This window comes from Hirundo rustica, chromosome 15 (assembly GCF_015227805.2).
Source record: "Hirundo rustica isolate bHirRus1 chromosome 15, bHirRus1.pri.v3, whole genome shotgun sequence".
In the NCBI taxonomy this organism is placed as follows: domain Eukaryota; kingdom Metazoa; phylum Chordata; class Aves; order Passeriformes; family Hirundinidae; genus Hirundo; species Hirundo rustica.
The window spans coordinates 6,808,565-6,952,743 of NC_053464.1; the positions used below are offsets into that span (position 1 = coordinate 6,808,565).

At 39.5% G+C, this 144,179-nt stretch overlaps 2 long non-coding RNA genes across 2 annotated transcripts; both read left to right on the forward strand.

Annotated features, from left to right (window-relative positions):
- Positions 1-28,236: 28,236 nt before the first annotated feature.
- Positions 28,237-97,847, forward strand: LOC120759669 (uncharacterized). Its single transcript, XR_005703212.2, has 6 exons — positions 28,237-28,466; positions 78,782-78,871; positions 93,498-93,649; positions 96,003-96,056; positions 96,203-96,348; positions 97,765-97,847. It is a non-coding gene; the product is annotated as an uncharacterized LOC120759669 (long non-coding RNA).
- Positions 97,848-135,327: 37,480 nt separating this feature from the next.
- LOC120759668 (uncharacterized) lies at positions 135,328-143,509 on the forward strand. Its single transcript, XR_005703211.2, has 3 exons — positions 135,328-135,466; positions 138,363-138,467; positions 139,142-143,509. It is a non-coding gene; the product is annotated as an uncharacterized LOC120759668 (long non-coding RNA).
- The last annotated feature ends 670 nt before the right edge of the window (positions 143,510-144,179 follow it).

Genomic DNA, 144,179 nt, shown 5'->3' on the forward strand with positions numbered 1-144,179 from the left:
AGCTCACTTCTTTTGGAAGTTAAAATAATTCAGCACTGGGAATTGTCCAGTAGCTCACTGGGAATTCATGGAAACAAAACCAGAGGAGCATGTGTCATACATGGAAACTATTAGAGTTTTTCATCAGAAAGAAATGTCTTGACTCTTCTTACACTTCATCCAATTTGATTCAGAGGATGGGTTGTTCTATTATTTGCTATTTCCTGGCAGATTTTTAGTGTGTAATCTCTTAGCCCCTCTAGTTCTAATATTTTGTCTCTCTTCCCTTGCTCACCCTCTGTTGACACGTGATTTGTGGTTTCTTCTAACCAAGGCAAGGCTCTAACTTTCTTTTAGAGAGTTACACCTTGTATCTGATTACTTGCAGTTTGTTTTGTGTCAGGTTCTTTTGTACTCATACAGCCAAAAACCAGTGAGCTACGCAGATTTGTTATGAAATAAAGTGTCTGACTCTCTAGAGTGGCACAGATGGAACGGTGCTACTTTCACAGTGGATGTGCTACTAAAATTTAAAAGGAACAGCATGAAAAGCATCTTATCTGTCAGCGAAGATTCTCATTGAAATGTCTGTCTTTGGAATCCAAAAATGGTGACTGAATACATAAGGTGTTTGTTAAGGAATTAACTCAAGCTGTTCAGATATTTTTCAAACTTTACTGTGACAGATAAACTAAATTTTCTTTGGATTTTTTTTAGAAATATTTTTCTTATGAGAAATAGATCTGTGTAGAATTTCTGCTGAAGTTTGTCAGCGCTTTTCAAAGTAACCACTTACTTTGTACAAGCACTTTAGACAAGAATTTAGAATTGAATTCTAGACTCAGTCACGAGATGTGGAAATGCTACTGCTGTGGATCCTAAGGAATTGAAGTTAATTGCAGTAATTTACTGCTGAGCTGTGTGGTGCATAAAATCAAAATATATAGACTGACAAGAAAATCTACAGTCAAGCATATTCATTTTAACAAATGAATGGTACAATTTCAGTACCACTAATAACTCATTATGAGTATTATTTCTTCTGCTATGCCTCCTTTGACACACTCTTGGTGTACCAAATCTGCGTTTTGTTCTTTCTTTGTGCTGTTACCAACCACTGAATCCCCTCTGGAGGTTTCTCACAGACCTCAGTCCTCTCCACCCTGTACAAAATCCATTTTACTTCTGAAAACAACTCCTGGCAGGGCTCCTCTCAGGAAATGAGACATGCCCATGGGCTGAGAGACAAAGGCCAGTCCTTCTCCAGGGGCTGACAAAGCTAAGAAGTGGTGGGACTGACACCCCTTACACATGGCTACAATTCAAAAATATCTTCAGGGAAGTTTGAACTAATTTTTTTTCTGGATTTCACCATGTCCCCTTTTTAAAGCTTTTTTGGCTGCAATATGCTACAATGTGCCCCTCCTGTGCTGTCAGACCATGTGCTTAATGCTGGTTCTTGACTTCCTAGAGACTCCAGTAGTGTCATTTATGGACAGAGAGCTGAGGATGGAAAAAATCTCTGTCCTGAGTCCCTTTATATCCTTTTTTTCAGCAGTGTTGCTGCTCAAACCCCATTCTCTCTTTGCAGACTTATCCTATTTATTTCATTTTTATTTTTTTTTTGTTCCTCTAATGAGCAGAAAACTCCTCAGAAGAGATAGTTACAAAACTGCCATGGAGGTATTCACCCATAATCTAAGTTTATTTATTAATCCTTCCACACTGTTGCCAAGTAAATTAAATTAATCAACTCAGTCTTTAGTATATGGAGCTTTAATTTTGTACCTTTACTTTTTTTTTTTTTAATTTGAATGAAACACTACTTTTGGATAAAAGAGTGCAGACATCATAATCATCACAGGAGGAAGGAGAACAGTGATTGATATATACATATATATATAATATATATACAGGAAAAATAGATGTTGCTAAAATTCAAAGAGAAGGTTGATACTTTGAATGTTACAATATATATTGGGCAGCTCTTCTGATTTTGAAATATTTTGAAGAGGTCTGGAAAATATATCTTGATCTAACTTTTTAGCTTTTGAAGCTTTACTACATGACCCCATTTGCAAATATTCATAATCCTGTAAAAGAGATACATAATGAGGTTCTTAAAAACCCTTGAACATTGATTGAAGTACTTTAGAATCCAAAGAATCATACTCCTATTCATGCATAATAAAACAAGGGCCTTTATATTAAAATTGGTTACCTGCAAAGTATCATAGGCTTTTTACTTTTTATTTCCCTCTGCTCTAAGGTTGCTGTTTGATTTCTTCTGCAGCCAAATCTCCCATTTAGATTACCAAGGAAATTTGGATTACACTTTCAATGCCGTATTCAAAATGCACCTGGATTAGAAAAGGAATAGATAAATAGATGAGTGGGAAACAAGCAGATTCAATTGTTTGTACTGTCCTTTGTCTTTTTTTTTAAGCTAGAATGACCTGCCTCATAGATAGCGTTTAATGACATATTTTTTCAATATAAAATAGGAGATACTATATTATTTCTAATGTCATATTTTGATAACATTTGAATTTTAATGGTATGCATCAAAGTAATGAAAATACATAGGTTAAGTCTGATTAAATGTGTGTAATTACATGGTTTCTAAGCAACATAGGCAACACAGTGTATCACTATAAAGTATTAATTGTAGCAGTTGTAATAGTCAGCAACCCTTTTGTTGTTTGGTTTGTCTTGTAATAATGCTTTAATACTTTCTCAATATTTATCCTAATTAACATAATTTTTAATCCTTGGTTTTTGGGCATGAAATAATTATAGCCGTATTGGACAAATTACTTGGTCTTTCTAGCAGTTGTCTGTTTGCACCTTCTCAAAAAGCCCAAGAGAACTTCTGGCTGTAAACTGCACAGGGCAGTCTTTTTATGGTGGAGGAACATGGTCCCGATATCCACATGGCTAATCCTGGTAGTGCCCGAAGGTCACAAAGTCATACTGAGGGTCTTTAGATACAGATGCAAAGTGGTTCAATAGTGTAAGTCCAATATCTCTTGAACAGGTGTCCATAACACAGAAAAACCTGCCATGATTGGCACTAATTGCCAACCTTGGCAGATTCTGGAATATTGGCCAAAGAGTGATTGGACAAAGATGAACTCTCTCATCCACCCATGTTCAGAGGCAGTTGTTTTTTGTCAGGATGAACCTTGGAAGGTCTTTTCCTTTGGCCTTTTTTCCTCATACTTTCTGTGGATTTTGGTTTTTAGTGTTTCATAGTAATATGAATACTTCTGAGAGAAACAAAGATCGCTTCAAGACTTAATAAAATGAAATCAAGTTGATACTGTTCCTGAAATTTCATACAAGAAAAAAGGCTAGCAGAAGAGATGAGGTATTTTTCTTGTCAGTCATATCTGGAAAGTTGCTATTTTGACTTCTACCAGGAGGGAGGAATGCCATAACGTTTCTTAGTATGGAAGACGAATTCAGGAGAGTGAAGTGGTGGTGAATCATCTCAATAAGGCAATGGAATATCCTTTGTAGGGAAACAATTGAGATGCTATTTTATTTTTTCCCCCTTAGGCCCCAGAATGCTAGTTAAAAATACATATTTTGGATTATTTTTAGGGATTTTTTTCTCTACTTATTTTTTTTCTTTTGCCTATATGTATTAATTCAGACAGCCTCAGACTGTTGTAGTCCAAACCAGTATTTTAATAAGCAGCTGGTTTTACTTAATATGTTGACATTCATCATGCAGATTTGGATAGAAGTTTCTATGAGCAATTCCTTACTTTTCTCTTAGGGCTCCTGGCTCTCACAATGAAAATAAATTTAAAACTAGTTAAAAAGATGAAAATACTTAGGATCTTTTATAATTTTAATTAAATTAAAAGACTTGAGGAAAGGTTTGTGGTCATTTTTGACCACTCCTGCATTTCAGTTAAAAATTAATGGGAAATAAGTTCCCAGAGTCATCTGTGAGTAGTCCCATGAGTCACATTACTGCTGCTTTTTCTGAAAACTTCAGTGAATGTGGGCTGGGATAATCTGATAGAGAAGTTTAACATTTTACTGCAGCTTATGAGAAGTACCTTCTTCAAATACCAAGGATCGTTGGAAGCATCTAAATACATTGCGAAGTTTTACAATGTGTCCCATAGTGAAGCGTAAGGAACTTTTACCTTGGTGGATTTCAGTTTGTAGACCTGTGTTGCGCATGTAGTTTAATATGCTGTCCCAAAGTAAAATGTATAGTCAAAAATATAAACATTCAATTTTTCTTGGTAGTTTGGCACGGAGGTTTACATGGAGTACATGTTTTTGGTGCTGGTTTTTGATGTCCAAATGATTCCAGAGCTCTCGAAAGGACAAAGATTTTGTAACAAGGAACTAAGGACCAATCCCAGAGTTGTCTCCAGAATTCAGGAATACATTTTCTGAAGTATTGTGAAAAAGTTACCTGGTTTATCTGACCTAAAAGTAGTTCTGACTTGGTTTACTTTAATGGCATTAGATTATGGAAACATTACAGATCTGAGTTCTATATTACATGAGTAAGACAACCTCTGCTGCTCTGCATTTTTATGTCATCCAAACTGTATTGAAAATGCTTCCTGCCAAGTAGTACCACTAGGCTGAAAATCAAATATATTTAGTACTTATGTATGGTGTGTTCACAGAGGGCACTTCTGCAAGGTATTCAAACTCTTACAGGACAAGGAAAGAGGATAGAAAGAAAATTAAATAGCTGATTCTGCACTACTTGGTACAAATGTGAACTGCTGAAGTATGGACCAATTTGGGAGAAGGCTATGGGTAAATAAAATAAAACAAGAGAATATAAATATAAACACTGGGCAGATTGTTCCAGCTCTTGGTGAAGTTGTGTAAAGCAAATGTGAAAGGAAATATCTGTGGTAAGTAAAACTTATGTGTTAAAATATCTAAGGCTAAATTATTACCAAAGGCGGAAGTGGAACTGAGCTGACATTTCACGAGGAATCTCATCTTCCACAAGATGGAGCTGTGTGATTTCTGGTTCTGGAAGCAATTCAGTCTATTAGTAGATGATTCTTTGATTCTGTACAAGGACAGGAGAATCACAGTGATCTGTCATTGCTTTCTTTCTCAGATGCTAAGGAACTGCGGCAATTTAATTCTAGATGGTCGTGTGGGGGCTAAAAATATTTAATTTAATGTGAAGGCCTCTGAATCTAGAAGAAAACCTGTATTAAAAAGAAAAGAAGAAAAAGAAAACCATTACCTTTCTCTGTGAAGATCACAGCAATTTGCCTACTGTGTGAGGGCCTGTCAGCTTTTCTTTATTTACTCACTTTGATGATGACTGCAATGCAGATTTCTTTGGAATGGTTTCTTATCATTTATGCTCTGCAACATCTGAATGAGGGAGGGATATGACTGCCTAAATGATAATTCGAACAAGTATTTTGAGTAACACTGATGGACCTCCAGTTCTGGAGTGTTTATTAGGTCTGAGCAGATGTAAGTGAAGTACTTCATCAGCAGAATGCAATACTGTCTTTGGAAGCAATGACTGGAAAAGATCAAGGATTCATAGTGGTAGAAAAATAACAGAACACCAGGTTGTGGTGTGATGCCTTTGCATACAAAGGTAATGCAATCCTTTTCCTGAATAAGCAGGGGAACTAAACAGGAGTAAGGACTGAGGGGAGCTTGCTTTTCCTTGTTATGTGGCATTGGTGAGACTGGCTGAGGAGACAGGAAAGAAACACTGCATAATCTTCGGAGCCAGGGGCTGCCATCAGCAGAACTGGGCAGAGGTGAGGAACCAGCATCACTGGGAATCTCTCAGATGAGAGCAAGGAACATCCAGACAAAGGCTTGGAAAGGTACAAGAGTTCTTCCACATGTATCAAGCATTCTAAAAGATTCAGGTTACTCAGGTTACTCAGGTTTTATCACAGGATGTGTGACCAACAACCCCAGTGCCAACTGGGCAGCTCCCAGCAGGGCTTCTGTGGACCCAGCCAAAACAGGCTGTGATTGCCTGTGGCCTCCTGGAGCAAGTGCTGCTACCCCGAGGTACTCCTTGAATTTGCCCTGGAGAGTGCAAACAGCAACTTGTGGGCAGCATTTTAACTCACAGTAAGCGTCACAGCAGTGGTTTCCAGCCTGTTACTGGGTTTTACTCTTTTGGATTATAATGGGTCATGATTATAAACCCTTTGGAAACTTTAACAAATTTATCTCATTACAGTCTATATGCTGAAGCTTGGTTTCAAATGAGGTTATGTCCAGTCAAATTACAGCTCCCTTCTTCGTTCACTTTCCGTTGCTAAAACATACAAAATATACTGCCAACCACTCCTCTGTTTCCCAGCCTGTGGCTGGCAGAGAAATGGGACACCTGTAATTGCTTCCAAAATCCACGCTAGAGGATTGTCTGGCTGATAGATACACAATCATCGACTGGTGGGTATGTCAAGCATAATAGATAATTGCTAAGCTTACACAGCAATATTTTCCTCACTGGGAAGACTCATGTCAGTCTTTATCTCCTACTCAACTGTCAGTTCTCATGGAAACTTGTTGGAACTTCAAATCTTTTAGACTGGGTCCTCTCGTCAAATTTGATCAAAATTAGCCAATTCATTCAAAAGTTATGAGGGAGGGGATGAGAACCACAGACTGGCAGTGCATCTGTGTAATTTATTTCCTGCAAAACTAGCATGGAAAGCAAAATTTTGTAATTTTCAAAATAAGCGGTCGGAATTCAGTAACCCGCATTTAACTGAACTTACAGAAATTCACATGTCTAAATCGATGTGCACAACTTAATGTTTGAGTCACAATGCTGAGAGTCCTCATCATTCTGGGTTTGTGTGCATATGGATATATATCAACTGATATATAAATCACATTCACTCCTGGAGTACCTGAGGATTAAAACTAGATCATCTAGTAGTTTTTCAGTTTGTTTTCTCAAGCCAATTTCAGAAAAAACCCCAAATCCAAACCCACCCCTTGTTCCAGCAGGGTTGGTTTTCTACCTTTTTTTTTCGACCTGTGGCAAAAATTTTACCAAAAGAGAAAAGCTGAAGGAAATAGCTGATAGCACATGACAACCATGTTTTCACATAATCTGAAAATCTAATGTGCTCTCTGTTACAGTGAACTGACCTATCTAATTTTGAAAATAGGTCTAAAGGAAAATATTTCTTGTCTGAACATTACATGAACAAGGGGGATCATATAATTATGGAGTTTGCAGTCTGTGGATAAAAACTCTTACAGAGTTAGGTATTAAACAACTTAGCAGAATTATCTCTTCCTTAATTATACATTTTTGAATGCAGGTAAAGTGAGTGGTTTATTTTTTAAAGAATATAAAACAGTTTAAGTAGTAATAAAACATATATACCAAATCCATGCATTTTAATTTTCTATTAAATAAAATCAGCCATAGGGGTAATTTGGTTTACCTACTTTCCTTTTTTACATGTTTGTATTAAGCCTTTTGAGGTGTAGCAGTCTTTAGTTTGTGAAAACAACCTTACATTTGAAGAAGTTTAAAGAAGCAATCCTGTGGTCCTGTAACAGGAAACCTGGTTTTGGCTGGGCACAGTAGTCTGTCTAGAAAGCGACTTTAACTTCAACACTATCTGTTGAGAAAGATGATTATGTATGTTCTGTCATTAAAACATATGTATGAAAAGGTGGAAACACTTTAATTTGATTCTTCCCTCTTTCTGAGGGCAGAAAAAATAGGAACCTGCTTGTTTCAGACCTACTTGAAAGACTTTCAGAAATTAATAATTCACATCAATAATGTGAGTTGAATTGCATCCCATGAGGGAAAGCATGAAAAGAAAAAGGCAGGCATTACTAGTCAAGCTTTACTTTTGTGCCACCAGTAAACAAGGCTTTAAATGAAACACAAAAGCAGTGAAGTGTGTGAAATTCATAATTTGAAAAGGAGGCATGTAATAACAGGGAGAGCTTCTGAAGTAACTTAAGAACCAAAAGAAGGTGCTTTATTTGCAGGTAAGTATAGTGCAACCTACACACTTCAATCAAGCCAACAGTAGGCTTTAGTAAGAGATAATAAATTGTGAAAGCTAGTTTTGTGAGGAGGATGGAAAGATGCTTGTACTTCCTGCTTGTATTTATACATGCAATAAACACACCAAAATAGACCCACTGTGCTGCCTTGCACTACGGCACCCAAACAAATTGTTATCCGTGGGCTCACTTCAAGCTGAAACTTGCATTTCCCATGGGGGATGTCAAAGTTCAAGGGTAGGAAACATCAACTACGATAATCCCCCTAAATAAAATATTCATGTATTTTATAAGGTGCTTTGCAGGTATCTCAGTAGTTACCAGGCTGTATAATTAAAAGTACACAAAGGGCTTAAAAATGGTGTATTGGAATGTAATGGTTTATCTAAGTAGAATGAAGAGGTTTGCTCATTCAGTTGTAAATGAAAGTTGATTTTGGGTCCTATACCTTTGAGATCTGATGATATGTTTTTATGTGGAGTTATATTTCAGTCTCCCTGGCCCATCTCAACTTGTTCCAATGTAGATCATTCCTGAAATTCTGTAGAAATGAAGAGAGGCAAAGAGCTCCTAGTCTGAATGTAACTAATCTGTAATAACTTCCTATTTAAGACAAGATTTAAGGCATTCCTAATTAAGTTAAGGCAAGTCTGATGTGTTGTGGAACAACTTTTTTTCTTTTTCTACAGTCAGGCTCCACCTGCAATAAAAACATATCTGAGTAGTGCCTGCTGTGCTCTTTGTAGGTTCTCCAGGGATGTGTGTTGTCACTGAGGAACACACCCTTCGTGTGAAGAGAGAAATCTCTTTTACTCCAAAAGTAACAGGGTAAATGTTGTGGCACAAAAAAAAAAGAGTCAGTGATTTTCTAAGTCTTCTTCCAGGACTTTTGGGGAGCTTTTGCCTGAGGTCTGGTTATTTTATTCCTATTTTGTTTTGTCATTTGGGTTGGGTTTTTTTGAGAGGCAATGTACTTGATTTACAACATCCTGCTCAGTGGGTACTGAGGTTGGATAACTATTCTTAACATTAGCCTGCAATGAAAATGTCTGGGCTGGGGTAAATACTAAAGGAAGAAGAAAGCATTGAGAAGGAAAAAGTGACACATTTTTAATTGTTACATATATTCTAGAGCCTGTAATTTTTTTGTTGTCCTTCAGTAGGAGGAATATTTTCTCAGGACTAATTATTTCTTATATTCCCACAGAAATGGTGCAATTTGCAGCCTAATGGATGAAATTACTTCTTAGGATCTCTCCTCCCTATTTTTTCTTTTACATTTACCACTATAAACTCCGAATGCTGTGTTCCTCTTCTGCTGGCTGAAACTTGGAGGACAGCTCTGTCCTGCAACCTGTTCCTCTGGTTCTAGAATTCACTCTTTCACACTTTATAGGAATTCTTTAGAATCCATGTAGTGTACAGAATCTGTCATCCTTCACGAAGCCCAGCTGTAAAATATACATTACTGTACAGTGCATACTTGATCAGCTTAGTATTTGAGCCCCTGGTGTGCCCCCAAAGGGTCTGGAAATAGAACAAAGCCGTAATGAAATGTGTCAGCTTGGAATGGAGTGTCCCGGCTGAGGACCAGGGCTCTGTCTCTGGGAATCAGCGTGGGGTTGCGTTAAGATTGCAGGCTCATGAATGTTTTAGTTTGAGTAAATGCAAAAATCCTTCAAACTCTGTCCTTTCTAGATTTGGTTGGCAGAAGAATCTGCTGCAGGGTTAGCTGGCTTTCTGCTATGATTCATAGATGTGCTTTCTCATCTCTCTATAAGAATGTTGCTACATTCTCCTTTCTTTGAAATGAAATGCCTGTTTTTTACAGCTGAGATATTTCGAAAAGTATAATTAAATGTCACCAAAAGAATATATGACTTTTTTGAGGGGTGATCCCTGCTCAGCTGCACCTGTTTGCCTGTTCACTCAAGATGAATTAATTGGAGCTTTATTTTCTCTTCTTCCTTTCTGTATTTTGTCCTTCTCTTTGTAGAAAGGCAAAACTGAGCCCCAAAAATCCAGCTGAAAAATCTCCTCACATATAGACAAATGATGGCCATGAGGTATAGAACAGGAGGGAGAATATGAGGAAAAAGGAGAATAAGAAATACTTTATTCAGATAACATGTTTACCAAACGAGATAGAGGTCTAGAAAACTGAAGAAAAACAACAACAACAACAACAACAAAAAACATGCACAGTCTGTCTCCTGCAGACATTTCAGCTGTATATTTTGATAAAATCTTCTGACTTTTCAGGGGTGGCCTCAGTTTTTGAACTATGCCATTGGTACTGGAAACGCTTGACAAGATATTTCTGACAAAACCCGATGATTTTAATCCAGAAATAGAAAATACCACATACACAAAATTCTGGTACTTCTAGGTATATTTTGATAAGAACTTATCAGCAATTGCTATTTTAAGTAATAAGTACTTTAAAATACTTCTGACAGACTCTTTGTAGGGTTAATTACAGTTAAAGAGGAAAGAATGACATACAGACTTTAGTATTGAGCACTCAGCTCGTAAGAAGTGGAAATTAAGTTAATGGTAATATGGATCCTCTGTATGAAAGGATTTTCTTGTTCTGAGTGTTCCATATGTTTTTTTCTTTTCCTGACATCAGTGTGATGAGTTTATGTGGACAGTTGTTTTGGAGATGATGTGGCTCACATGTGTGAAGGAAGTAAAGGCTTCTGTAAAAATAATGGAAACCAAGGGAACTATTTAAAGACTGGCTAAAAAAGAGGTGCTTTTGCAGCTGAATGTATTTTTGTATGTTTTCAGCTGCTGTAAGGAAAAAGGTGTCATCCATATTTATGCTTCATTAAATAAGCATAAGTAGACCTGAAAAATAAAAAGTAAAACCAAAACTTTCTTCCTTGACAGCATGAAGGAACCTGTCAGTGAAAGATGCACTATTTAAATTGTGCCACCTGAAAATGGGGATTAGGAACAAAGCAGGTGAATAGAGCCTGTTTCACAGATTCCAGAAAAAAGAAATCACAATTATTTTAAGTCAGTAAACATGAAACTGTTTCCTACATGGTTCTAAATTATGACATGAAGAATTAAAACCACCAGCTACGAGTTTGGTTTGAAGTTCCCAATATTTCAGAAAACAGAATACTTGATTTTTTTCTTCCTTCCTTTTCCTTTCTTTAATACTAGCTCCAGAAGCTCTGTTTTTGTCTGCTTTATAAATACTATTATTAAAAATATTTGAAGCTACACATAAAGCATGGACAATGCTTCTTTTTACATCATATAACAAATAATAGTTCAATTTTTTTCTATTCCAATCACTCACATTTTGCTGTGACTTTCAATTCTTTAAATATGATGAAAATTCATAAAGGACATGTACAAAGTTTATGATTTTATAGGATAAAAATATTATTTCTATCTACTGTCTATTTGAACTAGAAAGAACATTTTCCTCATCCATATAGCGAAATTGCAGTGATGGTCACTATGTTTTTTCCTGGTAAGAGATTAGGGGTTGGGAAAGGAGAAAATCAGAAACATTCATGAATCATAAAGCCAAATCTCTTGTGATATGTTCTAACTTCTGCAACCTTTCTCTTGCAGTGCAGGTGTACTTCTGCAAGTGACCACAGGTGAACTGGAGATCTGCAAAGTGGCCTCTGCAGTGGTGGTAGGTGTGCTTGGGCAACAGCAGCACATTCTTGATATGTAAGGAGTGGGAAAGAACAGCATTCAGATTGATTTGGCTATTTATGTCCTTTAATTATTGATAGTTCAATCATCAAGGAATAATGTGGAAAACACTTTAACCTGCAACTGACAATGCAAATCATCCTTGAGCTCACTGAGACATTACTTAGGTATTTAATTCCTGTTGCCACTACAACAGGTCTCCTAAATTTTCTTCAGTTTCTTTGGCCTCAAATGTTCATCTGGCAGAGTTGGTTTTGGTTTAGCTCCTTTGTTTCAGCTGAGTGAATGGTTAAGTTTTCTACTTTCATATGCAGGTACCTCTTGGTTTTGAAAATCTATTTCCTAAACACCTTGCCTGGTTTTAGGTTCCTCTCTTTGCAGGAGTGTGTGATCTGTTGTTTCTAAACTTACCCATTCCTTACTGTGAATTTTAACTTGGTTCTATGCAGATGATCAGAAGAGAAGCTGATGGAACAGGTAAACAAACAGTATTGTCCACTGTTCTGCATTAGAATACCGTTTTGTATGAAACACAGTACTGTAGCAGCTGCACTCAAAATGTTTAAAACAAAACAGGTTGCATTTTCCAAGATGCAAATGTGTTTGTACTTTGGGATTAACCTCAATGTGGTTTTGTTTGAAAATACCTTTTGTCATCAATATTCTCTTCTGGTAATGTTACTATGCAAATCATTTGGAAATTCATAAAATGCTTATATTTGTAACAGGTTTGGGAAAAGTAATGCACAAACCACAAAAGTAACACCCCAGCAACAACTTCCACCCAACTAAATCTTGTGTTGTTGCAATGTGCTACTGTTAAGCTTATTAAATGGGAGAGAAAGCCAGAATAATTTATCAGGAAAAGAGTTCTCTGTGATTTAATAAATTGCCTACTGTCAAATACTCAGTTTTATAATTTTTACAATGTAGGTGCCATTTTCTATTGTTTTGGGCTGGAACTTCACTGAAGGAAACTAACACTAAGCATTTCTCCACTCATTTATATAAAATGGCTCAAATCATTTTGTCTCCTAAATGTCTCGAAGTTATTTACCTATAGGGCTGCCTCATTCTCTATTTAGGGAATATTATCATGGGCATGTGTGGAAAATGGCTCTGACAGTAAATGACAGAAAGCATTCCTCAAAAATCATTGTACAGGGTGTTTACCTTTCCTTTTTTCATCTGTTTGGGCCTGTTCTTTCTGTTACATTTGCTAAGAGATGTCCCTCATGTAGACTGTCACCACCTTCAAGTTATTCTGCTATTGGCAAAAAATAAAACAAGATTTAACATCACCCATTGTTTTCTTTGCTGGTTATATTTGTTCTTAGTGTATACATTCTAAGACATGTCTGTGTGGGTGCTTATGTATTAGTTATTCCATTTCTTGTGTAATTTACCTGAGAAATTTTACTTGCTGCAAACTGATCCATTGTCCAAATGCTTTATAGCTTCAGCTAGAATTTATATTCTGTATTTGTGCTTGACAGCTTATTTAAGGATAATTTTTTTTTGTAACCTTCCTATTAACTGACTTTTTTTAGGGTACTTTCAATGTATTTTGAATGGTGGAATGGGGATACATTAATTGCAAAGTGTGATGATGTACATAAATGAAGGGAAGGCTTTAAATAAGGCAGCTGTAGGAAGTACAGTTCTCAGGTGGGCACTGATCAGACTGCTCCAGAGGAACTTCTCTTCTGATCATCACTTCTGATCACTTTTCTGATCATTCTGCTTCTTCTTCCTTAGAGTTCCTTCAAAGCACCAAGTCTTTTTCTCCTACCGTGTTCTGTCAAACCTCTGTCAGTTCTGTTCCCTCTTCCTGTTTAGTGTCTATGCTCTGCTTCTCCCTCAGCAGGGAACTTGGAAGAACTTAAAATTTTCCAGTTTTAGCCAAACAACTGCCCCAAAAGGATTCTGCTAAGCCAATCTGAGCTAATAATGGAACCACCTGCTTCATTTGATGTCAAGTTCTGCCTCCTTATAGAAATGTTTTAAAGGTACAATTCCTCACATAACCTGTCAGTCCCAACTTAATTCTGGCAGCCATTGTTAGTTTTACTGGTTTGCGAGCCATTTGCCACATAGTGGGATGTTTCAGCACCTTCACAATCTAACACAATCTAAACCAGGAGCTATAAAATTTATGTAACAAGAATTTAGGCTTGAAATAGAGAGTAGCCTTGAGACGGGTTTGACTGGCATTTTAGACTGCTGGAACTTCCTTGGTGTGTTTGGTACAGTGTGTAAGACATCAGTTTCCCAGACACTGGTGTCAACTTAATTTCAGAGTTGTTTTCAGATGAATTTTGTGTGATATTCATATTATTCTCAAAGAAAGATATAATCTCTTTCTAGAAATTAGGAAATCCTCCAGGGAGTCACCTTCTCTCTGTGCAGTTTCCTCTGCAGAAATGAAGATCACACGAGAAACAAAAGTTCGAGTTGATACTATGTCTGAATTTTAGATAGCCATAACACTGTTTATTAAATATTGTATATTTAGATCTTTCTCAGATTAAAATATTTTTTGAGTCATGATAATGTTTTTATTTTAACAGAGAAAAATGTTTTCACAAAAACCAGAAAGCCAGTAGGTAGTTTTTGCTAATATGTACTACCAATGTCGTGTGTGACTGAATGTTATACAGTAGAGCAGTAGGAGATTAGGATTCAGCAGTAAACTGGACAAGAAATGGGGAGGTTATATCAACTCCTAAAATTTATTTCTCCCTGATAACATAATCTAAGGGACCAAATCCTTGCACTTGCACTTGTTGTATTAAAGAGCAATAATTTGGGCTACGGTAAAGAAGCGCTATGTAAAAAATAAGAAGTGGATTTTATACTACCTTTTTATTTTCTAATTAGCAGGACCAGTTCCAGGAATATAGATTGAAGCATTTTAAACAGAAATGAAGATACTTTGGGATTCCTATGAATGTGACCTCTTTCCTCTCTTCCTTTGCCAATGCCCCATGTCTCACTGTATACTGAGCTATTCTAGGAAACTACAGCAGTGAAAAACATGCGTGTGGTGCACCATATTGTGAGAAAAAAATTCACTTGCCAGCTTGTAGTAGGAGGGATGCATATTCAAGAAGACAGACTGTAAACACCTCCTGCCCTCTACAACTTTCTTCAACTTTGCCTTTTATTGCAGTACCCTTTTGTGACTCTAGTTCCACAGAAAGCTCTGTTCTATCACTTGGTGTGATTGAAGTATGTTTATCTTTCTGCTGTGCTGGGGGTGCCCCAGGGTATCCAGCTCTTGCCCTGGACAACTTCAAGTCTTCTCCCTAATACCATGCAAGCTGATAATGCTTATCTTTCAGAACAAACAGGTTTGCTTTTCCTCATGTGATGAAAAATTGTTATGTAACCCTATAGTCCCTTAGAAATGCGTGTCAAAATGGGTCACAGCACCCAGTCTCTGGAAAATAAGCACTTTGGTCTGAGGAACCTCAGAAAACATCATTATTCATTTAAAAAAAAAAAAAAAAAAAGAAAGGTTCTGTGAGTTGTTCTGGTTGGTTCTTCCCAGGCAGGAGAATGGCATATCTTACATGCAGTATAAAGAGATCCTTATGGTATCTGCCAACCCAGTGCACATTGCCATCTATGCTGTTATTTGGAGGGTCCTTGCTCAAATTAAAAACAGTAATCTTTTTTTTTTTTTTAAATGCAAGGTTCACTATTCCTTGTGTGTGATGATTTTTGCATGTGACATAGTTTCTCAGGTATGTGATAACCTACCAGCACCGGAATTTATTTATTTGGACAGTATTTCCCCTCTTGATAAGTCTCAGGGTGCCTTTGTTTCAACACCTGATCAAAGGAGAACAAAATTCTGACAAAAAACTGTACCTAGTGAATCATTCAACATTTCACCTTCCTGATCTCAGATGTCTCTTGAGATGGTTCTTTCAGTTGTTGCATTGACATCTAGTTAGAAAATAATAGACAAAGTTCATATGAGTCTGTTTTGTTCTATAAAGCATGTTTTATCTCTTCAGTAGGCATCTTTTCTATGTAAGACTACAATTTCCATCATTTCACACAGTGAAACTGACATAGTGAAAAGAATTGGAAAACTTGGAACTTTTTGAATTACAGAGCCTGTAAATGTGTAAGATGGAAGATTATTCTGTGTCACATATTGTGTATGTGCACACAATTATCTCACCAAGTCTTGCAGCACAGTCAGTTAAAAATATTGCTCAGCCTCAGACTGTTTTCTGATGGCTGGGCAGCTACAGATTTTTGCCTTTGCATCAGCACTTGATACCTGGTTTACTGCTGCAATTAATGTCAAACTAGAAAATACAGACTCTGGCCAGTGTGAGGTTCTGTTGTCATTGCAGAAATATGATGACTGCAATTGTAGCAGGCAAAACAGACAATGAGCATGAAAGAAGAGATTCAAGATTTATCTGAGGTCTGGCCTAGCCCTAGAAATAGAATCTAAGCATTCTTCCCAGTGCAGCATCTGTTTTGATGGATTCTTGCATGACTTCAAAATTTTGTTCATAGAGTCTGCTGAAAAATTGCACAAAAGAAATATTTCTATGATATACACTTTTGCAGAAGTTTCTCATTCTTTTAAAATCTGGCTAAACTTTCAATTAACATTCCAGGAGCTGAATGTTTATATTTGTGAAACTTTTATATCTTTGTATATTTTTCTGCATGTCTGGAAAATGTTGAGATATGTTTGAGTCCGCTCTAGATAATTATATACAATTGCTGTGTTGTACACTAGTTTCAGTATTATTGAAAAAAATTTGCCAGAATACGTGTATGAAATGCTGTATTTGTGAATCTTCACGTTTGCTCAGTTATCAATTCTGGGACACATTTCTATCTGATCTCCAAAACACATAAGCTCTGTAAATGTAGAATGAAATTGGCAGGAGCTGCAGACAGTGTCTCAAAAAAATCATGGTTTTTGTTTGATAAATGCATGACAGTAAGACCAGGAAAATAAGCTGATGGTCAGACAAGTCAGGGTCTTGACTGACAGCAGCATGGGAACCACTTCAAGTTTTAGGGCTCATTATTAAAATATTTAATATCATTTTGAACCCTTGCCCAGAAACATAGGGGATTTTCCATTTTCTTGCAGCTGAAAAATAACCATTTTCCCCAGATTTGCAACTGTAAGGAGAGGATTTGAAATAGCTGAGAGGCAACAGGCCACAGAAAGAAACTACAATAAAATGCCGACTTAGAAAAGCAGAAAAAAGTGCAAAAAAGCCCAGTTTCCTGTTAGATGCCCTTGAAAGCCATGCTCCCTGCTAGTTATTCTTGGTTGCTTTGACTGGATTCCCCCAGTGCAGTTAATCGCTCCATCTGTTCGGCAGCTCGCAGTCCTCCCTTTGCTCCCTGCTCCCTCTGATCTGGTTGGCTGTAGTTCACCGCGGCCTCTATGCTTCTTCAGTGAGTTCAGAATAAGATAAATGACAAAAGAAGTCTTTGCTCAAGAAAATGTGACTCCTGGTTTGGTGTTTTCTTACCCTTCTCTAAAATAAAACCCAAAGTAAGCCCGTTTTGCTTATAATTTCTTTAATAACTTTGAAAGATCTGCATTTAGTCAGAATAACTTCTTCCTGGTGAAACCTTTTGCTGGAAAAATGTGTGCAATTTAGTTTCCCATCCTTGAATAATTGTGTGTTGTATTTCCCTCTGCTCTACAGCTGTTATCTAAAGAAGGTTTCTGAAAAGGCTCCATGGTGTTGGTGGGGCGCGCTGTGCCCTGCCCGTCTATCCCACCCTAGTCTGTGTGGGATTCTTTCAGGGATCTCCGGGTCTGCACGGGATGTTCCCACCCCTTGGAGCTCCTCTCTGCTTTCAGCAGTCCCTGTGGTTCTCCCAGAAGTGGGAGGAGGCAGCAGAGTCACAGCTTTGTGCTCTGGGTGTGGGGTGCTCTGCTGCTGTGGGGGATTCGCGGTGCCTTGGGACGGGTGACCCTGCTCTGATCCGTGATGGGTCGGCTGAAGGCTCAGGCTTTTGTATCAGTCCCCAAATATATACTGCAAAGAGATTTAGTGTCTGCACCACAGGGGAGGATGGACTAGTAAATAGTGACAAGACCATGTAGATTTTTTGCAACATTTTGTAGATTTCAAACATTTTAATGGTTTTATTTAATTTTGATCTGCTTTTCAGGTCAAAATTCCAAACATTTACAGAACTGAGTTGCTGAGAATTTTGATTTCTGCTTGTATCTTTACCACAGCTCTTATTCTAAAACCTTTCTGTCCTTTCAGTTGGGTAAAATTTCTACCTATCAAATAGGAACTGTTCATAATTTATTAATTAAATAGATGCTATAAATATATGAGAAAAGATATCAATGACAATAAATCTTTGAGTATAGAAAGCTAACAAAAAATATAAATTTATCTTTGCTTTTTCTCCAAGTGTGTTTTATAAGGGTCCATAATTTAGAACAGTAACTCCAAAAGTCTAAAACAACCTCCTAAAATTCAATGTACATGAAGAAATAAAGTAAATAAGAGGAGAGGGGTGGTGGGCTGGGGAAGGTCTCATTCCCTTTCCACATGAGAGGAAACACCAGTGCTGTCTACCTGAATTTGCATTTGCAGCCACTCAATAACTGTGTGCTTTCATGGAAGGCACTAGAAATGTTATTTAATTACTCTGTAACGAACCAAAAAACCCAAACCATGTGATGTCTGATGTCTCCATTCATCTCCTTGTTCATCTGAGGTTTCACATCTCCCTGAGCAGCAAGCACTTCCTGTGGTTCCTTGCATAGCGTCTGCTGTCAAACGTGAGTGCCCCAGCCAGGATTTTTCTGGTTCTACACACTTCCTGCTATTATATTGTTTAATCAGATGCAGGGTAAATAGCAAATTGATTATTTGCAATGAGTTATATCACAGCCTGCATTAAACCTGCCGTTCCATCTTCATAGGAAAGGGCGTAACAGAAATTATTCAAAAAACATGATACTGCATCTTATCCTCCCTCCTCACCCTCCAATCTAGCAGAAGAGGCTACAGGGTTTTTTCTATTGGTTTCCTCTGTTTATTCATCAGTTTTTCTTTCTCTTTACCCATGATGTAATTTTCAGGATTGATCCCACTTTTCAGCTGTACATCTGGTGATTGCAGGAATTAATTGTAATGTTTCTAATGATTGGTTCTATCGTTTCTTCTACAATACATAGAAAAAAAGCAAGATGTGGACACAAAAAGACTTTTTGTTATTTTCTTTTCTGTCACTCAGCAGCAGGGAAGCATAACACTGCAAAAGTGAAATATTAAATCAGAGAGTATGTTAAGAAACTGCTTTTTATTTCTTTATTTTGAGGTAGTGTCAAAAGTCTTCTTTCAATATGACTTTTTAATCTCCTGCCACTTGGTCTCAAGAGTTCTTTTTCTGTGGATGTTCAAAAGTGAAGGGAAGGTACATCCCATGGCCTGCAATGTGAGATCACAATGCCAGACTCTTTCCTGCATTCCTACTCTCTAAATACTTCCTTTGTAAAATAGTTTTAGACATTTTTATCAGCTGAAGATTTTTAAGTGTTGTATGAATTTGTCATTAAATTACCAGCAGGTTCTGTCTCCCCTCATGATAGGTAAAAATATTCCATTGTCTGCGGAGCTACAGCTGAAACAGGATGGGAAATGCTCCAGTCCTGGGCATTTGTAGGGTCGGTGATGGAGTTTGTGGGTGCACAGCTGCTCCTGTGGGGCAGTGCTGAGTATCCCCATGGCCCTGAGAGGTGACAGGGTAACGTCACTTACAGACTGCTGATTGCATCCATGTTTGGGAGCACCTAGACTTTGTTTTGTGCATGGGGGATATTATACATTGCATGATCTATCTGCCAAATTGTTTCCAGTAGCAGGGTCATTTAGTTCACTCATTCTTCAAATAAACATAGGAAAGTTGTATTTTTTTTCTTGTCTCTTCTTGATAGATGGAGAATTGTTTTACAGCTGGATTTTTAGTCTGGAAAAATAAACATCACTCCTGGAGACTGTGGCCTGTATTTGAGTAAAAATATAACAGCTAAGTGTTTACTTAGGGTACTGAAGACTTAGCGAATATCAGGGTCCATTTTGATATGTCTAGTTGGTCACTAAGAAACAGTGATATATTTCTGGACAGCTTTGCTAAAAGTTTCTAACTGATATTTATTGAAGTTTTCATTTCTCAAAATAACTAAGAAACTTAGTCTTGGAGAAAGCATCATGAAAATGGCAATTCTCCTTGTATATCTTCCTTAACCTGCTTCTTTCTTTTTAGAAATACTTGCAACACAAATACAAATTCTCTTATTTCTAAATCTAATTTTCCAGTCATTTGGAATGTCTGTGACTTGTTCCACTGTTACTGGTATCCAGCTGAGTCTGTCTCTGAACTCTGTCCCTCTTTTTTTCCTTCCCCCTACCCCCCCCCAAATTTCCAGTCATTCCCCTTTATCTCTCCCAGTTCAAGTGCAGGAAAAAATCTTCTCATCTTTTCAATCTGGTTCCAAGAAATTTCTTTGAAAGCTGCTTTAAGGTCATCCTTTCTTAGTTTCATTGTTTGCCTGACAATTTTTTGGTTATTGATGACATTTGCTGCTGTTTCCATTTTGTACTGGTGACCCAAATCCTGAATTCATGTAACTTGATCTTTCTTTGGTTTCATGTCCTCTGAATGTTGTCGTTTGATTGACTCTGTTCCTGTGTGTATGATGCTTTCAAATCAAAGTGACTTCCAAAACTTATTGAAACAAAAATATAACAGTGCAGGTTGAAGAGATGTTTTATTGTTTGGGGCAGTGTTTCTCCTTTGCTGTTTTTGTTCCCTGATGGTTTTAATGCCTTTGCAGCTGATTATAAACAATGCTACTGGGCAATTATTGTTTCTAATTGAGCAGCAGCTAAATATATTTATTTTCACCAGTCAGTCTTGCACCAGGACCAGTTTTGTATGTGTGTTTTTCTGGGTTTAAATTTCAACTGAATGAAAGAGGTGACAGAGTTCTTTTCATAACACTTCTCCTATATTTTAAAATATTGATTTATTGCACTTACACTTTATCTTGGCTTTGAGCTGGTAACTGACTGCATAGAGGTGTTGTGGGTGATTTTATTAAAAATATTTTCCTTTATATGGAAGCATCATTGTTGGATTGCTGTAATGATGCTTTCTGCTCTCATGAGGACAATGCCCAATATCCTGGTGAGCCTTTGATAAATGCTTAAATGTGGGCAGGCTTAATTGCTGCATAACAATTCACTGGAGAATATATTCATCACCTTACTTCTCCATCATCCACAAGAATTTGTCCATCATCCTAAATTATATATTAGAACATACATTTGCTGACAAAAAGAATACTTTGGATGTATTTTAGATAGCTTCGTGAACTTGGGTTGCTGAAATAGGAATTTCTGATATTTTAATATATCTCAAAGAATATGGCAAAACCTAACTTTTGCTGTGGATAACTAAGTCAGTTGGAGTAGGTGATTTTTATTTTTTAACATTCTTCTTACAACACTTGTTAAATAATCCAATAACCACCTGATACCTATTAAGGTCATGTATATCGACTAAACATACTTGTATAGGGGGTCTTGGTGAATAAAATGATACAGATTCATCAGTTTTAAATGAGAGGCACCAATTCTGAATCTGGTTCTGCTGGCATACTTTCTGATTCTGACACATCTGGTGAAGTTGCAGAAAAGAAATATTAGGGTTTCCATCAGATAATTTGGTTCATTCTAAGTATACAAACATTTTTTAAAAAATAGTGTAAGGCTTTCTTTTCTGGTTCTCTCAAAAATACTGCATTGTAAGTGCATTGAAAGTGAGGTATTGGAAACGCTCAGGTTTTGGTAACTTTAAAGCATTTCCTTAAAGCAGAGAATTATTCCAACTAATTTTTCTCAAATATTTTGTCCCTCTTTATTGTTCATTATTTGGCTAGATGACATAATTCTTCATTGGATTTTTGTGAAGATGCTTGCAAATTTAATTTTTTTATCACCCTGAAATAATTGAAGGCGTTTCAATCAGCTCAGTGAGAATTAGAATGTTTCGATTTGTTTTGTGACCTGGTTCACTATGTGAAATTGGGAAGAACTTTTTCCCCTCTTGCCCCTTCCCCTGTTTCTTGGCATACGTGTTGTGTTTTACAGAAGATACAGGCCTTGCTGCCTGCTTGTAAGTCCCGGTTTTAGTTGCTGTTGGTTTGTGCCACTGATGCAAAAGATAAATTATTTGCAATTCATCGTGTGCCAGGGAAGGTATATGCTGTTATTTCTGCTTCTTGAGTGAGTGAAAGTTGACTAACACAGCATGAAAATAAGTTGAATTGGATTCACCTTCCTCTTTCAGATAAATTTAAATGAGCATTCACAGTAGAGTGTAGAGCACTCAGATGTTTGTAAACAGAACACTGCTCTGACAGAAATATGGCCAAATTTAAATTAGCTTTCATATTGTAAAATTATTTATGGCAGCTTTTGGCACTAGGGATTCAGTTATTATATATTTTTTTCATATGGTTTTTCCTGTTAGCTTTGACAAAAAGTGGAAGCATAAAAGGGAGAGATTCTGTCCTGCTTCTCATGATAGAAATGAAACTATAAGCTAGGAGTTAAGTCTAGTCCTGTTCTAAGAGCCAATGTGAAGCTTATGCAGAAAAAAAGTTTATTTTAGAGCTCGAGGGAGATTTAAGAAAAAATATATAGAGACTATATGGAGAATTTCCCGCTGTGGAATCTTTGTATTGCATTATGAGTGAATTTAGAATGTGTCTTGTTTTGGAGAAACTTAGCAGTGACAAGTAAGCTACAAAGGGCAAACTGACAATGAAAATGGCAGTTTCATTAAACATTCCCATTAGTTATTGATGTTGGTTTGTTTCTGCTTCTATCTCTGCCATGATCTAAAGAATTACATGCTGGATGTTGTAAGGAAAATATTTCAATACTAAGGTCACTGGTAGGCATCTGAAAGAGCTGCCTGTTTTCTTCCCAAAGAAACAGAGAACGCCTCTGATCTGCTCTCCGGTGCTATCACACTACTTTTTAATAGAAGGCAGTTCCTGTGGAATTCTGTGGGTTCGTGTGATGTTGGAGCTAAGCTGAGGCGGTGCCTGCTGCCCTGCTCCTGCCCCTTTCTTGGGCTGGCTCTGCTGCTGCAGTGCCCTCGGTGTCTGGGCAGAGGAGCACACCGACAGATCTCACCCCAGCTGACACCAACTGTCCTGATCCCCTTCTCTGAACCAGCTGCCTGCTGGGAATGGCAAAGCTTTTCCGCGGGGAGCAGCAAAAGTTCTAGGCAAAGAAATAAGAATAAGAACTTCCTAATAGCAATTAGAGTGTTATAATAGCTAATAGATACTGATTTAGCCTTTCAAATCTGCTGTGGTTCTAAACTATCTATATTGTGGTTGGAATACGACTCACAATTTTCCAGTTTTTACCCAGTTCTCTGCTAGCTCCTCTCACTGACTCTGGCTGATTGCTGAGAGCTTGGAGCTGGACATGCAATATTGCTGGCCTCTGCTTACAAACCAGGGGAGATAATAGCAACAATTCTTTGTTATTTCACCTAACAACTCTGTGATTCCAGGTAAGGGTTCAGGATAAGCCAGAAGGTGCAGGTTTTATAGGATTCTCAGATGATGCAACCACTACCATGGCTCTGCACTGCACACATTTCTGACAGGACATGCAGGACTGCTCTGCACAGATCCAAGTAGTGACCTGGGCTGGGTTTGTGCAGTGCTGCTAAAACACTTTCTAAACCACTCAAGTGACCTCACCAGAGACAGTTTCCTCCTTGATTTTGTCAGTGCTGAAGCTGAATGACAGTTACGTGGTGAGCAAACTATTCTGTGTCAGGCTTTGTTGTTATCAGCATTGTGTGACCTCATGCCTTGAATGCCATTTGGAAATTTGGTCTTCTGGAAAAACTTCTGGAGCAGATGCCTTGGACTATTGTGTGATGCAGGAGGCTTACAGAGCTGGCACACAGTTGTACAGGTGAGAATGAAGATGGCATACAGTTGTATATGTGGCTTTCATAACCTTCTTTCCCCCTAAGATCCCTTTGCTTATATTTTCCAACCCTTCAAAAGGAGCTCCCTTTTAACCACTCAAATTCGATTTAGTATCTATTTCATTTACCATGTGTTAGAGGGCAGAACTGTTGCAACTCCCTTTGTGTCTGGAGCTGATGAAGCAGCAGTAAGCAGTGGTTTAATTGGCCAGAAATCTAATGAGATGAGACTTGCATTTTATTGCTGATTTCATCCGTTATTGTTGATGGCAAAAGAGTATTAACTCAGAGGCTCTGCACTTTACTAGTGGGTACCATGATAAGATTAGTCCAACCTATTTTAAGTGTCTCTCTCCCTGACACTTCTCTCTGGTCCTCACACTTGGTGTCCTCCACTCTCCTTAGCTCTGCCGGTGTTCTCCCTTCTACTGAACCCTGAATACGATTTCCAACCATATAAGCAACCCTGGCATAAGCAAGAGTAAAAATTAAATTACTAATTGCAATAGTAAACATTGGTAAAGAGTTTAGCTACAAAGTTTTTCTGTCTTCAAGTCCCATCACATTCTCTTCCAGTTGCCAGAAAATATATTTACAAATGCCAAATAAAACTAAATAAAGTTTGCTGCATGGCCTGAAGGTCAACACACACTGGCTGTTTTGGATAGGGAGTGGGTAATAAAAATTGAATTTTCTTCTTCTTCAGATAAAGCTTTTCTTCCTTTGTATTTTCTTTGTTAATACATTTATTATATGGGATAGAGAGTATTTTGTATCTTCTCCACTGACTCATTGTTCAGTGAATGTGGTAGTGGACTCCAAAATACCCCAAGGACAAAAGCTTTTAACTGCTAACTGTGTGCTTGATGTGTATTCTTGGTGATTCGTTCAGTGCTGTTTACTAGACCAAACTACTTCTAATCCAACTATCAGTTTATTTGAGCAAAATCTTAAATACAGTTACAGAGAGCAGTTACATTTTCTTCCTGTGAATTATAGTGTTAATTGTTAACGATTTCAGTAGCTTCTGACATTTTCTAGAGCTGTTACTAAGAACAGTAGTACCTGTTGTTTTCTCCTATATTTCCATTACAGACATTTTAAAAATAAGCAGTATCCAACATTAAAAGTACATTTCTCTTGAATTTGGTCAAAATTTTTTTTTTTTCAGAAGTCCTGTGGTTTTGTTGTTGAGGGAAGTAGTAGGTGCTTATCAGCCCTCTCTTGTTTATTTATCTGTACTCATGATCTTCAAAATCGTGGTCACAACTGTTATTACTCAGCTACAGAAGAGATTTACTTGGATACAAACTGTCTCAGTTATTGTAAAATTCTTTAAGAATATCAGATAGAAGATTCGGGATTAAAAAGTTCTTGTATTATAAATAATAAATCCATATTTATTTTCCCGGTATTTGTTTTCCTGCATGTAATGGTGTTTCCAAGGTGATGAAAATAAGGAGAGATATTGATACTGTGTAAGTTGTGAACTAATATAAAAATCTTCAAAGATGACGTAGAGTAATTTTAACTAAAGCATTATAATGGCACAATTTTTTGTGATTTGACATGCACGTTGGACTTCAAGTTATACTCTTAGTTTGTTTTCTATATTGTGAAGGTGAGATAAATTGATACTTTCACCAATCTGATATGCCTTCAGAAAAAGTGCATTTGGGCAAGATTTTAGAAATATTTAAGACTGTTGTCCTAGGTGGAACCACTTCTGCTTCAGCATAGCTGGGGTGTATTTCTAGATAGCATGATCTTGTCTAATTTATTTTTCTGGCTTCAGAAAGTTTAATCTATAATTCTGCTCTCTTGCAGAGTGTTTTTCACAGTATATGTAGACTGCACTGAAGTCTTTGTTTGGGAGATGCTGGTTAATATAAATCTGTATTACAATCAATTTGGAAGAGCAGTTTGCCGCTGCCTGCCCTCACAAGGAGCACTGTGACAATAATACAGATGCACTTGGAAAATAACGGCGGCTGTTTACAAGGCTGCCAGCAACCTTCCCTCCCTGCAACTGTGTGCAGGGAGCAGAGTCACTGACAGATGCCCTAGAAATAACTAAGCACAGAGTGTGTGTTGCTATGGAAGCTGTTCTATTGCTTGATGTGCACTGTATCATCCAATTTAGAAGAGCTTTGGAGCCAATCAAATAGCTTTTTTTTTTTTTTTTTTTTTTTTTACCCCTTCCCTAAAATTTGCCTTTAGGGGCAAATCCTGGGAATTGGAGCACAGCCTAAGAAAGTTGAGAATTCCACAAGCCAAAAAAGAAGTAAACTGATGCTTGGTGTATCTCCTCAGCTACTTTGCAGCCACTCTGCCCCTTTCCAAGGCAGTGTTTGTGTTCCTTGTGTGTGTTCCTAGTGGCAAATTGTGGTTTTGTAGAAGTTGTTTCCAGTTCTGGTGTAGAGTTTAGAAGACATGTTGTGCTACTACAAAATTTCTTTTGATGTCTTTGTACATCTAGTATGATGGGATTCCTTTCCCAAAGCTCCTGGAATATGACACGTCAGCCTTTCCCACTCCTTAGCCCACTGCCCCTGTCCCAAGGCTAATGCAAGATGGGAAAGAAGGATTTTTCCTTATCTAAAAGATTAGGGGGTTTTGCATATTCCACTCTGATTTTTAATGCAGCAAAACTGTCTGTTGCCAGTGTACTGGGGGTGGAGAATAGAAAGAATTGATTGCTGCCTTGGAGCTAAGGGAGAAAAAACAACATCATTGGGTTGTTAAACATTTATGTTAATTTTTTTTTTAAAGGGTTGTGTAATCTTAACTACTGTGTTCTCCTTTTCTTCATTTTTTTCCTTTGTACTGGTTCAGATGAATTCCTGTTAGAGGGTTTACTTTTTTTTTCCATGATGCTGAGTACCTGCTGTTTTCCCTGAGCAGGAAATATTTGGAACTTCCCAGTAGAGGCTAGCACCAGTTTCTACTGAAATTTTAAAATAGCTGAAGCAGTTCTGTTTTAAGTATTTGGAAGGATATTTACAGTATCTAAATAATTACTTGTGCCATATAGGAGATATTGTTGTGATGTATGTGGAGCAGACCTTATAATTAGTTCCCTAGGGAACTGAATGAAAATGTGACTCCATTCTGCACTTTCAAATAAAAAGTGGCCTTGCTAATTAATCAAGTTTAAGAATACCACGTACAGTCACATAAAACTCACCATTAATGCTGGGACAAAGGTTGACAGCTTTTGCTAAGAATACAAACGAAGGAGAGAACAGCAATGATTAATTACTCCTCTACTTGAAAGTGATTTTTATTTAAACTCATCCTCCTTATTATATATAACTGCAAGCTTGATAATGGCTTAAAACTTCTTACTACATGCTGTTAAGTAGTTTGGCAGATCACAAATATTACTTTAAATGAGGACTTAATAATACTGAGTGACTTTTTAAAGCAGTTAGCAAAGTATGAATACTTCCAGTGTGAAGTAACTTTGTGTGAGACTGTGGCATGTGAAAAATGAAAGACATACCTTCTTCAGAGCAGAAATCCAAAGCAAGGTGTTCCCTCTGTATCATTACTCCTGGCAAATTCAGCTGTAAGGTGAAAACACCTGTATCTCTCTTCTTGAAAATATGTGAAATATCATCTCTACATTCTCTTTCTCCCATTTCAACTGTATGGATGAATGATGTGGTTTGCAGTAACTACAATTTCACTTTTTCACTGAGCCACAGCAGATTTAGTACCCTGTAGCTGTAATAGCCTTGCACATTGGATGCAAGGGTTGTAACTCAGTAATAAGCATCCACTTGAGCTCAAGAATGATGTTTTGTTTTCTAAGGAAGCACTGATGGCAGAACAAACATGCTTTAAGTGCTAACCATATTCCTCACTCCTTTAACATGCCAGACTAGTGTTTCAGGATGCCAAACTGATGTCCTGTATCAGCAAAAGGTTTTTCTACACCCCTAGCAAACCAATATAAACTGAAGGACAGAAATTATCTTAATTATATCCATTTACAACTATTAGCAGCAAGAGAAAGCTGGGAGCACTACAGTCTATATACGTAGGGAGGTGTTTATATATACATTTTCTCCATTCTGAACGTGTCTTCCAAAGGCACCATGTCAGATCAGAAAGAACTGTCAAAAACAATCCAATGACATTTAAACTGTGCAGCTTAAATCAGTTTCTCATGATCTTCAGAGCCTCATTACACATGGCTTCATAACTCCCTGCACCTTATCAGTAATTTTGATGTTCTTAGTGCCATAAAAGCATTTCAAAATTTGTAATCTTCCAGAAGCTCAAGGTAGTTAAGGATTAGGTAAGTAGGTGTAGTAATAGCCAATGACTTGGTGCTGCTAACTCAAGCTGGTTTCCACAACACCCCTGCTTTCAATTAGTAGTGTCAGGCCTTAATTGCAGCCCCTTCCCCTCTCAGGCTTTGCTGCCTGCACTCAAAGGCAGCGTTGCTGAAGGGCAGCTGTGAAGCCTTAGCTTGGGTGCTGTGGGAACACCAGTGTGAAGTTGTGCTGGAGACCTTTGTGCTTCTGCTTGGACACGCTGCTGCATGTGTGTGGATATGCACTTCTTAATAAATGCACAAGGGTACAGTATGAAGAGCTGTTTTTGAGAAGCTGAGCCAATCTTGCTTAAGCAGACGCACTGGCTTAAGCTTAATTTGGTGTAGGGAGCAGATGCTGTACAGCAAAAGGGCATGGAACAGAAAGGAGACTCACCAGGTAGGTAAACAAGGCTGAGGGGACACACTGTGAGACACTACATTTGAACAAAGGCTTGAACGCCATGTCCTGACTGGGAAGGGTGAATGCCCTTTGAGGTAGAAGGGGTTTATAGATTCTGACATGCTGTCCTGAAGCAAAACTGATGCATGTTCCTTTTGATAGCTCTGTGTCTGCCTCATCTGAGTCTTTTTCCACTTCCTAAGGTACATTAATATCCTATGTAGTGTGGCATGGGTCCAGTTATTTACTCAGAACAGGCACTGACTCTGTAAAATCATTTTCATATGAAGCAGTGCTCAGGTAGTGGTTGCTGTTCCGTTGGCCCTCTTTAATGTCTTCTTTTCTCTGAAATGTGTGTTTGCAGCAACGGAAGGGGGAGAGGAGAAAAAAGTTAGAAAGAAAAAAGCCAAGCCTTTATCTAGTTGAACAACAGTAAAGCTTTAAGAAAGGAATTTCACTGAAGGAGAAGAGGCTGTACAAAGCCTTTGCTGAACTGTTTGAAGGGCTGTGATCTCCTCTCTGTGTTCCAATAGATGGGTCATAAGGCTGAAATGGGTGATCTCGGCATTAAAATGCTCTTTAAAAGAAATGTCTTTATTAAAACTGAACTCCTGCATTTCGGATCTTTTGTTTGTATCTGCTGAATTACTGACTCAAGTAGCTGATTTTTAAAATGAATTTATTTTATTTTTACTTTTCTCAGCACAAAGAAGTGATAAAGCTGCAGAAGTGCTGACCAGAGTTTTTTGACTGCTGGTACCAGATTCCTTCTCCTGAAGTGCAGTGCAGAAGGGTGAACTGGTGTTTTATTGCAGCTCTGAAGTGCATGGAAAGCACTAAACTTGTCTGTGAGGAGCAATATTGAGAAAACTGTCATTTCATGTGTTCCTTAAACATAATGAATTTGCAGGTGTGCCTTGTTGAGGCTCAGACCTTTGCTGGTGTTGATGGGGGTATGAGAGAAAAGCCAGAGTGGCTGTTTAATCCCATAAGAGTTGGCTGGCAATAGGTGTTGTCAAAAAAGACAAAATACTGCTAAATTTGAGGTCTCCAGTGTAGAATGTGTTTGAGTCTAAAATGTTTTGAATCTAATTTCGGATAAAGTGTTCATGTGAGGCTTGTATGGGATATGATTCAATATTACTGTCAAATACCTGTAGAAAAGCCAAATTATTTAAAAGATGAGCTGCTCTCCTGACTGCCTCTGAAAGTCCAGTGTGCAATAAATCCCGTGAAGTACGAAGAATACAAGCTTTTTTTTTTTCCCAGGTAACTTGATATGTTAAAGGATTGTGTCTAATAGTCAGTGTCTAATCTTTGTCAGAGGTTCTTCACCTTTATATGAAATTCAATTTGCCTTAGCTCCTACCTGAAGAGGAGGTGTGATGAGTAGCAGGCTTTTGCCAGAATGGGTGCTTTAGTGCTTGTTCTATATTTGAAGTTCTTGGCTTCCAGCCTCTTGTTTGTGCACTGGGTTTTGCCAGTGTGGTTGGGAGCCAGGCCCTGCTTTGGGCCATCCCAGGCTCTCTGGGATATTACAGTTAGTTAAGAGCCTCATGATACCTCCGGTCTAATTCAGGAACCTTCCCTTGACTTCATATGTTTTTGTTCTCATTGCCATTTAACAGTTCTTTTAAAAAATCCTTTTTAGGGTGGCTTTCTTTCTAGCCATGATTGCTGCCATTGAAAAATAAATGCATATCACAAGAGGGTTTTTAAAAAATAAATGTGTTGGGCTGTTTGTAGACTATTTTTGTCTTTTGTGTGACCAGGGGGTATAATTAGGGCCTGTTTGTCGCACTGTATTAAACAGGGAAAAACCATGACATGTGTTGGATAAAATTTAAAATCTCCATAAAAAGAGAAGGTGGCTTGCATGGGATTTTTGTTTTTTCTACGTTGAAATGAAGCTACATCAGTGAAGTATTTTTCCCTTTATTTTTTAAAGCATGGAAAATATGCATGGTGCTGGTGAGATTAGCAGTGGAAGGTTATGGATCCCAAATTAGCAGTTTTCTTCCTTCCATTAAGACAAGCTGAATTTCTTTTTCAACTCTCTTGCCAGGTTTCACCCTCTGAAAAACATTTTATTTAGTAATAAATCCACTGGATAAGAGGTTTACAAGGAAAGTGCTGACACAATCTTAACCATCCTGGCACAATTAGTTTAGCTGTAGGTTTGTTGTAATCCCAAAACAATAACAGAAAATTGTCATGTCAAACAAATCCCATCTGCCCTTTGTATCAGGCAGTCCCTGGATTAGAATTATTACATACTCTTTAATCAAGATTTCTAATATCAAAATTGCATCCAGCTCCCCTTGAAGGAGATACCACATTTATGTATTTGCTACTTTCAGTGATAAGTAGAATTCTTCTGTTTGTTTTTTTTTTTTTTTTTTAAAACTTCTTTCAGGATGGAGAAAACAGCTCTGTATTTAAGATAAGTGCTGACCAGACTAAGTCCTTTTATAACCTTGCTACAATAGCATGATGTAAAAAGTGGGCAACAACAACTCTTTGTCTCTGACTTGCACTAAGAACAGATAGAAAAATTGCATTTAATTTTGGTGTAATTTTGGTGTTCAAGCTGTTCCTCACCACCATGACCAAAGGCAAAAAGAAGTGCTAAAATATTTTTGCTGCAAAGGAGGAAGAGAGAGATCACTGAAAAATCTTCTGAATCACTTCATCAGTCTCTGATATTACCATTTAATATATCTTGATACAATGGGACTCTTATTTCTAAGACTTGTAGAAGGAATATTTTTGTGATGGAGCAACACACTGAGATTTGAGCTGAACATGGTGTATTTTTTAACTCTGGTTTTGTAGAGGCAGCATAAAAAACTGATAAAAAGGGAAGAAAACAGTATATAATTGTAGAAAAGAAACCCTGTTCTGTGTAAAGAAATGGAATCCTTACATCTGCAAAATTTCTTGGCTTACCATTCCCACAGATATAAAACCTAGGAAAAGTTTCTTTTCCAGGAAGAAAAGAGATAAACAAATTGATCCTTTGTGTTCTTAGTGGAATGTGTTAGAGGGTTCAGGTGTTACTCAGCTCTCTGAACTGTAGGCAGCTGAGCAGGTGAGTGAGGAGTTTGTGTTTCCATTTTGAGTGCTGCCCTGAGTTCTGTGCCTGTGGCAGCCGTGGGTTGGTTTCTGGCCACTTAGGCCAGGCCTGTTTCTGTCCCTGCAAGGCTGACACTTAAATTCCAGCCATGATTTTAGTAAGAAGATGGTGACCAGAATAGCTGGCATAAAGACATTTTAACTTCTTCCCAAAGTTCTGGAGTTTTATGCCACTGTCACCTGGAGTGGCTTGGGCTCAAATATGCTTTGAATGTATAAACTCTGTCTTTTATTTGCTTTGATGTTGGCTTCTTTAGTACCTGAATTGTAAAAGAACTTAGCCAAACCAGTATATATAAGTATGGATTTTCACACTGATGAAGTCAAAGGAATCATATTTTTCTAAATGTATTGAATTTAACATTTTTTTTCTTGGATTTGGAGGAGATTTTTTTTTTTTTTTTTTAATCTAAGGTGTAATCTAGCAGTAGCTAATTCAATAATAGATAACAATATCCCTTAGGAAGGAAGAGGATATAACTTGGTTCTGACTACAGTGTGTTCACGTTTCTCTCACCTGGAAAAATTTCTTTACACAGAAATATATAATGCAGAGTTTCTCTTATATATTTTAAAAATTCAGGTGTATGCTCTAGGCGAATACACTCTATCCAGGTTTGGCAAAAAGGAGTGATTGCCTTGGGGTTCCTGATCACAGGTGTAGTAGTTGCACCGAATGCAGTTGTAGTAGTGCGGTAGTTGCACTGAACATGGTTCTTCGTGGGATGTGCCCTACTTTTCCACACTAATACGTTGTTCCATTCTTGCTTTGTCCCATTTTAAATTTCACTTTAAGATGGAAAAGAACTCAGCATGGATGTAATCTTTGAACAATCTTACTGTCACAAAGGAACCCAGAGTCCCTTTGGTTCCTTTAGTGCATGATTATGGTCTTAATGTTCTGAGATTGAGCTCTGCATCCCTCCTGTGAGAGAACAGCTCCATGGTTATGGCACTGCCAGACTGGCTGCAGTGCTACAGCTGTTGTGCAAACCCCATTTTCTGTGTTCAGCAAATGGGGACAGCAACTTGGCAAAATGTGTGCAGAGCACTGGTTAAACTTCCCCCAGTGAGCTTTAGTTTGAGTGTTTGGCAGGAAAAAAAGAGCCGTTTCCAACCCTGAATGTACTTCTTAAGAATGAACTATGTTTGTGCTGAGGTGAGAAGCCAGGCTCAAATAGTGACTGCTCTTTGATGATGATGATGCATTTCTCTTGTGAGGTTCCCTTGCTTGTGTTATCTATGATCTGCCCCATTCTTATGGAGAATAGAAATGGAAAAACTGATTCCTAAACCAGAGAATCTTGACAAAAACTAGAACCTGAGTTGCTGAAGAGGAATATGCTGGAGTATATGTCTCTTACAAACACCTTAAGAATGATACTGCCTCTCTTCCCCAGCACATCATTCTATTTTATTTACCTTGGTTTCAAATTGTGGACAATTCAGACTGTGTATATAATATGTTTGTATGTATATAAATGATTTTTCAATTGAAATGAGGCTGGCAAACAACTTGCTGTATTTTCCCCCTGGTGTCAGGGAGTTCCTTCATGAGTTTTACAGAGTTATGTACAGGATACTGGTGACACAGCTCCACAATAAAGGCCCAGTTTTAACAGTCATCATGAATAGATATCAGTCCTCAGAGCTAAGATAAAGAATAGATGAGTTTAGGTTAAAAAATGGCTTGCTGACACTGTTATGTACTTTGTTCAGCCTTTAGATTAAGGGGAAGATGAATTAACAGCTGTCCCCAAGAATTTCTTCAGTAGGATGATGAAAGACAGTTGAGGGTGGTAAAACCAGCAGCAGCACCTGTTGAAAACAGCATCTTTAATTTTGTTTTTGTAACTAAAGAAGTTTTACTGTACAATTGGAAAAGTGTCAATGAGTTATCCAGAGCAAAATGAAGGGATCAATCTTGGTGCATATTGTGGGCTGGAGGAGGTTTGTGCAGTGGGCATGGGGGCTGTAGTAACTGCAGAGCAGGCAACAACTGTGAACTGTTCTGTGTGTGCGTCGTGTTCTCAGTCCTGGGCCAGTGCAGCAATGACAGAAAGGACCATTGCCTCCCGTGCTAAGAGGTGTTCTTCCTACATCACACCCACCAGCTCTGCTGTAGGACACTTTTCTGAACTACTCAGTGACATTTCTTAGGCTTATGTCTTTACTGTGTGTTTGGCCTTATATCAGTATAGGAAATCACCTTTGTCTTGCTCCACTCTTGTTTCACTGCAGGTTTCATTCATTTGGCAATTTCAATAGAAGACTTCCCTTGCACGCACATATTTTAATTGCTTAATGTACATATCATTAAAGTAAATATCGATGTTGAAAAAACATACCATTTTATTATGGCTGGAGAAGATGCAACCATGAAAAACAAACTGTGTTTTCCTGGGGGCTGAAGGAACAGGGGTACAGGACATGCATACAAATGTTTTTCCAAGTCTTTTGGTAGCTGGTAGGGTAGGAGGATTTTTAAGTGCTGTAATGTTCTTTGAATCATCATTTATTTCAAGCTTCTCTGTATCACTTGTTTCTTTTCAGACTTTCATTAGTATTCATCTATATTCAGTCGGATCTGGGCTATAATAACTGGTGGCCTGCTTGCTGTCTGAGTAATCCCACCTCTCTCATTAGCAAGGAATAAATGAACTTTCAAGGCTGGTCATATATCCCAAAGAAGCTTTCATAAAAAAGAAACCCAAAATATGTTTGGAATTTAATTAATGCCTTTCAAGCAGTAGGTTTTTTTCTCTTGTAGATTGCTTCAAATCATATGTCTGAGTGAATATGTCAGTTTAGGATTAGAATAGTGTTTTGTCTTAATCTTATATAAGCAAAGTGTTAAAAAGGGTTATATGTATGTGTGTGAGTGTATATATGTATATATGCAAACATCCAAATGCTGAAACTTTCAAAAACACTCTCTGAAGACTCAGAAATGCAGGGCTGTTTTTTGAGCTATTAATTCATTGTCATTTTGGGCTGGATTCTCCAGTGATGCTCCACCTGATCATTTAGTTGACACCAGTAGGTCTGTACCAGTTTAAAACAGCTGAAGTTTGTCTGGTATTCTCGCTTTTTTTATTAATAGTGATGCCAATAAAACCCAAGCTCACTTCTAATGTGTTTGTATCTAAAATTCCCATGTTTATTTTCTGATGTTGGGGGTATGGAAGTCTTTAAGAAGCAAACTAAGCAGCCAAAAAACTGCTGACTGACTGATTTATGCATTCTCATCCAAGTATTTCTTGACTGATGATTCTAGGTTCTTAAAGCAAAATTCTCTTGCCAACTGTTGCTTCTTTTGTGGGGATGAGGGTGGGGAGGAGGATATACTGTCCAGGCAGAGAAGGAGTTTTTAGATGGGTAGGATCTTTCTTTGTAAAAATGGATGCAATTGCATGCTCTGAGGAAAAAATATGGGACACTTCAGGTTTTTTCAGAAAGAAATTTATCTGTGAACTTTTCTGTGTCTGCCACAGAAATGCCAGACTTGTAAACCAGCAGAGACAACAGAATTTTGTACTTGTTTGCACTCATCCCTCATTTTTCTCACAGAAGGGTAATTTCCCAAGTGGACAGCGTCCTTTAAGATGAGTAGTATGAGAGTGTGAAATCATCCATCTAGGAACTTTAGCTAGGAAATCATTCTGCTTCACTTTTTTCTTATATGAAGATGTGTATGTTCTGATATAGGATAACCTGCCCAACCATGCTAGCTCTTTTGGAAGTGTTATGAAGGAGAGTGTGTATGTGTGTAATCTGTCAAATAATGTAGATGAAGATTCACCTTTAGGTGGCTGACACAGAACTTATTCTCTAAAAGTGCCACCACTTCATCCAATATCCTATGGGGGCTGTAAGGTGAGCTTGTTTTCAGAATGTGTCTTTACTGTAATGATTAATTTTATATTCAGACATTCTCTCTTCCTGTTGGGCTGTGGAAAAATCCTGTCTACAGAGAAAAGCTTTAAAGTAATTATGTGGAAACAGATGTGACACATTTGCATCCCAACCTTAAATCTTATTTATTTAGAACTGGCCAGAAAAACGGGGGTAGTTTTGAACAAACAAGCTCAAAGACTATAAACTATTTAACAGCAGTATTACTGAAGTCCTTAGCAGCACTGCAGACCATGTATTCAATCAGGATGAAATCACACTATTTGCAAGTATTTGTACTCTGTGGCTGTTTCAGCACTTGACAGTGGTGGGAAGAAAGGGACAGTTGTTTTCGAACACTTTAACCTGTTGCCTCTGCAACAAGGGAGAGGTTTCTAAAGAGATCTCTCTTTGAGGGAGATTTCTAAAAATAATATCAACATATTATGATTAAATAATACTGTTAACTGCATTATTTTAGAGGATTTTGTTTGTAACTTTCAAAGTCTTTTTATTTAATGTTTTTCATGTTGCTAATGAATTTGAAAATAATACAGTGAAAAAACCCCCAAAACATTAATCTTGGTTTATTTTCCTGTAATCTTATAAAGAAATTAATCAGGAACTCACAAGAATAGGAATAGCTAAACTGTGCCAGAAATTGCTTATTTTACGGGATTCCTGCTGTTGAATTGTCAGCAAGCCATGTCTCAGAGTAGTGTAAGTGTATGGGAGAGTCCTGGTCCTTTAAGTGTATGAGAAGCTAAAAGAAATTGCTATAGAAAGCGTATGGTTTTTCTACAATAATACAACTCTAAAGGCCAACCCTTCAGCAGCTCCTTGTCTAGACTGCTTTCAAAAATAAGGAAATTGAAAAGTGCTTTCTTCTGCTTTTGCTTCTAGAGCAAAACTGCGATCTGTTGTGTGGCTGTACCTCATTAAACTGCTGCTCCGTTTTTCCCTGGAGAAAGATTTATGTCTGTAGTGTGTGAGATGATCCCTGGTTATTATATAGCAATTTAACAAAGGTTTCTGACTGTTACCTCTAGTTTACCCTTAGAGAAACTAACACGCAGTGCTTTATTTGCTCAGTTGCAGTATTTACTGGGTGCTTTTCTTTTTTTCCCTTTCTTTAAAATTTTTCCTGCTTCCTGCATATAAAAGATACTAAATTTGATAACTCCAAAAACCATCTCTGGAAACTGCTGGAGGAGCTCATCTCTTATTTCAAACTGTATGTGCCAAATACAGAGCTTTCAAATTCGTGGCAAGATAGTGGCCATCGATGGAGGAAGATTTATTTAATGCAATATTGTTGCCATTTTCTTCAACATTGCAAATCTATCTCTCCTAAATTCTTTTGTAGTGTCTACCCGAAGTTTTATAGAAAATTATGTGGCGATTCCTTTTGCTGTAGCCATATTTTAAAGAACCTGTGCCTACTGCCCCATATTCAAGTACCCTATAAGAGAAAATAAAGGTGATGACATTTTTATAGTTAGAGAGATAATGATTTAAATAAGGGCCAAAGTCAAATAGTTGAGATTAATTAGAAAGTAAAAACAGTGACTCTGCTATGCCTTTATGTTCTCCTTCTGTTGCATATATAGTAGGTGGCAAATTTACATCATTTTTCATTCTTGAAGAAAAGTTCCATATTATAATTATCCTGCCCAAATTTCTGAGTGCTTTTAGCAACAGCTATGCCCCATACACTGAAATTACAGGATGAAGAAAAGAACCTGTAATTTCTAATCACTTACTTTAACATAGCTGAATAAGTTTTATGCGTAGACTTTAAGCTCTTTAGCATTTTAAGAATTTATTCGCATTTTTCTTGACTTCTGGCTTCTTTGCCCCAGAAATGGAACAATGATAGGCTGAAGAGAACAATCTAAAATTGCACAATTTTCACATTTTAAAAATAATTCTATACCTGCTGTGTGTATTTTTTGTACTTTTCCCAAAGGACAATAGAACATTATGACTGCAGGGGAAAAAAAACCCCAAACAAGCGATTCTTCTTCAGTAATTCAGGTAAAGGTCACCCAGAGTTCTCTCTTGCATTTTTAATAACGAAACAACTCGCAGAATAACTCAGATTGGAAAGAACCTCAGGGTTTAAAGTGACGTTGGTCTTGGATGAGAAAAAGTGTCTCAGAACTGATTTGAGAGGCTGCTACTGTTTTCACTTTTTTCCTACTCATGCTATTTAACAATCCCTTACCTCAGGTCTGTGGATTTTAACATAGAGCCCTTTAAAACAAGGCTCAGGTGCTAATTGCACCAAGGAATATAAAGAAACAGGTGGGCAGGCAGGTGTTTCCCTACTATAAATTTTTTTGGGGATGGGTGATTCACTTGTACTTCTCTCCATGCCAGTAATGGAGGCTATCTATAATTCCAGGCTGACAGAGGGCCACCTGCCTTGGAGCTGTGCTGCTTTATGTAATGTATTGTACAAATACATCGGCTTGCAGCAAAATTTCATTCCTCTGGCTCTAAGGTTTATTATTGAAAACCAAAAATGCATAGGGTTTGCAACATATGTAAGTTTATAAATGTATACATGGACAATGACCTAAATTCAGATCAGGTTGTGACTCTGACCCTGTGCTGTATAGTTTATCCCAGGAATTCATTAGATTTAATAGGAAAAGTTTCAGACAATATGGTGATATATATATAGTACAATTACTGCTTATAATTGATTGAGATGGTACTTGAAAGTGTTTTCTATATGTTTAAAAAAAAAATTAATTGAAGCTACAGCTTGAATGGGCATATTATCAAAGGTGATTTGCAAATAGTCATAGTTTAGGAGCCACTTTTTTGCCAGAACTGAGGGAAGAATTTGCGCTTCCAGGTTTGACTTCACCTTTTCCACTTAACTTAAAGAGCTGTGGCTGTTGACAGCTGCACTGGGGAGCACTTGCCCCTCAGGAGATCCACCACAGCCTGTGGGAAACGGAAGGAAACATGCTTAGAAACCATAAAGATCATATGGATGCATTTCCTTATTCCAACAGCTCCCTGAAATCCCAAACATCATGAATTTGTGCTTTTAAATTAGAGAAAAAAAAAGTGGTTTTAACAGTTTTTTACCCAGGAAACAGTACACCAATCCCAGCCAGGAGCAGCTGTTTGTCCATGGGAATGCTGTAGGAAAGTGTCCAAGGTGCTGCTGTGGGTAGAGGATATCCAGAGCCTTTGGCAGCTCCTGCTGGCTGTTGCCTTGCTGTGTACAGTGGTGTAGATGCTCTTCCATGGGGGTCCTGCCACCTCTTCTCTCTGTCACCGCATGGATGTCCAGCCCTGGCCCCAGTGAAATGGCAGACTGAGGGGCCTCACCAGCACATCACCCCTCAAGCACTGCCGTGCTGCCCCCAGGCTTAGCTCTGGTGAGCCTGGTTTTACCACTTCCCTCTTCCAATCTAGTTTAAAGCTGTCTAAGTCCTGTGCAAAGATCCTCTCCCCTCTGGAGTCAGGTGTACCCAGTCTGTTTTCCTGTAAATAGGCCCATGTGCACAAACCCCAATATTCTGCTGGTGACACCAGGATCAGAGCAGGCATTGATCTGCTGGCTCTTCCTGTTTCTTCTTTCATCATTCCCTGCAATTGGAAGGAGAGAAGATAAGAGGATAATTCATTTCCAAAGGTGTTCTGAGGCCTTAATCTTTGCTATATGAATTGATTTGCTTTTGAAGGAGTTGTACAGTTCTGTGTGAACAGAAGTGAAGAACAGAGAGTGAAGTTTGAGAAGTTCCTTGTGATTCTGACAGTCACCCTCCTACTGAGGACCCAGCCAAGCCCAGTGCAGAGCACTACTACTTAAACTGTTTAAAGTCTATTCATTGTCACATTTAGTGAATCACAATTTTGCTTTATGCTTCTTTCTGCAGGAGCACTGGTGTAATTTGAAGCAGCAACTACTTTAATGGGGTGTAATGAGCAATTAATGAGCAAAATAATATCTGTAGTGTACATGGTAACAGCTTGTCACTGCTCTTTTGTTCTTGCTCTCATCATCTTCGTCAGCATCTGACCTATAATCAGAGTTTTTTTCATGCCTATCCACAGTACTATTATTTTAGGCAAGGCCTCATCGTCCCTTTCAGCACAGAGAAAACTGATTATGTGAAGAACTACATGAAAAGAGAAAAATATGCTTTCTTGATGGAACCAGTCTCCCTTGCTCTCCACCTGTGCTGACAACAATGACTTCCTTAACCAAAATTTTCAGTTCGCTTTTCCCTAGAGGAATGTTGTTTATAAATGTTTTCCTTCAAGCTGGAACATGCCCTGAATTTGGCAGTAGGATTTGCAAATCCTGAACCTTTTTCAAGTCCTGTTGACTTTTAGGGTCTTTCACTGGGCCCCACGTTCCAGACACTTTTGGTTCCCTTTTCCTCGAGAGCTCTGCCCATGCAGTTATCACGAGGAACAGGAGGCACAGTCCAGCTCCACTCCCTGTCTTTGTGTGGCAGCTGCTTGCTCCGTGCTGGGCTGGGCAAAGGGAAAGGCACGTGCCTGTTTTAATATGGATCAAGGGTCAGAACAATCTTTTCCATCACCAGATAACTCTGAAGAGGAAAAATACAAGCTGGGAAGAAATTATTTAGATGTAACTTTGTTTCAATAATTCAAGATTCTCAGAGCTATTTATTCTCTTTCCCCAAATGGTGTTGGACTTGAGAGCTCAGGGGAATCAGCTGTCTTCTCTGTAGCCTCAAGGTGTATTAAGGATGGTATTCAAGAGCGGTAACTGCACTGGAAATCAGGAAGCAATAAAGCACAACTTATTCTAGATTTTTTTTTTTTTTAATTTACAGTTCTACAACATCACAAGTTTGTTTTTTTAACAGAGAGGGGACGATTCAGTCATGAACTTTGGCATTCCTGAGAATTCCACTTTAGTGAAAATGTAGAAGTTAGTTCAGTATGTACTACTTATAGTACTTATGTACTTACTTACATATACACACACTCTTCCTGTACCCCAGGACAATAATGTGAACTCAATTTCATCAGCTTCCTGGGGAAGAAACCATGCAGTGATATATAAATACAGCTTTTCCATAGCGATGATTGATGCTATGGTGCTCAGATCTTAATAATACCAGGCTGGTATGATACTAATAGAGTTGCAATTTACCTGTAACACAGAGAAAAAAAACTCTTAAAAAATAATTTCATGCAGATGCACTTTTTTTTTTTTTTTTTTGCCAGCATGTAGCATAGATGTGAGGAAAAGCAGGGTCAAAGTGCTCACAAAATAATAAAGGTGCCCCTTTTGAATGCATCTTCATGGGGTTGTTTACATCTGCAACAGGTTAATAAGGTCTTGGGCAGATGGATGGTGAAGGTTGAGTCAAACCTGGAACCAGCTGCACAGAAAAGACCAGTCTGAAGTTTTTCAAGAGAAAACCTTGTAGGCTGTGCATTGAAAAACAGAGGCACCCAGGTGGGAGCAAAACTGGCAGTCCTTTCTCTGAAGGAAAGTCCTCTGGCGTCTGCATGTTTGCATTTTTGTTGTTCTCATTGGCACTGTGTGACTTTGCTTATTGGTGTTTAGTTGAGAGTGCATCAGGAGAGTTGGAAAGTTTTGAGCCTGAAAAATTAATATCCTTTGGGAAAGGACTTGGCCAGTCTTGTGTTTGCTTTTCAGGCATGATGGAAGAACGCTGAAAAGATAGGTGAAGGAGAAGCAGAAGGCCATGAAGATTTTCAAAAACTAATTTTAAACTAGAGGATCCTGTTTGTATTCAGTGTTGCTTTCACAGACTATATAGGCAATTGGAACTAAAGATAGACTCAGATCTTGCTGTCCTGGTGCCTAAAAATTCTAAGTCTTTGAAGCATTGCTCATGTGTCTCTTCATAGAGATGAAGTTTAGTTTTATTATTTGTTTCAAGCTTTTTGTGCTTAGCATGTTCTTTCTTCAACCTTCCCTGGATAAAGTTATACCAAAAAAATGTAGTGAAAGAAGCCTGTGTGAAGATGGGGTCTATGTTCCCTAATTCACAATAAATGTCCGTCTTCCCCTATGTTAAGAGATTGCAGGAAGCGATCTGTGGCAGTTCAAGCCATGCTGCCTCTTCTGATTTGCCTGCCCCCATTCTTCATTTTGGAGTACCATGAAGCACTCTGGTGTTCTTCCTCATAGAAGTAGGCATATCTTATTTTGAGCCAATCTGTTTTCAGTAAAATCCTCTTTCAGTTCTGATAAAATTTTCCTGCTGTGTTGATCTATGGAGCTGAGTTGCTGATTTGATAAACTGTGATGAAAAAGTAATTTGTCTCTGAAATAAAGGTTAACTGTCTGCTAGATTTCACTGTTCAAAACAACTGTTCTTTGTCTACAGCAAAATGAGTTAGAGGAAAATTGAAACCTGTTGAAAGCATCTTTTCCTCTCGTTAATCACAATGCTTAACAGGTTAAGCTAAATGCGAGTTGCTTCTTTCCTGGGTGAGGTGAAACCTGAGTGCGTAGATTCAAATCAAGAGGGATCTGCTGTTGGTAACTGCCCCAAAGAGGTCAGAGGTGATGTTTCCTTCTGAAGTGTCCGTGGATTGGGTGTGCATCCCTACTGCCTTGCATCGTGCTTCGCTTGGGGAAGCTGGAAGGCACACTGAGCCCTCTGTGGCTCTGAGCAGGTCCTGCCCACCTGATGCCAGGCAGCTCATGCTCAGCCTCCCTAAGCAGTGAAGCTGCAGCAGCTGTGCTCCTTCCATTAATTGCCCTGGAAGTGTGTGAGCTGCCCGGGTCCTGCAGGCAGGGCAAACAGTCCTCAAGGGGCAATTTATTGACTTCCCCTCAGGTATTGTATTATGTCCTAAAGGTATTCTTGAAACTAATAGTTCTTAGAAGTCATTCAGCACTTGATGCATTACTTGTTTTCATTGCTTGTTTTTTTAAAAAAGATTCTCTCACAGAGGATGATTCAGGGGTGTGCTGATAAGAAAAAAGTTACAATGTTTTGGATGCTTGCACATAAAATATTAAATTGTATTTCTCCTTCAATACGCATTATTTTTTAGGTTCAGTTGTAGCTTGAATAATGTTTGGTAGTTGTAGTATATTTGTCATTTGTAATATCCTGCACGTCATAGGCTTTAGTGTTTGTTTTACCTAAAGACAATTTGTATGAGATTTTGAACAGTTTTGTTTTTCATCAGGAAGAGGTGCTGACATTTAAAAACCCATTTCAGCACACATCATGGGCATACAAGCTAAAGGTCATATTGGTCAACATAGACAACTTTTGATTCATTAGAAACTTGAAGGTGGACTAACAACCCCCAGTATTTGTCGAGTGATCAGTTAATTTCTCAGTGATAAATATGAAAGAAAATCTTTATGCCACAAGCAGTTTTGTCAAGTAGCTTGGAAAGGCTGCTTGATAGATGGAGCCTTCAGGGAAGAACCTACCAGGAATCAATTGCTGTCCTGACTATAACTTAGCATGAGTTCCTAATTAGCAACTCAACTCATCATTAATTCTCAGCAGCCCATCTGCCTTTGCTTTATGTTTGTGTGCTACCTACTTTTCACTCCAATCACCTACAAAAATTTGAGCTGTGTATTTAATATTCAAAATACTTGTCCCAGTAGATAATAACTTCAGCATTTTGTTCCAGAAACATGTATTTGTCAGCTAGAACCAAACAGATTTCAGATGAAGAAGCAAAAAGGGTTGTTTACACTTCAACAAAGAATTATTGTATTATCAGCAAGGCACCATTTGCCTTCTGTCATAGCTGCTCTCAGGTTAGCACCAGATCCCTCCCCGCTGACTGAGGGGGACAAGCCTGTATTCTGTCTGGCCATACCATAGGAAGGACAGAAATGCTGCATTTTAATGTCATCCATCTTTTTGTGAACAACCCTAGAAATGAATTGTGTTTTTTGACACTTGGGTTCCATGTTATTGTCCAGAAACAATTTGGGATTCAGTATAAGCAATGACACGTGGTCAGCTAGACTGGGAATATAAAGAGAAATGAAGAAAAACAGTTGCTGATAAAGATTATGTAAATTTGAGAACTTTAGCGTATTGTTGTTTGGGCATTATACTTTTTTGAAAGAGAGTGAATTGTGCAACGGGACTTTGGTTCTTCCCCTTTTAGACAATTCTTTTGCCTTAGGACTCTCGGCTGCTTTGGTCTTTTTAGTTTATTAAATAGATACCAAGGGAAATTTTGCTTTTGTCAATAATAACTTTGAGATCAGGGTTCCTAGATAATATAAATCCTTTCTTTATTTTGAGCTTGGCTTTGAAACTTTACCTAATCCTTACATTTCATATTATCATCTCTGTATTAGCAGCTATTTATTTTAAAATAACATCTTCCTTTTCATAACAAAGTGCCAAAAATCCCTGGAAAACTTGAAATACTCTTTTTTATTATTATTCATCAGTGACTTATTGCAGCTATCATGAATGATGAACTTGATTTACTTGAAATTGCTGCCAGGAACTGTTGTGGTGGGTAGAGAGGAGAAAAATGTTTTTCAGTTTCTCTACAAAATGTTTGATTTCAATTCAGCAAGTGGGGGGACAAATGTGAGGCAGAGCTTGTAGCAGTGCCAGAACATGTCTCACCTGGACTGTGGGTGGCTGGTGCTCACTCTGGAATCCCAGACCTCAGGAATTTGGCTTTGAAATTGCAATGCAACTGCTCAGGATACCCACCATGGGAACAAATCAGGGCCAAGCATGCACAGCACAGTTCCTTTGGGAGACAAGGACAATGCCTCAGCATGAAATGATGCCAGACTTAGCTGGAGTAGGTAATGTAGAAAGGATAATTTAATAAATATTTTATATCCTCTTGTCAGCTGGAAAGGGTGAGCAGGGACATTTTGGACAATATCTTGTTATTTTGAGAAGTAGAACTCTGAAATTTATGTGTCACGGGTAATATTTTGTTTAAATGGCCACAGTTATAGAAGGCTTCATGGAGAAGGTTTGTCTTGTTCCTCATTCTTCGTCCATAGTGCTGGAAATGCCTGGAGAGGCAACGTATTCCCTGGAGGGAAGGTATCTGAGAAGAAAAACTTCGAGCTGCCTTTGATGGTTCAGCATTTGACTGAGCTCTGGGAGAGCAGATTAATACTCACCCACTGTCAGCCATGAGCAGCACACACAGTGGAACCCAACCAAGGCCCCAGATGCTCCTGCTACACTGTGGTGTAAATCAAAATGAGCTCAGCTGACAACAGTTTGAGTAGTGCCATGAGAAGGAGATGCTATCTTATTTGAACATATTATATCTGTGGAACATCCATTCCACACTGACAGTTCACCAGCAAAGCTCCTCTTGTCCCCTTTTTTTTGTAAGAATTCTTTCATGCCCTGAATTCATAAGGGGTGCCAATATACTCACACAAAGAGTTCATCATAATCTCCTTTTCCATCCATTTTATTAAATGAAGTAGGAGATCTTCAGCAATAATCAAACCCTCCCACTTTCTGGTATCTGTGTTCTTAATGGGTTTGTTAAAAAAAATCAATAATTTTATTTAGGAAGAAAAGCAAGGTTTCACAGTGATATTTTAATGAGGAATCTATTTAAGAGGAGTTCAGTTTAAATTGTCTGTCTTGGTGTGCATTTTCTGTATTGATGCTAAAAAGATCATATATACAAGTTTTAACTTTATGTTCAGTAATTACTTCACAAAGCAGTTAAACAGATGTTAAAGAAGGAGGAAAGTGGTGCTGTGTCACCTCTTTATTACCTGGCCTTCTGAGCCTGTGTGTAACAGAGAGTAATTTTGTTTCTGGCTATAAACTGGTGGTCTGGCAATCTCCAGAAATGTGGTATCATGTTCTCAGCCCTGCTTTTAGATTCCTATTTTCTTTTTTTCCAGGAGTTTCCTCTTTTGCTTTTTCTGATGACCACAGATTTCCACAGCACCGTTTGTAAATTGAGCAGTAAGTTTTGCAGTAACAGTCCCCACCCTCAAATCTTTATAACTATTATCCCATCTGTGTGACTGCACCGTTAAAATTACAGCTCATAAAACAGCCGTTATGGCCAAAAAGAGTCCAGTAAGCATTCTGGAAATAAAGATAACTTTTCAGTTACAATTACATGTTGCATAAATTGAATACAAACTTAAGAGAGATTTTGATATTTGCAGTCCCATAATGTAGCACAGTGTATTGAAACCAAGCCCACAGCTGACCTTTGCAGATGTCACTTTTGTGGAGATAAAGAAATGAAAACACCTTCTGGGCTCAGGTGAGGTCTGACCTACATTGCTACTCTAAGCTAAGTGCTCACTGAAGAAAAAACTGTGGGGTGGTTGTTCAGCCCCTGAAAGTCCTCAGGAAAGAACTCAGACAGTTTATAAAGGTCCCACGTGCACAGGGATGAAACTGCTCAGGCTCATGCTGTCTGCAGGAAATCCAGGCAGAGTTAACAATATTGTCCTGTGTTGGGAGCTGAAATAAGAGCAAACCAGGTGTATGCTGACCTAGTCTGGAACCCATAATACTTTTAAACAGCTGTGGCACAAGTCACAGGGATACATGACCTATTTCTTTCATTTTCTCTAGTTTATTTGAAGATCAAAATTCTGCTTTTCTAATTTTCTTTGCTTTCAGTCTGTGCACTTTTTTTTTTTTTTCTTTTTAACAGCAAAGTTGTCAAAATACTCTTTTTAATGAAAGATAGTTATATAAAAAAGGTGTGGAAAAAGCCACAAGATTTAGGGCAAATAAATGCAGCTGTATTACAGTATAAATATAAGTGTATCTTAATTTAGTGTGACAGTACTGTTGCTGCTGTGATCAAGATTTAGAAGTACTTTCTGGTAGGAATATTTTGTTTCTCAGCAGAAGCTGACGGAATCCAATTCAGAGAGTTGTAATTGGCCTTCCAGTATAAAATGCCAGTTTCCTCCACCCTCTCCTCAATATAGCACAAGATTATATGTTTTTATGTGCCTGCCAAGCTGAAATCTCAAGGACTAGATTTACATGGAGCATTAACTGCAATATGCAGCCAGGAGGCTGTGCCATAAAAGAAAGATATGCTGAAATTCCTGCAAATTACAGATCTAATCCACTTCCTGGGTGGCTCTAGGGAGCTCAGTTATAAAGGACAGCCTCATCTTACCAAAGAATAGATGAGCTCAAATGTATCTCTTGTAATTAATGAGCAGAATAAGCCTGAAGGTTTGACTAAAAGAAGGCAAAATTGCAGAGAGCAGAGTGAGGAAAGCAGGATTTTATCTGTAGACTGGAACAACTAATTAGCCTGTATTTTTCACAGAATATAGGACTTTAATTTTGCAGGGAAGTTCTGAAGTGGTCGCTGGCCATTGATACAAGAGAGGATTTGGTTTGTTACTACTGAGTCATGGAATGTTTTGTTACTGGTACTGAAATTGCTGAGAGCTGAACTTAAGGAATGAGTCGTGTCCTGAAGTGAATCCAGGCTGGAGTGAGCAAATCCAGCTTGGAGGCACCAGGGGAAGCACTGAGCTGTAGCAATCTTCAAGGGCACTTTGGAAGGTTCCCACCTCCCCTGAGCTTCTCTCAGTCCTTCACAATGGCAGGGTGTGTACCTTGGGATACTTCTATCCAAATGTTTTGGTGTGTCCATGCTGCCTTTTGGAGATGGCCACCAAGGTACCTCAACCAAGAAAGGAGACTCTCAACTTTTCTTGCACTGGTAATTCCAGGTGTAAAAGAATGGCAGCAACGATAACCATGCATTAAAGAATGCACTAGAACAAAGCATTCATTCTACATTGTCCGGAGGGTCATTAACAATAACGGAACTTTAACGTGTTTTTGTGACAAGATATTTGTGAATGTACATTTAGAAATATTATTTTATTTCATTTCAGTAATATTTGTTGAAATGCAGTGACTTTCTGAAGAAGACAAATAGATATAGAAGTGAATAACAATGGCCATTCTTTCAGCAAAATTTTACTATATCCTATTTAAGGCTCACGGGAAACTCCACTTATACCACTACAAATATTTGCATCTTCAAGAAGTGCCCAATTTTTTTGTGATTTATACTGATGGAGAGATGGCAGGTTAATTCCATACTTCCAATTTGTAATGAATTTTTCAGATTCTAGAAGTAGTTTGTGGTCAGTAGATTTTATCATCTGTTATTAATGGAATGCATGGGTTGTTGCAAAGCTGGACAGTGCTTATGCATTTGCCAGAGCACACCAGTGATATTTTCTGCTTTGTTTGGAAGCAATGCCATTAGTCTTAGGGTGAGACTATTCCAAAGATATTTAGTTAGGCTGAAATCTTCAAAACTGGGATTAATTGTGGTTTTGTGGTAATTTTCAGTTTAAGTTTTGGGGTGACATGTTATTGTTTCTTTGAAGCTTTAAAACTTGAACTTATATTAGAGCAAAATAAATTCATCAAAATATTACTTAAATCTGTATGTGTTACTTAAAGAAGTCAAAATTGTTTTAATTATATTTCATCAAGCATAGTTTAACATTTTAATCAGTCGTGTCTGGGGCTGATCTGTCAATGAATTCTTAAAATTTTGAAATGAATGCTCAAAATAAGAAAACATGCCATTTAAACACATGATTTACTGATTCATTTCTATAAGGCAAGGACTTTGTAGTGGTGCTAGAGACTTACTTCTCTGAAAATGGGCTGTGCTGTATTTTGAAGTGGGTGGTTTTGACATCAAAGAGTGAAAAAACCTCCTGTATTTTCCTCTTCCCTTGGGGCAGAGTAAGGCTGGCCCTTTGCTAGAAGTCTGTAGCATAACTTTAGGCTGAATCAGTGCAAACTCTTCAAAATATAATTAATTACATTATACTGAAGTTATCTAAGTCCTTCAAGTGTATAATCAACAGCAGTAATTTGACAAGTTTATCAATCACTTTACAAGACAAATCCTGATTAAATAAGAAAGGGACTTAATCTTTGCAATACAACATAAATCATGTGTGCTGCTCACTAAGAGATAGGATCAATTTAATTTTCTACAGCTGTGCCACTGGCATGTTTTGTTTAGAAAGCAACACAGAATTCCTCGCTTGGAAGTTGTGTCTCCCCTTTCCTGGGCCAGGGAAGGTGGGAAGGCTGGGCCTGGATGTGCCCGAGCAGCTCCTCGCGCCAGCCCCGGGGCCGGGGGGCTCCCGTGGGGAGAGGCAGCTCCGCAGAGGGGCTGGGACACAGGAGCCTTTGCTCTGGGTGCAGTGGGATTGGTGACAGCCCTGCCCTGCCCAGGGAGAGGGAGGGATTGTCCGTTGACCATGAGTGTGCCCAGAGTCCAGCCCACGCATCCCACGGGCAGGGCGTGTGTGTGTTTACATGGGTTTGTAGCTGTGGATGTGCTTAACCTAACCAGGGCTTTACTGAACTCTAATACAGAGATTCAGTCTAGAGGGGCAGCCAGAATGTCTAAAGCTTCTTACCTTCTTCCTCCCTCCTTCAGGCCTTTCTTTTATTTAACTCTATTAATTACCCCATCTGTTTCTAACTTGGTGACTGAATTTTTGTTGTGCATCCGATACTGATGTCCAACACTGCAACTCAATGGCTTTCTTTATAGGGGATTAGACTTAAAGAAAACTCCAAGCCCCTGACATGCAGCTGGTAAATCCCCACGTTTTTGCAGCATAGCTGCAAAACATATTAAGAAGGTGCTTAGCATCTTCATCTACAAAATCAGAATGAAAACAGAGCTGAGAGCCAATTTTGTGCTCCAGTACATGTCTAATGCTTCTAACAAAACCCAGAGTCTTCCAGTGAAGACAAGTTGCAACTGTTTAACAGAGGCGACCAATCTGTGCTGGCCTCTGGCTTGATTTTAAAAAGGGGGAGTCCCAAGGTGTTAAAATTTATGTGCTGTAGATTGTCAGCAGGGTGCATGAGGAATATAATGTTTTTTATTATGAATTCTCATTTCTTTTAAATATACTCTCTTGGTTATAGCTGTAAATTATGGAATATTTTTGAATACACTAATGTATTTTTATTAAAGAATAGAAAATAGCTTCCTGCTGTTTGTGCATTACTTTTGGTGGTTTAATTAATTGTCTAGACTAAAGGTATGCTGTACTTCTTAGTACAGATGTCTCCTGCAGCTAAAGGCATGCATTTCTTGGAGAGATTAAGTAGCTATGAATGCTGGGGAATGAATGGACTTTGGAAACCTCCCAAAAATTTATTGTGTAATGATTTTTGTCATGGTGAAAGCTGCAGTGGCTGGAGTTCCAGGCAGAAAAATTAATCTCTTTCAATACAGCAAAATATTTCCTGAATACTTCTGTTGATGTTCCACTTCAAGAGCAAACTTCTTGTAAATATTTGGGTTTTTTTTTCTCCGGGTTTGGAGCCATAGTCACTCTGCCAAAATCAGAGAACTGTGGGCTTCACAGTTTACTTGGGGCACAAATGGAAATATTCTACTGATCCTAAGAACTGCACATGTTGCCGTATAAACACAGGCTTGGGCCTTGCTTTGAGATTTGATTTGTACATAGAGCGAAAGGGTCCCAGCACTGAAAAGTCTGATTGAATAAATAAAACCTAGGGATACAATAAACAGAGATAAAGTACCAAAAAATACTAATATTTTATGTATGGAAGAAAGAGATAAATGGAAATTAAAACTGTATTTGGGATTTTGAGCTGGGAGACTGGCTTGAATCACCAATTGTTTTGATGTGCTCTTGTATGAAATGAGTTAACAATGTATTCCTCAGTACTGGTGAAAAGTGATGGTCTGGGGGTGGTGAGCCTTTGTGACACTCTGAATTTTATTGCCCCTATGGATTGCCCTTTGATTTCCTGGCTCAGCTTGTGAACACAATTGGTTTTGGGTAGTTATGACTCAGTGGTCAGGGCAGTGGGAGTGAGATCATCCCTCTGCTCTCCTGACCTGGGGTTAGGGATGGGCACTGCAGTGGCACAGGGCTCCAGGGACTCTGGAAACACTGGGGTGCTCCAAGGTGCAGCTGGCTGGGTTACCCTGCCTGTAGTGCTGCTGCCTTCTGGCTTGCCAGGATTTTACAGACTAAGAATAAAGCTTTAAAAATTCTCCTGTATTCCCCCTGCCCCCTCCCTACCCCCAATTTCAGGAAAACAAGAGGATCAAATATTAAGGAACCAACCCTTTCAGAGTAATTGGGTATTTCCAAATACATTTTTGACATTTTAAGCTATCAAGTTGTACTGAGTTGTAGTTACAGGTGGTGCTTATTCTAAACTTCCAGTGCTGTTGTTGAGACAAAGTCTGTTCTGAACCTGGGATGAAAAGTGTCAGAGGTGCTCTTTTTTCCTTTTTTTAGGGCAGCATTCCTTAGCACACATGCTGCAGTCTGTAGTGTCATCACTGACTTCTCCACTACTAATGACAAGTTTTCCCACGAATGATAAAAGGTTATGTTTTTCAGTCTCACTTTAGATTGCCAAATTGTGAAATTTGTTATAAATCCTGATGATGATTCATTATACTGTTGCTCAGAGGTGACAGTGACTTTTAATGCATATTGAGTGAAAATTGGGTGTGAGAAATTGCACTGGCAGCATTAATAAGTAATTCACGTGCTCATGCAGGCCACCTTGGAAATCCAAGCTTTTATAAAGAGAAATGCACATCTTGAGGAGTGGCCACACAAACACTTGAAAGTTTTTCTAATGATTCTAACTCCCTCTTGCCTTAGAGTTAGTAGAAGAGAACAGAAATTAGTTCACCATCGAAACCACAATTATTGTACAAGGGCTTGGTCACTGTCGTTATGACAGCTGTGGTCAGTTCCTACATTGTCTTCTGAGCTTTCTGAGCCCCCCAACCCTCCCAGCTGGCTTTGGGCCTCATGCCATTAAAGAGCTTACTGTGACCCACAGCCACGGGACTGGCCAGGGCTGGAACACCCCACTGACTTAGTCCGTTTTGCTCCTGTCCTCTTTACATGAGAGGGGCTTCATGGGTAGACTTTAGGGCATCATTTTCCAGGGATGTAGAACTTGGTCTGGGACCATATATTGTTAGTAAACTTCAGAAGACTTTCCTGGAACCCTTTCAATACAGTGTGCTTTTTTTAGAGAGAATCTTTTATGCTGACTTTGGAACTTCTTCCAAGTTGTTCATGTGTGCAAATCATTTCTGTAGACATTTGCAGTCTTAAAAGCCACTTTCATGCTTCTCATCCTGTTTTGATATTTTCATTGCCGTTGACTTTAGGAATGTATGACATGGAGGCTCAGAATGAAAGGATATCTTGAAAGAGCTGTCATTTTAATGAGAAATGCTACTGGTTGAAGGTAGTCTCAGGATTTAAATTGAATAATTCCATAGATTGTCATTTTTGTTTGAAGCAGGAATGTCATGAGCAGAATAAGACAAACATGAAAACCTAAATACTGTAGAACTTAATTTATACTTCTGCTTGAAAAGGAATATCAAAAAATATCATTGCACATTGCTTTACATAAGCATAATGTTCACACCTTTTGTTTGTACATATCTATTTTCATTTGTAGATGTCACTATTCAGGAAAATACTTGATATCAACCTTACACCGAAAAAGAAAAGCATTAAAGGAATCCATCCATGTTGTCTCTGATGTGGATTAAAGGCAGTTGTATCCATTTGGGATGGATGCTAAGGTAAACATGGAAAACTTGCATGATCTTCAGTTGGGTTCTTTATGTACCTTGAGAAAGAAGACAGAAGTGTGATTTTGGGCATAGCAGAGAGCTTGGGGGCTGCCAGGAGGATGTCAGGATCTTTCTGATTCTGAAAATGAAATGATCTTTAAAAATAGACTCCTGTATCCACATTTAGATATATATATAAAAAAATAAATCTGAGTGTAATTAAGTTTGTGTGTCAAAACTCATCAGATTTTTTTAGCACTTCTTTTTTAGCTCTCAACACAGCTATTTTTATTTCATCTGATGAATTAAATCTTTGACTTCTACTTCCTTTTTATTACTGAATCTCTGCTATTCTCTGTTTGAAGTATATGCAAGAATATGATATCTATTCATTGTGTTTTCTTTTTCTGGCAACAAAGATTTGCCATTCCGTAGCTGAACAGTAGAAGCACTGCAAGTATCCATGATCTTTGCATTTATTATTTTTCTGTAGAGTTGTTTTAGAAAGTCAAAGAAATGAAATGAGTTATATTCTCAAATTAGAAATGAAGAATATAGATGGCCTTTGAAGAGGGAGTTATGAAGATTTCTGAAAAGGCAAAATAAGCTTTTGTTGCCAGATTTCAAAAGCTATTCCAGATTGGCCTGTTCAATATAATTATTAAAATCAGACCAATATATTTCATGTAATAGGTTATCTATTAATAAGGTGAAGTAATAACCATACCAAATCTTCCAACAGATTACAGACAAAGGTGACATTTTTCAATTTGCATTTTTGCTCACATTTTGAAGAATGCACATTTGATCAGAAATAATAATTCTAATGATTGATTCTGTGACAGTTATTACCATCTGAGAAATCAAAAATATGGATTTTTAAAATATCAAAGCTAGTACTATTACACTTTTCAGAATTATAAGCTTTTCTTGAGGTTCTGCGTAGCTGGTGTAACTTCTGTTGTCATTCCTTCTGTTCTGGTCCCATCAATAGAGTCTGATTTTTTGGATTGAGGGCTGACTGTGCCAGTTTGTCAGGAGGTAAAGAAAGCCACGTGTCACTTCAGGATGTGTTAGCAAGGGGTGTGTGTAAGAAACAGGAGGTAATTAATCTGTGCTCTTTGGAGCTAATGAAGCAGAAACATTGCTCAGATTTGGACATCGCGCTGATAGTGTCTGGCATGGTGATGCCGAACATGCTGACAAATTTCAGGGGAGAGCAAAATGGAAATGATGACCTGTGACCAAGACTAAGTGAATCAAGTCTCCTTAGTCAGAAGGCTGGAGGAGGCAGGACACTGGGGCCCACGTCCAGCAGGGAGGTGGAGAGCAGCTGCTGCCAACAGAGCCAAGTACCAAACCCTGGGAGTACCTAAAGCAGCAGCTGAGCAGGGAGAGGGACCTCCCATCCCATGTTTCCTGTGAGGGATGAACATTACCCTGTTTTACAGCTCTCTGCAGCCCCTGCACTTCTAAACCAAAGCTGTAAGGAGCAAAATCCACTCTGTGAGGAGTCGGTGTGGAACTGCTGGCTCCGTGCTGGAAAATGGAGCAGTGACAATTTATCCCTCAGTGACAAGAGTAGGAGCCAACAAACATTTATGATGGGGCAGATAGCTCTGCATTTGAATATTTATTTGAATATTTACATGGACAAAATTTTGTTAAATCAGCTGTGGGGCTGTGTGTAGTTTTGTGAAGTCAAAGTCATTATGGATGCAGGCAAATACCTTTGGTTGTATATTTCTTTGAAAGAGTAAGAGCGTGAAAGCAATACAGCAGGCTAACTACAGAGGTTATAGGAACTACTTTGCTGCTTGTTAAGAATGTTTGATAAATATCTGTCATAGATAACATCAATATTCTTCAGTCTTTAATGGCAAGCATGCATTATAGTCTTCTGCCATCTGCTCCAAACCTCTCCTTCTCTGATGCTATGAAAAATACAGAAATCCCTCCCTTTCTTTGTCAGACTATGGTTTTTTGGTTTTTTTTTTCATCTTTTTACAGCATCATCTTCGAAGTCACTTGGGTTTTTTGTCATCTTGTATGATTTCTTCTCTGCTTGTGTCCATTTGTCTCAAAAAAATACATGCAATAATAGTTAAAAGGGAAAAGTACTAAGCAGTAGAAAAAGGTATAAAGAAGATTGGAATTAGAAAAGAGAAATAATTGTATAATTACAATATTGGGTGTGCAGAATCTAAAGGGAATGCTGATATAGAATGAAATGCTGCAGGAAGAAAGAGGTGTAATACAGAGGAAAGCAGCAAATAAAACAGGATAACAGGGCAGGTAAGGGGAAATTCAGAAAGCTTGTGGGAGTTGAAAGAAGGATGAAAACAGCCAAGGGAATGAAGAGAGAACAGCTGACAAATGGAAAGAGAAGCTGAAAGGGGACTCAAGTGGAGCAGATGGTGGGTGGGGTGGGCAAAGCAAGAAAGTGAAATAGCTGAAAAACTAGTTCAGAGGAGGTAGTGGAAATGGAAAACAGCAATATCCAGGGAGAGCTGAGTATAACGACTGGAGTTGGGAGAATGGCAGAAAAATGCTGAAGGAAATTGAGTGGGAACCAATTAAGGGGAGACAACAAAGAATTAATGTTTGAGAAGTGCAGGCAATGTAATTTCAAGCAGAAGAACTCTACGAAGGGTTTTCAGATCTTTCAGACAAGTCTTATTTTGGAGCTGCTGTTGCCACCAGCTCTGGAGCTTCCTTTTCCAGGTGCAAGTTATTTATTGCAGTGTTAGTAGAGCTTCTGCAACTATTTTCAAAACCTGGTTTGATCTCTTGTTTGAGATCTTAGTCTTCACAAATTTTACAGATATTATCATCCATTGTAAACACAAAGGAGAAAGCTCGTTTACCTTGAATTTCTTGAGACAGGGAATTCTGAAATGTTAGTTGTGTCTGGTTTACTGTATCCTCTTGTAACCTGCCTCATAGAGATTTCCCATTTCATTTCTCTAAATGGAATAATAACATTTTAATGCCATTTACATTTTCAACTTCAGTAGGTTTTCTTTCATTGCTTTCCTGCTGCTTAAGCAATTGTGTTCAGTGAGTGGAGAACCTTCCCTCCACCAGCTCTTTGCAGCAAGGACAATACTGAACACATTAGTGTCCAACAAAGTATTGCTGTGCCAGTGCTCTGGGAATCACATCACAGGAAATCAAACACGGTTGTGATTCACACAGCTTCATTTCATATGGCAACTGAAGAAGGAGATGTTAGATTTTTATAATGGCTCTTGGAAATACAGTGAGTTGAATTTAGTCTGCACTCAGTCTGTTGGTTAGTTGTTCAAGGTTTTGGGGCTGTATCTTAATTTTTAACTTCTGTTGTTGGGGTAACACCATTATTGCTGTAAAAGGAGGAGACATTCACATCACCGATGTCCTGCCCATTAAAAAACAGAAGTAAATGAGTAGTTTATTATGGACTGAATTATCATTTCTCATTTGTTTAAAATTGACTGTGCTAATCTCACCATATCCTTAGAAGGGAATTTGAAAAAGGGAGTAGAAAAGGTGAAAAATTCCTCTAAATGTAGCTGGGGGGAAAAAAAAACCAAACCGCCCCAAACTAAGGTGTCCTTGTGTGTGCCAGTCAGGTTGTTGATATTTGGGATGGTATTTTGCTGTTGCTCTCTGTGTTGTGGATTCCTCAATGTTTTCCTTTTTAAATGAAGTTTTTTAGTTTTATGCAGTGATATTGAATCACATGGTGGGGAAAAAGTGTCAGCAACTGTTAGAAATTGTTCAAAGGTATGAATATCCCTGTGTGACTTCACCCTTAAGTAATAGAATTTTTTGCAGAAATACACAAATTCTTCCCAAAGCAATCCACTATTCCATGGAAAGGGACGCTCTCTGAAAAAAGTAATCAGTCAAATATAGAATTTAATACTCTACAGTGATTTGTTTAATTATTTGTAAATTGTTCTTCACCGTGTTTCCTGCACCAATACTTGGAATAAATCAGTAGTAGTAGTAAAAACCCAATACTTTTAAAAGAATATGCTATAGGTAAGATCAGATAATGCAGTGTTTGTCATCATTCATATGAAATTATGAATTATGTAGAAGAGAGAAGTTCTCACTGGAGGGTAGAAATTTTTCTTTCAATTACTTTGGTCAGGGATTGAAATTCAGCACTTACCGGAACCAATCATTATGTTGAAAAATCAATGATCCTATAATTTACAGATATTTAAGGTTCATTATTTGCTATTGGATAATTTTATTTCCATTGCTTTATAGTGTAAATTACAGCTGCTTCGGGGGTTTACAATGTTTTGGGGTTGCTAGGGCTTGGGGTTTTTTTTTCTTCGTCTCTTTGGCTTACCCTTTCTTTGAGGCACTTGTTTTGTTCTTGCTTTTCAGTTTTATGAGCAAAAAGAGGTAAAAAAGTAAAAACTTAATCATGGAGTAGCAAGTCTGAAGTCTGGTGATTAAAAGTTTGCACTGAGTTATTCTCAGAAAAGGAGAATTTTATGTGATCTGGTTAAATAACTCCAAGGACTCTGTTGAACAGGAACAGGTTTGTTCCCAAGATTTGTTGCCGTAAGACTGAGCACTCTTGGAACAGACAGTTCTGGTGCCTTTGCTGGGCAAAAATGAAACCCTTCAGATACCAGTTCTTAGAGTGCTGGCAATTTATCTGTGTGTCTCGTGGCTCAAAGGAGTGAAAATCTGTAAGCAAAAGGCTGATGGAGGGGGAAAGGGCACATTTCCAGCCACTGCTGCAAACCACATCAGCAAGGCTACACTTCACTTAGTGGAACATTGACGTGGCAAAGCCTTGTATTCCCCATGGACTGTCTGGATTCAACTCCAGGATGCAGAGATACAAATGTTCCATGTTCTCACAGGGTCCTCTGGGATATGTAAATTAAGGTTCTTTTCCATTAGGGGAATAAGGGCATAGTATTTCCTTTTTTTCCGATCTCCCACATATTATTTTTCGTGGTTTCATGCACGGGGGCATGATTAAAACTGTTGATATTTAAGGTATTCCTGACTAAATCTTGTATGTTCACGTGAATACAACAGGTCACGTTTCTCAGAATTATTTTTCGAGGTCCAACAAATATAGGCATCTGTCATGATAGACACTCAGATCACTTAGTTCACATTCCCAGGAACTGCAGGAGGCAACCACTTGTACCAAAACCTGCTAAGATAGGTGAGGTCCCAGGTTCAATGGAAATGGCACTTACCATTCATACTCAGGAACTGAAACAGTGAAAATAGGAAGGAAACAAGAAAGGCCACCAGGGCACACATAAAGCGCCTGTTTTGAAGAGCTGTCCAGTGTAGTTTATAGTGTCTGTATAAACAAGCAGATTCCTTCTCAGATTTGTGTGATAGACTGGATGTACCTAAACTTTGAAATAAGTATTTTAGCCTTGCTTTATCAGAGGTCTTTCTCTGCACCCGCTTTTCTTCCTTATCCTTTTCACCCCATACCTTTGAATATGTTGGCTGATTTTAGCTGTTTTGGAGAGGACTAGAGATCTTGGGAGAAATATGTTTATTTTGTTTTTTTCTTCTAATTAATTTTATTTTGTGAGATGGCAGATGGACCATGAGTGCCTCCACTGAAACCGGTGGAAACCCTTGGAAAGTTGCTTTATTTGATATGAGAGAAAATATATATGAAGTGAGACATTGGAGCCTGTATTAAATCATTGCTCACAGTATTTTTTTCTAATTCTTTCTGTCTGCTGTTGAAGGTGGATGGGTTGAACTTCTGGGGCAGTGGAGTTCATGACTCTTCAGATGATATTTGCATTCATTTAATTACGGTATTTTGCAGTCAACCCCGTGACTCTGGATTTCAGTTGTTGAATAGTTAATAGCATGTATGCTTAGGCACTCAAATTTATAATTTGGCTGTGCACAGAGAGAACTAGGGGATGCATGCTCAGATTCTTTAATAATAAATGTATTGGCTCTGATACACAATTTCTATTACAAATCAGATTAGGAAAAAGCTTTGGATGTTCTTGTTTTTAAAGTTTGGAGTTATGAAAAAATCTCTCAAGCTCTGAAATATGTCTTAATGAGACAAACCCTGGCAGAGACCAGTTTGGACCCTCCCTCTAGGCATGGAAGCTGTATGAAAACACAGCAGGGCATTTTTCTTTCATCAAACAATTTAGCAGCAGAGTTAAAGCAGCTGCAGCTGCCAGAGCTTCTGTTCCATGGGCAGCCCTGCTCACCAACAGGCCCATGTAACATCTGGGGGGTCTGGGAGGGTTTTTAGGCATTTATCCTTTTTATCTGGGGTATAAATGGTCCAAATCCTTGTAAATGTTTAATGTGTATGTAAGATGCCATGTTCTCTATTCAAGTAAGATAAAACTCTTGTAGACTATTTCATGTAGGAAATACTTCATTTAGTATCTTGCCAAAGAAAGCAATTGCTGGTTGCAAACAATAAAACATGCACATGGCTGTTTGCAATGATTTATTTAGCTTTCAGGGTATTGTAGACCTAAACAGAATGGGAAGTTGGGTGGGTGGTGGTGGTTTTTTGGGGGCGGGGGGTTTGTTTGTTTGTTTGTGGGTTTTTTTGTGGGTTTTTTTGTCTTTTTTTCTCACTTACTGGAGTCATCTTGACATTCAGAAGTCAAAGATTCTGGGAAGCAGTTGAAAGACTTGAGTATTGAGTCATGTGTGTAATTGTTGAAGATCAGATATACATCTGGGTGTATTTTGGACAGTGTTTGCAGCTCCTCAGAGAGCTAAAATCACAAAGAAGGTGTGAAATAGAGCCTGTCACTGCTGAAGACTCATCCCTTAGTTTGAAATATTCCAGAAGGTATTTGATGCAAGTAAGTTTATCTAGAGAGTAATTATTCTAAAGATCGAGTCCCAAACTTTTTGACATCAGTAAGGAGAAAATTCAGAATCCTGGGACAAATTGAAACAAAGAGTGAAAGGACTTAGCCAGCTTGTTGGCCTGGGCACTGACCTAAAGCATTGAGGCAGAGTTTATTTACAGCTACAGAATCCCATTGACAGTAGGATGCTTTACACAGAGTGCAAATAGGAGAATTTGTTAGAGTTGGTGACTGAGTAGAAAAATAATACATATATATTGTTTCTCTCATTAAAATGGTTTTCATTCAACACTAGCCATTGTTTTATTAGGGGCCCAAAATCTCCTCTACTTGGAAAGGAAACATGAAAACAGTTACAAGCTTCTTCTAGAGAAAGCATTTTCCTTAAAGCTTTTGTGTAAGATATGTGAGAGGCAGGTTCCCAAGGTTTTCCTGAGGGCTTTCAAAAGTCAGTAAAGAAATGCAGTAAATATATTACTGCACTCTTGTGACTGTATTTTTATTTGTGCAATATAATGTATTCCAGAGAAATATTACTGTAGAGGTAAGTTAAGGTTGCAAATTGAAGGTTCTAAAATTGAGGGCTGCCATACTGAAATGTCATTTTCCTGTGAAAGCTGTGCCAGGTGGAACCAGGCTTGGGAATGTGGCAGGATGTGTCACTGCTTGCTTTCCTGTGAGTGGGAATGCTTTAGCAGGTGCCAACTGAGGTTACATTCCTGTTTCCTGTTTTATAAACTCACGACTGGGCATTTAGCGTGTATTACTTCACCCAGCAGCATGACTTCAGTTAGAATATATTTTGTCCTCTGTTTGGAAGGCAGGAGTGATTTAGGAATATGTATATAAATATCAGTGCTGCTGGCACTTCAGAGAAGGCTGTCCCTGTGAAATGCAGGGGTAAGCCTGTGCTGATCTATGAATAGTGGAAAGTGATGTTCTTGCCAGCTAGTTTGTGGGTGAGTGATTTGCTGTGAACTTTTCAGGGTTTATAATGGTAATTTGTCTGAGTTAGGCAAATAAAAATATTGTTAAACTATCCCAAAATATTTAATTGAAATAAGAAATAAAGCCCCCTTAATGCAGATCCTTTGTTCACCTCTGCAGCTGACATTGGTTTGAATATATTGATAGCAGCAGAATCCCAGTTCTGGGGAACCTCACTGAGTTGCTTGGCCTCCAGATGCAGGTTTCTCTGCTCTGATTTGACTTCTTAAAGATTCATTCAGGATTCCATTTCTATCAGGAAAAGAAGTTCTAGTTAAAGACTCTCTTTTAGTTGTATTCAATAGTAAGCCAGGTGGTTTTGAGTAGGAATTTGTGCAGATGGCCTTGTATTTCCTGATCTTGCTCTTTGTGTATGTCTGTTTTCCACAGTCACACCTCTGTGATCACTATTCCACATTCAGTGTAGACAGGGCTTTCCTACACAACCCTGCAGCAAAGTGACCTGTGCACAATTGCTTCAGTTTCTGCACCTGCACAGAATAGATATTTATGATCCTTAATGAAGACATGAAGGGCTATTTTGCCTTCCATCCCTCAGTGCTCTCACCCAGGCAAATGGAAAACTTCCTCCTGTCAGACTGTGGATGAAAGAAAATTTAGGTTTTATGGCTCAGGAAGTACCTTTCTCACTGTCTATTCTCAGCTCATGAGTTTTCTTCTGCATTTTGTGCCTTTGGCATCCTCTTGACATATTTACAATTTTCTGCACAGTTGTGAGCATGAAATGCTAATGTGAAATGAAAGACAGATATGTTGGCAAAAATAGTGTATATTTGAGGTGAAAATCTAGATTATTATTAGGTGATACTATTTTTTTCTCTCCCGTTCAATGCTAGGCACATTCTCCAAGCTGCTGCCTGAAGTAGAAAGGCGGCAGCACGTGAAACTTCTGCAGGGGACAGAAGCTGGGAATGCAGAATAGTTGGTATTTAACTGGCAGTGCACTGCAGTGTGGTTACTCAGTGGCCTTTGTATTGATGCGTGCAAACCAATTATCTCTGCAGAGCTGTCATCCAAAGACACTACTGAAGCTGTTGTTGCCAAAATGTTGGTTAAAATCAGTATTGATGCATTCACACACACATTCACAAAACATAAAGAAGTACCTGCATCTAACAAACCACTGAAAAAATCTGCTTCTGGCCCCTCTCATGGATGGTTCAGCTGAGATTTTCAAAGGAATCCAGTGAACTTAGCTCTCAGGATTTGTGTCTAAGGGTAGCACAGTGCCCAATTCCTTTGACACCTTTTTATATGAGGAAAGTTTGGGACTGTTTCTGCTGTTTTCTGTAACTGTTCTGTGCTTGGAACTTGGTCTGCACTGCTGAGAGCAGCACTACAATGTGAGAAAGAGGGAGGAGTAGAACTAACCAAAACAAACAGATGTACTGGGCAATAACATCTACCACTATCTACTCTAATATATTCTCCTGATCTAAACAAAGGCTATCTAATTTTCTAATCGTGAACCAGATTTTGAGGCATTTTAGGCTGGGGGAAAAAGTTTTTATTTCAGCTTAAAAGCACCTGTCTGGTAAAGGAGGAGATATGAAAAAACGAGTTTGTTGAATTTCCAGCTGTTGCTCTTTAAAATAAGAAGCTTCAAGTGTCTTGAGGAACTGTAGGCTAAGAGTCCAAGGCAGGACATTTTACTTTCCAGTTCTGTTTGCTAGAACTTAGGTTTTTTTACCTTTGATTTCTTATCTCAAAACTAAAAAATTAATTATGTTTACAGCACCACCTTTGTGACCCCTCCAGGTGAGGAGTCAGGCTGGCTTCTGGTGCCATTACTGCCCCAGGCCATGGTGTAGCTGGAGCTGCTTATTTCACCTGCCCTTTTTCTCTCAAGTGTTACAGACCAACTCTTCATTCTGAGCGTGCTCTATTGCTAATAAGTATGTCAAAGTGTGTTGTTTAATCTAAAAACTGTGGAGTAGCATTTAACTTAATGTGCAATTACTATGTGGCAGTAAACGACATTTACATATTAAACATCAAAAAGTGATTTTGCCTGTAGCAAAGAGAACTAATCTTAATCATTTTTGGACTGCTCCTGCAATGCAGCGACCCAGCTTTATTGCTGGGATAATGACATTAACAACAGGATCTGGGTCCTGGAAGTTGGCAAGTTCTACAAAACATTATCACTTTCACCTTTGAACTTTTTATTAGTAGAAAATATTATTTTATTCTGTAGATGTGTTCTGTGTATTCCCCTGGATGATGCTGGGAGCATCGATCCCAGGGTGCTGTGCCTTGTATTGTTCCCAAATGCTGCAGTACCGGGGCTGCACCACAAATGTCCTCTTGTATTCAACTTGTGCTACATCAGCTCATCAGCTCTCCCCAAATGCACACAAAGAGCAGGGATGAAACGGTTGTGAGGAGTTTATGAGCACAGAAAAGGGCTCACTGATATGGCTGGCTCAACTCTTGATGTATTTTCTGAAGCTGTTGCCAGTGGTTTAAAAAGAGATCAGGAGTATTCAGCTGCCAGGGATATTCCGCATTTTCCACCTGTCTGTGCTTATCAGTGGGTACAGCTCCTGACCTCAGTGGCTGATGTCTTGTGAATTTTGTATTTTGGTGAGAAGCAATGCTTTTTGCCTAATCCAAATGCTATTTAATTCCCCCCCAAGGCTCATCAAGTGTTAGGAGCCCAAAGACTCATTCCAACACTGATAATTAACTGCCTGAAAATTGACATAGCCTTAAATTTTAAAACATATTTTATAACATTCGTAAACAACAGTTAGCAGGAAAAAAGGTAAAATTGTATGTGTCATTCTGTTTTCTCCCATACACAATTTGCAGTTCAAAGTGAATATATTTAAATGAACTCCCCTGCAGCTACTGTTTACAGTAGCCTTCCAAGACTGATGAAAGCTTTTAAATAATGTAGAGTATTACATGACTTGTTTTTCAAAACAGACGCACTGACTGTTTCAGAGTGAAAAGTCTGTGTTTCAGATTAGATGGATTGCAGACAGCTGCTGTGGTTACTGAATGTTACAGATGGAATGGAAAATAAATGTAGGGAGAAGACCAAGAAAATGAAGGATTCTTGAAAGTGCCTTATGTCTGAACAGCAGTAACTTAAAGGTGGATTAGGTTATCTCATATATCACCTTGATAGCTAAGGAAATCTCTCTCTCCCACAAAAAGAAAAAAAAAAAACCAACAAACCTAAACTCTGCTGTGTTATGAGTGTATTTTCTGGGAAGGGGCTGTGCTACTGCTGCTTGTATTCTCTTCCCCAAGTTCTGCTTGAGTTGTTACCCATGACCAGCATTTCTTGTCTGTGCTCCTTTATCAAGGAAAGCCTTAGGTGTCAATGTAATGAGGTTATTACAGAGTTTAGGATGCAGATGGACATTGCTGCATTAGATCAGACATTTGAGTCCTTGTAGCCAGGAGTTCCTTCTGATGCATTTGTAATGAATTAACTGCTGCTTTTGTGTGTGCATCTTGACAAGGTGCAAGATAAGCAGTGAGAAGACCGACCTGGCTTCATGCTGATGGCTCATCAGCCTCCTATCTATCCACCTGGGTTTGGATGGGTTTTGCATTTTAAACTAAGCCTTAGGCTGTCAAAATTGCACAGCTTGCACTGTGAAAGACTGCTTAAATTTAACATAAAGTATATCTACACAGACACTGGAATTACTGCCTTGTAAAAGGTGCAATCAGAAATGTAATTATATGTATTTATGGGATAATTAAGATAAAATTTTGTTTTACCTCCCCTCAGCCAGAGAATGAGTTATGCCCTGAGCAGAAAGCTCTACACCTCACAACTTCTAATTTCTTTTAATAAAAAGCTGTTATTCAAAACTAGGGGCTAGCTAGAATTCTCTAGATTCAGAATTGAAATTGGGCAGATAACATTTTACTCCCTCAAAAGTGAAATTACAGTGAACTAAGTTATTCATCACTGTATTTTAGTTATGATATCTTTATAAATCTGGTGTTCTGCAGAAGCAGAGTAAAAGAAATGAATCTTTATTCTTTGTATCACAGTGAGAGTTAATGAGAGGAAAATAAGTGTAGTTTCTTGCAAGAGGAAGCAACATTACTAAAATTTCCTTCCCTTAATTGGGGGGAAAGAAGTCTGATGAATATGCAGAAAATATCCATTTATCATAACATACACATTACAGAAGCTGGGAACAACATTCCTTTTTTTTCAAAAAAATTCAATGAAGGTTTAGAAATATGCTTCTCAGCAGGGCAAAGTAGCCTCTGTGGAACTCTATTCTCCAATGCTTTGGTTGTTTCCTTACTCCCTAATGTCAGAAATTGAAGAAGAAAAAAAAGAAAAATAAAATGGAAGCCTTGGGGCACACGAGTGTTAATCTGTACAGTCGAGAGGTGTCATGCGGGGGAGGAAATGGGTTATTCCATCTATGAATTATTCTGCTTCTGTTCCTTGAACACTGATATTTAAAACCAAACCTCCCCTGGTTGTTTATTATGTGAAACTGTACTTCATGACTGAATTTATGTATCTTTTGCAACCATGTTATGCACGTGAGTGAGCTGTAGGCTGTGCTTTCACAGCCTGCTCTCTGTTGGGGTGTCTGCACCGCTCAGCTTTGCCTCCCAACGTCCCTCCAGGCCTGTAGGAGTCAGTTTATGTCTTTCTAGGCTAGCAATAGCAGCATGGCAATAATTTGAGAGAGGTTGTGCAGAAAACATATCATAAAGATACTAAAGGAAGTAATAATATGCTCCTTCAGATATTCTCTCTTGGGCTATAGATTTTATGCTACCATAAGAGAAGGAGATAAGCCATCATCCCTTGTCCAAGAAACAAAAAAACCCCCTAACAGAATGTGTCCAAGGAAAAGGCATTCATTTGTTGGCTCCTTCAGTACAGTCATTTTAAAAATAAACTTAGTTTTTAAAAGAAAAGATTCCAAAAATAATATTGTTTATTATAGTATTTCTATATTATTAAATACATTCCTTATATTCAGATCTTAATGAACTGTGTAAGTAAAGTCAAGATGATGCATGTTTATGCATTTAGGTTTTGATGTACTTTCTGCATATTAAGCAAATGATAGAAGGGAGTGTGCACTATTCTGAGGCTGCATGTCTCTGTTCAACTGCTTCTTTCTTGTAAGAAAGCAAACATTGAAAGACATTTTTTCCATTACGCAGTACGTAATAGCCACGGTTTAAGAAACGTAATCCATAATTTTCAACTGTTCTACTGACATGCATAAGTAGTGGGGAAAACAGATCCTTGGGAGTTAAAAATTGAGTCATACAAGATAGATTTGTGTTTAATCTCAAGGAAATATCTTCCTTCCCAAGCAGAAGCTTCAGCCAAGAAAACTTGCATACAGGAAGTCTACTTGATTTTGTATTTGTTGGTTTGTGTAATATGATAACGCTTTAAGCTGAACAATTACACTTGTCCTGGGAGAAATGTCAGCAGGGGCCTAAAGCAGGAGAGCCTGTGGGAAGCCACTGTGCTACTCTTTCCTGGAACATCTGGGCTGGAGGATGATGTAAGAAAAAATGGGCTACAACTGCCATGGGCTCTCCCTGCTGCTCCTCCCTGTGCAATTGCTCAGCCTGAAGATTGTCTCTGGCACTTCATGCTCTCCTACCACCCCTCCATGTGCCCCCTTCGTGAAGGAAAAAGTGCAGAAGCAGCAGAAATAAGGCAATATTTCTCTGTACTGGTCAGTGTGCTCATGAAGGATGGATTCTTCTGGGCTTGATGCAGTCTTCCAGAAGACAACTCCAGAAATTTTCAGCAGTATGAACATCCAAACCTGCTTCCAATGCCTTGGGAAGGTGTGATGTGTGTTTAACTCTGCTGTCAGAGTAAACACCCCCTCGTTAGACTAAACTGCATCCCAGAATGGTCAGTAAAGAAGTTTGATCCTCTGCTAATGCTTTATATGCTGAATGAGGCATGCTCTCAAAAAGTGTTTCATGCCTCATTTACCACTAAGTGCACTTCCAAGGGCTTTTAAAGGATTGTCTTTCTCATCCATCCAACAGAATGACCCTGAGAATTGATTTCATTATCTAGGCAAGTTAGTTCTGTGCCTTGCTCTGGATTAACTGCAACTCTGGAGCTGGTAATGTGTTCCTAATTTGAAATAACGTTTTCACCTTGTGGTTTCTGAAGCCAATCAAATGAAAAACAGGAAACTGGCAGAAATCACCAGTGGGAAATATAGGAATTCCTCTGTGCATTAGCATTTTAGAACTACACTGAGATGGATAGCAATGACTGTAAAAATATTCATTTGCATCATGTAAGCATCCACTCCTTAACAAGTGGAAGCCAGTATATTGCATAAAAGACAGCATCATTGGACTGGGTTCTGAAAACTGTGTTTTAAAGGATTTTATCAAATCAGAAGGAAAAAGAGATTACAAAAATCCATACATTTCCACCTATATTTTTATTGACCGTGTCTGTAAGAAATTTGTACTAAAATATAATTTAAACTTCTCTAACACATCATATGATCTTTAGAAATTCAAATTCATATTAATCTTCATCCATTTAGTGAAGCTTGAGTACTGAGTTCATTGGAACTTTGTTCATTGGAACCAAGTGGTTTCCAGCATCCATCCATCCATACCAAAGTTGTGTTACTCTCATTCTTCTGAGTTTCTTTTGCCACATCACACTTGACATCAAAACAACAAAGTGAGCAGACAATGTTGTAATTCAGCACAATTGTCTGCAATGTTCTTATGTGTTAGATTGAGATATGTTGAACATTAAACCAAATTGATAAAAGATCAAATTAGGAATTCTTGAACACAGACTCCCAGGCAGAGTCTTGCATGTCCTGGTGCCCATTTTTTTCCACTGTGAGCGTCACCCAAAGGAGCAGAAGGGAAGCTAACTGGAAATAAGCTCATGCCGTTGGGAAAGCCCGGGCCATTGCTGACCTAAGCCTTGCAACCAGAAACCTACACAGATAATTAAAAAGGGGGTTGGTGGTCATTTTTTAACCACGAATAGCTCTGTTACTGTAACTGGAGGAGGAATAACCACAGTAAATATTAGGGGAAAGAAGATGGCTATTGCTTGTCCTGACCTTTCAGTACAGTTGTGCTTTCTAATTTTTGAAGTTTTAGTCAGAGAGATAAATATGCCATAATTTCTTGCCATTATATCACCAGGCTACAGAATTTCTTTTTAATTGAAAGCCTAGAGGATTTGAAAGAATTATCTTGATCATTATAGGAGAACTTCCCTACCTTTTTTATTTTTGCCAAGGGCATGCCTGTGGAAAACCAGGTCTTTGGTCTTTCAAGGGCAAAGATAAATTTGTATTTCTTTTGCAAAGGGCCTTCACTGGAAATCTGCCCTGTAGAGAATACTGACTGTAATGAAAGAAAGATCTTTGTATCTTTATTGTCCATAGCTCAAGATGATAATCTTATGTCGAAGAAAGTACAAGTCAAAATATATTCATCATATGCCTCTAGCATGTATAAAAACTATTATTTCAGAAGAGTTCTGCATCCTGAGCAAATCTGTGCTCAAATGGGATGAGACTGACTTTTGGCAAATATTTGAAGATGTCAAAGATTCATAAATTTGGGATTTAAGTTAGTTCTTTATAAAATAAAATTTGATTATATATCAGAGAGTGAGGGAAACATTTAATTAAAAAGGCACTTCCAGGCTTCAGGCTGCATGGACAAGTATCATCCTTAAAATATTCCATAGATCACGAAGCCACTTGAATCTGATGCTTAACAAAAATGAACACATTTTTCTGTCTAGTGTGATTCTATGTTCTTGCTACAAGCTTCTGTTTTGGCCTATTTTGGAAATTATTTTAGTGTAACGTTATAAATTGAGTTTTCGAATTGTGAAGTGTAAAGATTACTGATGACAGCCCTAGAACTGCCCTGGGTACAGTTCTATCTATGCTTTTACAGATTCCTATTTTGAACCTTCACTGATCTTAAGGGGAGTCCTTCAATTCAAAACTTTGTTTGGATGTCTAAAAATGGCACCAAGACTCTTGCACGTACCTAATGAATTTATTTGAAACACTGCACAGCATATCGTCTGTAACCTCTCACTGTCAGCACCTGCTAAACCTTTTCGAGTTTCATGGTAATTGCTTCTTGTTTTTTACAGCAATTTATAAACTGATGCATCAATGAAAGGGAGTGGGAGGCAAAGTCCCTGTTTTGTGACTCCAGCAAAGCGACAGCGCTCTTTGTTCTCCATCTAATGTGATCTGTCTTTAATAGCTCTAGTTAAATTATGATCAAGTTGAAGGAGGAGTTCAGCTCTTCAGAGTTAGAAGGGTCATCCCAGTGTGCTCCAGGCAGAGAAGTGCATTTCAATAATGTGTGAACAAAGCCCTGTCTTGCTGAAAAGGAAACACTGGCTTTTGTTCCAGCAGCGGTGAAAAATATATATTATGATTAAATATGTAAGTGTCTTTTCATTACTTGAATTTTCCTAGTTGTCTCTCCTTAATGTCAACTTCTGTAAAGTTTTGTTATTCATATAAACCAGATTTATACAATCTGTCATGCAAATATTATCTCACATAAGTTCAAAACAAATATATGTTTTGAGAAGTATGATTCTATATTTATTTATTAAAATAAAAATATTAAAACAGATTATGACTTCCTGAAGTCATAGTCTGTGACAGATGATGAAACAGAACCAAACTTTCAAGTGTGATCACAGTTCCTGCTCAGTCACTGTTTAAAGAGGCTCAGATGTTGCTTATTTAGCAAATTATCTTTTCTACTTTATAATCAAATATAGGGTTAAGAAAGATCTCTCCTACAGTAAGTGATTAATCTTTCTAAAGTATAATCCTGAAAAGCAGGAAAGCAACTTTTAAGTTTATTACTTATGACAAAAGCTTTTCCAAATGGGAATGAAGATTTCCCTTTCTTTGGGAAGAGTTTAAAAATGGAAGGTACCTCCCTGGTGCGACATATTCTGTAAAAACACTATTTCACATGAAAAGATTATAGCACTTTAAAAAAGTTATTTATATTATCTGAGCTGGAATTGTTAAGAAATTATAAAGGGAGGGATCTATCTAGTCCTGCTCATTGGACTCAGTCATATGGAACATTTTGGGTTGCTTACCCAGTTTGGAGAGCCAGTCCACAGGGCAGGGTAGTCATTGCTTGACTGGAAAAGTGCTATCAGAAAATTAGTTTTGTGAGCTTAGTAATACTGGCTTGTGCCTCTGACCTTAATTTCATTTGATGTGAAAGATGTAAATACTGGAGAAATACTAGAAAAGAGTAAAAGAAAGAAAAAGAAACACAGAGAGAAACCCCTCCAAAACTTAGAGCAATTTGTATGGCTTTTACCTACCTAAGTAAGAAGAGGGGAAATGTGAGGAGTTAAATACTGAAACCAGGCTGCCCAGGTGGAGGGTGGAAATGCTGCAGGTGTTGGGAATTTGAATGGACAAGATCATGAGAAACCAGACGGAGCTTTGCACTTGGCTTTGCTTTGATCTCAGGGTCAGGCTGGATGACTTCCAGAGATGGCTTTCGGTCTCAAGGGTACCGAGACTCTATGAAAGCAGGCACCAGTACTGGTGAAAATCTCACCTGCAGTTTGATTTTGGAGTTCAGTAGTACCAAATGAAGAGACTGCAGTCACCCAGAGCTGCTCGCAGTCACTCAGCAGCGTGCAGATCCGTGGTGTGACATGAGGAGCGCAGCACTCGCTGTGTGCACAGCTGTGGAGCTGTGTGTGCAATAACTGGGTTATCAGCTGGGGCATCAGTGCTCTAAAGACTGGCTGCAATGAGCTCTCAATGCAATTATCTGTTTGTGACCCACCTGAGCACTCTGCAAGAAAATCTACATGAAATACTCCCCATTAACTAGAAGGCATATCATGATCCAATTCACTTTTTCTTAGAGAGATAGGATTGGAAGCGGCTTGTTTCACAATTGAATGCAGCAGCCATTCAACAGAGGCAGAGGTTCATTAGTACTTTGCTAATTGGCAACAGTAAGTTTAAGGATCAAGAAAAGACTAGAAAGTAATGTATCTGAACTAGTTTCCTGACCTCATTCCTGCTGCTAGTTAATGTTAGACTCTGAAAATGCTGGCACCAAGTGAATAGTGTATAACCACTAGCTGTTAATTGCCAGAGGAGAAATGAGAGGTAGTGAACTTTGAAAGTCTTCAGCTTCACCCTTAAAAAAAGTCAAATCCTGTTGCCATGAAAGGCAATCTGATGAGTCTCTGTACTATCATTAAGGAATAGGAATTGATCAAAGGTTATAAACAAGGTTCCTTAGGGGTTTGTTGCACCATGGGCAAGCACAGCTAACACCTCTTCCTATCCAGCCTAGAAGGCCGCCTGTATTCCTGAAGACATCTGTTTTTCAAAGGCAGCTGTCAAATAGTTAAGCCAGTTAGTCTTTCTAACGATGCTTGTGTTTGAATTTCTTAGCTGCCCAGTAAATTGGAAAGAAAAATAACACTGAAAATCCATACACTTAAGCTATGTTTTCTTTGGTGGTCCCTGAAAGCCCTTGGAGCTGGGCTGGCCGAGCTGTTGGACGTGGAGGGCAGTTCCTGTCAGAAGCACGGCACAATCCTGTCTGTCGCCAGGGATGGAAGTGGGATCTGCCCCCACACAGCGTGTGCTGCCAGGCAGACAGACAGACAGACAGACATCCCTCTCTCTGTAGCACAGTCAGCTCTCGTCTCATTTAAACTAGATTCCTGGCCCCTCCTCTTCCAACTACCGAGGATTTGATTGTTATGCAGAATAACATAGGATTGAAAGAGTCTCTGGAGGTCATCAAGTCCAGCCCCTGCTTAAAGCAGAGCAGGGCCAGCTTTAAAATGAGGTCTGGTTCCTCAGGGTTTGCTTAGTAGAGACTGAAAGTCTCAAAAGCTCTTCGGAGCCTGATGGAGGCACACGGAAAAGAACAATGTCCTACACCGAGAGGGCATTACTATAAACTGCCTCTGCCGAAAGTCTCATCCAGTCAAGCACTCACTCCTGAAATGCTTGGGAGAGAGAACTGCTGGGAACGAGCTGTGGTGCTCTCTAGTGGCTCCAAAGTGGGAGGAGTTGTGTACAGCCGCCGAGCTGCCGGGGCTGGCTCTGGCGTCTGTGGGCAACGAAGGTGAAAAGGAGCTGAGTTGTATTTGGAAGCTGTGCGTGTGCGACTACAAAGTTTAACAATCTAAACACTCAGTGAAAGGCAACTTGGAATTCAGCGGCAATGTACCCCCGAAGGAAAGGGACACAGGTCACAGGTGGCCATAGAAAACACTGCAAATAAAACCTGCAAAGGTCGGGAGCCCTGGTGTAGCTGTGCTGTGGAGGGGGAAGTGCCAGTAGCTGTTCCGGCTCTCTGGGTGTGCCTGGCTGGGGCACAGAGAGCGCAGGGAGTGAGTGACAGCCACATGAGGTGGAGCTGAAGCAACAGCACGGATTTCAGGAAAACTCTGGAAAGTTGTGTTGAAATATATACCATGAAGCTAATCAATAATGTATTTCCCAACTGCTTTAGGCTATTGACACTGTGAAGGTTGAACTGTAAACTCCTGTCGCTGCTGCATTTCTTTCCACATAAGGCAGCTTTTATTCAAAGAATTTCGATCCATAGTAACAGCTCACTTTGCATTTTTAGAGGCTCTTCTGGCTGCATACTGGCCATAATAGCCAGCAAGTTACCTAGAAGTAACAACACAAACCTAACTCTTCTGTTACAAAGTAATTTGTACAAATTCCTTCCTTCAACTGCCATTAAAATCTGGCAGGGTGGGATGGCCTGATTTTGCTGGTGCTCTGACTCCCTGTAGTCTATCCCACATGTTACTTTGCAGGGGGTGGAATTTGGGAAGTGTCAGGGAAAAAATGGTACTTTGGAACTTCAGCCTGTCCTTATGCTTGGAGCAAAAGTTTGTTTCACAATCTCAAACCTTGCTCAGTTTAGTGAGCTCAGTAGGTTATGAGTATATGGGGACTTTCAGTTAAAATTTATATGTGTCTATTTATATGTTCTCTTAAAGAACTTTGCTCTGTGAAGTGCATGTGAATTCACTGGGATAGGGTACTGGGTTTAGACAGAGTGTAGGTTTCTTCTTGCTGCCCTTGCTGAAAACTCTTGTGCTGCCTGATAGCTGTGCAAATTTCAGCCCAAGTGAGACATTAACCTTACACTGTCCACTGTATTTCTCAACAACATAGGAACATCCTGACCCTCACTCATGGCAGAACTGTAGCCAGCAGTTGCCCAGCTAACACTCACCAGCAGGTTTAAGAGTGCTTTTGACACTGAACACTGGCCTGTAAGATCAGAAAACTTTCTCATTTGGCTCGTGGCTTCCATTATTTTCCAGGTGTTTTTCTTCTCCCCGTCATGCCAGTGTGCATGCAAACCTCCTGAACTTTATTCTGGATTTGTGAGCTGAGTGGAGCGTAGCTGGTTCTTAGTCATGACCATGGGGAGAAGGTTTATGGAACAGCACTGAGCACCATCTGTGCTTGTATGTAAAAAATGCATTAGGGTTTAAAATGTCAACAATAAATTAAGCCAGGTGCTCCAACATAAAAGGTTTACTGCTGTTCTCCAGTGAGAAATCTAATTATGATGTTTTACTTGGTAAAATGGTAGATGCTCATGTACAGTGTGCTCTCAGCCTTCTTAGTATTGATTTCTTCCTTTTCCCACAGTTTATCACGGAACGCTAATTTTCATCTATTTGTCTTACAAGTACAACAGTTACCCATCTTGATATTTGCACTGTCTTGTCCCTGTAGTATGAGATTTTCATGACTTTCCTGTCAGGTTTGCTGCAATCTCTTTTGTGATGGGTAAATCGTTCTCACATGCACTGTTCCCAAGCAACGCAGCTCTTCTGAGGCTGGGTTTCCCTGTGTCCCGAGGGAATGGGTGTTCCCAGAGACACAGTACTCCATTTGCCTCAGTCTGCGCTGTGCTGCTGAGACACAAGCTTGGCCATCATGTGAAGATGATCTCTTTTGCAGTGATGTGAGATGTTGCAGAAGAAAACTGGACGTTCTAAGACAAGTGGGACACTATAAATACTCGCTTGAAAGGGGTATCGGTGCATGTTTGGGTGAGATGTTAGCAAATCTTGACTGTAGAAAGAAAAGCCACAAGAAGGAGCTAGATGAACAGGTACAGCAGAAACCTTTAGTTGTGTTTTTGTATTCATGGAGATCTATGTAGATAAGTGATTGACTACATAACAAGTAGGAAAAGATACAATAGGGTCAGAAAAAACAGGTACTTTTGAGTTAACGCTGTTTGGCTGGGCATAATTTTAGTGGTATTATTGATCAGAAGCAAGAAAATAAAGTTGAGAAGCTTGAAGACATCTTTAACTGATCTTGGAGATTTCATAAAATGCCAGATAATGTTGGATGAATGAGGCTGCAAGTTTGTTGTGTTCATTTGGAAATGTTTGGGTAAAGAGAACCTGAAATGCCTGTGACCCAATGGCATTTGGGGCAGGAGCAGTGTCCTTGCGCCTGAAGGCAGCGCTGGTCTCATGGTGTGCTTACATGATGCACTGTTTGGATCTGCACATTGCCAGATGGAGTTAAAAATGAGTTGTCTGCCTGAACACTAGACTGCCTAGTTGTCAGCTTAGGCAAGCTGTGTATCTCATTCAATGTGATGAAGAGTTTTTGGAACAGAATCCTGTAGTAGAAAAGAAACTACGATGAGAGCTGTCAAGTCTTGCTGATTCAGTCTATGACAGGCAGTTTGCAAATGAAAAGGGAGATGAGATATCCTTATAATTCTACTATGTTCTCCAGTTGAGCTGCGTGACTGAATTCTGAGCTGCTCAAGTCACACTTTGTCCTTTAAAATCAAGCATGGATGAGGCAGAGTGCTAGGGTCAAATGAAAGGCCATGGAAATTGTGTTCATAAGAAAACAAAGTTTTCAAGCTTTAACAGAAAGTTTTTCTAGAGAAAATAGCAAAAATAAAAAGAGGCCTCCAGATGAGTGGTTGACATTAAAATGCATTTTCTCGCTTTCTGAGTGCAGTACAGAACTGCTGAAGTATTAAATACCAAAGTCACTGCAAGTGTGAGGGGAGCCCTCTGCAGTGCTGTCACCTGTCACAGGCCACACAGAACAAAGGGCCACCTCTGACCAGCAGTAAAAAGAAAGGAACCTCTGCAGGTGATAAGTAATGGATTTCTTTGCAGAGATTTTGAAACACCACTGACTAAACCTCTGATCGTCTCTAGCTGAGCATGGAATTGTGCAGCAACCCCCAAACCTATAATGTATAAACTGTACATGAAAATCCCTAAGGCATTTAGCAGAAAGCCAGCTCATTTATTCATTGCGGCAGCTGTCACACCAACCTGTACTTGGTGTGAGTTGCTTGGTTGTTTTGATATTGTTAATGTTTTATATTTGAGAAGTTGTTTGACATTAGCATAGCAGAAAGTAACTCACTTCAGTTTATCCTTTTTCTGCAGGATATAAATTATGTTTAGCTGCAATGAACTTTTTGAGGAACCCTGTGACTTGATGTGAGTTTCTGAAATGTGCTGCATGGATGATGGAAAGCTGATTGTAAAAGTCACATAAAAGGCGTAATTGTTTTCTGCATTTAAAAGAACCCAAACCTATGCCAAGGTGTTGCCTTTTCAAATAGAATATGTTTATATTCCTGCCCTGTTTTCCTGTTCATTTGTGAAACTCCCAGATGGAACAACAGTTGTACATAAGTTTATAAATTGAATCCTGCCCCTGCATCACTCCAAACCACTCTTATTCCTTGGCTCGTCAGAAATGTAATTCATGCACCTATAAAAGACAGGCCTGATGTGGCTCAGCTTGAAGTGTGTAGGCTGAAAGCAGTGGCATCATGAAGGGTGAGTCAAATCAAACTGATCTTTTTGTGTGTTTAATACTGACATACCCTCCCCAGGCGCTCGTGTCTGTGCTGTGCTGGAGTGCTGCAAGTCAAGAGAGTCGTGGATTTCTCCCAGAAGCTCTTTCATGCTCTGTGTATAAAGCATGGGAGAGGATAACGTCCCAACCTCTGATGGGGTTAATTGTTAGGATGATCCCAGAATGTATCATAAGGTTAAATATCTGAACTAGTATCGAAAGTCTAATACTTTAGTTTAGAAACTAATAGTTGTGAAATAGGGATAGAAAAAATCAGATATCACATTTTAGATGGGCAGTGTTTTTTCACATTAGATATCTACATCCACCTACATTCTCCTCCAAAGATGAAAAAGCATTGATTAGATGTTTTTCTGACGACAAGTCTAGCAGCACACTTTCATGCTAACTCTAAGTGCTGCTCTAAGACATTTTCAGAAAACTGTGAAATCTTTGAATATATTACTAAATCACAGTGGTTATGTTTACAGTGTAAATTCCAGTTAACTTGACATTATGCCCTTCTTGACAGTTGGCTGACAATAGAACTTACCTGCAATTACTTCTGACAGTGGTGTCAGCTGATTGATATACTTTTTGGAACTTTTTTTGGAACACTTGATCAAAGAAATCCCATTAAGATCATTAGATACAACATTTGCAGCCCCAAACCAAACTCACCGAAATGTAAAATTTGTTATTTAAATGCACGATCCTTGTCTCACTTTGGTTTACAGTTTTTAACCTCCTGTGACATACAGTAACACTGTGCTCTGGTAACAGATATTCCCTTGCTAGAAACCTAATGAAGAAAGATGGGCTTGCAAAATTGCAAACTAAACTTGAACAAATTACCAACTAACTGAAAGTAGTCAACTTCCAGTTTTTGCATCTAATTCATCAGAGTTTTACAACTTCCTTAAGCCTAATCGTGCTTACCTGATTTCTTTTCCACACTTGCTCAGGATTATTAATATTAAATACTCTCAGCATCAATGGGATTTTAAATATGGAGCAGAACCTATGTCCCACTAGACTCTGTATCCAAATTTTTAACCAGTGTCTAATAGATTTTATTTCTATTTATTTTTTATGAAACTTTTTATTATTAATAGTGTTCTCAAAATAAGCTAATGAACTGTAATAGATTTGCATAATTATGAAGACTGATAATTTATTCATGGCCATGGCAGACAGAATGAAGGATTGGCATTAATTCTGCAAGCAGCTCGCTGAGAATACACACTGCTCTGCACTCTGTTTTGGGGCTTTCAGTGGAACAAAAATAGAGGAAAATTCCTCTTAGTGGATGCATCCTACTTGAAATGCTTTGTAAAATAGTCCCGAAGTACTTCTGAAATTGAAACTGTATAGATTTGATTTAACAACTGTTGAAACATAAGAAAGTGTATCCTACCAGGTGGTGTGTTCTGGGTGCTGGTGACTAGGGCAGAAATAATTTTTTCACTGTTGAAAAATACCTTTTCACCCCATTCAGAGCAAACCTGTGTGTCTGCAGCTCTGCAGTGAGGATATGAAGGCAAATGCAGCACACAATGAGCAATTTGTCATCTGAAACTGTGCTAACTTTTATGTTCTTGCATCAGTTAATAGGTAGGACTGAATAAACAGACATTTCAGGGGCCTTCAGGAAGGGCATGGATCCAATGGCACTGAACTGAAAATAATAATGTTTTGCTTCTTTTTTCCACCTTCCTTCTAAGCATTGGATAAACATCAGCGTTCACATCCTCCCCATATTATCAAAGGAAGGCCAACAGTTTATAGGAGCCAGTGCTCTCAGCCAATGCAGCCCTCACTGCTGAGTACAGATTGCCCTGTGCCCACTGCTCAGACAACATGGCCAGAATTTGAAATTAAACACTGTTATTTTCTAAAGAAGAGATATAAAGCCATGAATTCTCAGCAACTGTGTGTCCTAATAAATACATGAAATATTCCCTATCCAGGAGGTTGACACCTGAAATATGTAATCTGTGGTTAGAGCTCATGTTTTGGGAGGACACATGTTCCATGTCAGGTAATTTCACTTTGAGCTGTTGTTCAGCGAGACACATTTAGTGGTTGGAATGAATCTAAGTTATGGCCTGAAATTTGCTGTGTGTGAACATTTATGTGTGACCTTTCTGCTCATACATCTTCTAGAGCAGCACTGAGAATAGGAAGAGGCTTGCTCTAAGACCTATTGTATTTCAGATTTACAGCGTGTGCAGTGCTGGGATTTGCTCAGCAATAAACAACTGGGCAAACTGAAACAGAGATGCTTAATGTGCTGAGAAAACATAATGATAAAGAGTGTGGTGTATGGGGAACTTTCATCTTGATGATAGCTAGAAATGTGCAGGAGAAAGCAATTTTCATCCTTTGTTAGAGAAAATGAAGCTGCAAATTTAGACTCTGAAACTGAACAGGATTACTTCAGAGATGTTCAACTCAGGAATTATTTTCCAGGCTGCACAAGAAAAAACAGAGGCAGTGACAAGAGTAGTGGCTTTTGTTGTTGTAATTCTTGGTACCAATATGTCCAAAGATATTACTAGAAGTTGCTTTTGTTTGTTTGTTTGTTTTAACAAAGTAAGTAGTGATCTTTGGGAAAAATCTGGATTTCCTTTTCAATATGACATGTTACAGATGATAACTGGAGACTGTGTTAACTGTCATTTTAATCTGTACCTAATATAGAGGTAAGTTACATTCCTTGCTAAATTCACATTTTGCAGGTACAAGTGGTATAAGCCACAGCTGCAGCTTTGCCTTCAAGTCAGATGAAATGGTCATTCTCTCTCTCTCTCTCTTTTTTTTTTTTTTTTTTTTTTTTTAATTGCTTCAAGGTCTACCTGAAATCTTTCAGTTACAAAAGAAAATAATATTCTGACCTATTTCTCCACCCCCTTCAATGTCAGCATTTGTGCATCTCCAGATAGGTGCTGCACAGTCTTTCAGTACTGAAAGAGCTCCAGAAGCAGAATAACCTGCAGAGACTAAAGTGGAGCTGGGAATATTTGTGGGTTTTCTTTTCCACTTCACAGGAGCCCCTCCTCTCAGAGTTATGCTGGTTCTAATCTGAGGTTGTTCAAGGGCCTTGAACATGTACGGTTTAAATTGTTTTGTTTAATAATACTGTGGCACACTGTTTCATTTTTCTTGCTAATAAATATATATAAAAATAAATATAATCATAATAAAAAGATTAAGCTGATCAGAGTAATATTAAATGAGAAGACCTTGGGGACTGCTGGACCAAAGTGGCTGCAGTCCTGCTGCTCTAACACAGGATTTGTGTGTCTGAGCACTGAATTGGAGAGAAATGTGTCCTGGTTCTGACTGGGGCAGAGTTAACTTTCCTCCTCATAGCTGGTGGAGTGCTGGGGAAGCACAGGAAGCTTCCTGTGTTTAGTTCTTTCCAGGAGGCAACGAGAAGAGGGAAGTAGCTGCATATGTTCAGTGTTGAATGTGATGGGAAGAGTTCACACAGTAATGTTCATACATTGGAGGCAGGAGCTCTATACCAAAATGAGAAGACAGTTTAAATTTGGAAAGGTTTAGATTTTTTTTTAATTATTATTTTAATTATAAAGGCCACTTCATTATCAGTATTATGCAAGAGGGCTTTCTTTAAGTTCATGTCACATGGCAAAATGTTACTGGCTCCAAACATGTCAAGAACAGCTCACTCTTTGCGGGGTAGTACAGGCTCAATATTGTTAAAAATGTGAGAGGGAGCTGACCCAGAACTGAATTGTGAAGACTTAATCAGTCTAAGACCAAAAAAGTAACTGACAGAATATGTGCCTTTCTGCCTTTTTAAAGAAATCTGCCTCTCTTTCTTTGGTTTTATTTTCATTTCTTTGTGGACAACAAGGGAATTTACTCATCCCTTCTATTCCAGGTGCTCCTTTCTTCCTCAACTGTTCCTGAAAAACAAATTGACAAAAGGAATCAAAACAAGTCTCCAAATTAGATTCTTCTGTACTTGGAGGTAAGCACCAACAGTGTAGTCCATCATGATACTGATTTTGTTTGGAGGTTGACTCTCAACCCAAACATCTGCTTGGTTTAAGCTGTCTTCCTCTTCCATCCATGGGGTAATAATTTAGCAGCAGAAAAACCTGACATAAAGAAAATAAGAAAGGTTTTCAGAAGGGCTGAAGCTGCTATGCTTTGGATTAAATTTCCTTTGTTTTCACAGTTTTTGGGAAATTTGAAATTTGATACTTAGGAAAACAAGGTTTTGAGGTAAACTCCAGAGTTAAAAAACCATCCCAGATACAGTCAGATATTCTCAGGAATGTCCAATAAATGATAGATACTAGTTACAATTTCTGTTATAAACTTGAGGATTAGAGAATAGACTGTCAGTAACCCCAGGTTTGGTTTGTGTGAGGTTGGTTGACCCTGTCTGCTATAATCATGGCACTATGTACAGATGTTATCACTGCTCTGTGAACTATTTGAACTTGCTTAATGACATCAATTAATCACATTAGTGCTTTAATGCCCTTGAATGACATCTTTCAACTTGCAGAAACTGTGTTACGGATTTTGTTGAAGTAGGAAATATTTTTATGTTATTTTCTCCTTAGCTACCCTTTTAACCTTCTCGAGCAATTTAGAGTATACATCTTGTGATAACTCAATTTCCTGTCTTAATTGCACATCGTTACTTCCCGAGACGGGGTGAGCATGCTGAAAATACCGATTTTCCACTTCAGTCTCCTGTTTGGAGAGGAATGGGGCTTTGAGGGGTGGGCTTGGGAAGAGCTCTAAACAGACAAGGGAGGCAGGAGAAGCGTAGTAAAATGTAGTCCTAGTTTTTCAACTTCCTTTTCCAGAAAGAGATGCTATGGGGTGTCTTGTGAAATATTTTTGAGTTCTGGAAAGGTGTTAGTTTGACAGTCCATAAATATGAGAGCATTTTTGGGTGCACTGAGAGCGCTTGCTTTATGCCTGCCCTCTGACAATCACTTCAAAGCTACAAGGAGGTATCCAATGGACGATAATTTTGCTGACACACAGATAAAGATCAATATTGGTGAACTATCAAGTTCAAGTTAATTTTACAGAAGTCCTCAAGTATCAGTAACCCACCTGTCATGGATACAGTCAACCTGAACAGAGGTTTTAGTGGTAAAATGGATGAATACAATGTACTCAGTTGCTCTCTCTCCCTACTTGGTGCTGATTTTGTCTTATGCTGAAAATGGTCAAAATAGATCAAAATCCTCCATTCCATTTGAATTTGATGGTTATTTGAAACATTTTATCATAGTCTTAATAAGGAAAGTCCCAAGATTATTCACTAATCCTTTTTTTATTTCCTGCTTTTGCTTCCTTCCTAAGTGAAGACAGTATTCTCTTCTGGTTTTTTGGTGCAGTTTTTCAGTGCTGGTTTTCTTTGTTGCCCATTTTGTCTGCTGTAGTCAGCTCTTGTCTTTGTGCCTTATGGGGCCCTATATTTGCAGTGCTTCATTATGGCAGGAATTTTTTATTTGGTTTGCTTTCTGGTTTTTTTTGCTTTTTTCCCTTCCTTTCTTTCAACATGCACTCAGTAGTCAAACTTTGGTTCATGGTGTTGGCTTTGGAGCATGTTACCTGAGCAGAAAAAAATATCGAAACAAAGAAAATGGAGGTGATTCTTTGAAAAAAAAAAAATATTCAGGAGGTTAGGAGACAGGCTTCCTCAAGCCCTCTCCTGGGTGTCTGTTCACTAGGAAAATGTGGTCTGCAGGATTGTTTGTACATCCCACATGAAACTGTGTGTTTTGTCCTGTATTTTCTGCTGAATGAAGAGCCAATGTCTACTAAAAGGCTCTTGGAAATCCCATTGTAAAGAGAAAATGTCTATTCTCTGAGCAAATAGAAGTAATCGTGTCATCCCTGAGCTTATGATTTTTCTCATTTTTGCTGTTCTAAAAATATTCATGGAGGCTGTACAGACAAGGGGGGGTAAATAGATAAATCTAAGTGGATCAAGTCTAACTGTGATCAGGTGATTGCAGTGCTTGGATGATATCCTCTGCCAAAGGAAATTAATTTTTATTGACATTTACACATGATCTCGGCACAGAACCTTTTGCCCTCATTTCAGGTGCCTGCTGTAAACCGATGGTACACTGAAACAAAACATATTTAGAAACAAATGTATGTGACAAAAGCCCAGAGTAAACATTTAGTAAAATGAAATGATTTGCTATTTGAGCTTGGAGTTTAGCAGCTGAACATGTGAGTTTGTTTGTAAGGATTGTGGCCAGCCAAGAGTCTCAACACTTCAGGATGAACATCCACTGAGCCAGTCTGGGCTCTAATGGCCTCAGAGGATGAGCTTTTGCTATGAGCTTCAGCCCTTAGGGGAAAAGTGAGATTTGGGTGAGACTCTTCTACCTTTAAGTGTGGGTATCTACATTTAATCTCAGCATCTTCATTCCCTGCATAAATCGTGGACAGGCTTCCTCTCATCTCATCTGAAAGCTGACATCTAAAACACCTGAGGTGAGTACCAGGCTTCTGTTCGTGAAATTCAAAGGGAATCAAGATGACCAGCTTGCTAGAAGGTGTCCAAGTGTGTGGGAGAAACCTGTGCCAAGAGTCTAAAATAAAAAGGGGGTCAAGAAATTGAATTTAATTAACTTAAAGTTAGTGGCTGAATATCTGGGAATTCAGGTCCATTTCTAAGCAGAATTAATCCTGGCAGTAAGTGTAACTGTGTGGCTGTTGGAGAGCTGAAGGGAAGGGTACGCAAGTCTGTGCTAAATAGAAGACAGGAGTGCTTTCAGTTCCCCTGTCTGCATTTGTTTGTCTCTGTTCTGTGTCCACAAGGTGAAAAATGAAGTAAACTGGGTAGGAAGTGCTGGCTTGCCAGATCTTCTGGTTACCTCTAAGGAGAAGGTGTTGAGTTTGAAATGTTTTGGAATGGAGCAGAATGCATGGTACATCTGCCATTGGTTCGTGTTTTAAAACACCTTCCAAGTTTTGTTTCAGGTGATGAAGATGTAGCTTAGAGTAATGTTTGATTTGAAATCATTTATGCAATAACTTGTCCCAGCAGTTATTGTAAAGAAGCAAAAATTCCCCAAGTGGCACAAGCCAGCAGAATAGGATATTTTCCTTATGGGTAGTTTGGGTTATTTAGGTCTCCCCAAATGAAACACACAGTGTTATTAAATAACTCTACATTAAGTCAATTGGTAAAATTCCCACTGAATCAAGGTTCACCGTGTTCAAATGACTCCAGACAAGCAGGGAGGACACACTGGCTGTGCAGTCTGATCTGGAATTGCTTCATCTTATGGCTTGGATAATGAGATATTGATTTTCACAGAGCAGGTCATGTTCAAGAAAAAAATGAGAGACTCAGTTGCAATTACAAAAGTCATTTACAATTGAAAGTGGAGAAAGGTTTACTTTCTGGATAGTAGATGATATATTTTAGCCAAGTCTTTCTCACAGTTGTCAGGATTTGGTACAAAGAAAAATAAAACTGAAAACAAAAAGACACTATCAAATATATATGCTCCTGTTTTCAGAAGTGGTACTTAAAAGATGTCTTCTAACTATTTTGCAGGAAAGATAAACGGAGTCTGTTAAATGCTTAATGTCTCACAGCTCCAGCTGTAAGTCACAGGGACTTTGCACAAAATCCTAGCAATGCTCTCTGTTTCAGCAGCTCTGAGCAATCTTTTCAGCTGACCTACGACGGCAGAAACAGCAGAAAACATAACCTTCAAGATGCTCTTTTCTTATTACAAGCATAACATTATTCATTCCTAAACTCTGTTGTCTACTCTCACTAAAATCAAACTCTCTCTCCTTAGGCAGGGACCTTTGTCATCCTTTCTTGGGATTTGATGGATGAGGGCAGAGAGCCTGCAGGAGAGCTGTGAGGCTCCAGGCTGAGGTAGTGTGGGATCCTGCTGTACTGGGGCTGCCAGGGATGGAATTCTCTCCCCATTAGCTGTTGTCGAGCCATTTCTTTGCGTTGTGATGCAAACAGTGTCAGCAACACATCAAGGGTTTAGGATTGCTGAACAGTGCTTCCACAGTGGTGCACTTCTGTGTTTCCCTTCTGTCCTCCCCAGGGAATTCTAGAATGGCCTGGGTTGGAACAGACCTTGAAACCCAGCCAGTTCCACCCCCTTGCCTTGGGCAGGGACACCTTCACTATTCCAGTTTGCTCAAAGCCCCATCCATCATGGTCTTGAATATTTCCAGGGATGGGGCATCCACAGCTTCTCTGAGCAACCTGTGCCAGCGCCTCACCATCCACAGTCGAGAATTTCTTCCTAACATCTAATCTAAACCTGTCTTCCCTCAGTGAAAAGCCATTACCTTTGTCCTATAAGCGCTTGTCAAAAGTCCATCTCCAGCTTTCTTGGAGCCGGTGGCTTCCCCTTCTGTGCCATGGAAAACAGCATTTGGAGACTCATCTCCTATTTCTGTCTTCCCCCTTTTGCCTCTCCCCCAGCTTTTCCCTCCCAGTAGCCACCCCTCCTTGCTGGAGCTGTGCTTTCCTGGTTTCTGGAGGGGTGCTGGCAGAGGCTGCAGCTGGGCAGGCACTACCACGAGTGGTTCTTTGATCATGTGCTGCTCCTTGAGAACTTGCATCAATTTCTACCTGGGATTTAAGCTTAACAACTTAAGACACTTAATTTGTAAAATCTAGGTTTTTTAGTAAGAGATTGATTAGCAGCCTAATCTGTAGGCTTCCTGTGGGATATTATCCTCTACAGACCTATTTGAAGTAATTTTATTATAAGATTTTTTAATACCTAGGAAGATTACTTGCTCAGGAAAAGTGCTTGTGTGAATAACAGAGATGATGTTAGTGCTTTCTGGGTCCTTCAGGACCTCCTTTTAATTTTTTTCTCTGAAGACATTTGCCTTATTTTTCCTGTTTCCCTGGGAATACTTGTCAGAGGGCAAGAATGCTATTCAGGAATGTTCAAGTGTTCTTTACAGTAGAATGACTTCATAAAATAGGGAAATATAAGTGAATATTTGTTGTTCTTCATTTAGAAAACTTTTTATCTCTGGAGTGGTAATAAGTTATGTCTCTGTTTCTTTTAGTAAGAGCTCTTGTCTGTCCTCTCCTCTGGTTTTAGTCTGTTTACACATGCTCTTCTCTTTGCATGCTTATAAGCTGCCCTAAAACTTTCAGTATCTGCAGACCAATAAAAAGAATTAAAATGTGACTATGAAAGTATTGTATTGAAAGAAAGTAATGAAATTAAGATGGAAAATGCTATTATAAATAATGTATTTTAATAAATAACTGTAGACTGTAGAATTTCAATTACAGAAAAACATGCTTTACACAAGTAATTACTAAAGAAATTGCTGTAGGAACACATTCATTCGTTGAATTGCAGGACATAAATTCTTCCTCTGATTGCATCTTCCGTTGTGAGGGGAGCAATCACAGCAAACACCAAGCTCTAATAACACCCTCTCTTTAGGAATTAGAACTTACTGATGGATGGGAATGTGGAAAGGCTAATGAAAGGCTGCTGCTTCCTGTGCACAAAGGGAGTGAATGGAACCAGTCAGGCACAAAGCAGGAGCTTTGATCCCTGGCAGGTAATTCAGCAGCTCCTCTCAGCCGTGCCTTTCAGCAGGTGTTGGGGCTCAGGAGGTCTGTAGGACATTTGAGTTGTGTGTTCATCCATGCAGCTTTCTGGGGCGCATTGCATGTGCACAGAGGGGTTACACCCTGTGAGAAGAGAGCAGAACACCCCTGGGGTGTGACAAGGAATGCTGTTTATGTGAGTTGGGTTGTGAATTTGGTGCCTTTAGAATCTATTTTGGAGGAGGGGGAATGTCAGAGATGTTTGTCATAGCTCAAACAGGCCATGGGTCCTTCAGTACGTTGAGGATCTGCAGCATCACCTCTCCCTCTCCTGTCCATCCCTGGAGATGGGGTCGGGATAATCCAGTTGGATCTTCCCCCCTGTGCAGGACTTTGAAGCAGAGACTGATGGCACACCAAGATAGTAAAAGACACACTGGACTATTCACAGAGGTGACTATAACACAACCCAAGGCATCTTTGTGTTTCAGGGTTCAGTGTCCAGCTGGCCTGAGGGGAAAAGGTCTCTGGCAGTGGTTTTCAATAGGGGGAAGAAAATGGGAAGTGTCTGGAACAGAGCTGTGACAGAAGTTTCCAGCAGAGGTCTGCTTTTCTGATTGCTGTATGGCAGAAATAAGAAAATCTGGAGGGGGAAAAAAGTAATTAAGGAATTTAATGTAATCAGTGAAAATTAACGGATTAAATGGAAAACCCATGCAGTTTATGCAATGTGATGTTCTATGTGCAAAGTTACCAAAAAGAAAACTAGACATAAAGCCTCATACTTTTAGTGTTTCCTTAGGTGACACGTAGACCCAATCCTGTTTCAGTTTGTTCATATCTGAGAACTGTCTATTGATTGCAAAATGTATGTTTACATCTTAGATGACAACCAACAATGATTCTGTGTTGTCAAGTCAGTATTTTGCAGGATATTTTCTTTTTACCCTGGTGAATGACCTTTCCCTTTGTTGTGCAACTGGACACCTTTCTCTCCCCCGATGTTTGTATGGATTGAGTTTAGAAGTATTGATGTGTTTTTAACTTCTGTCAAAGAAAGGTAACTTGTTCATTTTTTCTCCCTAGATTTTCTATTAAAGCCATCTTTCCCACCCCTCTCCACTGGTAATGTTTTTTTTAATGTTTCCTTAGTCTGTTCTTATTTTGCTTTGAGTTCAAGAATGTTCTTGTGGAAAATGGTTATTTTTTCATCCTAATGTCACCAGTGAGTCAGTCCAGCACACATTCTTATTACAGGATTACTTGAGATTTCTCTTTTATTTAGTAAAAACCATCAGAGTTATGTTTGAATTTTCTGTGCAAAGATAATCTATAAAGGTCTTCAGCAGACACTGTACAAAGAAAAATGTGTCTATGGGGATACAGATTCTTCTTGTTGCTGTAGGGTTTTGATCAACTGTTTATAGAGGAAATGAGAAGGTCTTTTGCTTTCCTCTGGAAAATGACTTATACGTTTATCAGCTTCTCTTCCTAAAATAATGTGTTTGGTAGAAGTACAAATATTTGCAGTAGGATATTCAGTCTATTACTTAGAACAACAGATAGAGAAATAAAACTTGTTCTGTTACAGTCTGACACTTTCTGAAGCAACTTCAGACCTCACAAAAAATTTGTGCGTGGGAATTGCACAAGTATTTGTGCTTTCTAAATCACATTTACTCAGGTATTTGCTTGATGTTATTATTTTTCATAAAACTGTAATGAGATACTAATGTAAAAATCCATTCATAGTAGAAAGCACAAGATGTTTAAACATCTTAAAGAGCAAAAAAACCTGTTCTGGAATTAGTCTGTAGAGCTTGCCTAAAGTTCTGGGCTGGATCACAACTTCAGCGTTACAATAACAGATCAGCCCAACTGATCTTTTATTACAACCTCTGTGTTTTATGCTGTGCACAAACTGTGTCTGAGACCCACTTAGACAAGGAACACAGAGCATGAAGTTGGCAAACACTTCACCAGCTTGGCATTGCTTCCCCAAGAGAGCAAACCAGTTGTTAATTCTGGGAGTACTCTGACACCAAGAAGTTAATGCTCTGTAGGTTATACTGTAGATTTCCATCACTATGGCTGTTTTGCACTAAGCGTCTGGATGGACACACACAGATTTGCATGGGGAGCCGATGGGAAGTAAATTAGGTGTGGATCCACAACACAGCATTTTAAAGCAACTCACATAGCAATAAAGCAAGGCTGCTGTCAGGTGGTCTTTCCTGCTTTCAGAGGGGCTACCAAATGCAGGTGCTGCAAACTCCACAGCTCTGTGTGAGATGGTTTCAGCTGCTGTGCAGCCCCATTTTGGGGGTGTGCATGGCAGGAGCTCTCCAGCTGCAGGGCTGGCAGTGCCCATGCCTGGGGCCATGAACTGTTTCTGTCAGCATAGCAAGACTTGACCTTCGAGGTCTTGAACGCTTAAGAGCGTGAGCTTTATTTCTAAAACAATGAATTCAAAATCCCACACCAAGCTGAGTCCTCAGTCCGTTAGAATAAGCAGAACACAATTTTTAAAGTAAAATAGTTTTCCTTACGAACATATTTTTTATGAAATGCTACATATTTTAAAATTGTCAACAATTGGTTTAGAAAATATTGAGAAATCATATCTAAATATATGACTGACTGCTGCACTTCCATAATAAAATATTCCAATTTTTGTATTGATCTGAATTTCATAACAAGCAAACCCCAAACTCCAGGCTTTGTATGAAAATATTTCAAATGTCATGACCAGTATGGCATATTTCTAGGGCACATAGAAGGAATTTCCCCACACCTGTTTTGACTAGAAACTTGGTTTCCAGTATCACTTTATCCTTGTCTGTCGAACTCCTCATTTGCATTGTGTGCAGAAAGACTCAGAAGTGCTGCCAATTTTTAACAAATGGGAATTATTTTGTAACTCCGGACCTGAGAAGTCTGGGAATGCTCTGCAGTCATTAAGTTTATTAAAGCTGCTCTTAATGGGGTAGAATATATATTAATTGGATAGAGCAAAGTCAAACTTACTTAGCATAAAATTTGAGAGTTTGGTAGTGCACTGTAGTGGATTGAGTTGGATTGGTGCCCAGGCATTCTCCAGCTGGAGAACGATGGCACTCAGGTCTGGGCAGCTCCTTGGGCTCAGACTCCTCAGTTGAACTTCCTGGTCTCTTCAGATGCAAAAGAGAAAACTTCATTCTTGCCAGCTGGGAGGTGCCATTGGTTCTTTCTTATTTATTCCTGAAAATATGAACAGAGATGACCGATTTAAAAACAGACTGGTAGAGAGTAGATAATATAAAGAGGAAATGGTTGTTCATGTTTCTTTTTTCTTGTCTAATCTTCTCCAGCATCCTCTGGAATATGCATGAAATCTCCCTTGAAATCAATTAAATCAGTTACAGTGTTATGCAGATGTAGCCTTAAAAAGGCTATTTTATAATCATAGATTGCAATGGGCAATTTCAAGGTAATTTTTCTTTGCTTTGAGTGGCTTAAACTCAGGGGTAAATCTTGAGAGTTTCCAATTTCCAGACGTGTGTGGTCATTAGAGATCTGAAGGTGCTTGCCCTGCCCAGTTCAGCTCCCACTGAGCTGCCGTGGCATATTGGTTCTAGCAGGCACCTGAAAGCCTGTGCTGCTAGAACCAGCCAGGGCCAGTTTTCATGCTGTTGGTGATGCCTTTCAGTTCTAAGAAAAATACTAAAGAAAAAAGCAGAAAATTGGAAAAAAAACCCAACAAACCCAACTTTGTAAATGGCACTTTTCTAATAACAGAAAAACAAAACAAAAAAATTATAATGCCAAAGCTCACGTTTGCTCACAGGCCTCTTTACTCCTCCCTGTTAAAGCTTTGGCTTTTGGGAGCAGAATTTCCTTGTCTTGTTTTGAACTTTCCATGTTTGATTACTTCAACTTCAAATTGGCATAAACTACTACACTGACCTGAGCAACTTATGGGGCAAAAACAGTTCTAAATTTGAATCTCTGTAGCAAAGGTTGAACTGGTCTGAAATCAAAGGCAGTACAAATTGCTCCAGTGCAGCACAGATATTACCAATATTTGGCTCACTGCACAGGTGGAGTTCAAAAGCTGGACCACAAACTGAACACCTTCCCAGGATTTCTGCCTGGAGGGGGCCCCTGACCCCAGGGTGCTCAGGCTGAGCCCACAGCACACACCTGGGAGCTGCTGGGGTGATGCAGTGGGAGGGACGAGAGCTGAAGCATTTGGAGCATATAAAATTCTCATTGAAAATTCAGTTGTTTGAGCATCCGGTTTGGTTGATCTCATGTCAGGCATCCTCTTGATTTTTTTTTTTTTCTTTTGAGGAAAAAGCATGAAATAATTTCTGATTTTTTCCACTATGAGTAAAATTTCATTGTCAAAATGCCAAAGGTTGCAGAGCACTCAAAATAAATAGAGGCAAGCAGACATTTTAGTACCAGTGGGATGCAGCAGGCAGCAGATCTCGGTCCTTCAGTGCTTCTCCCAGTGCCCCGGCTCTTCATTCTCGTGGGACCTGTGAGTTTGCAGAGGTGCAGATGTGTCAGGATGCCCATTACTCCTGAGGCAGGTAAAGATTGCTCTCCCCAGGGTTCTCTGAACTGTCAGAGGTGGCCTGGATGTGCCACTGACTCCGCTGCAGCAGTGATACAGTAAAAATCCCAAAGTCACTTCAGTCAGTAGGAATACACACAGAAATGTATCTGTAAGACCATGCTGAAGAGGGGAGTGTCAAGCAGTTCAGTTCATGTTCTGGAAATACAGGGACTGGGATAAAGGGAAGGGAATCAGGAGAAAACCATGTATCCTTGGAGAGCTTTTTGTAAGAAGGCAAAATCCAGGAAAATGAGCCAGAAGAGGGACAAGCTGTGTTTTTACAGGCCTATAAACTTTGGATGACACCTCGGGTTTAATCTTAGATCAGCTTTTGCTTTCCATTTTGTCTCTGTACTCCAAAAGCCAGTTCTGTTTGTTTATTCTGCAGGTTAGGTATCTTTTCCTGACTGCTTCATCTTTCAGCTTCTGTCCCACAAAGTACTGAACATCTGTAGGATCCTGATATTACATTTTTACTGATTTCAAAATTAATTGAGAACTAAAGATCTCATTCCCCCATATTTTACCAAGTGCTGCTTGAGATGCTAGTGTGGTTTTTTTGCCACCCAAGTGATCATTAAACAGTGAGTTTCTCTCATTCTGAAACCCAGATGATTGTGTGTGATTTACTCATTTATGTTTTTAAAAAGTGCTTCAGTCTTTTTGTTTACAGGCCTTTGAAAAAGCAGTGAAACACACTGTGCTGTCTTTATCAGATTCTTTTCTAATTAATCAAGAGTAGCAGAAGAAACAAATGAAAAAAGAGAATTGTCTTGGTGAAAGTCTGCAAATAAAGAACTTGAAGTGTGACATGAAAGCAAAGCTTGCATACTATTAATGGATACATTTTAAAAGTTATTTTTTAAGTACATCTTTCCTGTTGATTCTCAAGGGGAAAAAAAAGTTTGACTATAACTGTTTTTTCCCACCAGAATGTTAACCTTGCCATTCTGGAATAGGTATATGGTATCAAGCAGACCCATAGGTTTATGTTTAAGAATAGAACAGAACCAGCTATCCTTTTTCTTAGCTTTCCTTATTCAGTTATAGATATTCTTTTCCTTTTCAGAAAATCAATTCTGTAAACATTAGCTTGATACTTCTCCTGACAGGTGTGAGTGGCACACAGAGAAATAAGGGTTAAACCAGAGCTCACCAATGAGCTCAAGTGAGCTCTAACTATGGCCATGATTTGACAATTCAAAAAGAGTCTCATTGGTGCCTTTTTGCTTTTCTCTAAAATGGAAGTGAGATGATAATGATGGCTGATTTCTAGTCTCCTGATGCTGATGGAGGATATGAGTTGAATTGGGTCTAGTAATAAAATGAACCCCTAGAAGAAAATTGTAATCAGACTCCTAAGTGGTTATAATTGCATAGGATTGGAGTGAAAGCTATTCAAATAACATCCAGCTGTAGGCACTGTGAACTCCTTAACCAAATCCAAGACGGGTTATTCCTGATTTTCTCACATTTTTTTCCCTCCTGCCTAGATCTGTAGTTTTCTCTCAGAATGAATGTGCCCTAGCCATCTTGTAACATTATTTAATTAAGACATTTGCAAATTAAAAGTACTCATTTTTTAAATACACCTACATATAAAGTGAAAGCTGTCAGTGGTAGAAAATCGAGTGCTGGAAGCAGCAAGGATATCCATTATCAAAGGTGTCAGAGCCCAGCACAGCCTTACCCAGGTGCCTGGCTTTGGGGCCCTTGCAGAGCCCTCGCTGCTGGGAGGGAGCCGTACAGTGAGGCTGCGATGTGCTGATGTGCTGCCAGGACACCAGCACTGTGACAGGAACACCCAGCAAATGTAGATGTTTTCTACTTTGCTGCTTCAGTTAAGCACTAAAGGAGGGAGAGAGTTGTGGAGATCAGATGATGAAACCATTGCTGATACATCAAATTAGTGAAAACCTGAAGCTGTTGTAGAAATTAGGAGGATTGAACACGTTGTTTGCTATTGTTCATGCCAATTAACCGTGGAAAAGCAAAGGAATTACGACTGAATTCTTTGCCAACCACGAGCAGGTTCTCTGTGCTAAACCCAACTGGGATTATTGAGAGCAGGAAGGGCTGGGAGGAAGCAAAGTGCCAAAGGGTCCCAGGGAACGATGGATTGCCATGGCCAAACCACGGGAGTGGAGCATCAGCTGCTCCAGCAGTGACCTGGTGATGCTGAGTGGAACTGTTGCTGTTTCATTTAGGGAATTCAGTACTGGAGGTGATATTTGCTGATCAAAGTGAATAATCTAGTTGAAATTAAACCCACTAATGTTTGAAAATAAATAGAATTAGATGTGTTCTGAAGCATCATTCGGCAAGATTTTCCTCCAAGAGGATGACTGTTTCTAGTAGGGAATGCTTACTTCTCACAAACTTAAAATTTCAGTTCCAGTGCATAAAAGATTTATTGAATGAGATTATGATCAGAAGACACGAAGTAGAGCTCAAGGACCAGAGATAAATAGGAGAGAGGATACTATTTCCCAGAAAAGTGAATGATCTTAAGAGGAATATGCAGTATAAAGGGAAAGTCAAAATTAACAAGCTTAATGCAGAGATGGGAAATAATCTGTATTTATTCTGAGAACTAAATTTATTCTCTTTTACATTGTATTGGATGGTTTGACAAATAAATTATTTGGTATCAACATCTCTTATGAAAGAACCATAACTCGTTTCAGAAGTAATAGCTTTTATTATTATCATTGATTCAGGAAATTGGAATAAATATCTGTGCTTATTAGAATTTTATGTAGATAACTTTGAAGAATGCTGAAAGCTCCTTACTATTTCATGCCCAAAATGAAGTAGCTCTGCCTCCTCAGAAAAACATAAAAAAATTAATCTGTGAGGGCTGACAAACAGGCAGTAACCGGTGTTTTATTTTCAGAGCAAGGGAGAAAGTCAGCTGAGTCTTTGAGTCTGAATGGGCAAAACCCAAGTGTATAATCAACAGCACTTGGCTGCACTCATGGGAAGAGGGGCAGAGGGCTCAGGACAGCAACAGCTGGCAAATAGTTGGTGTAAACGGGCACAAGAGCAGTTAATATTGCTGTGGGAGCCACCTTTGCTCAGCTATAGACACAGAGCAAACAGTGCTCATCTATCCAGAGCCTTGGGCCTCATTTCTGTATTTTTCTTTAAAGAAGTCCTTTCAGAGAGGCTCTCCCACGTGTCAGTTGTGTAAAGAAGTTGTACATTCTTCTGTGAAATGTGGTTCATTGCTTATCTTATTCATGTTCTCCATTTTTTTGTAGTTAACAAGGAACACGACCAGAGGAAATGGCCTCGTGCTGCACTAGGGGAGGTTTAGGTTGGATGTGAGGGGAAATTTCTCCACTGGAAGTGTTTTCATGGATTGGAACAGGCTGCTCAGCTGGGTGTAGAGTCATCTTCCCTGGAAATGTTCACAAATGTGGAGATGTGGCAGTGCTGGGTTTACAGCTGGACTCCATCTTGCAGGGCTTTTCACCCTAAATACTTGGGTGACCCTGTGGTACTGCCAGTTTTCCAGGTGTTTCGGTACACACACAGTATAGTGGCAGCAAACAGCCTGCTTTTCTTTTTTTCTGCTTTATTAATTGGTACAACAATTAATATTTCCATATATGTGTGTTATTGCTGGGAGACAGAAATTCTTCTGCAATAACATCTATTTTTAAACGGTAATGTGCATGTTTATTTCTGGCATTGTTTAATAATTCTGAACGTACTGACCTGTCATGCTTGTACAAAGTTTTCTTTATTATCTTGAAACATTGTATTACATTGAAAAGGTTAATTAAAGAGGTTTTAAGGAAAAAATAGCTACTTTTGTTTCCATGAGAGCTTTTGAACAGGTTATTAGTTAGAGTGATACAGCTTTTTGCCAGTTCATCTCTAAATTACTGTTTGCAGAGGTAAAGCAAACTCAAAAGTGCTGGTGAGAATTTCAGGCTCCAGGTTTGTTACCCCTAAAGAGCATAATCCTCCCAGCTGTGTTTTCTCTTTATTAGCTTTGTGCACAGTTATGTTGGATAGAACCATGAAAAAGAGCTGTGCCTATGTTTTCTTTACTTATCTTTATAGCAGAAGTGGTAAGTAAGAAAGTTACTTATAGGAGTTTTTCCTTGATTTTTTTCTTTACTGTCTCAAGAATAAATTTAGAATTTATAAAAAAAGGAGAAAGGCTTTCACTTACAAACTGGAAGTGACTATTCTGTCTTAATCTACAGTGAAAGAGAAAGCTACTTAGAGCCAGAAGTTTTAAGCTGGGGGAAAATTTGAGATATATGTCTGTATTACGTACTTGGCAGGTTGTGGAAAGACTTGAGAGGCACGTTCTGTGGTATATTTTATTTTTTATTATAGTTTTATTGAATTTTTCAGGATTCTTTACTACAAACTGCTGTACTTCTGCCAGAAGAAGGTACTAAAAGTTCTGCACACTTTCAGGGGCAATGGCTGGACTGGTATGGGGTGCTGAGGATGTCAGTGCTTGTCTTTGGACTGACATTCCAGATGAGAGACGACTCCTGCCATATTTCCTTCTAATCATCTACATTTTATACCTGGGACCTAAGGAGTTGGACAGATCTGTTTGAAATGTAAGCAACAAGTTACTTGCTACTATTTTTTAATGCATTTTAGTTAAAGAACTAAAGATAAAATTTATCTTCTGTCTCCTCTTTATTGCTCTTGGTTTTTAGAAGAATCCTATGCAGGATAGAAGGCTCCCTGCTGCGACTTCCAACTGGGAGTTTACATTATTTTTCAAACACTTATTTATCATTTTTTTTTAACAACCTACCCAAAATATTTTTGGCATGAATGCTTTCTTTGTGGCTTAGCACAATTTTTTGACCATTAGGGATAATTGCTTTTAAGACCATATCGGTCAGGAAACATAGAGGGAGATTTGCCTGAACAAAGAACTCAGAGCCGGATGCAGTTCATCCTTTTTTTGAGCAATATAATACAGCAGCGCTCAGACAAGGCGATAGAAGAGCTAATTTGACAAAACTGTTAGAAGTGTACCCAGCCTTGACTTAGTTCTGTAGAAATGGGGCTTTATCAGGGGATAATAGCATCATTTCTATTGATAAATTTTGCTCTTTTGATAAGTTTTTCTGTGTTTCTCTGTTATTCTATTCCTAAGGCCATGTCCTTGAAAATAGATTTTGCTGGCAATAGGGTTCTCTGAGTCTTCCTGCTGTCCACGTAATTTACAATTTTCAGTTTGGAAGTTCAGGGTGTACATAAATTTCTCTCTAAATGATTGGAATGAGCTTTAAGACTGGCAATGTCCTACCTTTTTGTGATGGAAAAATTTCAAGAATTAATGAGTCCCTCCGTTTTGTGTTTCCAGTCTCTTTTTCTGTTGTGCTGGTAAATAAACCTTATTTTTATGGCAAACTATTACAGTCATGTGGAGGTAAAATATGCAATTAATGAGACTGTACAATATATTTCATTCAAGCAAAATATTGTCTGGCAGAGTAATCAGAGGCTCCCTGGTGCCTGCTCTGTGCTGGAAGTGTGACACTGTTTCCTTTAGTGCCAGATGGCAGGTCAGTTGTAATCTGTAGTTCCCAAACATACCCTGTGCAGTCATTTCCTTGGGCTGAATAGCTCATTCTGCAGAGCCTGCTCCTCTGCACATTTTTGTTATAAATTTCTGCAGTGTTTTGTTATAAATTTCATTAAAGTACTGCTGTACTCGCCACTTCTGCATTCTCATATTGTTATTAAAAGACCAGCAGTTCTAAGGGCAGAAATTTGAAGCAGAACCTTGTTCCCCCCTTTATCTCCACCTGCCATTTATTACAGCACAGTGGGAACCGGTCAGCAAGGTAGACTGAATTTATCAGCTGCTGCAGGCACTCTGCTACAGGAGCTGCATGCCATTATTGGGGTAGTTATGTAGCTCTGAGAACATTTCAGGATGTCCTGTGTTACTGATCTGCCTGTGGCATGACTGACAGTGATCTGAATGAGGCTGATGAGCCATTTGGTTGGGGACATTCTGACATTGCCTGCAGCAAATGGAACGGAAACTATTGTTTTCTAGTAGCAAAGAAAATTTGCAAAGCCAGGGAGTAGAAAAGAGAAGCTCAAAGGCAACAATGTGAATTCCTCGTTATAAAAACCTGCAATGCTTACCCTGAAGTTGTTGAAGCTCCAGCCATTGGTTTGCTAAGCTGCCTCTCTGTTCTTGCCACTCCCATAAAGCAGAGAACAGATCCATCATCTAGGGGAGATAATAACCATGCTATCTCAGGAAAGATTATACTTCCCTTGACAGGGTAAATTTATTAAGCATCAGAAAGTGTAACAGACACAAAATCGTAGCAAATACTAAGGAACAGGCACCCTTCCAACTCTGCAGCTGAGCAGAGGGAGACATTACTCTACGCCTTCTTCTTCCAACCTTTTTGTGTTCTGATAGCACAGCTTTTCTGCACTGGGAGTAGATACCATTTACAGTCTGCACTTAAATCACTGCAAGCGTTATGTGTCCCCATTCTTTGGTTTCTTCTTAGTATTTTTCAAAGTAATGTTTTGAAGCAAAGCAGTGGTGAATTAAAGCCCCATTTTCTGCGGGTACAAGGTGCTTAAGTATCTTGAGACCAGCTGAGGTCAATGAGATCATCCTGTTCCCTTCCCACCTTTTTAACTTAATATTTTAACTAATATTTAAAGTTAGGAAAGAGCATCATGCACTAGATAGGCTAAGTGACACAACCATTGATTTTACTTGCTGATAGTTGGAGATATTTAAGTAAGTTATGTTTATTATTTAATACTTTAGGCTAGAGCATGACTTAAATTACACATTCTCCTCTCACTGCAGCAGTCAGAAGTAAAGAGAGCTCAGACTTTATGTATTCTGACCTGTGTATCTCCTGGGCACCCAGCATAGGTCCTTTCACTTCTCTGTGCTCCTTCTTGCTTCTGCAGGGAAACTCCATAAAGTTATGTCGCAGCTTCCTGGGACAAAAATGGATCTCTTTGGTAGGTTTGGAACCTGGTACAAAGGAGTCACATACAACTCCTGCTCATGGTTTTTGCAGAACTGAAAAGGCATGTTATATTATTGAGCTGATGGACATTTAAAACATATGTCCTATATTTGGGTACATTCCTATTGCATCTTACAGGACCTTTCCATCAGAAATTCCATCAAGCCCCAAATCTTTTGATGTACTGTGGCTGAGCTGTCACAAGACCCAGTAGCACTGCAGGTGACATGAATTCAGAGTCTGAATCATGCCATGAGTTCTGTACTTCAAGGATCTTCAGCCAGGTAAGTGTGTTTAGGTCCTGCAGTCCTGGCAGGATTCCTGTTGGGAATAGCAGCAGTGCTTCAGGCTCAAATGCACACCATCCTGGCTGACAGGTTCTGCACTTCAACAGAATCCTGGGGCTTGGTGCAGGACAGATGGGAGAAGCTCTCTGACAGCAGCAGTCAGACAGGGACTTCCTCCACACAGATGTTTTCACCTATAAATGCAAGGCCACAGCAGAATAAATGTGAAAGATGTCAGCCTAGTGGAATCAGAAAGGTGCTGTTTGCAGTTTATCTTATTTCATGGTACATCCCTACCAAACATACAATAGTTCAATATTTGGGAAAAGACTGAATCTCTGTGAGTGCTTCATAAGCATTTTGTTTTCTGCTTTGATTTGAACAAGCATGTTTATTTCTCTGCTTGGGTTATCAATATATGCAAAATATGCCCATGGCTTAATCAGTGAAGTGAGAAAAGTAAGAAAGCTGTGCAATGGAAATGAAACAGTTTTTGGTAAGTTGGTGGTACCATCCCACCACTCAGGCCTATGGTATCTGTACCCAATATTAGATCACAAGGGAAAGACCAGGGTGCTTTGCTAGTAGAAAAAAATGGAAACCCCAGTCATTATCCTTTTCTCTCTTATCACTCAAAAATGTGCATCACATGGAATGAGAACATTAATTGATGTTTGTTGTCTCAAGACTATTATCTCCCAAACTCCATTGCTCATCTGACTTTTAGACACAGAAGCTGGTGCTGGTTTCCATTCATTAACTGACTTTCACAGTTATGCCCTAAGCTTCAACTAATGCAATTCCAGGTAAACAGCTGGAACCACAAACAAAACATTATCCCTTTAACAGCCAAGTGAATTATGCTACTATTTAATCACCTAATTTAAAATTAAGTTTATGATTCATAGAGATAATAATGTACAACAGATGGATTGTTACTGCTGCTAAATGGTCAGGTATGTGATGTTCCTTCAGCTTGATAAGCAGTTTAAGGTTCATCAGGAGGTGTTCGGTGAAGAATTGGCGGCAGAGGGATTCTGGTTCCGCTGGTAATGACTTGGTGCAGTTGATTGATGTTACAAGAAGTTTTAACACCTTGTGGGAAGGCAAACATGTAAACTCAGAGAAGTCATATCTGCAGATTTCATGGGATTTTTTGTGTAATTCTACCCTTCAAATTGATCTAAGTTTTAGGGAAAATGCTATTGCTAATGCATTGGAAAAATTATATGAGACAGAAAGAGCCTGTTGGGTTTGGGTTTTGTTTGTTTGCTTGTTTTTGTTTGGTTGGTTTTCTATTTGTTTTTTTTCTTTGTGTGTGTGCGATTGCTTTTTGGTTGGTTGATTGGTTTGGTTTTGGTTTTGGGGTATTGATGTGTTTGGAAGCTTGTTTGTTTTTTTTTTTTTTTTAAGGACAGAAAAGGAAGAGGGGGAAATGTATCAAAGATCAAGGGAGACAAAAAACCCTGCAGTTTTTCAAATGGGGTTGATTCAAGAGAGTCTTCAGGTAAAGTGTTCAAGAGAATTGTTACATATTTTCTCAGTTGGAGAACTCAGTGTTCTCCGAGTTCTGTTGTGCACTGAAGCCAATATGAGGGCTGTCATTCACTCAGTATTTCACAGAAACAATGGGGGCCAAGTATCATTTGAGAAGCTTTCATTAAAAAAGGAGGTAGATTTAGAACAAAAAAAATCTATAACATTTATATTGAACAGTCTAGAAACCACTGAGGACCCTTGCACTGAATCTGGTGGTTTCAAACCTTCTCCCTGTATTGGGGACCAGAACTTATGCTTTCCAGACATAGAATTTCTCCTAAGGTGATAAGATAAATGAAACCCTGGAGTCTGTGAGCTCCATAGCACTCCATGCATACCTCTTGTTAATGCACCTTCCTCTGCATTGCAGCTCTGGTGGTTGAATGTTTGGGACTCTCACCTCATGTGAGTGCTGAGAAGGCTGCTAGAAATAGCTGTGGTGACACTTCAGTGCTCTTCCAGATGTGCTGATGTGTTTTCAGACTTCTGCTTTGCAAGTTTTCCTGGTTTGTTTTCTGTGTGTTTATTTGTTCCCCTAAATATTAGTAGGAATTTAAAAGAAATATTTTTGATATTTAAATCAATATAGAGATAGAAGAATATTAAAATACAAGGTGGTTTTTTTTCATTTTAGAACTTCAAAAATTATACAAATTTAAAGATTAATTAGAAACAGAGTAGAAGAAAAAAGGTAGATATGAGTAATAATACATCTGTTTCCCTTAAAAATCCAAACCCAAACAGCTGAAGAAAGAAGAAAAAAGAAGGTAGAAAAAAAGAGGGAAATTAAATAGGAAAATTTCTGTTTGATGATGTCTTGGTTCAGAAAATGGCTGATTTTTGTTAAAACTATTTTGATCGGTAAGCTTTGACTAACTGTACCTGCTTCTAGAGCAGTCTCTAAAGGAACCTGCTGTTCACATCCATGGAATTCACTGCATCATACCACTTTCTCTAGGAAAATCAAGTTCACATTCCTGGAACAAGATGCTTTGAAGGGCTGCTCCTGTCTCCAAGGAGCTCATCCTCTCCACCAGTTTTCCTTTTTGATTTTAGTGTCCTCATTTAGTATTTGGATTTCAGACCAGGTGGAATGTGAAAGGTAGATCTGCTAGAGAAAGGCATAGTTACACCCACAGAAATAGCACAGGGCTGCAGACTTCCAAGGCTTTCTGATGATTTGTAGAAACATTGCATCTCACTGACTGATTCCCAAATGCCTGGTCCAGTGTCATGCTCTCATTTATGCAGAAAATTATTTTCCTTACTTGAAGTGCTGCAGTGTGTAAGAAATTTGATCCCTAAAATATGAGTAAATCTTTACTGCCACTCATCGTATAAGATATCTATTTCTCATTCCCGGGCATTTGACATGAATTGAGTTTACGCTGTAGAAGCTGATTTTACTATCAGCAGCTCCCAGTGTTGCAAGTCTTGCTGCACTCTCCAAATGGGTTCCTGATGCTCCATGCAAAAAGACAAGCGTAAGGAGCTCTCTGATGCCAAAAGTTAAACTTTTGAAAGCTTTGTGATACATTTTAGAAGTGTTATTGCAGGAGACTTGTTTTAAACCTAGTACTTTTAAGGGTATCTGAAGCTACAAATGGCTTTTTTTATTACAGTTCAGGAGGCAGAGTAGACTATATTTGATGGTGTTACTATAAAAAATACATACCTGCCCTACAGCAGATAAACATTGCAATCCTGCTGTCAATGTACTTTTCTGTTGCTTTTATTTTTGTGCTTTTGCAGTATAGCAACTGAATGGTGCCTGTTGAATTGTACTGCTGAAAGCAGGGCAGTCATAAAACCTGGGAATGATGCTAAATTAGTTTATATGCTGGAGACTGACAGAAACTGTTTTCATACTTTTTTTGCAAGATTTGATTTTAAACTAAAGATTAGGTCCAATTCTGGGTACTACCTAGTGGGAATATCAGAGAATGAGCCTTATAACTGAAAGTTGCTGCCCTATTTACTTTCTTTTTTTTTTTTGGTTACCTATTTTCTAGTTTCTTAATTGCTACTTGATAGCAGACCAGTAATATGCAGGAAAAAATACTTAGAATCTTCTGGTAGCACATTGGACCAAATGATTCTCGTTTGTCATGCATGCTTGCATCTCTTAATCTCTCCAGAGGCAGAGCTGTGTTTGGGATTTAGAGATAAGAGTCAGTTGCCATTATTCCCCTGGGACAAGACGAATTTGCTTTCTCATCTAATATTACAGGTCATGTACTTTGTACTTTGATCAAAACTTCAAGTTTGGAAAGGACAGAGGAAGAGATTTATTGTGCTTTAGAGAAAACCACTTTTGTGAATGCTTTCCAGTATGGGAAACTACGGTTCAGAAGCAGAAGGCCTTTGTGCTCATGCTCTGATGTCAGATTCTTTTGATTGCTTTGACTCATTGTCTGGCTGCTGTAACTTCTTGTCCTCTTCAGGCCTCATTTTCCCTGTGGCCTTTCCAGCACAGAGCAGTGCAAAGGACAGAGGATGTGGGGGAGTGAGGCAAGTGGGGCTGTAAGTCCTTCTGCTGAGCTTTTAGAGTGGCAACTCTCTCATTGCTCATAATCTTCCTACTAGAAAAACCCACAACACTTTCTTGTGTGTGGCCAGAACTTCTCCCTGTGTCTTGTGATTAACTAAGAGGAAGGAAAAAAACCCACAAAAATCCAAACACAGTTCTGAATTGTGTCACTGTTCATTTAAAAACAATTTAGAGTGAACTGGTAAACCTTAACTTTAATCATAATTCTCTGTCCTTAAATCTATTTAGGACTTCAGGACTACTTAGGACTTGTCTTTTCAAAAAGATGTGTTTTGTGCTTTCACAAACAGCAGTGATCATGGATGGATTCCCAGGCTTCCTTCAGCCAGCAGCTGTGCACATCCAGCAAAGCTTCGGGATGTCTGATCATGCTTCAAAGGCCACTGCTGAGATCCAGGGTGAGCTTATTCTAAAACAGTGCCTTTATTCTTGTCCAGTCTTTTCCCCATACATTTTTTGTAGTTATTTTTTTGCAAAACTAGAAGGAAAGAGTCTGGTCAGCTCTGCTAAAGACTTTTAGTAATTTGAATTTATTTAGCAAAATGCCGACCAAGAAGTATGGAGAGGGGTAGATTTTCAGGATTTATAATACATTTTTAACAAATCACACAAATCGTCAGTCTCTTCAACTTTTTGCAAATCATGACTTCTGTCTTGGGACATCAGTACTTATATTTGAAATTGTAAACTTTTATATCAGTATTGCCATGAGCCAGTGAGCCACAACTGGGGAAGGTCAGTTCATCAAGGAATTGACTCCAAAGGGAATGTTGCAGGGCAGTTCAGCAAAGTACCTACATAGCAATGAAACTCTCCTGGAAAGACATATCTCCTGAAAAAAGATGTTCAATAATTTGCAGTTTCAAAAACTATCAAAATATTTTGAAGAAAAATTTCCGTAAAGGAAAATTCCTGATTATTCATGCTGTTTGCTTTTGAAAATTTGTGTTTATTTTACCATAAATCCTAACATTTGGAGATGTCAGAATTTGCTTCTTAACTGAGTATGTAATTGTGTAGTTATTCCTGGAAGCAAAAAGTAACTTTGTGAGTTTCCATGAAATATATTTGCAAGAAACAGCAAAAATGGCTAAAGATCAATGACCAATATACTTCAAATTAAAACATTTCTAGTCTTCTTAATCCTCCAAGCCTGTATCATGTGAAAAAAATCTTTGGGCAGGTGATAGAATAGCACATAATTTGTAGAGTTCCCCTGTTATTTAAATTATTTAGTAAAATCTCTGGGAAATGGGTGTGTTAACAGCATTCTGACTGGACTTATACAGCATCTGTAGTAACTTCAGTCATGGAATGATTGCATTTCCTGTGCAGAAAGAGGATGGATTCCCAAAGATAAGGTAACTGCTCTGAATAGCTAAGAATCTACTTCATCTAACACAGCTGAATGCCATGACTGATGAAACATTAATTACACAGCTGTTTTATGGGACACCCACCCTACCACGATGATCCTGTTCTGCTCCTTTCATTATTTGTATGTTCTTTTGTTAGTATTCCTAAAAACTCTTGAACTCTCCAAGATAAAGGTTGATTTTATGGGCAGTTTTCTTTGGAAAGAGCAATCATTCTTTCGTGTCATGTGCATTTATCAGATTTATTCTCTGCAATCATACGAGTGACAAGCCCATATTTAGTGATGGCCACAGTTCAGCTGCATTCTCTGGGCTTCCCTTCCTCCTCCTGCAGCTGGATCAGCCTCTTTGCTGTGCTGCCATCACCATTGCCCTGTGCCAGTCAAGGAACTGGAGGCAAATCATGCATGAAAGGAGAGGGAAATCAGTTCAGTGCGTTGAGAAATGATGCCCAGTACGTTAATAATATGGGTAGCGTGGGATAGTTTATAATTCATGTGTCCTGAATATAAACTGGGCTTTCCTTCAGTCTGTCCCTCCCATCCTTGGGAAGTCAGAGATGCTGAAATATACACAGACACTCTGAAAGCTGAAAATGAAAACCAAAACCTCTGTGCTCGTGATAGCGGGATTTATAGAGCTGGCATCTGACTCTCATCCTATCCCCCAGCCAAACAGGGCTAGTGAAGGAAATGATATTTTGCTCACTCAAAAGAATAGGTCATGACCAATAAATGACTGTTCCTATGAAGGTTTTCTAGGACATTTCCTTGTCTATTTCTGATAATTTTCTTTTCAGAGGTGTGATGTTTTATTAGCATTAATCCTTTTGTATTTTTAGTGCAGTATAGTGTGATGGGGTGACAAGTCAAAAATTGACTCACCCTACTGGGATTTGTGTCCTTTATGAAGAAGACTGATTTCCTAAATGTAGATTGAAGAACAATTTTTTTCTATCAGTAGTAGTGTCTGCATATTCTGGAGTGGGATAGGTGACACAAAGCAATTGCTGAATCTGGGAAAAACTCTATTTTATCTCTGCTCTTGGTTATTAATGAGGATTTTATAGAAGCAGAAAATACAATAGAACAGGAAATCACTAGTTAAAATTTTCTTATATTAAAATGAAATAAAAAGGGAGTAGACTTTGTGCTACAAAAGCTGAAGCTCTGAAAAATTCAGGAATGGAAGAAAGTAAACCAGGGATTGTGAATTCTTGACCCTGCTCTCCATAAAATATGAGTCTTTAGAACACTTTTTAACAGTAAGAGTGAATAAATAACAGTTTTTAATGGGAAGTGGAATATGACGTGCTGTTCCTTTACCAGTGATAAATCTGGTGATCTTAAGTTGGTTTTTTTTTTGAGAAGATAACTGAAGCAGAATTTAATCAATGTGGATTTCAGGAACACAGAGATATATAGAAATTTATTAATTCAAATGCAGAACTAATGATCTGTGCACATCTTTATGCAAAAAATTCAAAGGTCAGTGAAAGTTGGTAAACAACACACAATGGTGGTTTGCAGTGGAGGAGAAAGTGCCAAACTGATGCATTTAGAATTCCCAGGAAACTTTTTCTTGTGATCTTGGCATAACAAGTACAAATGTGCTAATTAACTTGCTTATAACTCAGACTCTCAGATGACATCAATTTGGAGAAGTAGTAGAATACCAAACAGTGAAGAAGGAAAGATATTAAGGGCTGTAATGATAGAAATCAGATGAAAGTCTAGGAATACAGCCTGTGTGATCAGGAAAATCTGCTGAAGTTGGAGACTCAGCAATTATAATCAAGAGTCAGAAGGCCACCACTGTGCAAAGGTTTCTTGCTGATCAGAAGGAAACTTTTAGCTGCAGTGAGATGTAGAAGTGAAGAAATGTGCATGTGATTTGAGGAGTTGTTGCATGGCAGGGTTTTACAGCAGAAATTAATGCCTTCACAAAAGACAGTAGTGGACTGAATCTGGCATATTCTAAACTATCCTGGTCAGCAGTTTCAAGGAAAAACTGCTGAGCCAACTATGAAAGAAAAGTCAATCTTACAAGAAACTATGAAAGTATGACATTGCTATCCCTAATATATCGAGAAAATATGTACCAGTGGGGAAAAAGGTGGATTTGAGTTAAAAAACCCACAGTCAAGTTGTAATAAACTGATTATAAATAAATTTGAAGCAGAAATTATGAGCTAGTTTCTTGCTCTGCTGAGTGTCTTGTTCTGGAATAGGCAGACAGGAAAAGTGGAGACAAAGTTTATTGAGTTTAAGGTTGTCCAGAGTGAGTTTGTGAAGAAGAGTGTGCAGCATTGATGCTTGCAATGAAAAGACATTCCAGGCTAAGTAAACAACAAGGATTTTCCCAATTCAGGGAAAGGCAAACATATTAGGGGCTGCTTAAGAAGACCATTATCTATTTCTTTTTCATTCTTGAGAATTGGTTCACACACTTGTTTTAACTTCAGTCTACATTTCAAACCTGGATTTCATTGTTGTTGGTTTTACTTTGGTGTGTGAGAAGCAGAAGCAGGAGAAGGATACTTGTCCAAGTGATTGTGTGCCTTAGCTCCAAGAAGGAAATTTGCTTGCTGTTTCTCTGGGCAAGTTGAAGGACACCGGTTATATTAAAAAAAAATTGAAAGGACAAAAGGTATTTGCCATAAATTGTAACATAATTACTTGGTGAAGAATTGTTTGTTATTTCAGGATATTACCTGTAATTTTTGTTACCATTTATAAAATGTATAGAGTCATCTGATTAGCATGGCATCAGTGAGTGCATAGAGAACAAGAAATGTTTCAGAATTCTTATTTTAGAAGGTTTCTCTTTCAAGTATATGCATTTGTATTTTTTTTTTTAAACAGTTCTATTTTAGGATAGGATTCTGAATGTTATGGGGATGATGGCAATGCACATCTTCTAACAGCAAGGATTTTTTTCCTGATCTTCCTAAATCTTGAAGTGTCCTCTCTTATGCCTCAAAGCTTTCTCAAATGTTCACAATGTTCTGCCAGGGAGATAAATATAAGGTGTTCCCATATGCATGTGCCTGCAGCTAGCAGCATTCCTTCCTGACTGTAACCTGTTGTGGATTGCAAACAAACCCCAGTGGCAGACAATATGCATATTATGCCTTGCTGAACGTGAAGCAGTTCATGGAACAGAAATACCTCTCTATATGGACATGCACCTTCCTTTATACTTGTATAACGTGAATATTAAACATATATGCAATAACTGTCCAGGTGATCTGAGGGATTTTTACCAATTCGTGCCTAGGCTCTGCTGATAACTGCAGCCCAAGGTGGTGTGATGATAGAGGCCGTGCTGTGGGCACGGCCTGGCGTGCAGGAGCTCGGCTGAAGCACTGCCTGACGTGTCTGTGTCTGCAGCCGGGGCCAGAGGGGCCGTGGGCTCCCAGGAGCCCTGCTCCGGCTGCAGGGGAGCTTTGGGAAGCAGCTGTGGCACTGGGACACAGCCGCAAGGACATGGGTTCTGTGGCTGACAGAATGGAAGAAAATGACGTTTGCCTCAGCGTGCTGCACTGCTGGGCACTGCCAGGTGTGCCACCCGTCGGGGGTGTTCATCTGCAGCTGCACTGCGAGGGCTGGCAGCCGCCAGGTTAGTGCTGGACACTGGCAATTTTAACTGAGGCCCTTAACAAAGTCCACGAGATCTGTGGAGGCAGGATAGTGGAGGGGTTGTCAGGGAGAGGTTTTCATGCAGAAAGTCACAAGACAGCGGGTCTGTGTGGACAAGACAGCGATATTTGTGTGAATTAGATATTGTACTGCAAATGCTGGCAATCTGTGAGTCTGAGAACCTGAGATACAAACCTAAACATGCTGTGATTGATCCAGTAGACACTCAGTACTTCCACTGGTCTTTAGGAATGCCTCCATGAGCTACAACAAATAGCCAGTCTTAACATTCATGTTTTTCTTATATTATTTGCTATGAACTTGCATTTCCATCTGGATGATCCGTGTGGCCTAGGCCACATTTGGAGCACTGGGTCCAGTTGTGGGCTCCCCAGCAAAAGGGAGACACGAAACTACTGGAAAGAATCCAGCAAAGTGTTACAAAGGTGATGAAGGGACTAGAGTATCTCTCCTGTGGGGAAAGGCTGAAGGAGCTGGGGCTGTTCAGCCTGGAGAAGAGGAGGGTCTAATCTAATCTAAATGCCTGAAGGGAGAATGCAAAGGGGACAGAACCTGACTTTGTGGTGCCCAGAGACAGGACTGGAGGCAGTGGACACAAACTAAAACACTGGTGGTTTTTCTGAACATCACAGAATCGTAGAATTGTTTTGGTTGGAAGGAATCTTTAAAGATCAACATCAGGAAACGCTTGTTTGATGTGAGGATGACTAAGAATTGGCACAATTTCCCAAGGAGGCTGTGGAGTCTTCCTCCTTAGAGATGTTCAGAAGCTGTCTGGGCTCTGGGTGGCCCTGCTGGAGCAGGTGGGTTGGGCCAGATGAGCTCTGATATGGCCCTGCCATTTTTATCCAGCTTGGGATTCTGTCATTCTGCAGTTTTTACCCTCAACAAACACACTTGCTCCTAGTTTTAGGCGAGGTAAACTACCCAGTGCTAAAGGCATGACAATGAAAATGATAGCAAGCTGCTTTATTAAATCCAGTGGCAGTAACAGCTGGGTGTGATGGTGACTGATTTACTTTTAATGCAGTGAATTTCTCTGAATTGTTGTGTCCCTGCTGTGTCTGCTCCCTGCTCAGCTGTAGGAGAAATCCACTGTGATGCAGTGAAATAAGCCTTTGTCTCCAGTGCTAACAGTGAGCTGGCCTTTCCTGCACCTTCAGATGCTGGGTTAAGAGAAGATGGGTGTTCCAATGCAGGAGAGAAAGGAAAAATGCCAGAACTGTGCTTCATGGCTCTGATATCCAAGTGAGGAAATAGGAAGTGTGAGGAGAAACACATTGCAGGTTTTATAGCATGTGAATAGCTCAAGTCTGCTAGACACAGTGATGAAAGGGGATCAAAATTACCAACAGCTTTTAACCATCTGTTGAGAGGTGGGAATTGGTTCTCTGCTTGTTCTTTCTGTCTTTCTCCAGCCTATCTGCAACTGCCTGAGGTAACTGATGCTTGTAACCTGTGACTGTTAAATTGCAAGTCTTACATATAAGTTTTAACTGCATTTTTTCTTGATGTATCAGTTGTCTTCTGTATCCAAGTGTCTATTGAACTGGTACCTGTTATAATTACATCAAATCTGTATAATTTCTTCTACCATTTCAGGTGTCTAACAAATATTAGATCCTACAATTCCAGATGAAAACACTCCGTGAAAACTTACAAATTACTTTTGTATATTTAAAAATATCATTTAAATGATGATGCATGCAATTTTGTTCTTGCTGTGATTGTTCGGGGCCTGAAATGGGCCTGTCACATCTGTTCTGAGAGCAGCAAGGTTTTCTTTGTCAGTAATTAGTTGTGTTAGTGTGCCATCAGCCCCAGTGTCGGTGTGGCTGAAGGATTCACACTGGTACAAGGCACTGGACTCTAAAGAAATCCTGGAGATGTCTTCTGCCAGTAGGCATTGAGTACGTGAAAAAGAGCCAGGTGTGGGAGCTCTAAGGAGCAGACATGCTGGCTGAAGACATCCTGGGGAATTCTTATAGGCTTTATATAATTTTACTAATTTCCTAGGCTTCCAGTAGGCCCCAAGTTCCAAATTTGAAAATAGTGTTACTATATCATAGTAGTTGAGAGTCTTTTCCTTGGTATTCAGGGGGAATTTTCTGTAAAAAAGGAAATGAAAAAAATGTGAGCCGAGATCCTCTGATAGAATCATAACTAGTAAAGCATGCAGATGGGAAAAGGGGACTATTCATCAAAATTTCAGTTTTCAAGCTTTTTCTGTTGCTGTTGCTAAATGTTTAACCAATCACTCTTATTTTCTTTTGTTGTTGTTGTTGTTTTTGTTTCTTTGTGTGGTTGGTTGGGTTGTTTTGTTATCACAAAAGATGCTGCTGTGTAAATATGATCCAAGGCAGTTTGGAAGTAAGGTTGAATTCATTTATTTCTTTCTCTGCCATGATATCCCTCAGCCTTTCCTAAATTATTTCACCCATAAGCCCTGGCTTTTATAACTAGATAGTACTAATAGTGGTAAAGACCTGGGAGAGTGAGCAAGCACATTAAACCCCAGAGCACATGATGTGAAGATGCCTAAAACCTTTCACAGCTGAAGGCTTCCTTAGGTATATTGTCCCACTAAACTTAATAGAGTTAGTCATGTGAAATGCAGCTGGAGAGTGAAGTATTAACTGCTCCAGGTTATTACCAGTACAATTTATCGTGTTTTCACCAGAACTTTGGCCTCTGCCCTCGCCACTGCAATGAGAAAATAACAAATGTGGAATGGGGCATAAAACACCCAATGCATTGTGGCTCTCCTGCTTTATATACCATGTAATGACTTAAACTGTGGTGTAAATGAAAAAAGGTGTTAATAAGACAAAATCATAATGTGTTTTTCTAAAGCCAAACAAATAGCAAACTGTTCTTAAATTTGCAGCAGGTTGATTAAAAAAATTTCCTTTCATCTTCTCCCATTCTCTCCCATGTGAAATTAGAAAGCATTAGTGTGGGAATTTAGTAAAAGAAGTTAACTAAGAGCAGGATCTCATACAAAGCACTAATTTATCTCTGATCAAAGTATCTGAGCCACTCTAATTAGCCCAAGTGTTCTAGCTTTTGAAAATGGAATTGCTTTTCTGGCATGGAATGTGCTATTTCTTGTGAAATTCCAGGGCCTCACCAGCACAGCAAAGAGAGGTGATCTGTTCTCTGGAAAATTAAAGTCAAATTCATATGAACAGCACAATTCTTCTATTAATGCCGCTCTGCCTTTCCATCTGTATCTTTCTGTGGATCAGCTAAAGCATCTGCCTGTATGTCATAAATACCTGTCTTCATTTAAAATAAGCATTGAGATGGGTAATTACACACCTAGAAAATGTTATTGTCACTGTCCTACAGCCAAACCCATTGTGAGACAAGCTGGGAGCAGGAAAGCAGCACTTGTCCTGTGGGATGGCAAGCCCAGGACAGGTGACCTCCCTGGGGATGATGGAACTGGTTCTGTGACTGGGTCTTTGGACTCCTTGGTTTTCTAGGGAATTGCAGAAGGTTTATTTCCTCTGGAAGCCAGGGGCTGTGTGTGGCTCATGTTTGACTGAGAGCAGTGAATTTGTTGGACATCCAGCTCTGGATGGACCTAAAGGCACTCTCCCCTCAGCCCCAGGAGGGCAGTGAGTGCTTGACTTCAGAGAGCTCATGCTTTGAAGGCTACTGCATTAGCCTGGAGGAATGTCTTCTTCTGATTTGAAATCTTGTGAGCATCTAAAGTAAAGCAGCTCCATTTAACATGAAAAATGGTGCAGTGTTGTGAGGTTTTCAAAACTAAACCAGCCCCTGGCAACACATGACAACATGAGCTTCTCTTCCTTCCCATGTCTCCCTTTCATTCAGCATAATGCTCACAACATCAAGCAGATCTTCCCAACACAGAATAATTGAACAAACTACCTGCAAGGAGTTAAGCAGGTGCTTGAAAGCACTCAAACCTTCCAGCTGAAGGACAAGACAGCTGTTTCTCAATACTTTTCTTAGACGTTTCCTGAGCAACAGGATTCTTTGTCTCCCTGTGGCAAAGTGCAGGCCCTTTTGGAAATGTTGTGCCATTTGATTTCCCTTGTTTCTCAGTTTTTTTTCTCAGGTTGCCACAAAACTGCTTTGTCAGTGTGCAGCAATTTCAGGACTTAAATGAAACTCTGAGGGATTGAAATGTGCCTTTGTCCCTGGGAGGAGGGGACAGCTGTGCATCCAAAAGGACAGCTGCTTTTCTGCTCAGGAGTGTCACAAAGGGCTACTCTAATGCAATTATTGATTTATTTATCCATAGTGTTAAGGTTTAGAGACAAGTCAATAGCATCCTGAATAACAGCAGGTGCAGTGAGGGCTGGCAACCAATGTAGCATTAATGAAACAGCTGTGCCTGTTGAGCCCCTGGACATTAGACTGTAAAGTATATAATTTTAAAGTTTCTTTATGATTCTGACAAACTTTAGGTCAAGCTTTTTGTTCTTTCACTCAGAAAGTGGCAAAGGGTTTATGAAACTTGGTTTGGGGAGAACATTTTCACATTTTAATGAACTTCTCAAATGTGACAGTTTTTATTGCAGAGTGACATGTTCATATCTATGTTTCCAGTACCTTCCCCCACTCAGAGCAACTGGAATTCAGTTTGAAGAAGCGTCTCCTGTTCCATCTGCTCTGTCAGTCATTGGATTTTTTTTCTCCTGAAAGGCTGTGCAGCTTTGGGCACATCCTGACAAAACACTTGTATTTGGGTTTTTGACTAAATATTTTTGAGGTTTGTCGCCTGGAAAGGCCAATGGCCCTGGTACAGGAACAGGACAAGGCAGCAGCAAGCATGTGAGAATATTTCATGTCCCAGTGCAGGCTGTGTTACACACCCTGTACTGGAGGAGTCTCTTTTATCTTTTTCCTTTGCTGTTCATTCTAGTGGAGTGGAACCTCATTTTCATTGTCTAAAGCTCATGTTTGCTGACAACAGTTTGTGAGCATTTGAATTTTTTTTTAAATGACAAAAAAAAAAGAGAAAACTCTCTCAGACTGATAAGCCTGTTTAAAAGGACTGTGGGAACAAGGACCTTGGAAAGGCAGTATATTTTGGAAAGGTGGTATATGTGATGACCACTCAAATTTGGCTTTTCCCCTGTGATCTGGACTCCTAACAGAGTATAACAATTGGGTTTTCTTGGCCTTAGGTGCGTGGTAGCTTATGTGGACAAAAAATTGCTGTTTCAATCTAATTTGTAGTTGACGAGCCTCCTCTTTTCTGCTAGTATCAACAGAGAACAAAGGATGGAGTTAACAGAGGGTTTCAAGTGCAAATCCCATAATTATTCTCTGCAGATGCAAGATGAGGAGTGGAATAAGCAATGTTTCATCATCAGTGCCCATACTGAGAACAAACAGAAGGTTTGCAGTAATGTAACTTTCACTCAATTAAAATGGATTATATTTTCTTAGGAAATATTTTATATGTAATAATTAAAAATATTTTACATTGCTCTTATGTAACTGTCCTTCCTGAGATAGTAGAAAATAGTAAAATGATCAAATTCTATTTTTATCTGTTGCAATTGCTGAAGCTTTACAGATTTATGATTGGGGACAACAAAGCACATGACTCAGACTGTCAATGAAAAAATCTTAAATGTATCCATCAGCTTCTGTTCTGAAGCTTTTAAAATAATTTTTGAGTGACTTTACAGCACTCTACTGGAACATCATCACGGATACTCCTTTTAGGCTGTTGTTAGGCTTCTTTTCCAGATGCAGTCTGTGCTTTTGGATGCTTTTGCTTAGGATAGGATTAGGTTAGGTCTGAGGTCAGATTTGAGATCACTGAGTGTTGTTGTACCATAAACCCTTGTTAATGTACCACAGTGCAGATAACTGGCACAGCTCTTTGTCATTCTTCAGTCTGATTTCCAACAGTCTCCCCAGCAAAGAGCACAGTGTGCTCCCCTCATTCCCCTCAGACCTTTTCAGAATGCAAGAGACAAGCAAACAGGACTCTGAAATACTTCCTAGCTACTGTATATTAGTGTATGGAAATCTCAATCATTATGTTTCACCTGTGCATCCAGGAACATCTCTTTCCTTTGGGTAATCAGCAGGTTAGATTAATTATGCTAATCAGCTAATCCAGGCTGACACAATTAGCCAGAACATGCAGTATCTCTGGAAATCTGTACAGAATCTTTCCTACTTGATGACTTTAATTTCATGATCCAGTGCAGCAATTATAGGAAAAGAGAGAGCTCTTCATTTGTGTTTTCAGCCGTTCCACATCTCTATTAATCGTCATAAAACTCGCCCCAGATTCTGGGACAGGGAGTCCCTTTCTCAGGCTGCCTCTGCAGGGATTTTTGTTTTCTGCTCTCTCTCAACTTGAAAGGAAAGGTGTGCTCCTGCACAGTTACCAACCACTTAACTGGAGCACATTTGTGTTCTGTTCAGCACAAAAAGGTGCCAAGAAGCTCTCCTGTGGATCTGGCTAGTGGAGCGATGGATCTGCATGTGGTGGTGTAGATGGAGCTCCCAGGAGCTAACCAGGCAATTAAATTATAGAGAACACAGAGAAGATGTGTGAAAAGCTAATGAAGACTCACCTACCCCCCTGCACTGTAAGAATGTGAAGAAATATTTCTGTTGGTGGTTTCTGAACACCTTAAAAGCTGCAGAATTAAAAAAAAAAAACCCAACACCCCCCCCGGCCAAAAAAAAAACCAAAAAAACCCACCCACCAAAAGCCAACCAACCAAACAAAAAACAACCCTAAAGGAAAAGACGGATAAAATGTTGTGGATTTTTTTCAGGAAATCCATAACCAAAATTTCATTTTGTTTATAGGTCAGCACTGATGCTTTTAGTGCTTAGTCCACTTCTCCAGGTTTTTTTTCCTTTTCCTTGAATGCATTTTGTTCTTGCAGTTTCTCTCTCTCAAAAGTCATGATAGCAGAAGAGAAAAGTAACTTCTCTGAAAGCTATAGCTTTTATGTTATGCCTTTCTTGGCACACACTCACCCCTCTGATCAGTAGTCACATTTATCTGCTCTGCTTGGGGAAATCCCACCTTCCCCTGCAGACATCCAAATCCCTGTCCATGCAGCTGCCAGGCGCTCAGGGACACACTGAGGGACACACAGGGACACACAGGGACACACAGGGACACACAGGGACACACAGGGACACACTGAGGGACACACAGGGACACACAGGGACACACAGGGACACACTGAGGGATACACACAGGGACACACACAGGGACACACAGGGACACACAGGGACACACAGGGACACACTGAGGGACACACAGGGACACACAGGGACACACTGAGGGACACACAGGGACACACAGGGACACACAGGGACACACACAGGGACACACTGAGGGACACACACAGGGACACACTGAGGGACACACACAGGGACACACACAGGGACACACAGGGACACACAGGGACACACAGGGACACACTGAGGGACACACACAGGGACACACACAGGGACACACAGGGACACATAGGGACACACAGGGACACACTGAGGGACACACAGGGACACACAGGGACACACAGGGACACACTGAGGGACACACAGGGACACACACAGGGACACACAGGGTCATACACAGGGACACACTGAGGGACACACAGGGACACACTGAGGGACACACAGGGACACACAGGGACACACTGAGGGACACACAGGGACACACTGAGGGACACACTGAGGGACACACAGGGACACACACAGGGACACACACAGGGACACACTGAGGGACACACAGGGACACACAGGGACACACACAGGGACACACAGGGACACACACAGGGACACACTGAGGGACACACAGGGACACACACAGGGACACACACAGGGACACACTGAGGGACACACAGGGACACACTCAGGGACACACACAGGGACACACTGAGGGACACACAGGGACACACAGGGACACACTGAGGGACACACTGAGGGACACACAGGGACACACACAGGGACACACACAGGGACACACTGAGGGACACACAGGGACACACTCAGGGACACACTCAGGGACACACTCAGGGACACACTCAGGGACAGCGTGTGCCATCTTTGTCGTGCAGCTCTGCAGTCCAGGCTGTGGTCCCTGGGGCAGCCTGTGGTCCGTGTGCAGGGCGCTCCTTGCATTTCTGGGGATGGTAAAGCCTTGTCTCCCCTTGGACAAATGGCAGAAATGGGATAACAGCCCCAAATGAACATTCCAAGAGGGAGGATGGCCCAGTGAGATGAAATCCCGTTTCTCTCTGTTCCTCTCCGTTGTGGGCACTTGTTTCGCTCCTGGTTAAGCCACTTGCTTTTGCAGCAGCAGTCTGAATGGATAGCAGTAGGCCAGAGGAGATACTGCAATTTAAGACAGGAGATAAAGAGATTATTGACAGGAATTTGGCATGTGTATCTTTAAAGTGATTAATGTTTAATGTAGTGATATTATAATTAAAAAAGGGGAAGAGTGGTGGTAAAGAAAACAGATCAAATGAATCTGTACAGTGACACTGATCTAGCTTTGAAATTCCTTAAAAGGATTACACTCTGGTTTAATTAAATCCTTTGCTATCCCTAACACTGCTTAATGATTTTCAGTATCTCCTGGATTTCTAACATTACAGAGAAGAGAGTTATGAGTCAGATCACTTTTTGTGTCGAGTTTTAAACATGAGCCATGAATCCCTGAAATTCTTTGTTGTTTGTGCAGAATACATTTTACTCTCCCCACTTAGGGTTTAGTCATCCTTTTCATAAGTCTTTTGATGAATAAGGTCATTAAAATTAACACAATATTAAAATACCTGGTCTTGGTAATTATAATGTTTAACCATGTTTTCTCCTGAGATTAAAAACTCTGTTAATTTTATCTTTCAGTCCCAGAATTTTGCCCAACCTTATTTATAGCAGCTTGAAGTCTTGTAGCTGGGTATAGCTTAAGGCAACCACACTATTCTTGTGTACCAATGACATCATATGTTTCTATGGTGAAGTAACTTTTAATACTCTTTTTCACTCCTCACCTCATTTTTAAATATGTTGCTTGTTTTTCTTTTTTTCTTTTTTGTAATAATTTAAAACTATTTCAGTCCTTCCTAATGCTAATAGGTATTTTGTTTGATACTCTCATTAAGTTTTCCATTAACAAATTTTATCTGTCATATATTCCCACCTACCCACTAACTGAGTCACTGGATGTTGACATGTATTGTGCAATGGGTTTTATGTAAGAAGAACCAAAAGTTTTATGCATAGTAAAATAAGGATTGAAATTAAATTTATGGAAAGAATTTTCTCTTAAATGTTACAAGTCTTCCACTCTGGTTTAATAAGGTGACCAGGACATGCTGAAACAAGAGAACTGTACTTAAAACCTCGTGGTTCCTAACAGTGGGGAATATATTTAATATCCTGTATTTAAATGAGCCCCTTTTGTAAGCTATTCCTGTAAATATTTCCTGAACACTGCCTACAGGTAGCTCTAGGGAAAAAGCAAATTGGATACAAATTGGGTGAAAATGTTAGTTACTTGCCTATTGTCATTCAAGAATGCATAAATCCTTTAAAGTCAGAGACCCTGGCTCAGTGCTGCAGATCCCTGCCCGGGTGGAAGGCTCACAGTGCTTGGCAGAGCCTTGGCTGTGGGCAGTGTCAGTCAATGCCGTGCTGAATGACAGGGTGAACGTGGTTCATGGAAAACATTTGTTCTAACCTGTGTTAACCAGCCTCATGGCATGAGCACCCTCCAAAGTTCTTAGCTAAAAGCTTTTTGAGTTTTCATGGTATGCACTACACCATGAGAATCTCAGTGCTAAGAGCAAACGCTTTCCTTCACTTGGGAGATTTATTAAAAACATTTTGGTGTAAATAATAGAATACACCTAGAGAGAGAGAGAAAAAAGGAAATCTATTAATAGCACATTTAACATAAAAATATAATTATTAGATGGGGGTGTTTACCTGATTTTTGTGATAGCCTCTAAACTTCTTCTTCTGCTCCTATAGTCACCTGCCTTGCAGAGTTTGTAGGAGATTTCCATTGCTGCCTTTTCCATAAGCTGTGGTTGGACCTATTGAGAGGAGCTGGTGTGTGCAACTGCCCCTTCTTTCAACCTCAGATGCTGAGTCCTGATTTTCCCTTTGTTCCTGTTTACTTTCCCCTTACTCCCTGAAACTGGGAGCCAAGGTATCGTGTAGTTCTTTAGAAGATTCTAGTTCCTCCCTCTTCTCTTCATGATTAGAATCTCTCCAGTGCCCTAGTTTGTATATTTCTGACTCCAGGCTGTTTTTATAGAAACTGCTTTCAGAAGAAAGTTTTATAAATCATACACTAAGACCTCCTTAAAAGATCAGTTTTCTCATTAAATCACTGTTCTTTCTCTATGAACATCATAAACAGATTAAACATAATACCACTGAGAAGGAAAGCTGAGAGAGACACCACATGATTTTTAAGGAATCCTTTCTGGAAGCATTTTGTACTGTTTATTTGAAGTCTTTTCTAATCCAGTTCAGGCCATACCGATATTCTTCATACTCTATTTATATAGTATATCTTGAAAAAGCTGAATCAAATTTTGCAGGAGCTCTGCTAACTTTCTGTTTCTTTCTCTGTAATGTCTTCTGCAATCCTCCTCTTGGTGGGGATGAGCAAACTCTTCTCCTGGGCAGTGCAAAGTGCAGCACACTGGGAGCTAATTACCTTATGTTAGTCAGTTCAGAAATTACTGGCAGCTAATCTTCATAATGCTAATCAGTCAGAAAAAAAGTAAATAAATACCACACATCTTTGTGCTTGAAATAATTAGGACTGACCCTAATCTTATTTACAGAATTGGAGTGCTTCCTGAAAGGGAACAGTGTGTGGCTCTTTTCACCAATTCAGTAAAGCTCTTGTGGTTTTTTTAATTGACCCATCTTCTTGATGCACTTTGTTGTTTTTCCATTTGGATCCCTCTGAGCTTGAATTTTCAAGAGCTGTTATAAATCTAAAAAGGTAATGTCATCTTATCCTCTTCATCAGTTAGTGCTAGCTTTTAAGTCTGCTCTTCCAAATACATAATAAATTTCAAAATGTTAATTTAAATGTTTGTTGGGGATTTTTCATTTCACTCATGTTTGAGTTGAGAGAGTGAGAGTATTTTCTTTTTCATATTGGCTCTCTCCTCCTACTCCCTTAAAAATGTCCTGATACTGCTCTGCTGTTGAAGTGGTTTTAAAATTTGCACTACTTCAAACAACAGTTTCCCAGTTTTGCTGGATATAGCTTGTGCTGCTTACTACCAAAGAAAGTAAATATCCAGAATTCAAAGTCCTTAGAAATAATTTAGCACCTTGGTATCTTGTCATGGGACCTTGTCAATTAACATCCTACAGGACATCACTGAGCATTTTGTTCAAAGGGAAATTCTGCAGAAGTAGGTATATTTTTAATACAGATGACCTAGACCAGCCTAATCTTAATGCTTCCCAGCTTTGGAAATACTGAATCCACAGCCATGCATCCTGTGTTGGTGTGAACAGTCCCTTAAACGTGCACTGCTGGGAGAGAAGGATGATCTTGGAGGATCAGGGACTTCAGCACAGTCAAGAGGTGCTGGCACTGAGCAGAGCAGACTCCTACAGAAAATGCTGTAACTGAGTGATGGTGGTTCTTCCACAGGTGATTTCCAGGTGGGAAGGTTGCTCTGGGATCAAAATGGCATTTTTTCAGCTGTATTTGAAACTGATTATGCAGAGGTTGGTAAATGTTAGATCCAGAAATCCAGGTGCCCTTCAGAGCCCTGAAAATACTCTCAACAATGTGATCATTTGTGGCAGTTAAACATACAGAAAATAAAAAATGAATAGGAACAGCATATCATGTATTATCACTTCAAAATGAAATCTGGGGGGATGCTCTTAAGACAGCTGATAACAATCAGGCCCAGAAAAGTACATTAATATTGCAGATAGAAATGCTGCTCTGAGTAGTGTGGTGTGACAAGATCAATGGAAGATATCAAATGGTTGCTGAACTTTTCGATTCCATTAAAACAAAAGAATAGAAGAGCTTCCAGCTCATCTCCTTGATGGTATAGGAATGTCACTTGTAAAATGATCACGAAGGAAGCTTGTCAGTGAAGGAGACTTATGTATGCTAATTAATTAGACTAATAATTTGTACACTGGCATCTTAAAATGAGTAGTGGATATCAAAGCTGGAAGGAAGTTCTGTTGCCTTTTCTTTTTTTTTGTTTTCCTTCTAGGTCCAGTCATTACCCATTGCTACCAACCTGGGCAGATGGCTGTGTATTACAAACCTCATGGTGTTTTTTGGGTAGTAGGATTGCACGTGATGAACTGAACTGGCAGAATTCTCTATTTACAACACGTGATGTCCGTGACCTGAAGCACTGGGTGTGGTTGATGTGCTATTCTTCCATAAAACTAAGATTGTTCCAGAAAACCAAGCCCAAGGAATTTGAAGACTTCTGGAATTAAGTCCGGAGCTCGGTGTTGGAAGTACAGGAAGATGTGGGAGGTGAGGGAGCTGGAGTTCCCTGCAAGGGGACAAAATGGCTTAGGGTACCTCAGAGCAGCCTTCCAATGCATGAACAGGTTTATGATTCCATGTAGAGTAATTGTACCTAAATCACTAAGCCAACAGGACCTGGTGCCATCTGGGGAACAGCTGCAGCCTTTCTGCACTTAGCAAGTCTTGCATTGGGCTGTAGGTGCCCTGCGCCTCGCTGGCACACTGATGGCTTTGAAAGGTCCCTGTGTCTTCCAGACAGATGAGGATTTGCAGCAGAACTTCATAAAAACAAAATTGCAAGAATCTCCTTAGATCCATGCTTCACGTTATGAAGCAAATATCAAGATGCTCAAAGACAAAATCTATTTCTGGAGAATGTTTTTGCTAGAGGCTGAAACAAGTGAATTGCATGTACCTTCTCCTCACCCCCAGTCAGAGACACAATGGAAATGTGGTTTCCTTCTTCTAGTTTTTCCCTTTTTATATTCCTGTCTCTTTTAATTTCTGGGTGTCAGATGGGAAAATTAGAAATCTATTAAGGATTAATTAAAACTGGTTGTAACTTGTCCTCAGTTTGTGCTTAAAGAAGGGACACAGTGACAAAGTTCAGCTTTTTTTCTTATTTTCCCCTCTCTCTTTATTCTTCCGCTTCTCACATTTCAAAGGCACCCAAGGGATGTCAAGCCCACACAGAATTTTCCCAGAGCTGTAATGTCCCTGTGGTGTTGGAAATGCAAGGTGCAATGTCTGGTGATTTCCAAAGAAGCCCAGAAGAGCCTTTTGTGGCTGCTAACTTAACAATGCAGGCCTTGGAAAATCCTTTTTCAAAGATTTTGGTTTTTTTTTTCCCCTCGCTTGGTTAGTTTGGCTCTCTGTACCCAGCTCTAAAGTGAATCGATGCCTTTTCTCAAGAGAACTAATGCAAAAGTTCTTTCTAAAATAGCAGGGTTTCTGTTTAGAACTGTCACCATTCCATATTTTTTTCTTGCATAACTCTCCACTGGAAGCAGAATCACGTCATACCTCCAAATGAAAGGACTTTAAGCCAGCTGTGTATTTGTCTTTTACACTAACTTCTTTGTTAATGTCAAAATAGCCACCACCTTCTTTCCTGAAATTTCCACAAAGCAGGCAGGTCAATGGTTTGAAATTTCAGTTAAGCTGGCTCTTGGATTATGGGGTTATTGTTATAAATTGGTTCTTGTCCAATTTGAGTACACTCTAATTGCTACTTTGCATTGCAAGTAGATTTTCAGTGTCAGAATAATCAAATTAACAGGGATGACCCTTCAACTATTCATTGATGCCTCTGCTGTGTTTTCAAAGGTCTCATTTTTTAATTTGTCTTAAATATGTTAGGCTCTTATCGCTAGATGTGTTATAAAATAACCCACATCCCAAAGTTTCATCTAGGCTATAAGGAAAAGCAAAAAAAAGGAAAGAGAATCACTGCAGTAAAAGATTGCAAAATATTATGTAAAGACTCATTGACACTGAGGGGAATTATTTTTGATTTATATGAATAATTATATCATTTCAATTATGATGTGTAATGGGGTATTATTTTTGCTTGCAGATAGAGCATATAGAAGGAAATCCAGCTGGGGAATTAGGCTTGTCCAGTCTGTCTTTGTTGTCCAAGCTGGAAGCAAATGCCAGTGCTTGGAGGTGCAGCAGAGGTTTACAGCAGGATTTAGGGATCTGCTTGCCAAGTGTGCAAATCCTGCTCCTCCCTGAACAGCCAGCAACTGGAGCCAGTGTCAGCCTTTGTTGGTGTGAGACTCCTCAGAATCAGGCAAGGTCATTCCCAGTTTATGAGCTGCTCTGATGGGTTGTGGTGGTGCCCGGCCGTAGCAGTGAACAGGGATGACGATGTGGGAAAAACTGCTGTGGGAGAGGTAAACCCCATAATTTTGTTTGAAAAAATCAGTGTGTCTTGGACAAGAGAGGTGCAGCAGGGCTGTGCTTCCCTGTGCTTTTCCTGCTTGGCTCTGGACGCACAGGCAGGTGATTCCCGTGTCACTGGCAGAGCCACTCTGAAAACTCTGGGATGTGGCACAGCATGGAAGTTATTTACCTGCACCTGTACCTCACCATATTACTGTTGTATTTCCTCATAAACCAGTTTTCACTCTGAAACCATTGCTTTCTCTTCCCTGGCAAAAAGCTCCCCCCTGTGTGGTTGGTTGCTGTATTGGCTGCCTGGTTTTCCCAGCTGGAATGGCTGCTGGGAGAAACTGGGCTGCATTTGGGCTTGGCATAGCCTTAGAAAATAATGACAGTCCATGTCCAGGGTAGGATTTTGATGCACTCTCCTAAAATACTAAACAGTCTTCTGCTTCATTTTTTAATCTGGGCTGTAATTCTGTTGCCAAAGTGAAGCTGAAATGGCTGACCTTGTGTTCACAGGGAATTTCATGAGGAAAAAAAAGAATAGAATCATAGTGCTGCAATTAAATATCAATTTGAGACTAACTCTGATTACTTGCATTCTTTGTGGTGGTCTTTTTCAATTAAATATATTTTGGAAAGTAACAATATTGATAACAAATATTTAGAGGTTGGCAAAAATTAGATATTTTATTCCCTCAAAAAACTTGAAAAGAAACTATGTGACATGGAAATAACAGTTAGACAGTTTAGAGAGATTTTTGATTTTGTGGATTAGATTTATTTTTTGTGTATTTTTAAAAATTTAATTTTCACAGCTGTATTTACTACTCTGGTATTTGATAGAAGGAAACTAATGTAACAAAATGAAATAAAACAGAAGAAAAGAGGATATATTTAACAGGTAAGGCTTTTATTAAAATTTAAAACTGCTGTTCCATTTTCCGCAGTGGTCTAAATTCAATATACATAGAAGTCCTTCAGGTTCCTATCAGGGGAATTGGCGGTCTCACAAATAATATTTGCAAATATAATCCATATACTGCACTGACAGAGCATCCAAATGATTAGGAACTAGCTCTTGTGTTTGAATTTAAGTGTGATCATGTTATTTCAGTCCCCATATAGATTTATGGAATGTTTCTCTGCCAATGGGAAAACAGTTTCTGTGTGCATGAGAGTTGCATATATTTTTGTGGAGGTGGGAAAAACACTTTTAATTTAATCTTTGCCTCAAAATATACTCTGGTCCCAGAGGCTGCTCTGAAAATGGTTACATTTTTCTGACAGCTGTGCAGTCACTTTGGGCATGTCTTCAAAGGAAAGGCCCTCATTTCCAATTGGCAAATTTCTAATATTAGGTTTCAGACTATAAAAAACCTCCCCCTAAACCCTTTTTTACTTCACGGCTTCTTGATAAAATCCAATCAGCCCAGAGGGAATTTATAATTCAGCAATTGCAGCAGATGATTACTACCTGCAGGAGCAATCACTTATCGTACATCACCTGCGGACTGATGAACCATTTATTATCAAGGGTTTAATTGCTCCTACTACATCCTTGTGGCAAGATACACACACATACCCCTCCTTTATACATATGGATAAATGCAGGCCACTAGGAAAGGATGGGAAATGCTCTGTTCAGGTTAGATTTTGCAAAATGAAAATTACTGAAAATATTTAAGAAATACCTGAGTCTAGAACGCAGGTTCGCAGTCTGTGTTCACCCATTTCTGCATCTAGCTGAAGACAAGAATTAAGCAAGACAGAAGAAAAGTGTGTGTGTGTATGTGTAGGGTTTTATTAATTTATTTGAATCTGGCTGGAGCCTGAAATCTTGAAGAAAATTTTGGGATTCCTCTTCATTCTCCTCTATTTCTTACGATTTTTAAGTGAGCTGGTGTCATGCATTTAAGAAGTTCATGATGGGATCACCATCAAGAGGTGCTTCCTTGTGTGCACTCCACACGTGGGCAGGAAAAGATCCCTGGGCACAACTCAATGCAGAACTGGCGTTTGTTTTAGTCACAAAAGTTTGCCAATTGTTATATTACTACTTCAAAACAGTGCCAGATGTATTTAACACTAACAATATCAATAACAGTGTTAAAGCTGGGAGTCAGCTGCAAGGTAAACACTGAGACAGCCCTAGGTACAGGATTGAGGCAAGAGAAAAAAGTAAACCAAATTGAAATAATTCTGGTCCTGAAGCCATGGGAAAAATGAGACAAACTCTGAAACCATGAAGAAATCAGAAGCCTTATTTAAATTATTTTACCTGAAGCAGCCCCTACTGCATCAGCTGAAAAAAGCCAGCATTGCCTTCTCTCTGGGTGCTGCTCCTCTGCAATGCAAAGCATGGAGCAAAAGGGAGTTGGTTTAAAGTGAAGGGTAAGGATGAAAAGGTTGCATGAAGCTGCCACTAATCAGTTATTGGGGATGAACATGAGCTTCCCTTTGTTGTTTTGGTTAATCTGCTGCTGCAGTCCCGTGGGAGAGGTGTTGTCAGCAGTGCTTTGGAGAGCCCGTGTGCCTTTCCCAGGGAGCTGGAGCTTGGCCAGCACCTCGGCCACGGGACTGTGCTGCCTTTCCATCAGCCTCCCCCAGGCCTTGGCTCCACAGCTGGGGCCACAAAATGAGGAGATTTGCAGACTCTGTGCACCGGAGGAACAGGTGTGTTTCTGGGTACTTGGAGCCCGGGTCGTATCTGCAATTAAAACGCGAGTTCCAGGGTTAAAGGGATTAATGAGGCAGCCCAAATGAGAACATTTCCAAAAAAGCGATTTTTGCAACTATTCTGGATTCCATTAGAAACTTCTAATATGGTTCCTTTGATATAGAGTTAATCTTCTCTATAATGCGAATATTGCAAAATACACTACTGGCAGGAGTGTGTAAATATTTTATATGAGAGGTAATATAAGGAGGATCAAATCCTGCTTGCCTCAGTCGTGCAGCTAGTCCCATTGCATTTAAACAGGAATGCCTCAGTGAATAAAGCAGGCAGGATTGGTCCTATATGTGCTCTTTCTATATTTCATTTTCATCTTGAGTTTGGCCTCATTTGTAATTAACACAGTATACTGATTAAATCATTAACTGCATAGTTCATCTTTCATCAGCCGCTTGTAGATTGAGATCCTAATGTACTGTAACCCATTGCTAGGATAGCTATAAAATTTTGATTTATGGAGGCAAATATTTTCTGTTCTGGTATCATTTGTGATCAAGAAAGGATACAAACAAATTTATCTAAGATAATTGCTTCCTCATGTCTGACAGTGCTAGAAAATTCATCATAAGGATATCTGGGATAAAGGGAAGGATGAATTTTTAATTCTTTTGAAGCATATTAAACTGAACTACTTTGAGGTGCCAAGTGTAGAGATTAGAGATTTACTGAAATAAAATGGAAGTGTCCTTGCTTTCACACAGTTGCTGTCAGGATGGTGGCAGTGTTAAAGTCAGTCTCATTGGAAATTACTTTGTAGATTTTTTTCTTGTTTTTGTATCCCAGTTGCTGAAAGTTTTAAGTTTTAAACTTTTTTTTGTCTTGTACGTCCACTATTTAAATAACTGTCTCAGCGCATTGCAATATTGTAATGAAAAGCACCTAAGTGACCTTGTGGAGTGTGGTAAAGCCAGTACAAAGCAGTGCCGTGTTTGCATATTTTATTTTCTTAGCGGTATCTTAAGGCAGCAGTGTTTTGGCCACATTAAAAAACTACTGCCATCTTCACAAAGTGGCACTCTGTAGTTCTTGGAAAGTCTTGGAGAGATATCCACTCTCTTCCTGCTGGAGGCACGTGTCCCAGAACAGATGTTACAGTACCGTCTCCCAAACATACAGCAATTTATAGAGCCCGTAAGTGGTGCAGTATTAACAGTCTTTTATCCAGTAGATGCTAATGTCATTCTTAACAAGCCATTAATTGCAATAATGAGGGTTGAAAATATCTCCAGTGAAACTGGGTATTTGGAATGCTACGATAGGAGAAATGATCTCACAAAGCCACGTCTGGTTATTTAAATATAGTTTACAGTGGCATTTACAAATATAACTTTGGATTCTGATCCTATCTTTAAAAACTAGGACTAAAGGGAAAATGAAGGGGTACATTTGGCATAAGAGGTGATTTAAGACTTCTGATGCTCCAGTCTCTTCTCTGCATGGCTTATTGCCAAAGATGTGAAATATTAGCCACAAGATGTCCTCATGAGAAAAACGTTGGTTGCCAGCTCTTTGAAAATAGGTGATTGTTTCTGTCTGAGCCTGAGTAAATCAAGCCAGGGCTTCCCATTTTTAGGTATCCAGTGGTTCTGGAAACCTACATGGGCCAGCAAAGCGTCCTTTGGGCAAAGGCAGTGAATGCACTCTGGGCTGCATGAGAGGAGCATCTCCAGGAGGCTGAGGGGGCTGATCCTCCCACTCTGCTCAGGCCACAGCTGCAGCTCTGTGCCCAGTTCTGGGGCAGGGACATACTGGAGAGCATCCAGTGAAAGGCCAGAGGAGGGAACTGAAGCATGTCTCCTCTCAGGAAAGGCTGAAGGAGCTGGGGGCTGTTCTGCCTGGAGAGCTGAAGGCTCAAGGGAGCCTTCTCCATGTATAGAGGTACTGGAAGGGAGGGTGCTGAGTGGACAGAGCCAGGCTGCTCCCAGTGTGCCCCTGCCAGGACCACAGGCTGTGGGCACAAACTCAAACACAGGAGATTCCCTCGGAACATCAGGTAACACTTTTCCACTGTGAGGGTCACTGAGCACTGGCACAGTTTACCAAGGAAATCTTCTTCCTTGGAGATATTCCAAATCCATCTGGACATGGCCCTGAGCTTTAGCTGGCCGTGCTTCAGAGAGGAGGCTGGACCAGATGAGCTCTGGAGGTCCCTGCCAGTGTCAGTCAGTCTGTGGTTCTGACAATGAAAATCAGTCTTGTGTCAGTGCTTCAGGTTCCCCAAAGTGTTAGGAAAGCCATGTTGCTGCTTTAACTGACCCATTTGCTGAGTAATATCCTGAAGATATTCTGGTCATAGCATTGTTTGACTAATAAAGCTTATCTGGTACATCATCTAAAAACATTAATAATTTTTTATTTTTTAAAAAAATAGTTATTGAGGCAAAGCAGAAAATTTCCTCTTATACAGACTTGCCCAATCAGTTCCAACTCTAACTTTCCTGTTGCCCAGCATTAAGACAGAGTAAGAAGATTGGATATCTCTGTGGTGCCTCAGAGGGGATTTGCTACAGCACCATTAAACCCCAAATGTGTGAGTGCCAATGGGAATTTCACCATTGAAGAGCTGTCCTGGGAACAGTCAGCAGTAACCTGCACAGGGTTCAGCTCTCACAAACACAACAAAAACCAAAAGGAATTATTTATAGAAGCCTAGGGATTCTGAGTCCGTCCATCACCCCAGGGGCAGGAATCTGTGATATGACCCTATTTGGGGTCAAAACCTGCAGTGGAAAAAAAGAGACCACAAATCATGCCTAGATCTGATAGAACATGATCTCAACCCCAGGTGTCCCAGTGACTCCAAGGCTTCTCTCTCTTGCTGGGGAGCAGGTACTGGCACCTCAGCCAGGAAGACATGAACAGCTGTCATTGGGCACGAGGGCCCAACAAGAGATTGAGTTATCTGCAGCAGGAACTCTGCAGAAATTACACTGGTGGCAGAGTGTAGCTGGTTAGAGTTAACCAGTTAACATTAACGCACCTTCTTTGTTGAGAAATTTGTGACAGAAATATGAGAAAATCCTTTCTTGCAAGCAGCGTTAGGAAGATGAACCTGACAGCAAAGTGGACAAGGGAGAGTTAATGACAAGACAGCCAGGCAACAACCTTTTATCTCTAGGAGTTGTAGAGAAATTCATATACTTCTTTCTTTAACGTGGCTGGCTTAGAGACTAGGAGAGAATCAAAAGCAAGTAGGATATCCTGAAGCAGTGAGCCTCAGGTTTTTTACTCCTCTCTCCTTTTTTCACATCACACCATGCTCCTTTCCATCAGGTTTTGATCATAGGTTCTGGTTTGTCTGCAGTTCCTTTTCTATCTTTGATCAATGTTTGTCTTTGATCTCCACGTTTCTGTCTATTCTATTCTTTTGTCTCCAGTCTATGACTATTATATTTTTTTCTTTTTTTTTTTTCTGCGCTATTATTTGTCTTCCAGTGGGTCTTTCTTCTTGTTTCCTTGTACTTTATCTCAGTCCAAAATGGTGTACTGGGTGTGAACAATGAATGAATTGATTTCAAATGAGTTGATGACTGTGCTTAGCCAATCCATATCATATGTAACAGCCCACTGAGTGAGTATAATAAGTGACTCAAATCAAAATTAATTCACACCAATGCTTGGAAAATCCATATGGAAGGCTGTGGACTGACAGATCAGAATGGTTTTGTGTAACCAGAATTTTAAGAAAATGTGTCTTTAAGTAGATAAAAGAAATCTATGGCTCTTTTCCTTCTGCTGTGTTATCTTTGGATAAAACAGATTAGCAAGTGTGTAATTGATTAGTTAATTAGTAAGAGTGGGCCCTGGAGACTGGTTACCAAAGACATGAGGAATGATTACAGACTAAAAATGTAACAATAAAGAAAAACTTTGGTGGTGCATTCTTGTCTCCCATAGAAAATCTCAAAGCCATGCAAACACAAACAGGTTTTCTAGCACAGGTTGCTCCTGTTCCTCAGAGATGGAGCTCCTCTATTACTGCTCTGGGACTTAGACATGTGAGTTGAAACGAAATATAAATAACTAGGAAGAGAAGACTAATAATTGGAAAAGCTTGACAGAAACTCCTTTGTGTCATGTTCCCAATCTAGGGTTTGCCACAGGCACATTCCTAATAATTCCAGCCATTGAGCTATAACTGCTATCCAAAGAATCATGTCTGAATTTAAATTAGTTTTTCAGTTATTACTTTTTGAGTGGCTCCATCAAATATATATAAAACTAGGGGAAAGGCCTTGTTGTTTCACATACAAGTGCTCTTTTCAGAGCATGCCAAACCTGACATTTCTTTGAAGCTTTTCTAAATTTCAAAGGAGGTAATACTTTTAAAACATCTGAAAGTTTTTATGTCTCTCTCTCTAATTATTTTTGATGTGATACTTCTCAGGACACATAAAATAAAACCATTTTCTGCCTGATCTTAATTGAGGAGTCTCTTATCTCCATCTGTAATTACTGATGAACAAGATTTCTACATGGATTAAATTGCATATTCTCCCAAACTGGAACAGGGTTATTTTTTTGTCTTTCATAGCACACTTTTCTAAAGCTCTGCAATGTCTCCATCCCTATGTAAACACTTTATTTACAGCTATCCACAGCTGTATTACACTGACTGCTATATAATTACTTTTATTTCTGCAGATTATAGCTACCTTAAGTATTCAGAGAGGATGTATAAGCATAATTACTGTAAGTGGAGAATATTACCATGGTGATTCCACAGGACTTGTAGGAAGGATCCTGAGGAATGTTCTGAGTTCTGAAGTGTTTACCTCAGCCAAGGTAAAGCACAGCGACTCAGGCAGATCCATTTCTGCTCACAGCAAGCTCTTGGTAAAGGCGGGCTTCATCTCACTTCACTCAGAGAAGGGCAAAGTCCATTTGTGTCATTCAGCCCTGCCTGATGGGAATGCATCCCCTGAAACTCCTGAGGGGATATCAGGGGAGCATTTGGTGATGTGAAGGACAGAAGTTTGCTCAGGTTGTTTTCCTGCAAGGTTCAGCACCTTAGAGAGTCTGTTGTCCTGGGTCCTTGGCTCACTGCTGAGATGTTCATGGATATTTTCATATTTTTGGACTGAAGTTGGATGCAGGTAGTAGAGTCAATAATGTGCTGTGGCCTCCTCCATGTGTTACTTTGACTGACATTCCTCCAAAGAATGAATTTCTGCATTGATTTTTGGTTTAAAACACTTCAAAGAAATTTGAAATTCTTCGTTATACTGAGAAAAAGTTTAAATTCTTCTAATTTTCAGATTTTTTTTGAGGAGAGGTCAGGTATGACCTTTGGGTAAGTAATTTTTATCATAATAATCACCAAATAGAAATAATTTTCTGCAATGATCATGCCTCCCAGCACTTCCCAATTGTGTTTCTGAGGTAGCGTGTTGGGTTTTGACTCTCCTTATCCTGTATTTTTCACAACAATGTAAATACTGTGTTCAGATGAAGTAGTTTGTGTCTCTGTGTGTCATAGACAGGCAGATATTTGCAGATTGGCAGTAGAAATGAAGGGAACTCCCTACACACGTGATTCATCCACTGGAGCTCTGTGCACAGACCTGGAGCCTCTTTCAACCCCACCTGTCCTTAAGTGGGTTAAAGCAGTGCTAAGAAAGAGGCAAAAATCATAATTAAACCAAAAGGGAAGTAAGAGAGCATGACAATCCTAACTGAAGTGCTGCAAAAATAGCAGTGAATAGCACAGATTTTCTATCAGTGCCTGGGATTTCACTGAACCTACAGCCGAATGTCATTCTGGTGCAGTGTCTGTGGCATCCAGAGCCTGTGAGCATTGTGGAAATGTTGTTTGTTCAGTGTGTTACTAATTCAGAAGGAGTGCCATCCAGTGAATTGCCTTTGCTGACCACTGGTGTCAATAAAGGGAAAAAAAAAAACCCCAAACTGCCTGGGAAGACAGTTCAGTTCTATTCTTTGGGCTCTTAATTTTATAGCTCTGCTCAGTAAGGTGTAACTGGGTTTGTAGTTATGGATTCTTTTGTAAGCACTGCAGAAGTTCATGAAGAATATTGAATATTCCAGTTGTGAGTCTCTGGCTGACTACTGGTAAAGGCACATTTTTCATAGTGCTATTGAGCACTTTTTTGTTATCTTGGAAAGCAAAGTACCCATATATCAGAGCATCCCTCACATGGCCTTTGTTTACTGGTGGCTGGCAGGAATTCTAAGTAGATAAAATAAGAAAAGCATGAAGCAGGAAACTATTATATTTTGAAGGAAAAGAAAGCTACAGCTGAGAATCCTGAAACCAGTAAAGCACACTAGAGCTCTAAAAAACATGGCTTTCGGTCTAAATAACATCATCGTGTAGCTTAAGTCACAGTCCCAACTAAGTCTCCTTTATAGTATCAGCAAATACCTTTGCTGATACCCTGTTCTGATTTTATTATTTTGCTGCATGTTCTGTTCAAGGATTGACTTGAATAGACTGGAGAAAGTTGATCAATGCAGACACAGCAATTACAGACGAATAAATTACAGGCCTACTCCAGCTGAATTGTAGTAAGAGTTGGAAGCTCGTGTGTGTGGGGTTCACTGAGTTTTCCCACCGAGACTGTCAGATTTGTTATTACTAAACAATGTTGTGTGTGCTGTAGGCAGAAAAAGCTGCAGGGTTGCGTTTAGAGTAATAGTGTGTTCACAAATAGTACTCAAATAGCTCTGAAATATCACAGTTAGCTGCAACTTCATTCTGTTATCTCACTGCTTCATGCTTCTGAGACCTTTTCCTAGCAGACTATGAAATCATTCCAAATGTAAGATGATAAATTAATAGAACAAAACAAATTGGAATCAGTAGGAGTGCATTTAGCACTAACAAGACCCATCAGAGTTTCACATTTTCTCTTGCTACTATAAAAAATAACGCTTGTGTCAGAACTCATCTTTTTTTTAATTGCTCTTGCACAAAGCACTGGATATTATTTTAAGGGCTAATGGAAAGGAGCACTCTCTCCAGTTCTACACAAAATCATTTTTTAAAGTAGGAGCAAAAAAATGTGATATATAGGAAGAAATACTTTTCATATCGCCTAGGGCAGAAGGAATGGATGTTTGGTTTTTTGCACTGCATCACAATGTAGAGGGATGCTTTAGGGTAAACATTGTTAAATATTTGCAGTAAGTGAGAACTCAAAAAAGACATATTTTGAGGTGAAGTTTTTGATGTTATTTCTGAAGAGGCAAAGGAGTTTCCTATGCTCTACCTGAAAGTATTGAGAGTTTGAGTTTTGCAAGGTTTTTTCCCCTTGGTGTGGAAGGAAAACTACTGAAACATCCCTCTTTTGCTAAACATATTTCTTATCTGCCGATGAACCCCAGCAGCCTGGAAATTAAGGAGCTGAGATTCTATTCTCCTAGAGAATAAAAGACCATTAAACTCTGCCTCCTTCACCTGATGTTTATAATGAATTTTTCTGCTAGCAGGCACCAAAGGTGTTTCATTTGCTGATCTGTTCTTTGATTTGATTTCCTAAGATTAGGCAGATTTTACAGAGCTCTTTTTGTGTTCTTTTGATAATACTTCATCACAGTTCCTTTGCTTTAGCTGTCTCTAACAGCGTCCTTGTAAAGAAATGTTCAAGTCAACTTGATGATAAGTGACTCGATTAAGAATATAAGAACATCTTGCATTTAGGAAAGTCTTTCATGTACTCACGAGTTGTCACAATATTTTCTACCCTGTATCCAGAAGATGCTTTCCTGTTGTTGAAGGCCACGGTAACATTCTGGAGAGCTCACATGCTCCAGTGTCCTGCAGCCACTCCATATGGCTGGATTTATGTGCCATTTCAGGCAATGTCAGCAGAGCTTGGAAAGACCTGTAAACTTCAAACAGCTCAGAAGAGAGCGTTGGGGTTTGAAAGCTGTGTGTTTGTTCTTACAAAATCTTCTCAAAATAATTTGCTTCAAGTACATTGGCGCCATTGAGTTGGTTGGGAAGGGATTTCATCAAGTCAGAGGAAAAAACACGAAGGGCTGGGAACTGAAGGGGTGAGTAAGGAGATTAGGTTGTCAGTGATACAATTTCTTTCCCTTAAATAGTCAGCCTTTGTTGCAATGAAATGTTATGCAGGGAGGAGGCCAACCACAGTGTAGTGGAATTAATAGAACTGATCAGCTCTGCTCTGACGTGTTAAAGTGGTGCCATTTATTCAAAAATGTTTTCAGTAACTCTGTTCTGTTTCCTCTTCAAAGAGAGAAAGAGGTGATGAAGGAGCCAACTTCTGTCCACGAGACACTTTATGTTCAGTAGTTTGGCCAGATTATGAGCAATTTTGTGCTGAATTGAGGATTTCTACTGTTTGGTGGTAGTGGAAAAGGACAATGATTGGAGGACTCATTATCTTTAAGAATAAGAATAAATTGCTTTGCCCTAAATACATAGTTACAGATATTAATGGCACTCTAGATTCAGTTGCGTGTCACAACATGTGTAAAATTTTTATTAGTGGGGTTTTCTTTCTGTGCTGGTGACCACTGAAATCAAAATCCAGCTCTTTGCTCGTGTTCCCTTCCCCCGCAGGCGCCTTCTGCGGGTGTTGTGACACGAGAAGCGAGCTGAGCTTCCAACAAACCGTGGAGCTTCAGCAGGTTCAGACACACCAACACCACCTCAGGGACACAGGGAAAACAGAGTGAGAGTGGGGTTAGAGCCAAATAAGTGTCGGCAGTGGCGAGCTTTGGGCAGGGCTGAGGGGCTGAGGAGAGGCAGCTGCTGGCCAGGCTGTGTGTGGGGGGCACAGGAGTGGGGAGGGGGCTCTGCCCCTGCCCGTGCTGTGGAACAGCCTGGGGTCTGTCTGGCCTCAAACACGACATACGTGTTATAAACTGTATGAGGAGAACAGAGATGTCGACATTTGCTAAATGATTACATTTTGTTTGTGTTTAATTTTTTTTGCGGTAATTATGAGCGCCTGCTCGTTCCTTGAGAACCTGATGATCAGTTAGGAATAATGAAGGAATAATGTATTATTCCTTCACAGAGTAAAAGAAATGAAATGAGGCTTTCACAGTAGCCAAGCACAATCTATAGATTAAGCAAAACAATGCAGTAGTCGTGCTGTGTATGTTTAATTTCTCTCCTTGGATGTTAGTTTATGTAAAACTGCAGTTATCTCCATTGAAAAAATAGTGGCGATGAGAAAAAAACCCCGAATATTCCAGCAGGATTATATTAATAATCTTTATTATCAGACTGGAAGTGTGAAAGTTTTCGAAGTGAAAAGCTCTTTTTTTTCCCCACAATTTGGAACGTAAGTATAAACAATTGATTTTGGTCATGTAAGCCTTCATAAATGCTGAATTTTATATTGAGAGAGTGCAGTGAGCTTAGTTTCAGAGGCAACTGAAAAGAGGTTTATATTCTGTGAGTAAATGCTAGTTAGTTACAGACTATTTTTCAAAACCAGAAACGATTACATTTAAGACATGAACCTTTCTCTGTACATGCCTCTTCTGACTTTTAGTAAGTGCTATACATGGATGTTGATTTCTGAAATATGTGAGAAATACTGGTTTGATCTTGTCAATTAATTTCAGAAATGCTCAGAAACTGAGTTCTTGCTTGCTGCATTACCTTGGAACCATTTCTAGATCACTCTGTCTTCAGAGTGACATACTCAAAGAATTTGGGTATTATTTAAAGTTACATAGCTGTGGTCTGCAGACCTTAGGGGTTGTTTTAAAGTCAGGGACCAGAAAAACTTAGAAAGGAAGACTTAGACTGGAGAGTGATCCCATTCTGGTAAATACTTGACCACATCTTCAAATAAAAGTAAATACTCGAATCATTATAATTGAGAACTCAAGTACAGTGGCAGTCTCTCTGTACAAGAGCCTGGCACTCTGGGCTTCTAACACCTCCAGTCAGCATGGATTGGTCTGGCTGGGAAAGGTGAAGAAAGCCCTGTTCCAGGTCTGATTAGGGATGACCCTATTTGAGAAGGCATTTAAGCCCTTTCAATGTGTTCTTCTTCAAAGCATGTTTGTTATTACATATATAATATAATGTATGTGTGATAGACTAAAGCTCTGTCTGGTTCGTCTGTTCGCAGTGCGGAGTGCAGCAGAGTCTGGAGGATGAATAGGAGTAGCGGAGGATGAATGCTGGCCCTGCCCTGCCCTGCCCTGCCCCGGGGGAACTGGCCAGCAGAGTGGGGAAGTGGATCCTCCTGCAGATGAGTAGCTGTGCGTTCGCAGCTCAGAGAGCTTTCGGCAGCATCCTGCAGCAGAAGGCACTGGCAGAGTGAAAAGAGGTGGGGAGTGTAGCAGGTGAATGGGAGCATCTCCTAGAAAAGCCGAGTGCAGGTCACACACAAGCCTTGGAGGTGAGGGCAGAGGGCACTTTCCATGTACAGTAATCAAGAAAGAACAGACAGAGCTTGCAGGAAACCAAGGAACCATGGAAATGTGCTGGAATAGAAAGGATGACCGAGGCCCAGGCTTCTTCCAGCAATGATTTCGCTGGAGAGTAGATCTGTAAAAAGTCCTTTTATTTTAAGCTGGTTTTCCAACTTCAGAGTTTCTCTGCTCAGGAATTCTAGCCTGTTTTAACCTATTTTCAAATAACATTCAATTCTATATCTTCACAGTGCAGTGTGTTTACATGGAAAGAAAGCAGATTCATCTGCTAGCCTTGGCTAAATGACACTTCATGGAAAGTGTCATTTGGAGTAGGGCCTATTATTGGAAGGATCTGAGTAGTGATTTTCTATGATATGAATCAAAGTAACTCTAAAGTCTGAACAGCCCAAACAGATACAAAAAGCCTCTGGGTGGTGACTGAAGATCAGCTTTGTGATTTTTTTAATTTCTGCGCCAATGAATCCAAAACTGAGAACAGATGTGCCAGAGCAAGAGTAGAGCCTTTCCTTTTCAAAGCCAGTTTGAAAAAGTTCATGATTAAAGCCTAACTTTGAGGCTCATGTCAAAAGTTCCAAAATTAAGTTTGTCATAACAGTTTATATAATGCTAATGATAAGCTATTTATTGTGTGGAAAATGTCAGTTTATTTCTTACTCTCTTCTTTTGATCTAATACTTCCTGACGTGCTGAAGTCTCAGTATTTAGGTCTCTGCAGTGATTATCCAGGGGAAACCCATGTAGCTGTGGAGAGGGGAGATGTACAAGGAGGAGGTGCAGCACCTCTGGAATTGGTTGAGGGGTACAGTGGGGCCTGCAGTGAAGAAGCTCTTTATAACTTTGATCTGGTATCACAGTGGAATGTTTATTGCTGATTTGTCTATTAGATATGTTGCACAATTCCAGCTTGAGGCCAAGAGCAGGTAAGATTAAATGAGGGGCTGGGGGAGAGAAGAGGCTGGGCACAAAGGAATGCTTTCAGGGCAGGAGAACACACCTTCCCTGCAGGGGCTGTGGCTGGCTGTGCCATTTTCCTGCTCACACAGGACAGGGCTGAGTAACTGCAGTAGTTACATTGCCTTAGTGCAGCCCAGGGAGAGGAGCTGACTTTGGGAAAGCTGGATTCTGCCCTGGCTCACTGGGTGTTGGGAAGGAAGAGGGAAATGCAGCCTGGCCTGCTGTATAAATGGCACCTGCATTGCAGTTTGGTTGCAGTGACCGTTTCAGCGGTGAGCCAAAGGGAGCAGTGCTGAGTTCCAGCCTGGCTGCCGTGCCCGTGCTCAGAGGAACACCCTGGGCAGCAGCAGCTTAAGGGCCCACGGGCAGAAGTTAAAGATCAGAGCCCACCCACAGAGCTGTTGGGTTAGAGACTGCTCCTCTCTTTGGAGAGTTTGAACCTCTATCTGCAATATGGTTTTCAAGGTAAATCTCTGTAGCTTATTATTGATTCAAAAGTAGTATCAGAGCAAATAAGAATTTTCAGCTAACTTCCTCTTAACCATCAACAGTTTTGTCTGTTGTGAGAGAACATGGCTAGGTAAGGTTGTAATATTCATGTTCTGTAAGAACTCCATTCAGATCCATTTTAAACCTCCCAAATAGCAGCAGTTCCTGTTGGATCTTGCTGTAAAAAATATCAGAGTTAGAAGCAGTCCCAAATGGATAAAAAAATGTTGGGGCAAAACTTTTTTTTTTGTTTTTGTTTTTAAATTTCATTAAGGCATTTCTAAGGGCCCAGGCATAAAATCATCACCAAACTTGAACCACCCAAAAGTTGAATTCAGGCATAAACCATCTTTTAGTGGATCTTTATGAATCCTTCTGTTGGTAATACTCTAATTTACTGACTGGGAAGTGTTGCGTCTTCCTCCTATTTCTTTTCCAATTGTCAAAATATGGATGGCAGTACAATATTTAAATAAATTCTGAAACAAATAATTGTAGATAAAAGTCTCTTACTATGCTCACGATAGACACACACATATCCCTACTGCACTTCTATAAGTACCGTTTAGTATTGGAAACAAACTTAAATCCTGCTTTTGATAATAATTATTTTTCTGTAGGAAATTTTAATCAATGAGATGATTTTTTTTTTTTTTTTTCCTGTTTAAAGAGTATATGTAAGTTAGAACTAAAGTGGCATGTATCTTACACAAAGCTGGAGTTAATTTTTTGTAATTATTTCTCAAGGCTCAATGGCTGCCCTCAAACCACAGGTAATCGATTTATTGGCAGAAGTAACCCTGTCAATTAACCTGCTCTGCTGAGAGCTGCCCTGCCCCGGGCTGTAAATTCTTGTTAAAGCCAGGTGATAAGAAGTCACGGAAGGACAAGAAATTTGCAGGTTTTCCTTGCCAGGTTTGTGTCTTTGCCTAGGTGCTGCTCAGAGAGGGCTGACGGATGGTGTGTGCCAGTGTGACGACACAGTCCCCAGGAAAGTTCCCTTTCCAGGTAAGTTACCTGACTTGCAAGTTTGATCAGCCTGGTTTGGGTCTAGTTCTGACAAGCCTTCGATACCTCCAAGGCCTGTGCCAATGTTTGGCCGGCCTTCCCACAAAAATTCGCGGGTGTGTCTGGTCGTACCCGTGTCTGCTGAGTCTTGTCCCGCTGACCTTCGGCCGGTGTCTGGGGGAGCCTGGCCGGGACTCGCCCGTGTCCAGGCGGGCTGTGCGCTGGCTCCAGGATCTCAGCATCTCTCCCGAGCCGGGGAGCGCAGGGCTGGGGCAGCAGCGCGGCGGAGGCTCGGTGTCCCAGCAAAGGGCAGGCTCGGCAGTGCCGGCCCGAGCTCCCGCTGGCTCTGTAGTTTGCACGCAGTGCCCCAAGGGTGCACTGCTGGTTCGTGTTCGCCCCTCGCTCAGCCCCAGCGCCCGCTTCTCCCCCGAGCTGGGGGCGGCGCTGCCCCGGCAGTGAGCGGCCGCGTTCCTGCTCTTGTCCTGCGCTGTCAGCGCGGCCGGGATCCCTGAAAAACTCCTTCCAGAGTGCGGGAGCTCGCTGCGCTCTCGGACTTGTTCAGATCACGTTCGTAGCAGAGAGAGGAGATAGAAACACAAGAGTACCTTTCATCCAAAACACACGTGCCTTTGAACACTCGAGCAGTGTTTGAACAGTGCAAGTGGCCACTTGCTGCGGTATAAAGAAGCGTTTGAAAGACTTGAATGCGGATTCCCAATCTGTGACCTCTGGTAATGTTTTTAAAAGCTCTCCACTTTTCCCCTGCCACAGGTAGTCTTCCAACAGCCATTAGCAGCTGACCAGGGTACTGTTAAGCTGGCTAAAGGAGGATTTTCTTTCCTGGAGATTTTCATCAAGTGAAGGGTGTTAGACTACCAGGAAGATGTTGGTTGTTTCCAGTGCCCCGTTTCTTTTTTCCCTACGCAGTGAGTGATCAGAATAGAGAGTTGTTGTACCAGATGCAATATTTTCAGATGGAGGAACACTTAACTAGCAGTACTTCTGTAGTTAAACAAAAGTGGAGTTATAGCCGAGCATATTCTTTACTCCCACACATTCTATATTTTTCATTAGGTTTATTCCTAGTTTTGCCATTGACAGAGAAATAACTTTAAACATTCTTCCCCATAGGAAACAAATGGTCTAATTCTGGCTTCCAGAGCAGACAGGCTTTGTTTATTGAGTTTTAAATATGTTATATAACTCCTCTTATCACACATTTAGGAATTCAAAGGCAGGTTTATAGCCTGAAAGTCTCTGATAACATCCTATTTTCTCTTGTATTGTTCCTACCTACAATTTCCAACTCTGTGGCACTATTAATACTACATCAATAATTTTAGCCAGTTTCTTCAGATAACAACAAAACCTAACTTTTATGATAGAGGCTATTTTCCAATATATAAATCCTCTGCTTTTTATAACCAATTTATTATTAATATCTTATTTCCCATGAATTATTATGCTAAAACCTTATTCAGTGACAGCATAGAGCAGTTAATAATTAGGGTTTCCTGTGGAAAATTTAAAATAAGGATATTGAAACCCACTATCAGGGCATTGTAACCTTTCAGGGAAGGATACTTTATCAAGTTCTGTGTCCTTTCAGAACAAATTTGTACAAACTGTTTTATCCAAAGTGCACTTTCATTATTTCCAATCAGCTGTACTTTGAATGCAAAGAATTGGAACTGGAACTGGAATTCTTTGTGCTTGGATGAAAACAGTGGACACATTTTTGCTAAGAAAGCCTTCTAGTTTCATTGTTTCTGACAATGAAGTTCCTGACAAGTCTGACAGCAGTGCCTGTTCCTTTGGTAGCTACAGCCCATCTCTCCAGGGGCACCTTGTGCAGTAACCCCGAGCCAGACCCATCCCTCCAGCTCCCGTGTCTCCCCATTGCCTCCCAGCAGAGACTTTGGATCTGCCATCTGCACGCTCAGCCTTCTTCTCAGACTCCTGTAATGTCTGCTACAGATTCCTGTGCAGACAAAATCAGGTTTGTAACTTTAAGTTATCCAGATCTGTTAAAAGAAAAGGCAAGCGTGATGCTTTTCCAGCAGTGATGTAATAGAAAGGCTAAAGCTGGGTTGCCAAAGCTACAGAGCTGCTTCATTCTTTGTGCAGGTTTCAAGAGACTTTTCCAAGAGCTTTTGACCAAGGGTGAGTGCAGCCCTTATCCCCAGGCTGAATCACCAGAGCCCTGCTCTGCAGTGTTGTTCTGCAGTTCCTGGACTGCAAGGACTTATGGCAAGGACTGCATTTTCTCTCGGTTCAGTGCAGTGCAGTCTTGGGAGGGGAAAATTGTGTAGTTTGCTACATAAATTGTAGGGTTTTGGTGGGGATATCTGACAGCAAAGCTTTTAATGTATCCCTGATTGCCACTGTGTTTCCAGGAGGATGTGAAAGTTTACAGGAAGCATCAGGAAGGGATGTTTACTGTCACATTTAATAAAGCTCCATGTTCAGAGAAAAAAGCATGCAGTACTTGTTGTGGCAATTTCACACTGGAAATGTGCCCCTTTTATCCAAGGTTTGGTGCTATTTCTGTTGTGTGTGAGCTTTTCATCATGTAACTTGGATTCCTGAATCCCAGCATATGGGCTTTCTGATTTATTTATGTTGTTGATGAAGGTGTGATTGCTTAACTTCTTTATCTGACTTTTTTTTTATTCTTTCACTTCATGCCTGGATTTCTGACAAAATTTTAAATACTGAATAATGAATTAAGCAATATGTTTGACTGTACCAAATGTTGCAGTGTCTTTTGAGACTCAGAAAAGTTGCACACGTACTGAACTCAGCTTTGGTTGGAAACTTGTGTGGGTGGCAGAACACACCTATCTGAAGTGCAAAGGCCAAGGACTTAAATAATGGTAAAACTCATCCTTTCCAGAACCAAAGAGAGCTGTAGCTATGTGTGCCGTTACCTGTCTTCTGCAAGAGATAATGAACTTACTGGGCGTGTTTCATGTCTTATAATTCACAAGTTCCCAGAAAGGTAATGGAAGCTCTTGGTGCAATAATAATATATTTATATTATATGCATTAAAGCAGACTAGGTGATCTCTTGCAAACATCAAAATGCACAGTGCCTTCAGCAACGAAGGGGCTATGAAATAATTTAGAATACCAGTAATGGATACAAATTAAAAAATACAATTGGTAAAACCAAGAACCAGGTATTAGTTTTGCTGAAGACAACTTAAAATGGAAGGGGGTTTTCAATTAACCCAGATAACGGTTTAGCTCCCAGATAAACTGCTCCCTGTTCTTATTTGAGCACCACATTTGATCCCTTCCAGCTTTGGAGGGGGCAAAGCCTCTTACTTGGGAATTCATCAACAACCACTGTTTTTTTCCTCTAAACTCCATTTAATATGCTGACAATTAATTTCCAGGTAGGTTATGTATTACATGCTGATTTGGAAGTGCAGCTCTGATTGCAGTGCAGGGTGTTATCCTGGGCTCCCCCTCTGTCCACCATTTGAATGCAGTATGTGTTGTTTTCCTTGATCCTGTGTGGCTGTGGATACATGGGATAGACTTCAGCTTTGTGGTCTCCATTTAGGATTAATTGATGCTTTAGTTTGTAATATTTAGTTGAGGAATTAAGACATTACCACTGTTTCTAAGAGACGAAATAATTTTTCTTTCTGGGTTGATGTATTGCAGGTGATTGCAAATTCTTCCTGAAACAGGAGGTTCACAAAACCTTCTGTGCTTTGACATGACTTATGAGGTGGCAGAGCTGTGGAAAAACCTCACTGGAGGATGTTTTGGAGCAGCCCTCTCCAGCTGATCCTAGCTGTGGAGTGGTCCTGCATTGCTGTCCTCTCCTTACAGCACAAGGGGAACCAGGCAGGGCTGGAGCAAGGACCAGCACTGTGAACTGAGCTGTGGGGCAGGGTTAAAGCTCCAGTTTCATCTCAGACTCTTTGTCACTTCAGTTCTCCAACTGGAAATAAGGAATAATGTGTTGCTAAATGGAGTGCAAGTTGGAGAAAGAAGTCCAGGAGTGCTTGTGAAGCAGCCTGGTGCTGTGGCCGGGCTAGCCAAGTGCTCAGGGCCATCGTGTGCCAGCGCACAGCTGGACAGCAGCAGGAGCCGGGAGCCAGCAGAGACCATGGTGTTATTAAAGCTGGGGTATCAGTTCTGCAGCTCCCCAGCACTGCCAGCTTCGACAGAGGGCAGGAGGGAGCTCCCCTGAGGAGGATCCCTAGTTCCTTTACGTTCTGTCTCGTACTGAGCGCTCTCTGGCACATCATTAACAGCCTTCCTTCACTACAGGATCTTAGTGATTAAAACCTCTTTAATTACATAAGGCCTCTTGAGAAATATTATCTAAAAAATTAGCAAAGAACATCGGAAACTGAGTTACCTAGGCAGCTGAAAGGGTTTTTTTTAAATCAATCTAAATAAGTAGTTAAGAGACCAGTTAAAAGTGGAAATAACCTTTTGTCAAATGTGATATTTTTAAGATTTCAGATTCCTGATTAATCATCACTAATTAAGATATTAAAAGAGCAAGAGCATCTGGATGCTTGTTTCTGTGCCTGAACTCTTCCAAAGATGTGATTGATGTGTATTTTTCCTGCACTGTTTTTAATTTCTATTTTATTTCTCCAATCTGACAGTCCACAAATCTAAAAAATTCTGGTCCTAGGAGTGGGAGAAAATTGTGCACTATTCTTTTTCACTTTTCATCTTTTGTTGGAGTTTGGTTTTTCAGAACATCTAATTAATTTCAGGTGTAGGTAGAACATTGACAAGTGTATGTGTTTGGGGTATTTTGAAGGCCTTTATTTTAAAGTGCCATGTCCTTATTCGTAGCCCTTCATGCTAAGCCAGATGGCATTTAGAAAGGTTTCCATCATGCCTTTCTGGCCCAGTGGTAAACTTAGAGCATCCCAAGGAACGAAATAGTTATGGAGCTGTAAAAGCGTATGTATCTTCTCTGAAATAAGAGACCAACTACTTTCTGGAAATAGAGACAAAGACAGTGACCAAATCACTTGGCAGGTTTGCTAAGTCCAAATCTGTAATACTTTTCCTCAGTTAACATTGTTAGACACGTTTTGACATCTTGTTATTAATATTAGTTGTCTGAAAAAAAGAGCTTATGTTCCTGTACTTGATGGACTGTCCAAGAAGGAGAAAAAGATGCAGCAGACAAGTGGTTTGAAGGCACTTAAAGGTATTTTTCAGAGCAGGCTCTTGTTTGTGTGATGTGAATGTAGACATAGGAAAAGTGTGTGCAAACAGCGTCCTGCCAGTAGGCTGTGATGAAGATGTTAAAACAAAATGGGAATTTGACAGGGCACAACTGCTGGCTGCTGGAGTTAGAACCAAAGTTGGGAGGAAGCCATTGAGGGCTGAGGATTAACCCAGCTGCAGTGCAGCACACGGAGCACAGTGCCCTGTGTCCATTCTGTCACTGGCTCGGATGGTGTCACTGCAGAGAGGCTTTCCTCTTCTCCCTGGATGTGTGTTGTGAAGAGCCTGCTGAAAATCAGTAGATGTGTGGAACAAGTGGGATCCTGCAGTGAAGGATCTGAGCCCTGGCAGTGCCAGCTTTGCCCAGAGAGGAGGGACTGCCACCCTGCAGTTCCCCACAGCAAGTTTCTGTCACTTGTGCCAACTTGTTCACTGCTAATGAGCACATCTGGGAGCAGAACAAAGGTTTCCAAACACTGATGTGAAGGAAATTGGTTTGATAGACAAACACTTGCAACAAATAGTTTATATTTTTTTTCCCTAGAATTTGCTCTTTTTCTGCTTTGTATTTTAGTTCCTCCCAAGAAGTATTACCTACAGTACAAAATGGTTACTAGTCTTTTTTTTATGCTTCATCTTCTCAGCTATTTTTTCCTCATACTTTTAGATGGAGAGAGACTGCAATTTATACTATGGGATTTGCTTCTCCTTGTTTTATTTTTACTTCATTTTTTAGGGGCCTTACCCATTCATATGTGTGCAGTAAAACTTTATTTCTTTCCAAAGAACAAGTCCCCATATTATAAGCAGTAAGAGTTTGTACTTGCTTAGCCACTTTAATATTAAACTTTGCAGTACTTTATAGGTCCCAGTTAATTAAGTTCTGTAGAAGTGCTGTTACAGCATAGGCAGGGACAGGTGAATTGATAAACAGAGTGGAAGCATGGTTTCCCTAAATTCATAATGGGATGAAGTCAGCCTTGTGAAGGTTTTTTTAGCCTCTTTATAGAGGTTTATGCAATTTAAAATTCTCCTGCTCAGTGTTCCATTTTTCTAGCACGTACAAGAGAGGATTGCAGTGCACATCATAGAGGTGATCATTGCATTTGTGAGACTCAGTTATAACCACATTTCCTTTACCTCTTCTTGATTGGTCCCTTTGACTTGCTAAGTTTAGCTTCGTGTTTCTTCTGTGCTTCAGTACTATAAATATCCCTACTGCTAAATTGCTCTATTTTCTAAAATCACATCTAGATAGATCCTTTCTCTTGGCACTATCAACATTCTCTGCATCCGGCGTCCTCCTGGCCGAGTTTCTGAACTCTACCTGCTTACAAGGAATTACTGAAGCTGCAGCTCGTGGTGAATTGTCTGTTCATGGTGCAAGGAAGTCACACCTAACTGTGTACAGTTATAGAGAGACACATGCATACATTTACACATATTAAGTACAAAGATGTAAAACATAATATCTGCAGAATTCTGAATCCTTAGAATAATTCATAGTTTCGCTACATTCCTCAGTATTATTAATTCAGCTGCAGGGAGATAGGATGGTGGTAAAGTTAGATTTTCTTCTTCAGAATTCTTCTTTAACATATTATTTTTACATGATATATGAGTAATGTGAAAAGCCCATCAGGACTCATCAGAAAAGTGCCAAACCCCGACTTCCCTTCTGTTTTATTCAATAGAACTCTAGCTTTAGAACTAATGAGTATGATCTTGCCCTGGTAATAAAATGTAAAACCACCACAAATGCTGTTTGGAGGTGTGTTTGAGATACTATGTCGTTTTCACTGAAAATTAAAAGGAACAAAAGCATATAAATGTTTTAGGTCTGTGAATTAAGGTCAATTTGTGCTTTGCATTAAATATATATATCAATATTTTCTAAGATGTCAGAAGAGGAAGGGTCACGTTCACTGCGAGACCAAATGAAGCACAATTACCATCTCCATTCTCATTGCAAGGTTTATAATTCATGCTTTATTTAAATTCCAGTTTGCTTAAAAATAAAACTGTAAGATCTTTGATGTTATTCCTTAGAAAAACTGCCTTCCTGATGTCTCCATTAGACATCACGTGAACTTTTTAAATCTCCAGATTGAGAATACATTTGAAGATAAATTTTGACAGCCATCAGCATTTGCATTAGGACAAGAACATACCCTGGAATTTTCAAGATAATTCAATTTTAGATTCAATTTGTGCTTCAGAAACTAGCATTTATCAGTTCTACCAAATTAAAATTCAGGTCTGAAAATAAAATGAAGCCAGAAAGCAAAAACGATTTGCTGCAATTTGTGAATCAGGTTCACCTCCCATTTACCCTGAACTTTGAGATTTATTTATTCCAAATAAGTCTTTCACTGTTTAAAAATCTCAGATGGAGAGGTAGTTTTCAAATTTGCTTTCTGACAGGCGTACGGACGTGTAAGTCATTCCCTTCTCTGTTCTAGTCCCTACAAAGCACTTCCTTCACTGGCCTTGTTGGTTCTGGGAAAACTGAATGGGATGAGCAGAGTTTGGCTGTGTTACACGTTTTACTTTTATTTTCAAATGCCAGTCAAGTTTTCTGAATCCATGTCCTGCTGAAAGAAATAATATTCCTGAAGCTAAAAGATGAGGAGAAAAATTAAAATATCTGGGCAGCAGATTTACCTACTCGTGAAAGTCTTGGCAAATACACAATAAAAGTTTGTTTACATGGTAATTAAAACATAACATAGTCTTAAACAACAATGAAATAATTGGCCTTTTGTTTAAAAATTTGTATCAGCTTTGTTTGGATCTGTAAATAAAGCCTTGGTGCAGTGGAACTGGATGAGCAATTGCTAAAGATGGTATTTGAATAAATATACTTAAATATCTGCAATGTGATTAATCTAAGTCATATTCCAGTGTGCCACTTGTCAAATAACTGATAATTCTAGAGGCAGTCTCAGGTATAAACCAGAATGGAAAAAGAGTCTTGGGATTTTCAAGTTTCAGTCTTTGATTCATTCTGGGTCTAAAGCTGGATGGATTTGTGGTTTGTAATTAAATGAAAATAATTTCAGTCTTTCACTATGACTGATTGGGAGAGAACAATCTTCCTTTCTGTCTTCATGATGGTGTTTACTTCGATAGGACTCTGCTTCAGCCTAAAAGGCATAGTCATAATAGAAGTTTCTGTGGTGTTTTTGGTGAATGTTATTCATAATGCATGAGTTCCAGAATTGCTAAGAATTTAAATAACTAAATTATGGATAACAATCTTTTACCCCCCACAAGACACATAAAAAACCCCAAGTACTCTTTTGCATTAATCTTTCCTGATCAAACAAGGGTGGATAGCCCTGTGATTAATTAATATTGAAAAAAATCAGCTGACTGAATATTTAAAAGCAGAGGTATACAAATACAGCTACTTTCTAAATACAGTGTCCTCATATTTGCTAAGCTATGTTCTCTTTTTTTCCCCCTTTTCTTTTTTTTTTAAGTAACTTTTAGG